Raw genomic sequence first — 144,179 nt, 5'->3', positions numbered from 1 at the left:
ATGTCACTCTCAGAGAGTCCATGGCGCTCCTCGATAGGGCTGTCCAAAAGTTTCAAGCCGAGGAAGGCTGCCAGTGAGAAGCCAGAAGTGAGCTCAAATTTTGGAAATACTCAAGTGTTGGGGGGGGGGCGGGTAGACTTTTCTAGCTCCTCTGTGCCACTTTCTCAATTGGCTTCTAAAGTGAGTATCAACCAAGGGACCCGCTGATGAGGGGCTTCACGCACCTGTGCTCAGAGCAGCGCAGGTCTATGAAGGAGCTCCTGGAAGAATTTTGGAGCCAAAGAATTACAGGGTCCAAAGAATTTTTACACAATATTGAGTGCTGGTAATAATATCTTGAGGGAGCATCCTTTGGAGTTGAAACCCACATATGCGCACCCACAAATGACCTCATGAAGAACAGGTTCAGTAACCACACCTTTGTGGGTGGGATCCAGGACTGACGTTCCGAGTGCTGAAATCTGCTCCATAGGAAACCACAGTCAGCAAAATTTCTGAAAATATTGTTGACTACGCAAAGGCAAATCATTTCAGTGTAAGACGTGGGATTGAGGGTGACAAGGGAAGAGGGTAAAGACCAGAAACTCCTTTCTGACCTCTTTGGTAAAAAATAGTTTAGGGAGTATCTCCGGATGGATTTGTCTTTTTGCCTACTGATGTGCTTTCTCTTTTTTGCATAAATCATGAGGTCATTTGCTTATAAAGAAATTAATAGTGGTTGATTCAATAGTAGGCTTCGATGATTTATCATGAATTTTGAAGTGTAAGTTGTTAAACCGTCAAAAATTCCAAGCTGAAGTCATACCTCTGCTGTTGCCAAAATACAGAATTTCAATGATGAGAAAAAAAAAGATTTACCAGCCCAGCTAAGCTTTATGGCGTATGATCATAAAGCACTGATTTCAGTAAGTCTTGTAGAATAAAAAAGTCACCAAATACTATTCAATATATTTACATATATAATTATTCTTAAGTAATATGTATTAGTTATTGGATTATTAAATAGTATTAGTTATTTTAAGAAAAGTTTGAGTTATGTACATCTGTCCAAAACAAAGACTAATCAAAAAGTACAATTCAACCAACTTAGGCTCAAATACTTGAAATGAGCCTATTTTGACATCATGGAAACTAACGTAAAGCAAAGTCCATTCTCTCATCTGCAACTTGAATCAGAACTAAAAAGTCTCAAAATTGGATCTCTAAGACGCGTTCCTTATTACTTTACAACATACTTTCTAAAAATTATATTCACAATCTAGAATCTTCTTGTGAAATCAATGTTGTTAATATGTTATAATTCCAAACTCTCAGCATACTTAAATTTTAATTTAATTTTAAAGCCGTTCTGATTGTTGAGTTTCCATTGAAGTTACTGGAAATCTGACCGTTAGCCTGTGCAAGGCAGAGAAATTGAACCTGTGTCTGCCTGGTGAATAGGGAAAAATGCAATGAATTATCTAGATCTTCTCTTTATTAGAAAACCAGGGGGGAAATTCCCATCATACTAGGCCTAATTTCTTAAATGATTTTTAAAAAATAGTGTCCATGTCTGTGTTTTGGAAAGTCAGAATCAGAAGGTAGCGTTGGGAGGCTGTTTTGAGGATTGTATCACGTTCCACTGGAGCTGATCAGATCAGGTGTGCTGTTCAGGATGGCCGGCCTGGTGAGCAGCTCACTTTGTTAACTGTGAAAACATGAAGCTGAAGGAAATACATATGTTCCATTTATGTAAAGAGCCCCAAAACCTAAAACACACACGCAAAAACAAAAAAACAAGGCCAAACAAAAAAATGCACGATGGAAGGTGGCAAAAGTTCGAAGTGAAGGTTGGAGCTTTAACTTCCCGTTGCGTGTGAACTTTCAGAGGAAGGTATACATGTCCTGAGAGTTTACTGCTTCTTACATTCTATTAAGCTTTTTGGGAATCTTTTAATCAAAGTTACAAAGGGAGGCATGTCTGATGGCTCTGCATAGGGGCGGTGAGAAAAAAGATCGGAAAAGGAAACGGAAGAATTAGGATTAAGCTTTCCCCCACTCATTCCAAATTAATTCCTTTGAAGCACAAAATTTGAAATATGAACATTTAGAAAAATGTATCACCGGCTAACGTTCAGTCCCAAGTATACTTAAAAAAAAAATCTACAACACAGAAGATATATTTTGTAATTTGGAATTCTTTTATGAATAAACATTTCGTATTCTTTTAATCGATAAAATCTCATACCTCTTGAGGATGGAGACCTGTGACAGTATTTTTTTAAAGGCACTAAAGCCAACTGTAGAAATACTGTAGACAGTATTTTTTTAAAGGCACCAAAGCCAAACTGTAGAAAAATTTAAATACATTTAAATTTTTTTGTCACCCACTATGCTAAAACATGGTTACCCCCTACCCCTAAGCAGAGCCAAGACAGTGATTTTAGGCTGTCCTAGCCCACTTACTCTGAGACATGTGTGCTACAAGAGCAAGCATGTACCAATCTGGATGCCTCATTAAGTCAACCAAGTCCAGATGTGCTATAATCTGTTTGTACAGATGTAGGCTCAGTTCGGCTGGGACTAATGGCAACGGAGAAGAAGGAAGAGAGGCAGGCTCCTGGAGGCTCCCTGGCTTATTTAAATGCAACTTGGTTTTTCCCTATTTTATAATCTAGTTAAAGGAAGGAAAACAAAACCCAAACCAAACAAATACAAATAACCAAACTTGGAGGCTACAGTAATCCAGCTACTGGTCTAATCAGAAAACCTTATTATATTTCTTCCAGACAAAGAATGTATTTGCTGGTCGCTATTGTAGTCAGAATATCTACTCTCCAGGTTATGGTAACAGTTAAAGTATATTGTTCCTTAAATAATTCCTTTATATACTGAAGCTTTGACTTTGCAAGAAGATGACTTTTTTCCAAACAAAAAGATGTCTCAGGTTTGTTTTGTGGGTTATCTGAAAGCTTTTTTTTCTCCCCCCCCTCTGAAAGCTTTCACGTCTCAGAACTTAGCCTTCACCTGTGAAATACTATTATGGCCTTAATATTTCCATATTAGATCTATATTAGATCAAATAGTTGCATGGCATTTATACGAATTTGTATGTTTTTAGCTATGACACACTGTGTGGTATTTTAGTAGATGTTTATAGCTCATTGATAACTTTTTATTTAACCTTTTCTTATTTTTGTATTTTATCACTGATGCTTTTAACACTTAGAGAGCCACTGTCATACATGCTTATAACTGAATACATTTTGGCGACACAGGGTTAACGTGTATCTTTTACCATGTGATTGACCAGGTTAAAAACATTCTGTATCTGTAATTACCTATAACCTGACACCGTTACCAAAATAATAAAAATCACTTTCTAGTCTTGTTATGAAGTTTTACTTTCTGTTGTAGCGAATCTGCTACCTTTTTTTCAACATGCATCCATTCATTAATGCATCCATTCATTTCAACTCCTACTTACAAGTGCTTGAATTAAAATGTTGCCTTGTAAACATTTTACTTGGTCATTTGACATTTTAGGCTGCTTGCCTTTTTTTTTTTTTTTTTTAACGTAGACGTTCAGCATTCAGTTTCCTACCAAATTTCTGATCTCTATATTTTTCAGTTTATGAGCACCAACACAGAGGTTAAATCTCACTAGCAAAGTGAGAGTTGATTTTTAATTTTGAAAGATGGACTAGAGTAGATTTTTTTAAGACTCTGGCCTTTTATTTCTGCTTCATCTAAAAATGCAGGACACACTTCAATCCTCAGCAACAAGCCAGTCTTTTCCTTTAGTATTTAATTCATTCATTTTGTTTCCTTTTGTCACAAAACCTTGTGTGTGTGTGTGTGTGTGTATGTGTGTGTGGTGAAAGCTTTTGTTTTCAATTCAGTTGATACACATTTTTTCATTCATTTTTAAGGTACATGTGCCTTAATTAATAAATGCAATTCATGTCCAATAAAAATAGAATAGGGGAGAACATTCTGTCCCATACTCTGTGGAAATATTTTCTGCTAACCTTTTTACTGGGTGAAGGATGTGACTTCCCAGAGCCTCTGCTGGGACTCTCCAGGCTCTCGCTACCCCCCACACACAGATGGCAGGCTCTGTGGTGCCAAGAGCTCTCATTTCTTCCAGACCGAAGCTCCCATTACTGTGAAAACAGGAAAAGAAATTGGACACACACAGTGTTATTGATGCCTTGGCTTGATGACATCATTTCGGCAAGTAAAGGGTATGCCTATAAATTGGTTTAAGAGAAGATCCACTTGTTTTCCAAAGGTGCTAACCTAGGGTTTTCAGAATGGTCATACAGTTTTAGGACCAGTGAAATACATTTTTCCATAGGAGAAATTTTAACAAAATTGTAAGGGGGTCAGGCATTTGCAATAATGTCAAGCAGAGTTGAATTCTACCCAACCGATCCACTAAAATATAAGGCTGGAGTGCAGGGTGGGAAATGGACGTAGCTTTAGATAAAAGACAGGCATGATTGCTGCAAACACATAGAGGTCATTTCTCTGACCTTGAAGCCAGTCCATTTTTCTGCAGAAGTTTGGCTGTTGACACTCCCTCCCTTTGCCTCAGTGACTCCCATGCTCTCTGCTTTCCAGTTCTGACATACTAGCTATAATTCTCAAGAGAAGGAAAGAAAAAGAAAAGAATACATTCAGAAGCAATTATTTTTGATGGGAGAGAGTGGAGAAAATCTGGTTTAAATAGGTTTGGGCCAGCCGCAGGCAGACGAGAGCTGATGCCTGGAGCTGCTGGTGCACTCACACCCAGGCTGCGTGCTCCGCGCTGACACGTCCAACACGCGGCAGGTACGGGAGGAACCCACGCCCCCAGACCATGTGGGGCGCGTATTGTGTCTGAAGCACCGCACCACGCGTAACTGCACAAGCATTCCCTGCTGGGGGCCGTCATGGGGCCTGTTAAACCCTGAGAAGTTGGCAGTGTCTGGACACTCCCTAGACACGAACTGACTCCACAGCCCATTGTCCTCATGCTGTAGTGAGTGACCTTCTGACCTGGCCATGTGTGGAGGGACAGTCTAGTCCGTCTACAGTCCAATCCCTCTGATCCTTGGGTTTCACAGCCATGTGCCAAACCTGTCTAGGGCACGTTCCACACGGCAGTCAGGTTTGACATTGTGAAGTGCCGGGAAGACTCACAACACTCCTCTCTCCTGAGAAAAGCATCCTCAAACTTCCTTATTGAAAAGGAAGAAGGGGGGGGGGGCGCCTGGGTGGCTCAGTGGGTTAAGCCTCTGCCTTCGGCTCAGGTCATGATCTCAGGGTCCTGGGATCCAGTCCCACATCGGGCTCTCTGCTCAGCAGGGAGCCTGCTTCCCCCTCTCTCTCTGCCTGCTGCTTTGCCTACTTGTGATCTCTCTCTGTTGAATAAATAAATAAAAACTTAAAAAAAAAAAAAAGGAGGGAAAGTTGGAAGGGGGCAGGGAGGGAGGGAGAGGGAGAGTGAGAAGAAAGAAAGAGAGGGAGAAAGAAAGGAATTAAAAAAAAATAAAAAGAGGAAGACAAAGAAGGAAAGGTCATGGTTTATTTTATAATCCTAAAACTTCTATCCTGTAATCTGTTTAGCTTAAGGATCCTTGCCTGAGCCAAAGGCCATCCATAGGGAGGACCAGTGGCCTATGAAGGGGCCTGATTGAAGAATTCTGTCTGATAGGGGACACCACACTGGATATTGGCTCAGGTGACCCATCAGAACCTTTCCTGCTTTGGGCGACTTTGAGTAGGGTGAACACAGAACATTCTCCAGAGAGAGAGAGAGTGTGCAAAACCAAGCCATGAACGAGACAGGCATGTTGATGGGAAGCCTCTTTTGAGAACAGCTTCTGGGAGCTGCTGGAATGGATGCTGGGCTACTTGAGGTCCTTTTGGGTGATAGAGAGGCTCAATAAACTAGCTACATAAGGGTTATATTAAACAAACAGCATGATATTACACAAATTGCACAATATAACAACACAAACCCAACAGCCACTGAGATCTCTTCAGGTCAGAACTTTAAGAATCACTCCACCAGCCTGGAAAACCTTCTAGGCTCTCCTAAAAATTTTTCATTGTTTTTTATTTCTACCTGCCTAATTTTGTTTCTCTCCCTCTCTTGATGCTTAATGGGTACTTTTGGTTTGTGTGTGTTCCAGCAAAATTTGTAATATTGTTTTGTATACGTGTGGTTTTAATTTATTGTAAGTGCTCTCTGTATCCCATCCTACTGCTTGGTCTTCTCTGTGTACGATACTTCTGATATTGTCGAATCCCATGGCTTCTGCTCGCTCTCTCGTGCTTCTAGGCATTCATCCTCCACATTTTCTCTATCCAAGTCTTGGGAATGGGCACCCAAATGGTGTCTGATTTCATGTGTCCCCAAATAATGCTGCTAAGAACATTTTTGTACATGTTCCCTTGTGGACATATTAGAATTTTGTAATATACACCATACCCACGATCAGAACCGTCAGGTTCTCAAGACTGTGTCTACCTGATTTAGGGACTGTGAGCATGTTCTCCAGGATGCCAACTAGCCACACTCCCGTCAGCCTGGTCCCTCTACACCATTGTCCCTACCAACACATGGAAATGACCTCAATAATTTTTACATGAAATACATTGTTTAGGGAGGTATAATGCATTAGATTTTTTAGAAAGCGACATCTACCCTCATTTTTCAACATGTCCTATAAAGATATCTGTGGTTCTATCACATCTCTTTTCGATGGTACATTCATTAACAGCAGGGACTGGGTGCCAACAATTTGCTATCGAATGATAGTTTGCACATACAGTTATGAAAGAACAAAGGAGTGAGTTCTGGTAAATCTGCTTCTCGGCACTAATGACACCATCTTTCCCCAACTCCATTCTCAATCCTTACCCTTGAAGTCTGACCTCAGTTTCTTCTCCCTGCTGTAGAGTTGAGCTTAGTTAAGGTTTTGAGGTTCTCCCTAACTCACTCCATCAAGCAGAAGATTGGCAAGCAGAAATGCCATCCTGGGTCTTCCTCCTCTGGTAGGAACAGTGGCTTTCAATCATTTTTTTTTTTTTTTTACCATAATCTGCAGTATAAAATACGTTTTGCACCATAACTTAGTATGTACCTATGTGTGTGACTGTGCACTTACATACTGACATAAAAATAGCAGACTCTTTCCCTGGGGCACCTGGGTGGCTCAGTTGGTTTAGAGTCTGCCTTTGGCTCAGGTCATGGTCCTGGGATCGAGCCCCAAGTCAGGAATCCCTGCTCAGTGGGGAGTCTGCTTCTCCCTCTCTGTTTGCTGCTCCCCCTGCTTGTGCTCTCTCTTTCTCTCTCTCTCAGTGTCAAAAAAATAAAATCTTCTAAAAAATAGTATTTAGCGTTGTTTTCTGTGATGCAATTTGTTTCAAATCTACTTTATTATTTTTCATTAAAAATACACTGTAATGAGATACCACAAACTTTTGATAGAAACTAAATTAAGAAACAAACACATAATCATAATAAGAGTTAGAGATAATGTGAAGCTATTAGAGCATTCAAACATTGCTGGTGGAGAGTGCAAAATGGTACGGTGTGATCGAACAATCCTACTCCTAGATATTTATCCTAGACAGATGAAAATTCATTCACATAAAAGCTTTACATTAATATTTACAGCAGCTTTATTCATAATCACCCCAAACCGGAAACAACCTAAGTGTGCTTCACCGGTGATCGGCTAAACAAACCTTGGTACACCCATACAGAGGAGTGACACTCAGCAATAAAAAAGCAATGAACTCCGCAGATCTACACACCAGTGTGGAGGAATCTCGAGGGAACACCAATGAGTCAAAGAAGCCATCCTCGAAAGGTTACTGTATGAATCCAGTTTTGCGACAGTCTCCAAAAGACAAAATTAAAGTGATGGAGAGCAGACCACAGGTTGCTGAGGGTTAGGGGCAGAGGTGGCTGGGACTACAGAACATGGTGGAGTTGAATCCAGTTTTGCGACAGTCTCCAAAAGACAAAATTAAAGTGATGGAGAGCAGACCACAGGTTGCTGAGGGTTAGGGGCAGAGGTGGCTGGGACTACAGAACATGGTGGAGTTTTGGGGGGTTTCTGACTGTGGCAATATAGCTTCGGTGTTAAAGCTTATTAAGCTGTACATTAAAATAGGCTGAAAAATATTTTTGAAGGAGATTTGGTGCAAATGAGCTTCAGTGAAGCTGAATGGTGGTTGGCAGAGACGACAGCAGCTGCTGGAAGACAGAGAAGCACTGAACAAAGGTCAAGTCCATGTGTGTGAAGCCAGGTCACGGCCCGAGTTGAGTCCTTGTAGGCTGAGGCAGCAGGCCCTCAGAGCAGAACCAGGAAGTAGGACGCCAGCGTTTCCGATGAACAACAGCAGCTAAAAGTCGAGAGTGGGAGCCTGCCACTTGGTGCGATTTAAATCAGAGTTAACTGAGCACCTACAGTGTGGCAGGCACTGTTCTGGGCACTGACAATAAGACAGTGATCAAGATACTTGGCTCTGAGCTTTTGGGGCTGATATTCTAGTGGGGTGGACCTGGAGAGAGGAAAGATGAAAGAAAGAAAGAAAGAAACAAACAAACAAACAAACAAAGAGAAGGAAGTAAGGAAGGAGACTTCAGTTAGTAGTAAGTGTCCTGGTGCTGTAAAGCCAATGGAACAGAGTGGAGTGTGTGTGTCCGTGTGTGGGTGTGTAAGTGCATGCGTTTGTATGTGCATGTGGGGGAACTCTATACGCAGTCAGGGAGGCCTTTCTGGAGAAGGTGGCAAGGAGCAGAATTAAGGACAAGCATCCTCTTCCTCCCAGCCTATGTGAAGGAAATAACCGACACAATTTTCAGACAATAAATCAGTTATCTAAAAAAAAAAAAAAAAAAGGCTGGTTACAACTCATTAAATTGATTCTGTTCACTAATGAGTCACAGGCCACAGCTGGAAATAAAATCACTTCAACACACCCAATGACAGATGTTGCAGGCAAGCCCTTATGCAGCTTTGGCTTTTGGTTTTGCCACATGGCATCGGTAATGGTCCAGACTGTTTCCTGCCTCTGACTCCCAGACTCCATCATCTTCCCCTGGGAGCACTGAAACAGCTCCCGGAGAATCACCAGCGAGCAGGCCCTGCAGGCCCTCTACATGCCTAAGGATGTCGGCGCTAACGTACTTGACAATGGTGCTTTGAAAAATACAAGTTCGAATGGTCTGCGGATTCTCCCACTTTCTAAGCAACAAAGGATTTCAACTTGATGCTTCGGAGCCCTTAATGGATCTTCTTCTGAAATATTTCACAGACTCTACCTCCGGCCCTTGAACGAAACTCTTACTGTATTTGATTGAAAAGGATTTCCACCCTGATTTCCGTGGGCTTGCGGGGAAGAGCAAGCAGTCTGGGTTACAGAGTCCCGGGTCTCGCATCCCCGGTCTCATACTGTGCGGCTGATTAGGCTTTCTCTGTGGGCCTTGCCTCATGGTTGTGTCTGTCAGCTCTGGCTGTTGTCCAGGTGCTGGGACACCAGAGCGCAGGTCACACCCAGTGCTGAGACTTACACAGTTCCCTTGCGTCTGGCAGGCTCTGTGCTGGTCCTTCTGATGCCGCCTTGGGTGCTCCCCTCCAACCCCCCATTTCACTGCTGCCCCACCTCAGGGGGCCACGGGGCACCTCGGCTCTCCTACTGCCCTTCTCAGCAATCTTCATTTTAACTTCAGACTCTGCTTCTGCAGTTTCCACAGCCTCCGAGCAAATCCAGTTGGCACGCAGCTTTCCCTAGCGCTTGGCATTGACACTGAGGGAAAAAGTTGGGAAACACAGGCTGGACAAAGAGGTGGAGGAATAAGGTTGGTTTTTTACTGTTGTGTTTTCCAGCGTGGTTTCCAGAAACTCATTGTGGTAAAGAGCAGAACAAGGCTGCTTGCCACTTAGTTTTCATTTTTAACTTCACAAGATGGTTCTGGAAATACCAATCAAAGCTTTGTTAACAAGACCCACCAAAAACTGACCTCCCTCCTCAGGGGCCCTCCAGGCTCATTTTCTCTGTGACCATGTGGCAGGGGTTCAGTCCATGATCCAGAGCCGCCACTGGGCTCTGCGGGGTTCAGTTCCTTTGTCACTCTGCCCCTTCCTGTAGCCCGAGTTCAGACCTCAGGTTTTTTTCTTTTTTAAAGATTTTATTTATTTGTCAGAGAGAGAGCACAAGCAGGGGGAGCAGTGGGCAGAGGGAGAAGCAGACTCCCTGTTGAGTAAGGAGCCCAGTGCAGGACTCGATCCCAGGAACCCTGGGACCATGACCTGAGCCAAAGGCAGCTGCTTCACCAACTGAGCCCACCCAGGCGCCCCAGACCTCACCTTGATGCAGCCTACTTTCACCACCCACCAGATACTCTCAGCTCACCTTATCTTACTCTACATTTTCTGTGTTTCTTTTTTTTTTCTTTTCCACGGCACATGTTTCCTGCTACTATAACATAAACCTAACCTTTCCGCTTTGTTTATGGTTTAACGTCTGTCTCTAATGGACCTTACTCCACAGAATGTAAGGATCGGCATCTTTATGTTCCTTGGGAAGTAGGACATCCAGTCATCCCACTAGGGTTTCTACACAATGTCTGTGGGATCTGATCACTGCTCCAAATAAACAATCCATTCACACACACAATTGGTTAATTATTGTTGTATAGACCTCTGCTGTCCAATAAGATAGCCATGAGTTACATGTGTCTATTTAAATCTAAAGTAATTAAGATCGAAAAAATTGAGCTTCATCTCCCTAGTCATGCTAGCCATATTTTAGGTGGTCTGTAGCCACGTGTGGCTAGTGGCTACTGCCATGGACAGCACAGATATAAAACACAGCAGAAAGTTCTATTGAACCGCGCTGCTATAGGTGAATTAGTTTGTCAATGTGTTGGATTTTTTTTTTCTTTTATCCAAGTGGTAGCTAACCATTTAGTGTCTACTTGGAGTGAGGCGCCCTGATAAGCAATGCATGTTGCACAGGGAGGATTCAGAGAACTTGCTTCTTCCAGCAAGTGGGTCTGAAGATAAATATAATATGAAAAATATGTATCAAAAACCTTGAGGTTGATACAGATAAATTACTGCAGGAATTCAAAGGAAGGAAAGATTTATATTTTCCAGTTCAGCGTAGGAAATCAAGGAAGACTTCTTGGAGGAGGTGGATCTGAAACAGAAAACTGCCCAGTACTTCAGTCTGAAAGCACAAAACACTCAACACCTTGAGAAAACTAGAGGAGAGGACCTGATACAGTCATAACCTGGTGGGAAACTTAGCTCCACACAAGGAGATTAACAATGATCTTTCCCGGGGCGCCTGGGTGGCTCAGTGGGTTAAAGCCTCTGCCTTCGGCTCAGGTCATGATCCTGGGGTCCTGGGATCGAGCCCCACATTGGGCTCTCTGCTCGGCGGGGAGCCTGCTTCTCCCTCTCTCTCTGCCTGCCTCTCTGCCTACTTGTGATCTGTCATATAAATTAAAAAAAAAAAAAACCAGAACTCAAAGCAATATTAATAAAAATAGACTCCAGAACACAATTTAAAAAAAAAAAAAAACAATGATCTTTCCCATAGCTTTGAAGTTCTGCTTTTACTTCTCCCTTACCTCTGCCTTGGGACAACGAGTCCCCCGGAAACAAAGACTTCTGGTCCTGACGTCTTCTGCTTGCTCGGAGCTGGGGGAAGCAGGTGGAAACTAACAACACTTGAATGGTTCCTTCTCTGATTCTTCCCCTCTGTCTGGGGGTCGAAATGCAGGGAGAATCTTCTCCTAATCCCACTTCTCCTTGCAGAACGAAGCTTGAAGTCTTTTTTTTTTTTTAAAGAATTTTTTTTTAAAGATTTTATTTATTTATTTATTAGAAAGAGAGAGAGAGAAAGAGAGAGCACACAAGCAGGCAGCGTGGCAGGCAGAGGCGGAGAAGCAGGCTCCCTGCTGAGCAAGGAGCCTGATGCGGGACTCGATCCCAGAACCCTGGGATCATGACCTGAGCTGAAGGCAGCCGCTTAACCGACTGAGCCACCCAGGCGTCCCCGAAGCTTGAAGTCTTGACCTGAAGAGCTCTATTGCAGGATGAGGAGTGATTGACTGTGATTTTTGGCTCTCTGAGATTCTCCACCTGGGCTTGTTTACCCTCTTCCCGGAGCCTGTAGATGCTGACTGGTATCAGCCTGGCCTTCTCTCACAGGTGGGGAACCTCATGCTCCCAGTGGAAAACTCAACTCAGGGCAAAGGAACAAGGCACGTGAGGAGCACAATTATTTCCACAGAAAACAGTTAAATTTCAAAGAGCTGATGTAGCTCTCTAACGCTGCTAATATGATTTGAATATTTCTGGAATGCTTCTTCTAACACCACTAGCATAGCCTCAGCAGGCTCCACTGGTCACCTGTCGTCTAGACAGATGCCACCTTCTGTGGTTCACACCAGAGGTCAGCAAACTGCAACCCACAGACCGAATCCAGCCCATGGCTTTTTTTTCTTCTAGCTTGTGAGCTATGACTTATTTCTACATTTTCTAATGGTTGGCAAATATCAAAAGAAGAATAGTATTTAGTGACACACGCACATTTCATGAAACTCAAAATTCCGTGTCCGTAAATCAAGTTATGCTTGATTTACACAAAGACATCCATTTATTTCCTTTTGTCTATGCTGCTTTCCTTCCCCAGAGGCAGAGTTGAGAAGTGACGCGGATCATGAGGCCCGCAAAGCCGACAGTATTTATTCTCTGGCCCTAATAGGAAATGGGTGCCAGTCCTGGTCTGTACCATCGATGCCTCGAGGCACCAGCAAATATTGATAATAACTTCCTCACCATCTACCAGCCCATCGTGGCTGACAGGACACATCCCCGGGCGCCACATTCCTCTCTGTCTCCAACCGTCCTAGCCTCCGTCCTGCAGGCTCTGGCAGGCTGCGGCTGCTTCACAGACATGAACCCACAAAGCCATCACCCCAGGTGAGGTCATTCGGGAGCAGAAACGGGTGCCAGGCATTTTTTTACTGAGGCAATATTCCAGACTGTTTGAAAATGTAGGCATCTGATGACAGACTAGAGAACACAGCGGTTACGTTCAGGCAACATTCAGACCCACACACGTGGTGCGGTAACATCGCTGAAACAGAATCAAAGAAATAGATTGTGTGTTGGGACTTGAAGCTCTTACTTATTTTCCTCTTCCCGAAGGATTTGGTGTCTGTAAGTTCGTATCATCTGAAAGGGTGCCCTTCACAATTATTAGGCATAGCCTGAGATAAGGCAACCAATCTGATAAACAAAATTCTTCGTCTTATATGGTCACAGGGGACACTCTGAAGTGTGTTTTTGAGCAACTCTCATAGGATCTTCCATGCAGAGCGGAGTAAATCAAATATCATTTTAGTACATTCAGATCATTTATTCACATCCAACTTATGCCTCTAAGCATTGTTAAACACTGTTAGATTTTGTGATAAGAGAAAGCCTACTGTAAAAGCAAACACATTTCCTGTTTCAGGGGTGTTCTTTTTTTTTTTTTTTTAAGATTTTATTTATTTATTTGACAGACAGAGATCTAAGTAGGCAGAGAGGCAGGCAGAGAGAGAGGGGGAAGCAGGCTCCCTGCTGATGTGGGACTGGATCCCAGGACCCTGAGATCATGACCTGAGCCGAAGGCAGAGTCTTAACCCACTGAGCCACCCAGGTGCCCCCAGGGGTGTTTTTTCTTTGTTTGAGGAGACACACGCAAGCAGTGGGATGGATGCAGCAATGGTTTTGTATGAAGTGCAGGGGGAATAGAGATCAGAAAATACCGGATTCACGTAAGGAATGTGGGGAGGCGAGGGTTGGGAATGGCTCTGCAGAGGAGTTCCCTGTGAGTTGGGCCTGGGAAGATGCTCAGGGTTGACCAGAGAGACGGGATACTGGGAAAGGGGGCTGAAAAGATCCTGGCTGGGCTCTGAGGTGTGGAAGGGCCTGGTGGTCTGTCTGGTTCCCTTCTGGGTCCCCAGGGCTTAGGATGGTGCCTTGTCCTTGCTCAGTAAATACCTGTTGGATGAATGAATCTGGCATGTTTGTGGGTTGTGATAGTCCACATGGAGTGGGACTTATTTGTATGGTTAGTAATGTGCTATTTGGGAACCATTTCAGCAATGAGATGAGACTGACTTTTATCTTGATTTTTCATGCATCTGTGAATAAATAAATACTAGTCTGGGAGGCCCTGGAAACAGCTTGCATTCTCTCTTCAGCAGCATTGCTGAAGCTTTCTCCTGCTCTGGCCCGTGGGGTCGATATTGTGTACTCTCAGAACTCCCGTGAAACCTCCCGTGCTGCCTAGAACATTTCAGCTAAAAGTGCTGAGATACTCAGCTGTTAACAATACGCCAGTAACAGCCACCTGCGGGCTGTTTGGTCTTAGGTGAGAGGGGCTGTGCACTATTCTTTCTCTCACTCAAAAAAGCATATCATGGGATGCCTGGGTGGCTCAGTTGGTTAGGCGGCTGCCTTCGGCTCAGGTCATGATTGTCGGATCGAGTCCCGCGTCGGGCTCCTTGCTCCGCAGGGAGCCTGCTTCTCCCTCTACCACTCTGTCTGCCTGTGCTCACACTCTCTCTCTCTCTCTCTCTCTGACAAATAAATAAATAAAATCTTTAAAAAAAAAGCATATCATGAGTCAAGTGAAAAAGATGTATTATGGTAGGAACAATTTTAAATTGACTGCTTTATTTATTTATTTAGAGCATGCCAGGGAGGGGCAGAGGAAGAAAGAGAATCCCAACAGGATCCATCCTCAGCTGGGAGCCAAATGTGGGACTTGATCTCATGGCCTGGAGATCATGACTTGAGCCAAAATCAATGGTCGCTTAACTGCCTGAGTCACCCAGGTGCCCCTCATTCATTTATTCTTAAGGGACATCATTATTTGTATTTGTTGGTACTTTATTTTTTTTTTTATCAACAAATGACTTTCAATCTCATAGTGAATAAGATATAATAATTGGGACTGAGAACCAGTGCTTTGTACTCCAAAGAGCCTTGACATTTATGGATTTGGCGGTCATGGAGTTAGTGATCAAGGATCCGTTCCATATGGTGATTTTTCTGAGACACAGATTTGAAACCCATGGCCAGTGAGGTCGGAGGATGGCAGGGAATCCATTCGCTGCTGAACCCAGCCCACTGCCCACCTGCTTATGTCAAAATAGCGTTAATATTTTCTACTTGACTTCAGGGTCCTCTAATTCTTGGGACCTGATTAAGAAAAAAAAGTTTGTAGAACATGTCCCCAGGACAAACAGTAACTGCTGGTGATGAAAATAAGAAGACAGAGACGTCATCAAAGAAGGATCCTTAGCCGGGCTCATCAGTGCTTATGGAGAATCATTAAGGATATGAAGGTCATTCAGAATTTCCATTTCCACTTGACTGCATTGTACAGAGGGCGTGTGAAACAGCTGCCATTCACAAACACCTCCAGACACATCCCACCTGACCTCCAGAGGTCAACTATATCTTCAACACTCCCCCGGCAATTTGGTTTTGCTACGACTCTGCGTGACCTTGAAGGAAACGGTTGGCAAATCGAAGATAAACATCAAACCAGACTTGGTCTAATTGCATAAATTCCAGACTGATGAAGCCTGAGCTAATGAGGTTTCATGCCCTGCAGGACATCTTAGTCCTTGTCACCGGGCTTGAGGATGTCTTTCCTGAAGAGCCTCGCTCCCCGGGGCACGGCCAGCCCCACGAGGCCGTGTTCTAACTTGCGCTCCCTCTCTGCATCTCCGTTTCTGGCCCTTAAAAACAACACACCCTTCATGATACTTTCCAGGTAATTCTTCCACGTGGAAGATTCACAAAAGCACAGGATTACCCATGAGCCTTCTTTGGACGCTGCTCCCCTCTCTCATTTCCTTCTGATACTTAGACATCAACCACGGTGGGAGGTTATCCAACTTGAGTTTTGAAGTTGGGTGAATCTTTTTCACAGCTGGGAAACTAGGCTCAGATTAAGAGTTGCTATTTGACTTCAAATTATGATGCTTCGATTAAGCATGTTGGGGGGAAACCATAAGTAACAATCCTAGGCCTAATCTTCCAAAATTAAATAAGAACTGATTTCAATTTCTTAAACTCATGTCTTTCAAGGGAGCAGCTTGCTCTCAGAGTGGTCCCAACCTTTTAGGGTCTTTTTATATTGACGGCCTGGTTTTTTATTTATATAGATCCTATAGATAACAACACAAATCACAATAATTCAACAGAACAACATGTGATTATTCCAATACAGTGGATGCAGAGGTTATGGTCATCACGTAGTGAATGCCCTCTGATCTTACTTTAAGAAATCCATGTGCCCTTCATGCAGGGTCATGTGTTTGCTCGGTTCCAAGTTCATATTGGGGTGACCAGGAGCTCTATTAGAAATTGAACCACGGTAGGATATCCAGGGCAGCTCTTCTGCCCAATTAAAGACTAAATTGCCTCCCCCTCAGCCAGGACAGAGGTCCCGTGGGCTTTTTTTTTTTTTAATTTTTTAAAAAAGATTTCATTTATTCATTTGACAGAGATCACAAGTAATCAGAGAGGGAGGCAGAGAGAGAGGAAGGGAAGAAGGCTCCCCGCTGAGCAGAGAGCCCAACTCGGGGCTCGATCCCAGGACCCTGAGGTCATGACCTGAGCCGAAGGCAGAGGCTTTAACCTACTGAGCCACCCAGGCGCCCCTCCCGTGGGCTTTTAAAGACTCCACGAGAACATCTGAGAGCTGCAAACAATGTAATGGACTGGTGATGTTGCTTGCCTTTTCATGAACACAAGAGGAGAATCAGAGAAATTCAGGATCTAAGGGGGGATGTGAGGAAGGAGATGTACGGTCAAGGGACATACTTTGTCAGAGTAAGTCATGCTTAAGCAGGTGTGTATGCTGGACCCCATGATCCTACAGAGAGAAGAGGGGGTGAGGCAGGACAGAAGGGAGCCGGTTGTAGGAGTGAGGACCCTCAGAAGGCAGTGGAATGTGGGACACACAGCTCGTGGGGATGCTGGGCCAGGGACATGGAGCTCCTGTAATGTGGGGCTGAGCGTTTTCGTCAAATCATGGGTTCAAATCTAGTCTCTGTCAGTTTGTAGAAATGTGTGAATTTGAGCAAGTTAACCTCTTTTTTTTTTTAAGATTTTATTTATTTATTTGACAGACAGAGATCACAAGTGGGCAGAGAGGCAGGCAGAGAGAGAGAGGAAGGGAAGCAGGCTCCCTGCTGATCAGAGAGCCCGATGTGGGGCTCGATCCCAGGACCCTGAGATCATGACCTGAGCCAAAGGCAGAGGCTTAACCCACTGAGCCACCCAGGCGCCCCGCAAGTTAACCTCTTTAAGTAGCCATCCCCTCATGTGTAAAATGGAGGGAATAAGATCTCAAATTTAAATTGCTACCCTTGAGTCACACACACACACACACACACACATACACACATGCTCACATAGGAATCACTCATCTGTGAAGAAAGATTACATCCTAAGTCTTTCTACAACTTACCTCCTGGCATTTCTCTGTCCTCCCGACGCACGTTGGCCTTCCCCGGACTTGAACCTGCTGATCCCTGCTTGTCAGCCAGGTGCCAGAGGGCGAGGGTCTTCACCTGCCTGGGACATGACTGTGGACTGAGCCAGAAGCTCGGGGTGCCCCGCTGGGAGGGTGGCCTGGCGGGACAGCCTGAGGAGAGGAGGGGCTCCCAGGAGGTGGGAGGGAGGCCAGTAGGGCTTGCTGTGGCTTTGTCAGACACAGCGCTGGGCACATTCCCTTTCCTTGTCTTCTTGATTTCTCACAGCTGGGTCTGATCCTTGGCATCTGGGGGCCAGGAGTGAAACAGGAGGCATTAGGGTCTTGGGAGGGCAGGGCCAGCTCGGCTCCTTCCCTGCTATCCTTCCTGATTCCTCAGGGAACACACGGTTCAGCCTCAGACAGTGGATGATTTTGTGGCAGGGGAGGAAGAGGGGTCCTGCCTCATCTGTCAGCAAACCTGATTCCTCCGTGCGTGGAAGTGCGGCCTTCTGGTTAACAGCAGGAGTGAAAAGGGGGACTGTTCCATCAACACAGAAACGATGTCTCGGAGGAGCGGGGGTGACATAGGGGAGACTGTGCCCCTCATGTAAAGGAAGTCACTGCTTCTGAGAAAGAAGTGAAAAAACAGGAGTGCCTGGCAATGCTCTGAGTGCTTGTCACTTGCCATCGACGGCACGGCCGACCTGCAGATTTAGGAACCAGACAGCTCTGAGTTCAAATCATGTTTTGTGACTCACTAGTTTTATGACCTTAGGCAGGTTAGCCTCTCTGGACAATAGTTTTTGCATTTGTGAAATGAGACCAATCCCAAATGAGTAAAACCCTAAAGGACAATCCCAAAATGAAGACTGACTTTTCCAGGACAATCATGTGCATTAAAATCACACACATATATATGAATTATGTGTATTATGGACTGTTGAATAGCATCTGGCTTTTAACCGTTGCTTTAAGAAAACCATTACTGTATTTTCATCATCATTTAAAGATTTCAAATCAAGGTTGGGTGCAAAACACCCCAACACTTCCAGCTTGGCTTCTAGGGGACATACCGGCCCCAGAAGCATGGGCCTGACCTTCCTAGTGCTGAGGGGGCAGAACCTCTCAGGGCAGGGCTGGCCTGGTCGAGGCTAAGACCTGATGCGGGTCCTCAGATACGGACTCCACAATCGGGTCTGTGAGACCAAAGTGTCTGTCTCTACCTGTCCCGAAGTCTACCTGTTAGTCTCAACCCTGTGGGGTTCTGACAAGGCCCCAGTGTCATCAACCCACATTTCCTTTTGATTTCAAAAGGCTTGCCCTGGGTGCCTGCTGTGGGGCAAGGTTCATTCTAGATGCTGTGGGTACAGAGACTGAAGGTGTGTGCTTGAACCTCAGCTCAGGAATTTGGAAGGAAACTGGCAGACCATGCCCCGCAATGCGGGGCCCCTCGCCTGCAGATGCAGATGGCGCCCCAGCACAGGCTGCAGACAGTGGGCCGTAGCCCTGAGCCATGCAGGAGACAGTGCTGAATTTCCCAGAAAAAAGCTTACACAACACGGAGTATCAGTTTTCTCCTTGGCTCCTTCCCCCATGTACGAAGATAACCGAACCAGTTACACAGAACACTCGGCTTATTTGATTGTTGGGAAAAACCAAAACTCCCCAAGGATGGAAGGCCCAAGCGCCTGGTGCAGAGAGACCGGCAGCTAGCGGCGGCCTTGCCCATGGCTCCCAGCACGTCCTGGGGACCAGGCCACCCCCGGTTCCCCGCAAGGCCAGACTGAGGCCCTCAAGTGGAAAGTCCGTGAAGGGCTCCCTCGGGGATCGGGAGATTTCCGCTGGCTAAACGGAGGCAGTAAGTGCGTTCTGTGGTCTAACTGTGGGAAGAAATGGAAAAAAAGAAGGGAACAGGGAGAATGAAGAGGAGACAAGGGACAGAAGGCAGCCAGCATTCTGGATGCCTGACTTGCAAGTGAAGGCAAAACACCTAGGTTCCAGGGCGCCTGGGTGGCTCAGTGGGTTAAAGCTTCTGCCCTCGGCTCAGGTCATGATCCCAGGGTCCTGGGATCGAGTCCCAGATCAGGCTCTCTGCTCAGCAGGGAGTCTGCTTCTCCATCTCTCTCTCTCCGACTTGTGATCTCTGTCTGTCAAATAAATAAAATCTTTAAAAAGAAACAAAAAAAAAAAAACCCCGTAGGTTCCAGAGCTCTACAGGCTTACAAAACACTCCAAGATATTGCATTTAATCTTTTCCTGCAATTCTCATTCCCTCACCTCTCTTTCTGGTCTTTCTGGGAATGACTCCCAGCCCAGGCCGGCACTAAAGTCTGTCACACTGTGGGAGTTATTGAGCCTCGGGGAGCTTGTGTTTTACCACCTGTAAAATGGCCATGATGGCCTTGTGGGGGTTGGAGGACAAGAGCCAGAGGGTGTAAAGCATTTCACGCAGTGTCTTCCATGAGCCGTTTGTGAGTTTCCTGCCTTGAGTTTCTTTCAAGCTCTCGGCCACTAATGGGAACCCGAAAATGCGATCGAACACAATATGCGAGTTCGGGAAAGACACACCAGGATTCTGAACTCATTTTGAGACCCTGTTAAGTCAAGGACACCGATGCGGATTCCCCAGCGAGTGTGCGTGTGGCAGTCGTGGCAGCAGCGGGCTGTCTTCCCCCAGGACTCGCACAGAGTCCGTGGACGCTGTCCGGCCCTTGCTCTGGGCTGCGGGGCCGTGAGCTCGTGGTCGGGCCTGTCTCTGCAGACATTCACTCAACAACCAGAATCTAGAGGCCGAGTTGACAAGCACTCCAGGGAGAGGACAGGGTTATGGGGATAAAAAACAATGTGGAAACATCCTGGGAAGATAGGGAGGCTGAGAAATCCTCTCCATGTCCCAATGCCAATTATTTTCCTTGCGTTTATTTAAACTTTCTCACAAAATCTTGCATCGTCAGAATTTTTAGCACCATTTTATGAAGGGGGAAACGAAGGCTCACTGAGCTTAAGTCACTGGTGCAACTTTGTGCATGGAGCGAGGGCGGGTCTGGATCGGAATCGGATTCTGAACGTTGTACTGGTTTCTCTTTTATATCACGCCACCTTTCCCTGGAAGCCTCGACTGATGGAAAATCAACGTTCTCCGGGGATAAGGCGGCACATTTTCCTATGCACTTTGCTCTGCACCCCCCTTCCTACTCTCTCTCTCTCTGGAAATAGATCATGAAGCCACCAGGACCCCAAAGTGGCCGTGGCCACCAGCCCTGTGGATTTTTGGCCCAGTTGCTTCCCATCAGACTTCTGCATGTCTGCCAGCCTGGTCCAGCACATCTCTGGCTCTGATTTCTCCCCGCAGGAAACCGAGAGTCTGTCTCTGTATGTGTTATCAGACCAGCTAAAGAGTTACACATGTCTGCTCGGAGGAAGAGTGCTTTGATGTTGGATCCGCCTCCAGGAAAGCCTCCTGCTCCCCTGCCCCGGCTGGAGCTCTGTGTTTTCATCAAGTTCCTCACGACGCCTCGCTGCTTGCCAAGAGGAAGGCCAATGAAGCAGGACACTCCTGGGTGGGGTGGGGGAGGGGGACGCACCTCCCCGGGCCCTGAGTTTGGACAGGGTGCTGATTATTCCGTGGCTTCCAACCTTAACTTTCTTAGGGGGAGGGGATCTGGATTCTTGCTGAGTCTACAAATCCTGTGGCTCCTTCAGAAAGGAGAGGGGACAACATCGAGGGGCGTGCTTATTACAAGCCAGACTCAAGGCAAAGTGAACACTTATCTGTGACCAGAGTTTGCAAAGTGTACTCGCATTTGTCATTTCATGCTCTTCTTGAGGGAAGACCTGGAGCTGGGCACAGCAGCCCAACAACTCGTACTTGGATTGCTGGGCATATGGAGCCCTACCTCTGGGCTCCTGGTAAGACCATCCTGCAGGTGGTGGCTGTCCCCAGGTGACACCTCCATCTCTTTGTGATGAGATCTCCGTGATCCTCCATCACAGGCACCTCTTTCTTTATCCTCAGGTTGGGCCCGTCAATAAGGGTCCCCTGCATGTGTGCTCAGGGAAGCTCTTTTTCCACATATCCTCGTAGCTCCTAACATGGTGATGCTTGGAATTGGGGGGGGGGGGTCCCTGTGACCCGGGCGATGCCCAGAGTGAGCCACCGTGCCACGGTTGGGGGTTGGGTCTCTTGTCCATCTCTCCCACCTTCTTTTTCTTCCAAGGGCTCCTTTACCACACAATCCCTTTTATGTGCCCCCTTGATTTATATTAAATTGGCCCGTGTATCCGGGTGTACTTACAGCCTCTCCACACAGATGGGTCATCGGTTCATTCGCAAAACTGCTTTCATTCTTAGAGCTTTGGCTCCATTTTTTCCTATCTGGTAGGAATATCTGCTTCCTATCTGTTTGCCCTTCCTTCCATGACTTTTTCAGGGTCTTCCCAACTATTTTTCTTGTTGTTTTTCTATATGACTCTTAGGATATGGAAAGGATCTTGTTGGCATTTCAATGGGAATTACACTAAATTTGTAGATCATGAGGAAGCTTTGGTAACTCCAGGATGCTGTCTTCTAGTCAGAATGCAGTAGGTCTACTTGTTCAAACCCTTGAGGACTTTAGATTTCCACTGTGTATCAGGCACGTTCTTACTTTATTGCTAGGGATTTGATTCTGTCTGGTGGTTACAGTTGATAAGGGCTTACCTTCCATTACCTCTCTGACTGACTGTTTGTACTGGGGATGGCTGTTGATCTCCACACACTGCACTGTCTTAGTAAACTCTCTTATGTTTGAAAATAGTTTTTTAGCTACTTCTCTCAGGTTTTTTGTGCATACAGGTTGATTTACCTACATAAATAACAATACAGTACTCTGTAATTTATTTGTCTTTTTAAATCAGAGCTAGTACCAGGGCTAGTACCAGGTGGTTCAGTTGGTGAAGCATCTCTTGATTTCCACTCAGGTCATGATGTTGGGGTGGTGAGATTGAGCCCCACATGGCTCTGCACTCAGCCTGGAGTCTGCTTGAGATTTTCTCTCCTTCTCCCTCTGCCTCTCCCCTGCTCAGGTTCTCTAAATAAATTAATTAAAAATATTTTTTTAAAAAAGATTTTACTTATTTATTTGAGAAAGAGCAGGTGAAAGAGAGAGAGAGAGAGAGAGCGTGCATATGAACTGGGGGAGGGAGGGGCAGAGGGAAGAGCCAGCTCCCCACTGAGCAGGGAGCCTGACCCTGGGATCATAACTTGAGCTAACAGCAGATGCTTAACCGACTGAGCCACTCAGGAGCCCCAGTAAATAAAATCTTTAAAAAAAATTAGTGCCAGTGCCTCCAGAACAATATTAAGTGATAATAATGATAATATCATTCTTGTCTTGGCCCTGACTTCAGTACAAAGGTTTCTAAATTCTGTGTTAGTAGCATGATAGACTCAGATAAATATCTTTTTATCATTTTGAGAAAGTCTTTTTTTTTTTTTTTTTTAGATTTTATTTATTTATTTGACAGAGAGAGATCACAAGTAGACGGAGAGGCAGGCAGAGAAAGAGGGAAGCAGGCTCCCCGCTGAGCAGAGAGCCTGATGCAGGACTCGATCCCAGGACCCTGAGATCATGACCTGAGCCGAAGGCAGCGGCTTAACCCACTGAGCCACCCAGGCGCCCCGAGAAAGTCTTTTTTTTAAAAGAATTTTTTTTTTAATCAAGAAAGGAGGCAATCCTATACTTTGAAAAGTTCTATATGTGTGTGTGTTTTATCATAAATATGTTAATAGAGTTTTAATATTTGTAATTTATAAATAAATGAATGTAAAGATGTTGGGGATGCCAGCTTTGAAAAACTGATTGCCTGAGGCATGTAATCAAAGAAGCTTGGAGACAATGGGCTTGTAAGATCCTAATAAAATTACTTATATTAAAATACTAACATTTACCACATATAATTTAACTTTGTGTTTTTTTTTCAAATGGAGAAGGCACTTAAAGATCTTGAATGCTTTAGGTTTACCGTAATGGATGTTGTTTATCTTATCAGTTGATGGGAGATTGGTTAACTAAGCATCGATCATTAGAAGGTCTTAGTTCATCTCTGAAAAAGTCTGATTTCTTTGCCCCTCTGAATGTCTTCCTCTACATCGGATGGTTTCAGGGAAGCAACAACATGCTGGGTTTCCCCGGTCACATCCCCAAGCGTGGAGGCATCATAATATGACAGAGGAAGAAGGGAGGGGAGCCTGTGTGGCCTGGGTCCTGCCTCTCTGAAGCAGACCTTGGACAAAGAGTGTGTCCTGGTTGAAAGATGCTCTTTCTGGTAGAGGCAAGGTAGTGACACACCTATGTGCAGACCACTCAAAGGATGGGAGGGAACCAGACTTCATAATGACTCATGGCTTCAGCACAGTGGGACTTCCTGTCGGGGCCACTGCCGGAAGTCTTCTTGAGTAGATGATTCTGACAAGTAAAGAAACACAAGTATTCTTTGTAGTCATAGAAAAAGGAAAAGATGGCTAGAGGGATAAACATCTCAAACAACAAATACTTTTTATGGGATGTCTGGTTTTCTGCAAATTTTTACTGAACCAAGACATGTGTTCTTTTTAAAATTAATACATGCAGTACAAAAACTCAAAACAATATGCTGATTTATTCCATAAAGATAATTCCCAGGCTGTGGTTTGTTTTACATTGTCAACAAGAGTAGGGAGCTGGGGGAGGAATTTTGTAAAGTCCTGGAGATGAAAAGCTCGAGTCCACATGGAATGACTATAATCTAGAGTAAATTCAATCTCGGCCTCCCACCTTCCCTCCATGTTCCTCTCTCCCTCCCTCTATGTCACTCTCTCCCTCCCTCTCTCCCTTCCCTTTTCTCTCTTTCTTTTTCCCTCTCTAAATATATACATATATACATATATGTATATACATATGTGTGTGTGTGTGTGTATATATAAAATGAATGTATATGTTGAAATGGCAAATTTAACTCAACCTTTTAAAAGTACTCATTGAGCACCATGGGAACACAGAAGCAGGATAAAATGGAGTGCCTTTTAATCTATTTAAGGAGTGAATATATGTGCATATGGAGTCGATAACAATTCAAAGAAATACAGAATTGTGGGGCAACTGGGTGGCTCAGTCGGTTAAGCATCTGCATTCAGCTCATTGCCTGAGCTGGGTCTTGGGATCGAGCCCCACATCAGGCTCTCCACTCAGCAGTGAGTCTATTTCTCCTCCCTCTGTGATCTCTCCTGCTTTTACTTTCAAATAAATAAATAAAATCTTAAAAAAAAACCCACAATTGAATAACAAAATAACATGGACTGTGTTATAAGAGGTCAGAAAACTCATGACTGATTGTTAGGATTGTGTCAGTGGGGTGTCTGTAAGTACAGCGGAGCAAAGGCGGGAAGAAGGACCTAGGATTTCTCTTCCTTCTCCTAGCATTGTTCCAATGTCACAGGCTCCATCTACCTGCTCATCTGAAGGTCTTCGGATGACCTCATCCTGGGGCAGGGGGCAAATCAGGGCTCCTGTCAGCCTCCTTATGTGCTGCCAGTGTTAAGGCAAGAAGGAAAAAATGACAAGCTACCAGCAAGTGAGAAGGATGTTTTTGGCTGTAGGATTTTTGAGTTTAGTGCTATCTGCTAGTCAGAGCAATTGAGTCAAGGAAGAAGATAGACAACGAGCCCATGAGAAGATGCTCAGTCATCAGTCAGTGAAGTGCAAATTAAAAGCACAATGCAATGCCGCCATGCGTCGTTAGAATGGCTAAAACTGAAGACAGGCTGACCGTGCCAAGTGCTGGTGAGGATGTGGAACAACGGGAACTCTCATTCATTTCTGAGGGGAATGCAGTATGGCGCTGCCATCGGAAAAGCAACATGGCGGTTTCTTGTAAAGCGAACATATGCTTACCATGTGACAATTCCATGCCTAGGTTTTGCCTCCTCCTTCCAAATAAAAACATGTCCTTGAAAGACTAGTGAATGAATGTTCACATCAGCTTCATTCATAATAACCCCAAACTGCAAACAACCCCAGATAGGTGCATTGACAAACGATTTATGACATTCAGATTATGAGTATTACACAGCAACAAAATGGAATGAACTATTTATTGATACACCCGAAAACACAGATGAATCTCAAAAATGTGCTCAGAGAAGGAATGATTCCATTTATGTGATGTTCTCAAAAACAACCTATAGTGACAGTAAGCAGATTTATGGTTGCCTGAGGCTGGGGTGCGGGCTAGAGGGACACAAGGGAACCTTCGGAGTGATGCACATATTTATATCTCGATTGTGGTAGGGCTTAACCTGGTGTATAAATTTGTCCCAACTCATCACACTGTACGCTTCACATGAATGTGTTTGGTTGTATGTAACGTTTACAAGAAGTAAGAAGAGAAGGAGGACGCCCTTCTTCTGAAGAATGGACTTTCAGGACAGGTGAACCAGTGAGAGATAGCACACGCTTCTGAGAAAGGCCTGGGGGATGACAGAGAGCAGCTCAGCCCCACATCTGCCCCAGTGCTGTACAAAGATGGCGGCTGAGTCATAGCCTGGCAGCCATGGTGTGGTCTGCTTGGTTGGATGTTTCTTTTGAGACCCAACTCAGCTCACTGGCTCCTCTCTTGAACAAGACACTTAAGTTGGGGTCTAGTTAACTGTGGTTCGGAAGAGCATTCCTCCTGGGCCCTGTGCATCCTGAAGGTGGTCCCTGCTCCGAGAGCATTTCCAGTTCGAGACAAGGTGGGAGGTCAGAAGGAGATGGGCAGCTTTTGCTTGTGTGCCCCCAGCAAGTTATCCTCTTTGAAAAGAAATCAGGGGTTCATTGTGCATTACTAAGTTTGGGAAAATCTAAATAAACTTCCCCTCATCCCCAAGCTTCTCGGCCAACTCAGTAAGCCACATTGGAACAGTCTAGATTGGCCAGGGGGGTGGGGGGGGGGAGTTGTGACTGCGAGATAGATCATAATCTCCACTAAGTATGTTCTGAAATGTAAATTATGGTTATGGAACAGTGATGATTCACATAATTACACTGAAATTAAAATGGAAACAAAGTATGACTGTGAGCAGCATCTTGTAGAGAAATTACCGCCACCAGATATACGTAAATTGTTCCCTGAGTAGAGTAAGGCACCTTTCCAGGACATTCCTATGAATTTTATATTCTATGGACACGGAACTCCCTATCTGAAGCCCATCTTAATTACTGTTTTCCTTTCCAATGAACCATTTCCCCCACTGTGGGAGATACTTGTGTGGTTGGCTAAGTTAACAATTGCATGAATTTCAAGAATTCTATCTTTGTTTTGAGAAACAAAAGATAGGCGGCCACAGGCACTTTTTAGGTAAATAAAAACAAAGGAAAAAGAGTTCCTAAGTACATTAAATCTAAAGTGGTTTAAAGCTGATTGTATGGATCTGAATATGACTTCCTCCCTTACTGCACACACCAGGGCTGGGAGTCAGGGCCCCAGGGTCCGGTGTCCACTGTCTCATTAGCTAGGTATGTGACTTCCAGAAAATCAACCTTGTTCCGGTTTCCTCATGGTCAAGTTAAGATGGCACCAGTCCTTGCCAACCTCAGCAAGTAAAAGGCTTGCAACGAAATGTTACATCTGGTGCTAACACTTTGAAAAAGTGCAAGTTTGATATGAATACAAAGGAGCGTTTTTTTTGGTTTTTGTTTTTTTTCGCATTCCCAAGACAACTTTTACAATGTTATAAACATAGTATATGTCGTATCACTCTGAAAGCAATAAAAATCATCTCATTCAAAAACTTACCAATCTGTTAGCAGGAAGCACCAAGGGCTAAGTGTCCTCTGAGAGAAGCACTCGCTCTCACCAGGTGGCTCTTAGGAAGAGTCCTCTGTCACCACCACTCTAAATCGTTTTAAGTTCCACACTGGGGTACGGCAGGAGTCACTTTATTACTAAACCAAGAGACTGCAAACTGAAGCCTGGAAATGGAATATGAATTAAAATTTCAAAAAGAAAAGAAAATAGCAACTGGGTCTTAGAAATGCCACCATGGTTAGGTCTAGAATATAGTCCACATTCCATTCAATGCAGGCCATACTTAAAAAAAAAAAAAAAAAAAGAAAAGGAATATCCCCGTGTCTGTGTTGTTTTTAGGGGAATAAGAGAGTCCTAGGAATTTGAAGTCAAGGACTGGTCTTGGCATTGCCTTGAGCTTACAGCCTCCGGCCTAGCCCTTGAGCTACAGGGTGGATCCATTTCCTGCCCTGCTCTCCCCTCCTTCCCTCTGCTTGTTCCCTGTCACATCATCTCCGAGGGTAGAAGTGACCTTTAATTTCCACTTTTAGGAACCCTAGGAGCTGTGAAGTGCTTTTATGTTTCTTGAGTTGAGTTAATTGAACATGTGTTAATTGAGGGCAGACAGCCAGACAGGCAATAGAAAAGTGACTAATACATGGTCCTTGTCCTCGCCTTGCTGAAGATCTGATGGCTGGTCAGGCTGACGAAGGACACAAAAAGTGCCTTGCTATTTTGAGGAAGGAGAGAGCACATCTAGAGACGTGGAGCAGGAAGGATTTATGGTGGAGCTTCTGTCACTTGTGCCAGGCCTAGACTGGGGAGAGAGATATTTGCAACGTGGGGCTCGACTGTAGGACCCTGAGGTCACCACCTGAGCTGAAACCAAAAGTTGGATACTTAACCAATTGAGACACCCAGGCACTCCTGACTGGGACCTTTTAAAGATTAGGACAACCAATGTTGGGTTCCAGATGATTCCATACACACCATGGTGCGACTAGTCTACCTGACAGGAAGTGGTTGCTCACTGAGGGCTCCGTGAACAGCACAGCTGAGTGACATTAATAATTCCTAATGCTGTTTCTACTTGTAATTTTCAGCAGATTCTTTTCCCAGTCAAGTTTCCCAAATTTAAATTAGTAGGGTTGTGTAAATCTAAAGTACTGAAGGAGGAAGAAAGGTATAATTTAATTCTTCATATGCAAACTTTATTTGCCAAAGTATAAAAAGGCTGTTTAAAAACAAATTATCTGAGTTGTAAGCCAAAGTCTAATTAAATAATTAATTTCATAGTACAATTGCTCAACTTGTTTTATATTATAGAATGGATACATTTGAACATTATAGAAACTTGTTTTAAGAAACAATTTAATATGTTTAAGTTTTCTGTATACAAAAGAATTGTTTGGAGGACTGAAAAGTGTTCCAGAGTGACAAGTGTTCCTGAAGTTACAATTTCTGTTCTTCAAAATCCAAAACATGCACAAAATGTATGAATCAATGGTTTTCCTGGAGTAGGAAAGAAAGGACAGTAACCCCTGAGAGATTGTAACAAACAGGATAAGCCCTGCATCTGCCCAGGGTTATTGCTTTGAGAGAGTTTCTAGGCGACCATGAACAGAGGGGGAGCCTGAAAGGAGTCCCACAATCTCCCTGAGTTGAGGAGACAAATTGATCAACAAAATGCCCATCAAAATCCTACTTTTTTTTTTTTAAAGAAATTAAACAACTGATTCTAAAATTTCGATGGAAATGCAAAGAAGCTAGAATAGCCAAAACAAGTTTGAGAAGAAACAAAGCTGGAGGAATAACAATATCTGATTTCAAGAGAATATAAAACTACAGAAATCAACATTGTGGTGTTGGCATTAATACTCAATGGAATAGATCAATGGATCAAAATAGAAAGTACATACATGTGTGGAAAATGGATTTTTGACAAAGGTGCAAAGGCAACTTGGTGGGAGAACAATAGTCTTTTCAACAGATAGTGCTAGAACAATTCTGTATCCACATACAGAATGAATGAATTTTAATCTGTACCTCACACCGTATACAAAAATTAACCCAGAGTGGATCACAGATTTAAATGTAAAACCTCAAATATAAACTTTTTAGAAGAAAATATAGGAGAAAATTTTTATGACCTCATATTAAGCAAGGATATTTAGATATACCACTGAAAACAACATACATGAAAGTATAAATTGATTCATCAAAATGAAAAACTTTTGTCCTGTCAAAGACAGTGTTAAGGAAATTAAAAGACAAGCCACAGACAGACAGAAAACAGTGGCAAATTACCCATCTAATAAAGGACTTCTATCATACTGAATATATAAAGATTTATCAAAATTCAATAAAAAAGAAAACAAGTATCTCAATTAAAATAATGGACAAAAAATTTGAATAGATACTTCACCAAAGATATATGAATGGCAAATAAGCACATGAAAAAGTGCTCAGTGTAATTTGCCATTAGGGAAATGCAAACTAAAACCCCAATTAGACCCAATTAGACCCAATTCGCTGCACACAGTAGTTAAAATTATGGAGAATGACGATACCAAGTGTTGTTACTAAGGTGGTGGAAGTGGAACTCTGATTCATTGCTGGTGGGACTATAAAAAGGGATAACCACTTCAGAAAACAGTCTGACCATTTTTTTAAATGCTAAACAGAGATCTATCCCATGATTCGGCCATTCTACTCCTATGTATTTATCAAAGAGAAATGAAAGCATATGTCCACTTAAAAAATTTATATGACTATTCATAGATTCGTTTGTAATAATCAAATACTGGAAACTCCTCAAATGTTCAACAGGTGAATGGAAAGAAACAACTGTGGTATATCCATGCAATAAGATCCCCCGGTAATAAAAAGGAATGAACTCTTAGTGCGCATGACAAGATGAACGAATCTCAAAATAATTTTGTTGAAAGAAATCAGACAAGAAAAGAGAAAACATAATTAATGTACAATCTTAATTATACAAAAGTCTAGAAAATACAATCTGTGGTGACAGCAGGTTGGTGGGTGGGGATGGGAGGTGCAGGGAGAGTTGCGGGGGTTGCAAGTGGGTGTGAAGAAACTTTTGGGGTGATGGAAATGTCTGTTATCTTGTGGTGATGGTTTCAGGGATGTATATAGAGATAGATAGATAAAAACATATCAATTTATCCACCTGAAATATGTGCATTTTGGAATGCCAATTACACCCCAATAAAGTTATTTTTAAAAAACTTAGGATATGACTTCGGGCACCCAGAGCAAAATCCTGGTTTGGGAGCTATAGAAGTCATGGAACAGCAAGATATGAACAATATCTGGTTCTAAAATGTGACTTGTCTTTAACTGGGAATTGAAATATTGTTGTTAACTGCCCGACAATAGGTCGTAAAGTCTCCCCTGAGGCTGTCCCAGCACACAGATCGAGGTGAACGAGTCACTGAAAGCAGGTTTCACCACCTCCTTTTCCCTCCTTCCTTATCTTGGGAAAGGAGAAGGGGGCGAATGTGAAAACAGGTTGTTGGAAACAAACCAGAAAATGGGTATCAATATCCAAAAACTACAAAGAAAGATTTTTTCACCTTTGCTCTCTTCTTTTCCTTCTTTCCTTACCATCTCTCTCTACCATTCCTTTCTTACTAAACCCTTTCTTCCTTTCCTGTCTTTTCCCCTTCTCTCCTTCTACCTTCTTTTACCCCCACATCCCCTTGACCCCATTTGCTGGCAGGATTGCACAGTGGTTCTGACTACAGCGCAGACCGGAGCAGACTGCCCAGGTTCAAATCTCATCCCGTGCTGTATTTAATGCACATACATCCCGTTTATGTATTTAATGCCTCCTGCTTTAGCTGCCCCGTCTGTAAATAGGGTAATACCAAATGTTCCTTCTCATCGGGCCACTGTGGTAGGTGAAGCACTCGAAATAGGCAGAACCAGGGGTTAATACCCTGCAGTGTTTCCATTCCCAGAGCCCCTAAGCTACCACCGACAGGCTGGGCTCCAATCAGTTAAATGTAAAAAGTCCTGGGATCAGAGAAGAGGGCAGAAAGCATGAGATTCCGAGAGCTGGAACCCAGTCCTGTCTTGGCCAGTCCCCAGCATCCTGACCCCTTCCATGTGATTTATGCATCAGAGCTTAGACTCTGATCTAAATGAGAAAGGAAAATGAGAAGGTTGGTCTAGAAGACTGTCTCCATGGTCACATGCAGCTGTTAACACTGCTTTTTATAATTCAAAATCATACAAATATTATCAAATGAGAAGCTTTTTGACAACCGTTAGGCACAATGGAGTTTTTCACGTTCCAGCGAAGGTCATTCATTATTCAGTAAGAAAGATAACCTTGCAAATTGCATGGAGTTTAGGAGTCTGCGTATTTTGCTTGTGGTGGCCGACGCGTCACTAGCTTGGCCTTAGGGACCCCCCGGGAGAAATCATCCTGGAAGGGCTCTGGAGCGATTCTGTCTTCTCCCAGGTCAGCAGCACGAGTGGTGACTGAAGTAACCATAGAAAGAAAGCTACAGCCAGTTCACATGACTCCCTTCGTGTGAAGTTCACTGCAGAAGTAAAACAGTGCTGCGAGCTGAGAAAAAGACTCCGCTTTTAACGGGGGCAGACTGAATGTGGAGACTGTTCCGTCGTGACCCAGACGGCATGAAGGGGATCCAGTATAACATGACGAGGAGGAGGTTTCCTCTGCTAACATCCTACTGAAGAAACTGTTAAGTGTGTCAACAATTCTGAATGCTTTAAAGGTTCAAGTAACTTTTAGGAGTGTTACACTCCCATTGGGGTCCTTATCCAGAAACAGGATCACTTAACCAAGGGACATCAATCTGTCCCCAAAGGCATATTGACTCCAGGGACCCAACAGGAATTTTGTTAAAACACACGGAGATCGCTTAGATGTCTCTCATAATTCCTAGCAGAAGTCTCTGCACTGCTCTCTGCTGGGATGAGCTGCTCCCACAACGTGGTTGATTCTGTCATTTGCTGCTAGTGACAATCACCGTCTCAACTGGCACATTCCTGGAGCTGTTTAGAGAGAGCCAGAGGTGTCCTAGCCTATGGACACCAGGGCTCTGTGCAGGGACCTGCTGTGACTCCTGTCCCTTCCAGCCAGCGGTGTCAACATGAGACCGGGTGTCAGAGTGTGGGCAAGAATCAGTCGAACGGATCTGGGTATCTCGATGGGTCACTGTAAAAGAGGGAGGATCTGGCTCAGTTTGATTAAATGGCATTGCTAGGTCAGGGCTCGAAGTTTTGAGTGTACAAATGTATGCGTGTCTTTGGGATAGCAAGCAGGAAATTCAACTTCTGACCTGATTTCCAGAATGAGGCTGGTTCAGGTGTAGTGAGGAATCTTTATAGATCGCTAAGTTCAATGAAAAAAAAAAAAAAACCTTGTAGTTTATTAAAAATTGGGAAATATAGGAAAAAAACCCCCACAACTCCACAGAAATAGGAACTGCTACCAGATTCGTGTCTTTTCAACTGATGCTCTTCTGCACACATTTTCATACAGCCGAGATGCCATGTATATGTGTATATGAGATGACAGGTATACACTACGTATACATATACAAATACGTACACTGCCTTGTAAGTTGTCCTTAATGCTTTGTGCATTTCACAGTTCTTGTAATTTTTTCAATGTCAAAGTAATAACCTGTTGTAGTTATATTCTCACATGGTTAGATTCTAATACGGTTAACTGCTTTTTTATTGTTGGACATAGTGTTCTGCTGTAGTAAAGAATGCTGTTATAAACATTTGTGCACAAATAATTGTACTTTCTCTCTTTAGCACTAGTCCCCTGAAATGACATTACAAAACGCAGGAGTTAATACATTTTTAAGGCTCAGGATACATTTTACCAAATGCTTGTGTCAAAATACCCTTCCTCCAGCTGTGGTTGAGAATGTTCCAACTCCCGGTATCATGACCAGCACTGAGCATCTCTTGAAAGAAAAAAAATCCTTGCCAATTTGATGAGAAAACAGTATCTTACTGTAATTTTATTCACATTTCTGATTACTAGTTACCATGTATTTACTCTCCTGTTTTTCCTCTTCTATCAACAACTTGTTCATGACCTTTGCCCATTTTTCCCATTTATCATCCGCATTAATGAAATTTTGTTTTGTAAAGTCTCCATTGAAGCAGCAATAAAACACTTACTAGAGTTCACTTTGTTGAATTGATGTAAGTATTTTATTTAAAGTAATATTCTGAAGACTATAGTTTATTGGTAGGAAAAATATGAATCATACATGTTTAAAGATAATTTTGTACTGACATTTATGGGAACTTGATTTTTCCAAATAACATGATTAGTTTTGTAGTGTGACTATTGGAATGCATTCTGCAGAAATGTGGTTTTACCTTCAGATCTGAGCACAATACCCTTACATCAAAAAAGAAAAAAAAAGGATAATAAAAAAAACGCAACTTGGATGAGTTTAAATTTTAGTAGACAACATCTGATTTGTTGAAGAGTAAGTTCTTTTATTTACCTCTTCAAGGAACTGGTTATTTTTTTCACTTCTCTCTGTGCATCTGTATCCTATAAAGAAAATACAAGTACACAATGAAATTTCACACAGTGATGCTGCTACCCTGGTGTTTCAAAGCAAACTTTGGTGGAGTGAGGCGGTACTTTCTGAAGGACCATTATAAGGAAATTACAGATGTCTTAGATCCAGGCACTATTCAGATCTCTGAGAAGATGTGTCATGTGGAGAGCTAGTTCCAGGATTCCCACCACGAGGTCTGGAGTGGTGGGAATGCAGGGAAAAGAGAGCCTTCTGTGTAAGCGGACACACTTGATCTCACTAGCATGGTAATGGTTAACACTGTTTTCTTTTTCAGCTGTACCATGTGGAAGAAGTCCCAGCCCTAGCAGTAGGATTTGAAGAAATCTGAGGTTCCACTGCAAGATCCAGGCTAGCAAATACACCTCTCATTATTGACTTTAACAAGTAGTTTATATGTAAGATGAAAAACCATGTAATATGTTTTCTAGTACTGCACATGTGTTGTTATTTCTTCAAAACGGGTGTGGAGGTTAGAAAGAGAGGTGATAAATTCAGATGGCAGGGTACTCCTCTACATTTTTGCATTTAACAAGCATTTATAGGGGCGCCTGGGTGGCTCAGTTGGTTAACACGCTCATACACACACAACACCCCTCCCGTTTCACTCTTGCCCAGGGCTTCCATTCAAATATTCTATTTATTTATGTTTTTATGTACAGAGGACACTGGTAGGGCTTTTTGGCCCAAAAAGCCAGCTAAAACCACCACCTCCAATCATGCTTTCCTCTGTTATCATCCAAAATATAGGCCCTTTACACCCTCAATCCTCATTGGTGCTCCCCTAATGCCGCTCTCCTGTGAATTCTCCTCCTTGACTCAACCTCTCACTTTCCCCCCTTTTCTCGGATGCTTCTACAGAGCTCCCTAGCACTCCTGTTAGCGGACTTGTTTTGAAGTCACTTTTGCATCACCCGTAATGCATTTGCTGAGAGAATATATTCTGGGGGGAAGGGGAGAGGGTGAGGGGTATTACTGGCGGAGGGGTGGGAGCCAATGGGGGAAGAGGATTCCCCTCTACCATCTCTTATAGTTGTTAAATTCCTGGTCACTCTCCCTTTACATTTATTTTTATATGACTTCGGGATCTGGGTCACTCTCCACACTGTCTGCCACCACTGTTGGAGACATCCTTGTCCCCATGGCCCGTGGATCCCAGCGCCCCAGGAGCTGGTCCCCTCATCTCTGATGTCCTCACGCACCACCCCTGTGAGCATACCCTCGGCTGCGTCATGACCTAGAACTGCTCTACCCCGGACACACGCAGCCTGCTCTCTGAACACAACTGCCTATCTTACTGGGCCATTTATCCGATTATTCTCAATAACACCAATTTTTCAACTGCTACAAGTTTATTATTTCCTTATTGTTCTCTGTCAGCTTCCTGGTGCTTTGACTTATTTTCTACCCACATTAGGTTCTACGTCCAGCTACTTTCTGAGCGAGAGAGCAAAACCCGTTCTCCCTCTGTGGTGCCTGCCCTGGCTCTCCACCAACCGACAAGTCTACAAACCCATCGAGTTTTCTACTGAGCCCATGACCAAAAAAAAAAAAAAAAAAAAAGAGGACCGTGATGTGCTCCCTCTGACTTCCTCAGGACCTTATTCCATCAATTATCTCCTCTCTCCCCAGTCTTTCTCGAACCCTGCCTTCTTCGCTGGCCCTTTTCTCATCATTTAAATATGCTCCCCTAGTTCCCATCTAAAAAAACATGATTTCTCAACTCCAGCACTACCTTATCTGCCACATGACCATCCCCCTCTCTTCCCCATCACATTATTGGAAGAGCGCCTACATGTACTGACTGCATTTCCTCACCTCTGGCGCTCGGCACTGTCTCTGCTCCTATTGTTCCACGGAAACAATCTGGGTGAAGATCGCCAGTAACAGACATCATTAAATTCAGCTCATTCCAGTCGTGACTTCTCCAGAGTGTCTGACAGAGCTGACCACTACCACCATCCTTTGGTTTCTGAGGCCCCTGTGGCCACTTCTTTGCATCTCACTTGCAGCTTCCTTTTCCTCCTCCCCATCTCTTATGTTGGTGTTTCTCAGAGTTGGTCCTTGACCCGTTGGCTTTCACTCTCACCTAACTGGGTGATCTCTGCCATCCTGGGGCTTCAAAGATCCGTTATATGACAAATATCAATCACCTTATGGATTGGAGAACTTCACAGAAACAAACTCAAAAGGTCCATAACCGAACTCACCTTCTCTACCAAATCTGGTTCTCCAACGTTCCCTAGATCCTTAAAGGTACATCCATCTATGCTGGTCAGTTTCTAAAGGCAGAAACTGAGATCTCATTCTTGAGTCCTTTATCTCCTGGAAATTCAGAGTCTGAGTCTTATAGAGACTGCCACCCACAAATCCGTTAAATCTGTGCTCTCTTCTCACTCCTCACTGCCATTGCCTTAGTCCAGGTCACTGGCTCATGCCTGCTTTATTGTAGGAATTCCCTAAATGGTACCCCTTCTTCCAGTTCTGCTCCCCTTTGAGCCAAGTCAGTCTCCACATGGCAGCTGCTGTGGCCTCCCCGGGATCTCACTGTGTTATTTGTTGCTTAAGACCCTGTAATGGGTGCCCCCTCCTTTAAGAAAAAAGTACACAGGGTTCTCATCTCTTTCCTCCCTCTAGTACTCAACATTTTAGCCACATTGTACATTTGATTCAATGCTTTTCGGCATATTTCTCAATTCCAACCATTTGTTTTTAGTGTCTTATCAAGTAGGGCCACCCACATCAGTACCAACCAAGACATGTGAACCACATCGTGTGTGTTTATGGTCCATGTTTCCATTCACCTTTGTCATGTACATACATATTTCGACACTAATATAATCCTTAGAACACATTATTTTGTGTTCCCCATTTTTCAGTTACATTAAAAGTTGTTTTCTGATTGAACAAACGTCTTTGTAAATATGTTTAGAGCTGCATAAAGAATAGAAACTGGTCAGCTTTCCACAGTGAGGTAACAAAGGGAAAATGGCCTGATTACTCAGCACGTTTCATGATTTTTTTAGACAAATACCAATGTATCAGATTTTTTATCATCAACTTTTATTAATCTGCTGAGGAGGGATTATCTTATAGCCTATTGCATGTTACCGGATTCTGCCTTCTACATGTCCAAGAACGCGTTTCAGGTTCTACATTTTTACACTGCATTATTTTCAGTGCCATAACATTTGCCGAAAGTCTAAATTATATGTTGAATTGTGTTCTAAAGCGTTCTTGATAGGTTTGTTCTCCAGTCTGAGTTTTCTTATAGAAGCTGCAGATAAAGGCATTTCTACTTGGACTTGAAGCCTGAGGGACTCCCCAGTGTAAGAATTTGAAGGCTGACTAAGGTACGAGTGATCGCTGAAGATTTCCCTTCATTTGTGATACTGAGGGTGTTTAATACAGTGAGAATCCTCACGTGTCCTGGAATGTTACTCTGTGAGGAAGGGGTTTCTCCTGTTTATTTCACTGAAATGCTTCTCGAACATGAATTATCTGGTATTTCTCAAATGGCTTCCTCCTTCTGGTAAAGACTTGCTGTTTTCCTTCTTGTTTTCTGTGTTCTGTGTCTTCAGTGTTCTGTGTCTTCCAAGGCTTGAGCTCTGGCTGAAGGCTATAGGGTGTCTCCCCCGTGGGGACTCTTGTGGAAAGGTTAATGCTGAGGCTGAAGCTTCTACATCTGTTACATGTATGGGGGTTTCTCTCCAGCGTGTGTTCTCATGATGGCTGAGGTCAGAGCATGGGCTAAGGACTTTACCACGAAGATGACATTCATAGAGTTTCTCTGTGGTGCAAACTCACTCACGCTGTTTGAAGGATAAGTTGTTACTGGCGGCATTTCCACACCGATTACAAAGGGTTCTCTGGTGTGAATTCTCTCACAGAAACAAAAGTTAGCTCTGCGGCTGCAGAGTTTGCCACATTCGTTACATTGGTAGGGATTCTCTCCAGCACCACAGACCCGTCAGTGGAGCTGTGGCTATTTCCCCATTCGCATTATATTCAAAGAGCTCTGCTCCAGTGTGAAATCCCTGCTCCTAAGGGGGAGAGGAGAGGCTGCTAACAGTCTGCCTACATCCGCTCTTCAGTTCATCTGTCCACATGTGGATTCTGTGCTGATCCTTCAGTGATAACCTCCAGTTAAAGTCTTCGCTGCGCTGGCTACACTCACAGGGTGTGATACTCTCCCGTATTGAAGTTCTTCCCTCCGTAGCAGGTCAACTGCACAGCGATCTGATGAATTCTGAGGTCTTCATTACGTTTCAGGCACTCGATATATATGGGCCATGTCTGTGCACATGGCATCTTCTGAGGACTCGGGTTATGGTTTTGAGTTCAGGTTATTCTTTGCCTCCCCAGATTCAAACTATGAGACCTTTCTGCTGAGACAGCACACTTCCTCTCCACAAAACACTGTAGTTTTAAATTCCGGGCAAATAAAGTTGTTGACATGCAAGAGTCTGGGCCCTAGAGCCCAAGGGCTGACATTGCCAATGTCAAGTGCAGTGTGATAAGCTCAGAGCTCTCTGAAAGGGACAGAAGACATGTCACTAATAACTCACACACCAGGAAGAGATTACAAGTGCCACAAGAAGAAGCACTTATGGGAAAATATATCAATACTCTCTACCAAAAACTTTGGACAAGGAAGTCTCTCTCTTACTTATTCTTATTCTTATTCTTATACTTATACTTATACTTATATTGTTATGCTCCTGTCATTTGGCAATGATCATCAAACATCAACTTGACTAGACTGGGCACAGTTTAAGAATGACTGATTCCAAACCGATGTTCTGTCATCAGTTATTTTAAGAAAATTATTAAAGGGAGGTTTAAGAAACTTCTTGAAGGTGTTTTTAAGATCAACTTTAAAAAGGCAACCAACGCCATTATATATCAAGAAGACTTAATGAATACAGTATTTCAGAATGCCGATCAATACAAGAGCTGAGAGTGTAGAAATGGGGGGTGTAAACAGGGTAGCACCCTCCCATCTGCAGCTCATGAAAATGTCTGTTTAGAGAATTGGAACAGTCTGTCCATCCGCTAGTGGCCTTATTAAGTTCTTTTAAAATGAACCAGGAAGAATCAATTCTCTAGGCCTGGATGGCACAGATGAGTTAATCTATAAGAAATAAGTCCAAACCAGAAAGAAATAGGGCAAATCAGAATTTCTAACAAATGAGACCCTGGACAGCAATGCAGGGTTTCAGTAAGTGACCCCCTCCTTCCTTGGAGCTGTCTTGTTCCCTGAACAGGAAGGCAGGGTGAACATCTGTAGACTGATTCGATTTTATAAACTTATCTAAGAAACCAATCTCCTAATTAAAATTGGCCCAGTGATGGGTATTAAGGAGGGCACGGGTTGCATGGAGCACTGGGTGTTATACGTAAATAATGACTCTCGGAACCCTGCATCAAAAACTAATGATGTACTGTCTGGTGACTAACATGATAACAAATAATAATAATTAAAAAATCAAACATGAGGTCTTAATTAAGACAGAAAATTAAAGCAGGATTAGGATTTTATTGCTAAGAGTGGTGACTAGTAAGAGAGATGATTCTTAATCTGTGTAACAGTATGGAGATACAGCCCAGGATTTTAAACAACAGGTAACTTCCAAGAACTTGGTAGCTGGGACACACTAGTGTTTACTTGGAGCACTCCCAGCGTCCTCTTCTTCCTGGAGTTGTTCCTCGTATATTTTATTTACTGTCCTTTAAGCGTTTGTCTTAGAAGAGCAATTAATTTCACTTCAAAATAGCACAGCCATTTAAGAACATTCTGTTTCTTTCCCAGATCAGCGCTTCCCTCGTCGTGACACACAACACCACATCCTGCTTCGTGCCCTGAGTGCTCACAGCACAGCCCAGGTCGGTAACTTGACCCTTCTTCCAGGCAGAGAACTCCCAGGCTGCTGGTGCGGTCATGACTTCATTCATCAAGCATTGTCACATTGCCTCAGACACAGGAATCCCTTTTATTTTAAAAACGGAATGTTTCTCAGGACCTGAGATTACCTTCCTGGGGTCAAGAAAAGTCCACATGAATAATAAAATACTGTAATTTCAAGTTCTGGGAATACAAGGTAGCTCACGTGCATGAATCTGGGCCCTAGAGCCCAAGGGCTGACAGTCCGGATACTGAGTGCAGTGTGATGAGGGGCAGCCCCCTGGAGGGGATGGAAGACAGCTCCTCGCTGGGAAGAGGTTACAAGCGCCCCGAGAAAGCAGTGCCCAGGTCACGCAAGGTCACGTGAAGGAGAGCGTGCCAGGGGTCGGTGGCCTTCACTGTAATTTGTGGCTCTGCTAGACATTTTGCAAATGAACAGACTGATCAGCAGAATCACTACTGGGGTGCACTTCAGTCAGGAAAACCTTACAGAGATCAGGGTACTACAGATAACTCTCCTCAGCCTACTTGCTAATTGAAAAAGAAATGGAGACATTCCTGACAGTACATTTGACTCCTTGAAAAAAAAAAACAAAAAGACCAAACCTCCTAGAAAATGCAAACAGAAACATCACTGGGAAAGATAAAAAAGTAACATGGGAAATATTTACTAATGCTGTTTTGCTTATTACCCAAGTATTTCCACAGTGCCCAACTCTCTCAGTTACATTCATAATCAGTCCCACTTACTAGCATTAGTACTTTTGTTTGCACGCTATTAGTCTTCTTATTCTTCTTGCCTGGACTCCTGAGTGCTTGTCACATGCCAGGCTTGGCACCTGGCACTAGGAATACGGGGGTGAACGAAACACACCTGGCTGAGACTCTCTTGGAACAATCACACTCATTACGAGGCAACCACAGCTCTGTAAATGATACGAAGGAAAAGCACGAGGTGCTTTCTTGCCTGGGAGCGTCAAGGAAGTCTTTCCTAAAGAAAGGACATTCGTGGTGAGGCTGGAAGGGTGAGTAGGAATAAAGGTGGTGAAGGGAGTGAGGGCTTGAGTGGGAGTGTTTCGGGAAGAGGCGACAACAGGGCCTGGGGGTGTGAGGCAGGGGAGAGCATGGTGCAGAGGTGAGGAGAGCAGGGAAACTACACCAGAGCCTTCAGGGTAGGACTTTTAGGACTTTCAAGCAGGGAAGGGACAGACTGACGTTTGTTTAATCTGCTCCCTTGGCTGCTAAGGGGAGTCAAGAATGACCTGGAGGGAGGAAGAAAGCTGCACAGCAGTGGGAGGCTCCCACGTCGCAGTTCAAGTGAACTGGGGTGCTTTCCTGCTTGGAGTGGGGGCAGCAGAGCAAGAGGGCTGCTGTGTGGCTCACGGCATGTTTTAGAAGAGGGTGTCTGAGAACTTGGGGACTGGGTGGGTGTCTGGGTTGGGGGCTGAGGTGTCAAGGATGACTCCCAGCATTCCCAACTAATGAATGAATGTGCCATTTAGTAGCTGAGAAGACGGAGAAGAGCAGATCCAAAGGCCTGATGACGAGCTGAGTTTGAGATGTCTGCAAAACACGCAGGTAGAGATGTCACACGGGAAGCAGAAAAGGAGATCTAGAGTTCAGAAGGGAGGTCTAGAAATGCAAATTTGAGGACTGTGGCAGGGAGATGGCATTTGGAAGTTATGGACAACAGATTTGTGGGGAGGGAGGAGGAAATGTGAGAGGACAGGAGAGACTTAGGAACCAAGGACCAAACCTCGAGGGTCACTGATACTTAGCCCTTGCGCGAGAGCTGAACTACGCGCACAAGTAGTTGCATGTCACACCAGGCATCATACTTCATTATCATACTGCATCCTAATCTCAAATTCTAATAAGAATGCATAGACACCCAGTTTAAGATGACTGCATATAACCTAAGTGACATCATTCAGGAGAAATGGGCAAGTTGGTAGGGTCCCCATCACTGATATGGGGCAGGCAACCAGAGGGACAAAATCTGTTTTCTGCCCCCAAAATTCCATAAAATGTCTTCTGTGGGGAAATGTTGCTACTGAGCCTGTGCTGTGTGCTCAGTGTTGACCAAAAGAATCCACTGAGGGGTCGGAGAGAGAAGGACAGCCAACCCTGTAGGAAATCCCGAACCTAGGAGCTACCCGAGACCTGGAGCAGGTGATTGCTGGGAAGGCCCAGAGAGGGCTGGCCAGCCCCGTCTACAGACATAGGCATCCCTGAACCCTGAAGCTCCAGAAAGTTCTTGTTCTACTTCCCCATCATTCGTATTTCCCATGACTGTCCTGAACACCTCCTTCCCTCCAAGCACACAAATCTTTGCTTTTCCACGCGGAGGCTTTGGTCATGACCTGTGACGTGCTTCTCTCACACCTCCATGTCATCAAAACCCACCTCTGATGCTCCTTGATCTCTTCTAGGTGAAAATAATTTCCATCTTCACTATTTCCATAACCAATTATTTGTACTTCTCCTAGCTCTTCAGGCTTTTCACCCTGAGCTACGGTTATTTGGCTATCTAACCTATATTCTAGGCTATAGAGGGCTGTGGGCATGCCTTGCAAGTTTATATTAGAGATCACAACATCAGAGCCAGTGTGGCTCCAACAGAGAAGGAGAGGGCTGCTTAATTCCGAGGCATTTATTTCCCCACGCCACCCCTTTTTAAAAATGTAGGCTCCATACCCAGTGCAGAGCCCAACATGGGGCTTGAACTCACGACCCTGAGATCAAGACCTGAGCTGAGATCAAGAGTTGGATGCTTAACCGACTGAGCCACCTGGGCGTCCTTTGAGGCATTTCTTTTAGCTGTGATTCAGAGAATGATGTTTGCTGGTATGGAAGGAACAAGGAAAACATTTATTTTCTTTCGTTCCCACAATACCAATATATGGCTCACAGGAACACAGACGGGACGGTTAACTCTGAAATTCTTAAACCAGAGCACATCCAGAATGCTAAATCAGTAAACAAAAGGGCAAGAAGCAATATGATAGTTTCTTCTTCATTAATGGTAGGTGTCCAAAGACCGAGAAAATGGTAATACATTATTTTTAATCTTCTTCCTGCTAGAGGATAGCCATCCCCTGCTGTGAGCTGAGTACTGAAGATGGCAGGCACGTGGACAGTCCTCTTGCTCCAAGGTGGGCAGCCTGCCTACTTGTCTGCTGCCTGCCACAGCTTCACCATCAGCTCCCCAGAATGAGGCTGTCCTCCTACCTTCCCCCAGTGGGTTTAGCCTATTCTCTGCTGTCTAACACTTAACAGGCATTAGGATATTTTAACTACTAGCCCATGATTTGTGTGTCCCTTAAAGATACTGGGAGTCTACTACATCAGACTTTAAAACTTCATACTACATGTTAGTATGGAAGAAAAATCCACACATTTCTAAGCCATATTTGAGGCCAGAAAAGGACAATAAAATAACAGCCCTCATTGTCACTGTTGGGACTTACCTCTTGGGTAACACAAGGAAGCAACACTGCCAAATTACAAAACTTCACAGCGTTGTCTGTTTGTTCAAGATCGATGTAACACTGGAAATGAAAAACGGTCCGTAAGAAAGGCAAGCACAGTGTTATGTAATGGACTCAAAGTGATCTTAAAAGAGTGGTCTTCCTGGGGCGCTTGGGTGGCTCAGTCCATTAAGCATCTGACTTTAGATTATGGCTCAAATCATGATCTCAGGGTCATGTGATTGAGCCCCAAGGAGGGCTCTGCTCTCAGTGCAGGATCTGCTTGAGATTCTCTCTCTCCCTTTTTAAATAAATAAAATATTTTTTTAAAAAAATAATACTTTAAAAAAAATAATATTTAAAATATTATTAAAAAATATTTTATTTATTCATTTGAGACAGAGAGAGCACAAGTAGGGGGAAAGGCAGAGGGAGGGGGAGAAGCAGGCTCCCTACAGAACTGGGAGCCTGAAGTGGGGCTCAATACCAGGACTTGGAGATCATGAACTGACCCAAACGCAGGTGCTCAACCATCTGAACCACCCAGGTGCCCCAAAAAATAAAATTTAAAAACAAACAAACAAACAAAAAACCCAAAAATAGTGGTCTTCCTTACCTTGGCCAAGAACAAGTAATTGGACTTAGAAAAACCAGGGTGTAGTTTTTCAACCTGATTTAAAAAAAAAACCAGAAAAGAGAATAATGGGACAATATTAAAACAACAACCACCACCACCACCAGTAAAGAGGATATATTTCAATAAGTCAAATACTAACCAAACTGTCCTAAAAATTTAGGTTGATTGTGTTACATCAGAATCATTTTATCAGTTCAAGTACCTTTTGAGTGGAAATAGAGCTTTTGAGATTATCCATTAAAATGAAGTTATTATTACGTTCATAAAGCTTACGAAAAAATGCGATACTTTGAGGTTTCGGGATTCCTTTGTATAACCTATCCTTTCTCTTTTTCTCCCTTCAAAAACAAAAACAACTGGTGATACACTTTCTCAGGACAAGTCCTATACAATTCACAATCTATTTAGGAACTAAGCAGAGGATGACTGGTATCCCATGACAAGCCTCCACTGCATTAGTATTTGATTTCTTAGGACTTCAACACATCCCATGAGTTGAATCCTATCCGGAGTCCATCGCATCAAGTATTTTTAAAGCAAAGACTAACCCGTGAAACAACTAGTCCAGACCTACGTGCAGATTTTAATAAGTGAGTATGATGGAGACACTTTACTCCTCATCTACTAAACTCTTATGCACCAGTTCCCTTTCTATAGCTCTGGAGAATAAGAATTTCTTTAGGCATCTGGCATGGCCACTAGAAAGCACTTCTTAGAACCTAAGTCAATCTTCGGTCAGGGTCGCCTTCTGCAGTTGAAAGGGCTCATGCAAATATAAGCCCCCAGTCTGACCCCGGAACCCAACCCAGAGAGATACATAACCCAATAGAAGAAGGTTACTTAAAAAATTTTACAAAGATATGCTTGTTTTACAAGATACAAATAATATGGACATTTAAAAAATTAAAATGTGAAAGTTTCTTTGTTCTCATTTTATTTTCGATTTCAGTCTCATTCCCCAGAGGTAACCACTATCAACAGTTGGACATGCATCCCACCAGACCTTTTACAAGTACACACAAATTTTTTAAAAAAATCTGCTTTTGAAAAAAAAAAATTAATATGGGACCATTTCTATGTATTGGTCCAAAACTTTAATTCCACAACATATCACAGGTACATTTTTGTGTTAACATACACAGATTTACCTCATTTATTTCTTAAGAGCTGTATTTCATAATACACATATGCTGTAATTAAATTAAGAATCCTCTATTAGGAGGAGTCAAGATGGCGGAGAAGTAGCAGGCTGAGACTACTTCAGGTAGCGGGAGATCAGCTAGATAGCTCATCTAAAGATTGCAAACACCTACAAATCCAACGGGAGATCGAAGAGAAGAAGAACAGCAACTCTAGAAACAGAAAATCAACCACTCTCTGAAAGGTAGGACTGGCGGAGAAGTGAATCCAAAGCAACGGGAAGATAGACCGCGGGGGGAGGGGCCGGCTCCCGGCGAGTGGCGGAGCAACGGAGCACAAAATCAGGACTTTTAAAAGTCTGTTCCGCTGAGGGACATCGCTCCAGAGGCTTAACCGGGGTGAAGCCCACGCGGGTCAGCGTGGCCTCAGGTCCCGCAGGGTCACAGAAGGATCGGGGGTGTCTGAGTGTCGCAGAGCTCACAGGTATTAGAACAGGGAAGCCGGCTACAGAGACAGAGCCGAGGAGTAAGCTCTAAGCTCGGGGTTACCTTGAACCGGTCGCAGGCTCAGTCAGCTCGGAGCGCGGCCGGAGGCAGGGTGATGGGAGTAATTGGGCGCTATTCTCTGAGGGCGCACTGAGGAGTGGGGCCCCGGGCTCTCGGCTCCTCCAGGCCGGAGACCAGGAGGCCGCCATCTTCATTCCCGTCCTCCGGAACTCTACAGAAAGCGCTCAGGGAACAAAAGCTCCAGAAAGCAAACCCGAGCGGATTACTCAGCCCGGCCCCGGGTAAGGGCGGTGCAACTCCGCCTGGGGCAAAGACGCTTGAGAATCACTACAACAGGCCCCTCCCCCAGAAGATCAGCAAGAAACCCAGCCAGGACCAAGTTCACCTACCAAGGAGTACAGTTTCAATACCAAGGAGAGCATCGGAATTCCAGAGAAGGAGAAAGCAAAGCACGGAACTCATGGCTTTCTCCCCATGATTCTTTAGCCTTGCAGTTTTTTTTTTCTTTTGTTTTTCAATTTTTTTTTCTTCTTCTGCTAAATTTTTTAACTTTTACCCTTTCTTTTTTAACGTTTTCTAACTAGTTTATCTAATATATATATATATTTTTTTTCCTTTTTATATTTTTTCTTTATTGGTTTTCTTTTTTTAATTGTTTCTTTTTTTTCTTTTCCCTTTTTTTCTTTCTGAACCTCTTTTTATCCCCTTTCTCCCCCCTCACGATTTGGGATCTCTTCTGATTTGGCTAAAGCATATTTTCCTGGGGTTGTTGCCACCCTTTTAGTATTTTACTTGCTCCTTCATATACTCTTAACTGGACAAAATGACAAGGCGGAAAAATTCACCACAAAAAAAAGAACAAGAGGCAGTACCAAAGGCTAGGGACCTAATCAATACAGACATTGGTAATATGTCAGATCTAGAGTTCAGAATGACGATTCTCAAGGTTCTAGCCGGGCTCGAAAAAGGCATGGAAGATATTAGAGAAACCCTCTCGGGAGATATAAAAGCCCTTTCTGGAGAAATAAAAGAACTAAAATCGAACCAAGTTGAAATCAAAAAAGCTATTAATGAGGTGCAATCAAAAATGGAGGCTCTCACTGCTAGGATAAATGAGGCAGAAGAAAGAATTAGCGATATAGAAGACCAAATGACAGAGAATAAAGAAGCTGAGCAAAAGAGGGACAAACAGCTACTGGACCATGAGGGGAGAATTCGAGAGATAAGTGACACCATAAGACGAAACAACATTAGAATAATTGGGATTCCAGAAGAAGAGGAAACAGAGAGGGGAGCAGAAGGTATATTGGAGAGAATTATTGGAGAGAATTTCCCCAATATGGCAAAGGGAACAAGCATCAAAATCCAGGAGGTTCAGAGAAGCCCTCTCAAGATCAATAAGAATAGGTCCACACCCCGTCACCTAATAGTAAAATTGACAAGTCTTAGTGACAAAGAAAAGATCCTGAAAGCAGCCCGGGAAAAGAAGTCTGTAACGTACAATGGTAAAAATATTCAATTGGCAGCAGACTTATCCACAGAGACCTGGCAGGCCAGAAAGAGCTGGCATGATATATTCAGAGTACTAAATGAGAAAAACATGCAGCCAAGAATACTATATCCAGCTAGGTTATCATTGAAAATAGAAGGAGAGATTAAAAGCTTCCAGGACAAACAAAAACTGAAAGAATTTGCAAATACCAAACCAGCTCTACAGGAAATATTGAAAGGGGTCCTCTAAGCAAAGAGAGACCCTAAAAGTAGTAGATCAGAAAGAAACAGAGACAATATACAATAACAGTCACCTTACAGGCAATACAATGGCACTAAATTCATATCTCTCAATAGTTACCCTGAATGTTAATGGGCTAAATGCCCCAATCAAAAGACACAGGGTATCAGAATGGATAAAAAAACAAAACCCATCTATATGTTGCCTACAAGAAACTCATCTTAAACCCGAAGACACCTCCAGATTTAAAGTGAGGGGGTGGAAAAGAATTTACCATGCTAATGGACATCAGAAGAAAGCAGGAGTGGCAATCCTTATAGCAGATCAATTAGATTTTAAGCCAAAGACTATAATAAGAGATGAGGAAGGACACTATATCATACTCAAAGGAACTGTCCAACAAGAAGATCTAACAATTTTAAATATCTATGCCCCTAACGTGGGAGCAGCCAATTATATAAACCAATTAATAACAAAATCAAAGAAACACATCGACAAGAATACAATAATAGTAGGGGACTTTAACACTCCCCTCACTGAAATGGACAGATCATCCAAGCAAAAGATCAACAAGGAAATAAAGGCCTTAAGACACACTGGACCAGATGGACATCACAGATATATTCAGAACATTTCATCCCAAAGCAACAGAATACACATTCTTCTCTAGTGCACATGGAACATTCTCCAGAATAGATCACATTCTCGGTCCTAAATCAGGTCTCAACCATTATCAAAAGATTGGAATCATTCCCTGCATATTTTCAGACCACAATGCTCTGAAGCTAGAACTCAATCACAAGAGGAAATTTGGAAAGAACCCAAATACATGGAGGCTAAACAGCATCCTTCTAAAGAATGAATGGGTCAACCAGGAAATTAAAGAAAAATTGAAAAAATTCATGGAAACAAATGATAATGAAAACGCAACGGTTCAGAATCTGTGGGACACAACAAAGGCAGTCCTGAGAGGAAAATATATAGCGGTACAAGCCTTTCTCAAGAAACAAGAAAGGTCTCAGGTACACAACCTAACCCTACACCTAAAAGAGCTGGAGAAAGAACAAGAAAGAAAGCCTAAACCCAGCAGGAGAAGAGAAATCATAAAGATCAGAGCAGAAATCAATGAAATAGAAACCAAAAAAACAATAGAACAAATCAACGAAACTAGGAGCTGGTTCTTTGAAAGAATTAATAAGATCGATAAACCCCTGGCCAGACTTATCAAAAAGAAAAGAGAAAGGACCCAAATAAATAAAATCATGAATGAAAGAGGAGAGATCACAACTAACACCAAAGAAATACAATTATAAGAACATACTATGAGCAACTCTACGCCAACAAATTTGACAATCTGGAAGAAATGGATGCATTCCTAGAGACATATAAACTACCACAACTGAACCAGGAAGAAATAGAAAGCCTCAACAGACCCATAACCAGTAAGGAGATTGAAACAGTCATCAAAAATCTCCAAACAAACAAAAGCCCGGGGCCAGATGGCTTCCCAGGGGAATTCTACCAAACATTTAAAGAAGAATTAATTCCTATTCTCCTGAAACTGTTCCAAAAAATAGAAATGGAAGGAAAACTTCCACACTCATTTTATGAGGCCAGCATCACCTTCATCCCAAAACCAGACAAGGATCCCGTCAAAAAAGAGAACTACAGACCAATATCCTTGATGAACACAGATGCAAAAATTCTCGCCAAAATACTAGCCAATAGGATTCAACAGTACATTAAAAGGATTATTCACCACGACCAAGTGGGATTTATTCCAGGGCTGCAAGGTTGGTTCAACATCCGCAAATCAATCAATGTGATACAACACATTAATAAAAGAAAGAACAAGAACCATATGATACTCTCCATAGATGCTGAAAAAGCATTTGACAAAGTACAGCATCCCTTCCTGATCAAAACTCTTCAAAGTGTAGGGATAGACGGCACATACCTCAATATTATCAAAGCCATCTATGAAAAACCCATGGCAAATATCATTCTCAATGGAGAAAAACTGAAAGCTTTTTTGCTAAGGTCAGGAACACGACAGGGATGTCCGTTATCACCACTGCTATTCAACATAGTACTAGAAGTCCTAGCCTCAGCAATCAGACAACAAAAGGAAATTAAAGGCATCCAAATCGGCAAAGAAGAAGTCAAACTATCACTCTTCGCAGATGATATGATACTATATGTGGAAAACCCAAAAGACTCCACTCCAAAACTGCTAGAACTTGTACAGGAATTCAGTAAAGTGTCAGGATATAAAATCAATGCACAGAAATCAGTTGCATTTCTTTACACCACCAACAAGACAGAAGAAAGAGAAATTAAGGAGTCAATCCCTTTTACAATTGCACCCAAAACTATAAGATACCTAGGAATAAACCTAACCAAAGAGACTAAGAATCTATACACAGAAAACTATAAAGTACTCATGAAAGAAATTGAGGAAGACACAAAGAAATGGAAAAATGTTCCATGCTCCTGGATTGGAAGAATAAATATTGTGAAAATGTCTATGCTACCTAAAGCAATCTACACATTTAATGCAATTCCTATCAAAATGCCATCCATTTTTTTCAAAGAAATGGAACAAATAATCCTAAAATTTATATGGAACCAGAAAAGACCTCGAATATCCAAAGGAATATTGAAAAAGAAAGCCAAAGTTGGTGGCATCACAATTCCGGACTTCAAGCTTTATTACAAAGCTGTCATCATCAAGACAGCATGGTACTGGCACAAAAACAGACACATAGATCAATGGAACAGAATAGAGAGCCCAGAAATAGACCCTCAACTCTATGGTCAACTCATCTTCGACAAAGCAGGAAAGAATGTCCAATGGAAAAAAGACAGCCTCTTCAATAAATGGTGTTGGGAAAATTGGACAGCCACATGCAGAAAAATGAAATTGGATCATTTCCTTACACCACACACGAAAATAGACTCAAAATGGATGAAGGATCTCAATGTGAGAAAGGAATCCATCAAAATCCTTGAGGAGAACACAGGCAGCAACCTCTTCAACCTCACCCACAGCAACATCTTCCTAGGAACTTCGCCAAAGGCAAGGGAAGCAAGGGCAAAAATGAACTATTGGGATTTTATCAAGATCAAAAGCTTTTGCACAGCAAAGGAAACAGTTAATAAAACCAAAAGACAACTGACAGAATGGGAGAAGATATTTGCAAATGACATATCAGATAAAGGGCTAGTGTCCAAAATCTATAAAGAACTTAGCAAACTCAACACCCAAAGAACAAAGAATCCAATCAAGAAATGGGCAGAGGACATGAACAGACATTTCTGCAAAGAAGATATCCAGATGGCCAACAGACACATGAAAAAGTGCTCCACATCACTCGGAATCAGGGAAATACAAATCAAAACCACAATGAGCTATCACCTCACACCAGTCAGAATGGCTAAAATTAACAAGTCAGGAAATGACAGATGCTGGCGAGGATGCGGAGAAAGCTCCTCCTACACTGTTGGTGGGAATGCAAGCTGGTGCAACCACTCTGGAAAACAGCATGGAGGTTCCTCAAAACGTTGAAAATAGAACTACCCTATGACCCAGCAATTGCACTGCTGGGTATTTACCCTAAAGATACAAACGTAGTGATCCGAAGGGGCATGTGCACCCGAATGTTTATAGCAGCAATGTCTACAATAGCCAAACTATGGAAAGAACCTAGATGTCCACAACAGAAGAATGGATAAAGAAGATGTGGTATATATACACAATGGAACACTATGCAGCCATCAAAAGAAATGAAATCTTGCCATTTGCGACGACGTGGATGGAACTAGAGGGTATCATGCTTAGCGAAATAAGTCAATCGGAGAAAGACAACTATCATATGATCTCCCTGATATGAGGGAGAGGAGATGCAACATGGGGGGTTAAGGGGGTAGGAGAAGAGTAAATGAAACAAGATGGAATTGGGAGGGAGACAAACCATAAGTGACTCTTAATCTCACAAAACAAACTGAGGGTTGATGGGGGGAGGGAGGTTGGGAGGGGGGGTGGGGTTATGGACATTGGGGAGGGTATGTGCTATGGTGAGTGCTGTGAAGTGTGTAAACCTGGCGATTCACAGACCTGTACCCCTGGGGATAAAAATATATGTTTATAAAAAATAAAATAAAAAAAAAAGAATCCTCTATTAGACATTTTTTTTACTCTTACTAACAATGACTGATGAAGACATTTGCTCCTGTACACTTGTGCACATGTGGAATTATGTCCGTAAGAGAGATTCATAGAGGTTGAATTGCTGCGTAAAAGGACACGAACATTTTTTTTTTAAGATTTTATTTATTTATTTGAGAGAGAGACAGTGAGAGAGAGCATGAGCGAGGAGAAGGTCAGAGGGAGAAGCAGACTCCCCATGGAGCTGGGAGCCCAATGTGGGACTCGATCCCGGGACCCCGGGATCATGACCTGAGCCAAAGGCAGTCGTCCAACCAACTGAGCCACCCAGGCGTCCCAGGACACATACATTTTAAAGATGGATGCTAATGGAGGGGAATCTGAGACCGAGGCACTCCTGTGCTGAGGAGGGCACATCCTTGGTAAAGGACATTTACTTTCTATAAAATCCAAAAGGTAAGGGTCCTAGGAGGAGGAGGAGGAGGAAGAGAAAGTCTCTTGGGCTGGGGAGCCAGACTGGGTGTAAGTCTTTAGGACCAAATGGATGAACAGTGTGTGGATCTGGCCAAGAGCCTGAGAGTGAGAATACAAGGCTGCAGCCAGATGGAAGGACATTGTCAAGTGCAGTCCTAGTCAGAGCCTTGAAAAGCCCACACGGCCATCCACAGTGCTGTTGGATTCTGGTTCTGTTGCTTCTCTTTTGTCCAATTATTTTCATCTCAACTCTTATTCTTTGAGTCTACTAAGTGCATTTCTTAGATCACTCTAATAAGACCTCACTTAAACTTTGCTCAACTGTACCTTCTTTTATGCCCAACAGTTGCCCGGCTCTGTCCAAATCCTGTCTGGAGAACTTGCTCCAACATATGAGCGTATGCAGCTTCTTTTTTTTTTTTAAAGATTTTTATTTATTTATTTAACAGAGAGATATCTCAAGTAGGCAGAGAGAGAGGAAGGGAAGCAGGCTTCCTGCTGAGCAGAGAGCCCGATGCAGGGCTCGATCCCAGGACCCCGGGATCATGACCTGAGCCGAAGGCAGAGGCTTAACCCACTGAGCCACCCAGGCGCCCCAGCGTATGCAGCTTCTTTTTCTAATGTTGGCATTTTAATTCCGCATACACACCTTAGCACTTATGTTTAATTAACCTTACTAACTATAAATTAGAACATCTCTTTTTGTGCTCATGGTTAAAAAAAAAAAAAGAAGCAGCCCAAGGAACATAGGTTACGAACAATATGAACTTCCTAAAACGGAGCAGATTCTGACTTTTTACCAAAGGGCTTACCTAATAACATGGAAGGTAGTGTTGCTCAGTAGAATGTTCTAGTTAGGCAGCAGTTTCTAGCTAGGCTTTTAGAACACTCTATAAAAATACTCTATAATAACACAGTGATATAATAACAATATATAATACTATAATGCAATAATAATAATACTCAATAATAATACAAAATATTATAGTTAACTTGGTCTTGGTTGTACAAGTTCCCTGGAGGCAGGAGCTGTGTTGATCATTTCTGTATCTGTTACCAGCTATGTGCTTAATAAACATTACTGAATAAACTAGTGGTGTTTTAAGAACATCTCATAACCTCAGGCAGCTTCCCTCCATCATATCAGGACACAGATGAAGGCTCTGCAGGTGGTAAAACCACTAAGGGGGGGATCCAGAGATCATATGTTGCAAACAGCAGGGGAGCCCAGGGCCACCGATTCCCCAACATTGCTACACCTGCTATCCTACTACACATAATCAAGGCACTGGGTTCTCAACCATGCCATGGGCTGCACAGGAAGAGCTCTGAGAGCTTTAAAAACACTGATCAAGCTTTTAAAATACTTCCCTTATGACCCAAGTCCATTCCTTTTGCTAAGGTAACTTAGCAAAGAAACTTTAAACATTTCTACCTAAAAGCTTGCAAATGAATGTTCATAGAAGCTTTATTCATAATGGCTCTGGTTTACAACCACCTCCCGAGATGCTGTGACACTGAGGAGGATCAGACTTCACCAGTTATAAGAGCAAAATAATAGCAGCTAACATTTACTTTCAGTTAGAGAACTTAATGTGCTAGATCCTGAGCTAAGAAACTTACATGAACTATTTTACGTATCGTCACAAAAACCATATAAAGTGGGTATTATTATACCTGCTTTACAGATGAAGAATTTAAGATTAAGAGAAATAAAGAAACATGGCTAGGTCATATGGACGGGAAAAGACTTAGGTCTCAAACTGTCTGATTCTAATGCCCGTGCTCCAGATCTCTACAGGACTGAGCTGGATGGCCTGGGGACACATTCCTGGCCACTGTGAACCCTCTTTGCGGGGACAGAGTTGGGGACAGGAGTTCTACAGTCTGGGTTCCAAAACCCCAACCTGCTGCTGGGACCAAGGGTTGTGGACTCCCCTTGGGTACGGGATCGAAGTTCTTTCCTCTCCACCCCCCAGTGTTCTTACTCCCCCCCCAAGCCTTCGAACTTAGCACCTTGGGCTCCTCAGGACCCTTCGCTGTGGCAGTCAATACAGGGAGAAGCTTTCCTTATGCCTTCTCACTCCCTCAACAAACACCACAAAATGCATTTTCAGACAGAATTTAAGTCACGACTGAATGGTGAGGTCCCCAAGATGGTTGGCCAAGGTATATACAATTTAATGGAGTTAAAATTCTATGACCGTTATTGGGCTTACTAGGTACAGGGCACTCTCTAAGCAATTTCCTTGTATTAACTTATTGAATCTTCACAACTATGCTATGAGTCAGGTACTATTATCTCCATGTCATTGATTAAATGGAGAGAGAAGTTAAGAAACCAGTCCAGCGTTAATCAGTTGGTAAGTGGCAGAACTGAGATTTAACCAGGTGGTCTGGTTAACCAGAGGTAAGGTTGCAATCCTTACCTCTACGTTATTGGGCCTCTGATCATTTATTTTATCTGGGTAGTATTTTGAGTACATTAGCACCTGAAGAACTTCTGTGCAACATCCTGAAAACCTGAGCCCCCATTTATAACTTTGATACTATGAAGAAATGAGTTTCAAGTCCAAATGACATTTTTCCTAATTAGCTTAGCACCTTCTATGAACTATCTTAAATATACCATGATCTATATTCTTATAAAATATAAAATGAAAGAACTAATTCTCAGTGGTAGATAAAAGATGTGAAGAAATGGGGATGACACAGCCTTAGACTACATGCATATTTTGGCTTGCCACTGTGTGACAGTAGAAAAAATTAAGTTCCTTGCTTTCCTTTTTTATAAAATAAAAAAGATCACGTTAAATAAAAAAATAAGACACGTTTGGCCCCTGTGCTTTTATACCCTGCACTCTTTTCTAACGGGCTCATGCTTGATCTCAGAACACTTATTTTTTCCACAGGGCGTTGTAGGTAGCCGCTAACCATTCAGTCAGAAATGGAAAGTGCAATGAAATCTGTTGAATTCCCTCTTTGTTCTACAAAATCAAACCCTAAGATACAACAAAAAAGTATGAGCATGTATAATATGTTGGACGATACAGTTTAGAGCCTGATTTTTGTCTACATTGTTACAAATCTGAAAAGGTAAATAAGGAAAGAAAAGGCATCTGAGTGTCTGTAAGATTCTATAATTGGTCCCAGAGAAAGATAAAGGGATGAGCCCACCAGGAACTTGATTATATACACACACACGTTATTACTGTTTAGAGTTTTATCAGCATTGCAATTATACATTTTAAGACAGGAATGAAAATACTGGTTTGAACTGATGCCCTGTGTTCCATAGAACTGTCTGCAACTTATGGAAAATAATAACTTTCCTCTTTGATATCTTTTAGTTCTTCAAGATTAAATTGCTTCTGTATTAGGCTAATTGGGAGTATTTTGGAACAAGTCTAACAATCAGGGCATGAATGCTTTTGTACATACTCACACGACCCAGAGAGCAACTCTTGGATTTGGTAGCAAGGGTTGTGCTCCTAGGACCTAAGGCATAACTAGCTGCTCTAGGAAGCAGTCTGGACACCTCAAAACTAGGATTCAACCTGGGGCTTCTGTTAGAGATCTACGCATGGAGAAGCATAGAAGGGATTGGTGCAGGTTGGAGCCAGTTTGATACTAAAATAACAGACAGACAAAATATACCTTAAGGAAATTTTGCAAAGCTTCTTCTACAGTTGAGGATGGTATTTTTCCAAACAGAGTAGCGGCCATCTTTTTCTCAATCCAGCTCAGTTTTGAGACCTGCAAACAGGGAGGTGACATCATTCTTAGAAAGCTGATCAACTTTTGAATCAATCGTCTCTCCTCAGACGTGCGTGTCCAGGTGTATATGAATGTATATGCATAGAATATATAAATATAAACATCTCCATAAGTAACATATATGACAGAGATCATCTTTACGGTATTAATATTTTACCTTCCCTTTTTTATAGTTCTAACAAACCATGAGCTCTAAAAGCACTGGTTACCAAATCAATCTGAAATACTCACGGTAAGATTTGTGTTCAGACAGAGAAAGGGATGTGGAATACTGCTGATCCTGTTTGTTTATACGATTCAAGATTCTGAGATTACCACACAGTATTTCTTTTCAGAGTGTAGGACCTACCAGTCCCCACCTTGGGTTCCTTCCTGCCTACTCCCTGCGGCCAACCTGACCCAGAACACAGCATCTCAGAAATGTAAATAGAACAAGGATCTTTAACCCAGAGGGAGTACAGAGTGAGGGCCCAGGATACATATTCACAATTCAGGAGAAAATTTTTTTAACCAATAACCACCAAAATCAAAATTCATATTATCATTTATTCTTTGCTTCCTCCCCCCCATTTTAATTCCAATGTAGTTAACATACAGTGTTCTGTTCTCAGGTGTACAATACACTGATTCAACAATTCCGTATGTCACTTGCTATTCTACAAGAGAAGTGTGCTCTTCGTCCCCTTTGTCTTTCTCACTCACCTCACCCCTGATAACCAGCTACTTATTCTCTGTAGTTTAGAGTCTGTTTTTTGTTTGTCTCTTTTTAGTTCCCTTATTCATTTGTTTTGTTTCTTATATTCCACACGAGTGAAAGCATATGGTGTTTGTCTTTCTCTGACTGACTTATTTTGCTTAGCATTATAGTCTAGGTCCAATCCATGTTGCTGCAAATGGCATGACTTCATTCTTTTCTATGGCTGTATAATATTCTATTATATGGTATACTATACCACTTCTTTATCTATTCATCTATTGATGGACACTTAGGTTGCTTCCATAATTTGGCTATTGAAAATAGGTTACAATGAACATTGGGGTCCATGTATCACTTCGAATTAAAGTTTTTGAATTCTTTGGGTACCCAGTAGTGTGATTACTGGATCATAGGATAGTTCACCAGTTTCCTTTCCCACCAACAGTGCACAAGGGTACCTATTTTTCTACATCCTCACCAACACTTGTTATTTCTTGTGTTTTTGATTTTAGGCATTCTGCTGGATGTGAGGTTATATTTCATTGTGGTTTTGATTTACATTTCCCTGACAATGAGTGATGTTGAGCATCTTTCCAAATGTGTCTGTTGGCCATCTGGATGTCTTCTTTGGAGACATATCTGTTCATTCTTCTGCCCATTTTTAAATTGGATTATTTGAGTGTTGAGTTGTATCAGTTCTTTTACGTATTTTGGACACTAATCTTTTATTGGATACATCAATGGCAAATATCTTTTCCATTCAGTAGGTTGTCTCTAGTTTTGTTGGTTGTTTCCTTTGCTGTGCAGAAATGCTTTATTTTGATGTAGACCCAATAGTTTATTTTTGCTCCTGTTTTCTTTGCCTCAGGAGACAAATCTAGAAAGACGCTGTTATGGTCAGTGTCAGAGAAATTACTATCGATGCTCCCTTCTATGATTTTTATGGTTTCAGGCCTCACATTTAGGTCTTTAGTCCATTTTGAGTTTTTTGGTATATGATGTAAGAAAGTGGTCCAGTTTCATTCTTTTGCATGTAGCTGTCCAGTTTTCCCAACACCATTTTTTGAAGAGACTTTTTCCCATTGTATATTCTTGTCTCCTTTGTTGAAGATTAAGTGACCATGTAATTGTGGGTTTACTTCTAGGCTTTCTATTCTGTTCTATTGATCTACAAGTCTATTTTTGTGTAAGTAACATACTGTTTTGATTACTTGTAATATAACTTGAAACCTGGAATTGTGATAACACCAGTTTTGTTTTTCTTTTTCAAGATTGCTTTGGCTATTTGGGTGGTTCCATACAAAGTTTAGGATTGTTTGTTCTAGTTCTGTGAAAAATGCTGTTGGTACTTGGCTAGGGATTGCATTAAGTCCATAGATTACTTTGGGTAGTATAGCCAGTTTGACAATATTCTTTCAATCCATAAGCATGGAATGTCTTACCATTTCTTTTTTTTTTTTTTTTAAGATTTTATTTATTTATTTGAGAGAGAGACAGTGAGAGAGAGCATGAGCAAGGAGAAGGTCAGAGGGAGAAGCAGACTCCCCATGGAGCTGGGAGCCCGATGTGGGACTCGATCCCAGAACCCCGGGATCATGACCTGAGCCGAAGGCAGTCGTCCAACCAACTGAGCCACCCAGGCGTCCCTGTCTTACCATTTCTTTAGATCATCTTTAATTCTTTCAACAATTATTTTATAGTTTTCAGAATACAGGTTTTTTACCCTTTAAGTTTATTCCTAGGTATTTTATTATTTTTGTAATTGTAAATGGGATTGTTTTCTTAATTTTTCTTTTTGCTTTTTAGAAATGCAATGGATTTCTCTACATGGGGATTTTCTATCCTGTGAGCTTACTGAATTCATTTATCAGTTCTAGTAGTTTTTTGGTGTCATCCTTAAGGTTTTCTATATATAGTATCATCTCATCTGTGAATAGTGAAACTTTTACTTCTTCCTTACCATTTTGGAAGCCTTTTATTTCTTCCTCTTATCTGATTGCTATGGCTAGGACTTCCAGTACTATGCTGAATAAAAGTAGTGAGAATGGACATCCTTGTCTTGTTTCTGATCTTAGGTGAAAAGCTCTCAGTTTTTCACCATTGAGTATAATGTTAACTGTGGATTTTTCACATAAGGCCATTATTATGTTGAGGTATGTTCCCTCTAAACCAACTTTGTTGAGGGTTTTATCATGATGGATATTGTACTCTGTCAAATGGTTTTTCTGCATCTATTGAAATGATCATATGGTTTTTATCCTTTCTCCTAATAATGTGATATATCACACTGGTTGATTTGCAAATACCGAACCACCCTTGCATTCCAGAAATAAATCCCATTGATCACAGTGAATGATTTTTGAATGTATTGATGGATTTGTCTTGCTAATATTTTGTTGAGGATTTTTGCATCTATGTTCACCAGAGATATTAGCCCGTAGTTCTTTTTGTTGTTTTGTCTTTATCTAGTTTTGAAACCAGGATAATGCTGACCTATTAGAATGAATTCAGGAGTGTTCCTTCTTATTTTATTTTTTGGAAAAGTTTGAGAAGAATAGATATTAGCTCTTCTCTAAATATATGATAGAATCACCTGTGAAGACATCTGGACTTTTTTGGTTGGGAGTTTTTTGATTACTGATTCAATTTCATTGCTGGTAATTGGTCTGTTCAAATTTTCTATTTCTTCCTCTTTCAGTTTCAGCAGATTATATGTGTCTATGAATTTATCCATCTCTTCTAGGTTGTCCAGTTTGTTGGCATATAATTTTTCATAATATTCTCTTATAATCCTTTGTATTTCTGTGGTGTCAGTTATTTCTTCTCTTTTGTTTCTGATTTTGTTTGAGTTCTTTTTTTTTGGATCAGTCTGGCCAGCATTGATCAATTTTGCTTATCTGTTCAAAGAGTCAATCCTAGTTTCACTGATCTGTTCTATTTTCTTTCTTTCTTTCTTGTTTCAATATCATTTATTTCTGCTCTAATCATTATTTCCTTCCTTCTGCTGGATTTGGGTTTTGCTCTTCTTTTTCAGCTCTTTTAGGTATAAGGTTGGGTTGTTTGAAATCTTTCTTGCTTTTTGAGGTAGGCCTGTGTTGCTATACACGTCCCTCTTACAATCACTTGTGCTGCATCTCAAAGATTTTGGATCATTGTGTTTTCATTTTCATTTGTCTCCATATATTTTTTTATTTCTTCTTTGATTTCTTGGTTGATCCATTCATTGTTTAGTTGCATGTTATTTAATCTCTGTGTAGATGTGGTCTTTCCAGATTTTTTCTTTTTTTTTAGATTTTTAAAATTTATTTGACAGAGAGAGAGATGACAAGTAGGCAGAGGGGCAGGCAGAGACAGAGAGAGGGGGAAGCAGGCTCCCCGCTGAGCAGAGAGCCCGATGCGGGGCTTGATCCCGGAACCCTGGGATCATGACCTAAGCTGAAGCCAGAGGCCCTAACCCACTGAGCCATCCAGGCGCCCCCAGATTTTTTCTTTTAAGCCTAAACAAATAATGTACATTCAAGCCCCAGACTCATGTGAGGTTGGGTCAATGGTTTTTAAGCCTGTGGAGTCTTGTACCTTAATGAAGACTCAGGTTCTCAATATCTAAAACTGGCACAATAAAAACTGCTTACAGAGCTGTTTCAAGGATTAAAGGGGATAAGAAATACAAAGTATAAACTGCACATTTGATACATAGCAGGTGTTCAATAAAAGAGCTTCCTTCTCCATTCCTAAACCTCAAACCACGATTAAAAAGCTTCCTCTTTTGCTTATGCTAATTTCCTCATTCAGAAATAGCATTTCTCTTCAGCATAATTTTTCATGCATCTCTTAAGATAGATTTTCACATTCTGTTAATTTTCTATAAACTAATGTCATTTAAGACACTGGATCTCAGACTCGCCAGCTGTCTTGATTTATTTCTGTATGTTTCAAGTGTCTTTCTAAATTCAGTTCTTTGAAGACAAGAACAGTGGGCACATAATTTATGTTCAACACACTGATAAATGAAACAGTTCTCTCACAAAACAAAGAGTAGTACACCAACACAGAGCACATGCCTATAGGAGGCTGACCAACAACTGAGAGGACAAAGGGGACATGTGATTGCTGCCAGGGGAAACAGGGAGGGAGTCAGGGGAAAACACAGATATATATGTGTATATAAAAATTACATACTGTATGTAACACAGTATACAAACAAATCAATCATAAATTCATAAAATAGGTACTGATTTTATAATTTTCTCTACAGTAGGCACTAGGTAAAACACTTAAAGAAAGAATAAGTCACTGGAAATATATCCCATAATCATAGTATATTTAAACAAGACTTATAGATAGAAACATTCAACTCACAGTATAACAGTATCTTCCTTTGAGGTAATACAAAAAGGGTTCTTCAGGTAAAAATTGGATTGCTTTATCTAGATGTTCCTGAAAGAAAAACAAAACAAATACCATCTCTCAGATTTCAGGCAGTGATGAATGGAAGTGTGCCTAGTCAATTCAAAGGGGCTTTACAGTGTTGTTTGGTCCCCCTCCTCAATCCTTAGCATTAATACAAGTAAGTCTTACCAATAATTCAATTTTTGGGAATGACTGCCCGCAACTAGAAAAAGACTGTGACTATGATTTAATTAAGCAATGGATAATTTAAAGCCAAATGTCACTATAAAGATAGAAAACGTCCAAGTGACATTTTTGTCTGCCCATGTCTTGCCTAGCTAGTACTTACTATTCGGAAGCATCCTTGCAAATATCAAATGATGGGGATATGACGAGAGAAAGAAGAGCAGAACTAGGTGATGGAGGGACCTACTCCCCCGACATTATTATAATGGCTATAGGGAGCTGGAAGACAAACCCTGACCACTTGTATTGAGCTATCAAAGCTACAAGCACATTATAAATAATGCACCTGTACATTATCTGTTTTATTCACTCATCATGTGAAGTTTAAGCCTTCAATTGGATTCTACTCCTCCTGCCACATCAATATGCAAGAAATGTTAACTAATCAGTCCCCATCATGTTGATGATATTGGTGAGTTCATGACCAAAAGACTAATCCTCAGTCTTTGAACAAGTAATACTCGTCTACTATGTGACTACTTTCAAGTTCCAGAATAATAATAATCTTCAAATTCCCAAGTAGTTTCATTCTTTTTTGTGTGGTATGATGTAAAGACTGTTACTTCATTTAAATAAAAAAGATAAATTCCTTGAGATTAATTCATTGAATAATTTGATTTATGTCTTTTAAGGAAACAGATAGGTCCATTAAAATATTTTTAATATCAAGAAATACCTTGAAGCGATGTCCATAGTTGATTTTGTTTTGTAAGCCCTCAAACTCAGATACATAGCCACACAGAACCGCATACCTGAAAAGAATAAAAACAGTGGAGAGCGTGTGAACTTTTAATCAAATACCATCAAATATAACATTTTAAAAATATTTCTAAAGCATTTATTAATATTTGACAGAAGTATTCATATAGATGCAAGGGCATCTTTATGAAAATAAAAGAAAATGAAATGAAAAAAATAAAATGCAAAATAAAAAAAATACCTGACATGAACATGAGGCCAGTTTCCTCACCTATGACAAGGGGAAAATAACACCATCTCATACATCCCGTACGTATGCCAGAACACCTCGAACACATAATTGCTTAGAATACTACCTGCCGCATAGTGAGTTCTGAGAAATAGGAGTTGCTGCTATCACCATCATCAACATCAAAGTCACAAAGAGGCTCTCTGAAGAAGTCTAGTCACGGGTAATAAATTGAAAAATATATTGTATCATCATATCCCTGCTCCTCCTTAATAAAAATAAAAATAAAAATTTCACAGCCTCCCTTAATGTCATTTGAAAACAAAAATAAATACCATGACTAAAACAAAATCAAAGGTAGTTTCAGAATACACTTTTCCGAAAAATTCCCCATGACCTTCGATCCTTCCTTGAAACACTGCAACCTAGAATAGCGTATCCCATGAATTGTTCACTTTTTTTTTTCCCACTGGGAATACAAAAGTTACATCAATAATTATTTGACATAAATTGGGTGTGATACTTGTTCAGCAACTTGCTCACTCTGAAATCTGGGGATGTATTACTCTTTATATCAGAGTGTTTCTGTCTGAGGCAAAATATTCACTTACCTAAATATTTCAAGAGTAAGCATTAATTTTTACTTGTACTGTCATAATTGAAATGAAAGATGCAATTTTGGGTATTTACCTTGATCATTCCTGTAGATTAGCATAACTTTCAAATACAAAAACGAAGTGAACAATTTTCTTAATTTGGAACAGGAAGACCCTTCCTGAACACAAAAGATGACATAATTCACATAACTTATGACACCAACAAAACAGTCACTTTTCAGTTACGATTTGTTTGACCTTTGAATTTGCAGTTTCTATATAATCAACCAAATCTGCTATAGGAGAAACAAGAATGACAACTAAATCAACCTGTCAAAAGTAATCTGAGAGCCTAACTAGATTAGTTAGTTTACTTTTACTTTACTTTACTTTACTACTTTACTACTTACTTACTACTCTTTACTACTACTCACAAACTCTATCATCAGACGACATTACACATAGCTCTCTGCACCCACCAGAGACCGAGCATGGAGGAAAAGATTACTAGAGAAAGACTCATGAGTTTCCTTGTAAAACTGCTACCGTCACCTGCAGCCTCACCAGGGTCTTCTGAAATGCTCTCTGTCATTTTGTTCTATCATTCCTCCCAGGGAGTTCCAGAAAGTGGAGAATTCCATACATCTATTACCCCCAATGCTCCCATTTTTTTAATGGGCATTATCATTTTCTGATTCACTTGGACTTAAAACCTTAGGCCACTTTAAAAAAAGTAAGTTTTTATTTTAAAATAGCCTGAGATTTATAGGAAAGTTGCAAAGATGGTACAGAGAGTTCCCATACACCCATATTCTGTTTTCTCTCCTGTTTACATATTACATTACATTTTTATTCTGTTTTTTTGTACATTTTGTACTGTTTACATATTACAGTACATTTATCACAAGTCTACTAATTCTGTCAAGCAATACTGATATGTAATTTTTACAATGTACCAATAGTAATACGTTATTATTAATGAAACTCCAAGCTTTATTCAGATTCTCATGTTTTTCCCTAAGTTAAATGTTGACACTTTTCTCTCCATCCCTCCTTCCACATTTATCCCTGTTAACTCACACATGTGAAAATCTTTTGAATTACTTTTGTCATTCATCATACATCCTCTTCTAGTTTCATGTTACTTGCAACTTTTATAAACGTACCTATTCTATCTTTACCCACTGACAAAATTACAGAACACACCAGTGTCTAAGATACAGACCTGGAACCCTAGAATCACCTCCAGTTTGACAATGATGTTGCCAACAGTTATTCTGTTGAATAGCTAAGGCTTGAAACCTTCTCTCTATGGGGGTAACCCAGAGACCTCCCCACATTTCTGCATCTTGTCCATAAGAATGTTGTAAGTAAACTTACATTAATGCCTTGCTTAAATCCAGATGTACCAGCTCAATTTCCCTACTCTACATGCTGGCAAAGAAATAAAAAACAAATCATGTCACATATTTAGAAAAATCTGTTTGAACTTTCTCATCCAGAGATTTATAGAAAAACCCAAATATTTGAGCTGGAATCAAAAGAAAAGAATCGGGGCGCCTGGGTGTCTTGGTGGGTTAAGCCTCTGCCTTTGGCCCAGGTCATGATCCCGGGGTCCTGGGATCGAGCCCCACGTCTGGCTCTCTGTTCAGCGGGGAGCCTGCTTCCCTTCCTCTCTCTCTGCCTGCCTCTCTGCCTACTTGTGATTTCTGTCTGTCAAATAAATGAATAAAATCTTTAAAAAAAAAAAAGAAAAGAATCTATGTTCGCTGATCTAGAGTGCTGGGATCAATCATCTATTCCGTTAAATGTCAGCATCAGAACAACTCCATGCACAGCCCTAGGCATCGACACTGCTCTCTCAGCATGCTCCCTCCAAGCTACTCTGAGTGAGGAAGAAAGGGAAAAAAACCCCTCTATGACTTATGCATATTTCATATAATGAACACCATTATATGAAATATACATATTTCCCTTATAAATAATCAGTCTTAATGCTTTTCATAATCTTTTTTGAAGTCTGTTTCTTTCTTTCTTTCTTTCTTTTTTATCCCCCAGAGCTGAGATCAAGAATCGGATGCTTAACTGACTGAGCCACTCAGGCACCCCTTGAAGTCTGTTTCTTCAAAGTCTAAAATATTGCTTATCTTCCTACATATTCTAAGTTCAAAGTTCACCTGACCTCAAAGGATCATCACTTCTTTTTTTGGCAATCAGTTCCACTTATGTCTCTGTGTGTCTGCGTGTTTTTGTTCTTTTATGCTGTTCATCTTTAAACATGTAATTTAAACCGTCTCAAGTTGACCGGAACGCTGAAGAACGGTAATTCACAACATGGTCCATTACCTCCATCTAGAGGTCATTCTCACAGTACATACTTTGACAAAAATTCCGATTTTCTTTGCATTGATATTGAATATATCTTTAATAAATGACATTCCTGCTTTAACTACTAAAATTACCCCATTAGTTTCCCTGCATACTTCTTATTCAGCGCAAATGCTATTTACACTGTAGGAAAGCAGTAGAAAAATAATGTAAAAGGAAAAAATACTGAGTATCTAGGAATAAGAGATCTGGTTGTTGTTTTTCTATTTATTGTGTGACTCTTGCTTACTAATCAGCATATACCCCCCACAACAGACGCCCTAAACACACTACTTGGCTTATCCTTATCTATAAAGTGGAAACAGGTTGCTCTGTGACTCGTGTGCTGTAAACATTTGGATATACTTTGTGAACAGTAGAGCACAACAAATATGTAAGACATTAGTTGTAATTAAGGTCAGGCCTATTGGGCTAACTAAATCCACAGTGATTTTACTCTCTCGGTTCTAGAAGTATTTTAGACTGGATACAACAAAAACAACAGAATTTGTAGCAAACATTCTAGGCTTTGGGGTCAGACAGTCAAGGTTGCAACTATTAAACTTCATTGCTGTGCACAAATGCATAGGTGTGGCTGTGAGCCAATAAAACTATTTACGAAAATAGGCAGTCGGCCCCAGACTGTACTTTGTCATTTACGCTGAATGAATGAGAAAATGTCTCAACACCCCAAAAAAGACTTTTTATGATATTTTTATTACAATTAATTATGGAATCAGTTAACCTAAATTTTAACCACTGCTTCTCAAGTCAAACTTTTAATTTCTTTTATCATTACCCTAAGCCTCTACTATTTAATTGAATGAAAACTCTTGTATTCACTACATACAATATAATATATTCTAAGAACTAAGATAAAATTGACATTTGAATTTATCAAATTTTACCAACTGATTAGATTTTAACTTTTTAAAAAATTTAAAACTGATACTGAACATGACATGTGCAACACAGTTGGATGACTACTCTGTGTGTGTGTGTGTATAAGACTTAAACTTGGAGTCAAATACCATAGTTATAAACAAGGCAATCTGTTCACAACAAAAAGTGAAATAAGATGAACAAAAGCAAAGAAGCTGGACTAGTGTACAGCAGACCCGGTAGATACGAGGGCAGAGTTACGGATAATTTCTTCTTACAAGATAGATGTCAAGGTACTTATGTAGCCCCCAGGGAAGACTTATAAAAATTCCTCTATGAAAATTTGAAGCTTACATAGATAAATGCCCTCAAGTTGAGGACTGAAATCCACTGTATATTTTAAATGTGATTTTTCATGGATGCAGATCTATGTGTGGGAGAAGGAAAAGGACAACAGAGGAAGAGCAATGCAGTGGGAGGGAGAGGAGGAGCAGCTCAGAGGTAAGAGTAAGTAGGGCTTTGGGGTTCTTTCTTCATCTAAACCTCGTCAACCAGCTCCCAAACCTTCAGTATCAAAGGAGATGAAGAGTGTGTGTCTTGATCAATACAAATTCATTACAGTTACAACTAAAAGTAGAAGAACAGAAGTACCTTAATGCATTCCTATGTTCATTTATTAATACTGATGTAAAAATTAGATGAGAAGGTCTATTTGGCTGTAGAAATGATAGCCAAGACCCTTACTTACTGGGGAAATGATCTTAAAGATAGTACCAGGAAGTTAACTGCAAAACTGCCTTTCTGCTAGAGTTGTGGCAGAGGGACCAGGGGCATAGAACAATACTTCACTTTAGGTGCTCCAATTCCTAAAGCCAGAAGCTCTACTGACCGTGCAGGACACCTTAAGGAAATGACTGACGGGTTCTGCTGGGCTCAGCCCTGCGCCCTTCTCCAGGCTATAGAAGAGAAGGTAAAGAAGGATTCTTGCAGATAGGTGGACAGTGGGCTCTGACTCCCACCTTCTCATGGAAGGGGGCAGGAGGGAGGCTTGCACCTCATCTTAAGCCAAGTGAGAGCAGATCAAAAGACCTGTTTTTACTTTGGCCTGTGTCCCTTAGGGGACATAAAAAAATGTCCTTGACTCCTAAGCAGAGAAGCTTAAAGATGAGCGTGTGGGTGGAGCTCCCCCTGCTGGTGGCGGAGTAAAGAAACAGCTCTGCTTTGAGAAAATGGGTCTGCATTTCAGAGTTAGCCAGTGGAATGAAAATGAATTTCCTGTGGGACAAATGTGGACCTGCAGAAAGGGAGCCATTGTGAGAGAGATTTTGCCTAAAAGTGCTCCAGAAGAATAAAAATAATCCCGAAGAGCGGTAGGTTTCTGGAAACCTAGGTCTGAGAGAAGGGTCATAAATTAACTTACTATTGTTATCTTCCTAGCACCTGAAGTACCTGTATTGCTGTAATTGGAATAGGAACTAAAAGATGTTGTAAAAATGCAAGGAACTAAAAGATGTTGTAAAAATGCAACCACAGGGGTGCCTGGGTGGCTTGGTGGGTGAAGCATCTGCTTTCTGCTCAAGTTGTGATCTTGGAGTCCTGGGATCCCTGCTCAGCAGGGAGTTTCCTCTGCCCCTCACCCTGCTCATGCTCTTTCTCTCTCTCTCTCTCAAATAAGTAAAAAAATAAAATCTTAAAGAAAAATGCAACCAAAGAGTGTTAATTTAAAACAATATATTTCTTATTTGTGTTTTATAATTCTAAACATACAAAGGATCCAAAACAAAATGCATTCAAGAATAAATTTGTTTCCCCAAGGATATTCACCTACCCAATGAATTAAATTCCCTTTGTTTGAGCTTTCTTATATTCCTTATATTAAAAATGGCTTCTCTTTGACATGTAGAATTTGTACACATGGACTCATTAAGGTAAAAGAAATGAGTGACAGTCTTTTATTCTTTGAAGCACTCTTCCTACATTTCATTTAGAAACATGGTATCAATTCAATATTTGTTTTCAAACAAAACATTAAATTATATTTAATTAGAATTTATCACATTCAAAGGCACTGCACTTGGTAGATTCACCTATGAAATCTTCAGTGAAAGTTTACTTTGAATATATTAAAATATACATACTATAAAATACACGAGAATAAAAACAGTTACTGTGCTATCTACTAAATATATTTTTCAGTGAATGTGACAGGTGAAACAGGTCAATAATATCTTAAAAATCAATTGTAACTTACACAGAGGCATATGAAGGTTTAAAAAGACTACAGAAGTTCTATGTACTTACCACAGATGACAATGTCCATTCGTGGGTGCTCTAGTGATAGCTCTCTCCCCTAATGTCTTTCCTGAAAGACAAATGTACTTACAGTTAGTACTTTCACGTGAGTTGGTGGAGGAGTAGATTATTGAATTAAGTCAGTGGTTCCGAAAATATGGTCCCAAGACTGGAAGTATCACCTGGGAACTTGTTAGAAAAGTGAATCTGGGACTACAAGGGAGAACTCATTCCCTAACAAAGTCTGGGCTCAGCAATCTGTCTTAACTAGCCTCTAGAGATTCTGCTGTATGCTCAAGTTTAGGTCCACTGGACTAAGTGACGGAACCAAGTGCAAGAAAAGTCATTTGATCATTATTTGAAAGCAAAGAAAATGGATGCAGAAACTAAAAGCAAGATGAAGAAAGAGAGAGCGAGGCAGAGGACAGAGTGCTAACTCCATCTAAAGGGAAGGCTTCCCAGGGAACAGGCTCTGTACATAAATAATCATTCCAAATCATTTCCCTTAGTTTTAGGATCGCTTTTCATAATGTCATAATTGCTTTGGAGAGAGGTTTGTCTATTGGCCTGAAAAGTCAAAACGTTTGTTACAAAACTGAACATTCTGAAGATTCTTCTCTAAAAGGGGCTGCTTTGTCTTGTGCCGTCTCCTTTTCCCCTGGTCCATGTTTTTGCTGTTGCCTTGAAGAGAATATCCAGGGATCTGTGAAATGCTCTTCAAATAAGTGGTTGAGATAATCTTTATAAATAAGGATCTTTTATTCTAAAACCATTCTATTTGTTAATATGTTAAGGTGGTACACTCTGTATTTGATAGCTCTATCCATGAAGAAAACCATCCTGTGTAGAAATCTACCAAAACCAGAAAAAATTACAAAGTGAAGTGTTTTAATACTGACATTGAAGTGTTTTAATACTGACATTGAATCGTAGACATATATTTAAAATCATTTTTAAGTAAATGATTGAAAAGCAGTTTTAAACGTACATCTAAATATTAGAAACAAAATCAATTATTTTACCTCCTTGGCCAAATGAGCAAAAATAGCTTTGAGTGCACAACCACAAGCCTGAAATAGAGTCCATTACCCTGAGACTAGGAAAGGACACCTGGTAGTAGGCAGGCGGGTTCTGTAGCCTCACTGATCCAGCAGAAGTTCAATAGGAAAGCTGTTTTCCTTAGGACATCATACTTTGTGATCTATTTGAGACACTTACATTGGTCTTTTAATTCTGACAATTTAATAATGTTCCTTTAGAGATAAGATTCATATTTTGTTTGGAAGACAAATTACGATCAGAGTACGTCAAAAGAGGCCTGTGTAAGGCTCCACCCCAGCGAGAGGGCACGGAAAGAATTCTGCACTCCTCAGCCATCACATTTTCCCCTGGCACAACAACTTTATTTTTAATTTTTTTTAAAGTTTTTATTTATTTATTTGACAGAGAAGGAGAAAGCACAAGTAAGTGGGGTGGGGGGGGCAGGCAGAGGGAGAGGGAGAAGCAGGCTCCCCACTGAGCAAGGAGCCCTTTGTGCGGGACTAGATTCCAGGACCTTGGGATCATGATCTGAGCCAAAAGCAGACTCTTAACCGACTAAGTCACTCAGGCACCACCTCCCGCACCATTTAAAAAAAAAATTTAAATACACTATTATAGGGAATAACATTCAGTACTTCCTCTTCCCTCATGTGGAGCTCCAGTGTCCTCCAACGCTGGTCTCAGCTCAAGCCTATTTTTGTCATTGCCTTTCCCAGGTACTCACTACCTGAACCCTGAAGTATGATGGGCTGCCTCAATGTTGATCTTTCTAGCAAGTTCCTTAATGTAGCATCATCTTAATCACATTCACCTCCCTCTTCTCTCCCTTCTCTCTCACCCTCCATCCCTTCATTTTAAAATTGTTCCTAGAGGGGCGCCTGGGTGGCTCAGTGGGTTAAAGCCTCTGCCTTCGGCTCAGGTCATGATCCCAGGGTCCTGGGATCGAGCCCCACATCGGGCTCTCTGTTCAGCGGAGAGCCTGCTTCCCTTCCTCTCTCTCTGCCTGCCTCTCTGCCTACTTGTGATCTCTGTCTGTCAAATAAATAAATAAAATCTTTAAAAAAAAAAAATTGTTCCTGGACATGGTAATTTCCAATAAATACTTCTTAAATGGAGAGGAAAAAGAATTATTTTTTAATATATTTCAGTATCTGAATGAATGCATTTGAGGCTTTCGCTCCTTTTCCATGACATCATAAATGTTTCTTTTTAAAATAGATCCTATTCCAATCTATGTTCCATTTTTGTCCCCCAATTTCCTCCAGCCCATTTCTTTTTCCATTTTTACCACCTCATTCATTAACTCAAACTTCTACTACATTTAAGAATAGAGATCCCAAGTAATTTCACCTATGAGAGACTCTTACTTCCCCAGGAAAGCCTTCCCTGCCTCAACCCCCCAGCCCCTGCCATCATATCCTTGCTGTTATTACTCTTAAAGTCCTGCATTCTCTTTCCTCACAATGGCTTTCCATCTGTTTCCTTTTATGTACGGTTATTTCAATAATACTGCTTCCCCAACAAAGCAGTCGGCTCGTCTAGGGTCTGAGAACATGTGATTTTGCTATCATTTCTACTTCCTATCACACACAGGAGGAATCTCGATGCCCAGGGTAGGGCAAGTGCATACAGGAAATAAAAAGTGTCTGATACCGATGAATGTTGAAACAGTTTACATGGATATCCCATGACTTTCTCAGTAGATACAAACACAAATCAGTTTTTTCTCTTTGTGCAAAAGTCACTGGAGGAGGAAATCTACAAATGGAAGGAATGTAATTACAAGGAGTTTGAAGATACTACCTTCTTAGAAATTAAAATGACAGTGGGGGCGCCTGGGTGGCTCAGTGGGTTAAGCCTCTGCCTTTGGCTCAGGTCATGATCCCAGGGTTCTGGGATCGAGCCCCGCATCGGGCTCTCTGCTCAGCGGGGAACCTGCTTCCCTTCCTCTCTCTGCCTGCCTCTCTGCCTACTTGTGATCTCTGTCTGTCAAATAAATAAACAAAAACTTAAAAAAAAATAAATAAAATGACAGTGAATGAGACTGGAATGAGGTCTGTGGTATCATTATGCTTTGCTGTTTCTTCCTTATGCTATCTTAGAGAAAGAAAGGTAGGAAAAGAGGAGGTTTGGAATAAAAGAAGAATTAAAGAAATTCTGATGTCAGATTACTATGCTGAAGCTCAGAGAAATGGCAACTACAGGGCTTTTTGCAAGAAAGGGTTTTGATATTTAATGAGAGTCAAGGTGAGATATATATATTTATATTATTTATATATATTTTAATATATATTTATATACTTATATTTATATATTTATTATTTATATATATAAATATTTGACATCCCGGCTGTTTTTCTTTTGTTGTTACTATGGAAAATTTCAAAAATATGCAAAAAAGTATAGAGTACAGTATAATAAACAACCGGGTACTGTATGCCTTAGCATAAATGACGATCAACTCAAGGCTAATCTTGTTTTATCAAGATGAACTTTGTAAAAAAAGCATTGAAAAAAACCCTGAAATTCTACCTTATAGTAATCAGGGAGGGTTATTTTAATTGTACGGAAGACAACTATCTTCTGCCTCTTTTGCTCCTCAAATATTACCTCTGAATGTTTTGTCTTTCTGTGATTTTATAAACTTTATTATCTGAAATTTGAGTTTTTCAGTTGCCTATTCTAATATGCTCAAACATTTAAAACAATATATACTTTAGCCCTAAAAAACCCTTTCTGTCGGGGCTGGGTGGCTCAGTGGGTTAAAGCCTCTGCCTTCAGCTCAGGTCATGATCTCACGGTCCTGGGATCGAGCCCTGCATCGGGCTCTCTGCTCAGTGGAGAGCCTGCTTTTTCTCTCTCTCTCTGCCTGCCTCTCTGCCTACATGTGATCTCTGTCAAATAAATAAATAAAATCTTAAAAAAAAAAAACAACCAAAACCCTTTCTGTCCTTAGACTAAGTATATTTTTCAGTACAGGATATATTAAAATAAATTAAACATATTGGTTCTAGCTAAGGTGATTTAAATTTGATTAAAATTCATTAATGGGTTATTACAGATAATGACTGTCACCTGAGGATAATCAATCTTTACAAAATACTTACCGATATTAGCATAATGTTTTTTTTCTTCTGCGTTAGTAGATAGCTCATACATGTCTCCATAAGCACGAGCTAACCGCCATATAAACTCTATTTCATCTCTAAACTGAAAAGATAGAACTGTATATTAGATTAACTCAATAACTTGACAAGACTATAAATGTTTTCCCCTGCAACTTTTAAAAAAGTAGGCAGGTGAACTGACATTTATGGATGATTGAATCCCTTCATGTACATACAACATTTTCAATTCAAATATTCATGGCTACAAAATGTGATTTAATATGGTGTTGCATTTGGATCTTAAAACTAAGGAAGGTTATGCAGACACTAGCTCTACACCAACATGGAAGAGAGAAGGGACAGGGGCCAGACTTGGTGAGTTTTCCCTCTTTTTATTTTCCTTTCTAAGTTATCTACCTTCAATATAATGCCTCAGAGAGCATTACAAATCATATATACTCAAAAGAGCAGTCACATTTTTAACCTCAATTACCTACAAATACAATCACAATCTTTGTGTTTGGAGTTGCTAAGTCCTCAGACGAAGGATTTAAGACTTAAATTGCTCACAGAAAAGATGTCCTCCCTCCCTCCTCTCCTCCCTTCCTCCTTTCCTTCCTTCCTTCTTTCCTTGTTTCTATCTTTCTCTTTGGTGGTAGTAGTGGGAGGTATGGGCTTTTTCAATTCAGCCCAACGTTAAATGTTGAAAAATGTCCATGCTGAAACTGATGGTTGTTACACTAATAACTCTTAAGACAGCTTAAAATTGTAGCTTTCCTGCCCCAACAGAAGCAGTAGGTCATATTCTTTATGTTATAAAGTACATATCAAATATGGCAAATTAATAAGAATCAAATAAAAATAGGTGTGTATAATCTTATCTCCGGTTCTCATTTTCATGATCTCAGAGCCTCATAAACTCTTATAATTTACTTTTTAAAAGTTTCAGTTAGATTATAGAAAAATTTTGCATCAACCATTTAGGTAACACAATTGTTACAGTCATAACAGGAATGGGACTGCAGGTAAAATTAAAAATCAAAATTATACAAACGTTATTGTCTCGTATCTCTTACCTTTTCTTTGTGATCACAAAGTAGTTCGAAACTCTCCAACTTGCTACATTCATTCATACGTAAATTATCAGCCTTCTGAAGAAGGACATCTAAATTTAACTCCTCTATGTGTGTGTTAAATGCCTTAGTGACTGGAAAACTCTGTTCTTCTGTGTCAGTATTAGCTGTAATATACCTAAAATTCAGAAATAATAAATAATGATCAAATCTCTTGGAAGTTATATTATAATAGCCAGAGTGATTCTTTTAAAATACAAGCCAGTATGCTATGAATACAAGAACAGATGAGTGACTGATGAAATCAAAGAGGCATGAAGCAAATCGGCACACATATGGAGCTGTGGTGTGTGATGGAGTTCGGCTGTCAGATCACTGGGAAAGGAAGGGAAGGGCCAGGAAAAAAATGGCTATGCCTATGGAAAACAATGAAACTGAATCTCTACAATATAATATTATAAAATTAACTCAGGATGATAAAAGGAATTAAGTGTTAAAAATAATTTTCTAAACTCTAAGTAGAAATTAATAGGTGAATATCTCTCAGTCTTAGAAGCAAAAGATTTTTCTTTTCCTTTTTTTTTTTAAGATTTTATTTATTTGTTTGTCAGAGAGAGAGAGCACACAAGCAGGGGGAGCAGAAGGCAGAGGGAGGAAAAGGATCCTTGCTGAGCAAGGAGCCCAATATGGGACTCAGGACTCTGGGATCATGACCTGAGCCGAAGGCAGACGTTTAACCGAATGTGTCACCCAGGTGTCCCAGAGCAAAAAATGTTCTTAACCAAGATATGAAAGAATTAGCTATAAATGATTAATTATGAGTGACTAATCAGCTTAGTTATATTAAAATGAAAAAAAACTGCTGCTAATCAAAAGACAATTTCAAAAATATAAGAACATAAATTAAAAACCAGGAATAGATGTTTTGCAACATATCCATGTGGAGAACATTGATATCAAGAACACATAAATGTTTTTCTAAAATTAGATAATAAAAGATGCAGTGTAGTCAATAGAAATATGCTTGATAGATATAGACTTTCCCAAATGAGAAAATACATATAGTCAATAAACATAAGAAATGATGTTCAATGTTCACTAGGAAACAGAGAAATACAAATAAAGACCACAGGGAGATATTATGTAAAAAGTCTGATAATATCAAATGCTGGGCATGAAGTCAATCCATAGGATCTGATGTAAATGCAGACTGGTGAACCCAGCTGGGAAAGCACTCTGGAGTTATCTTGTAATCATGAATTTTTCACATGCCTTAGGACCCAGTAATCTGGTCTCCTGCATATGTGCAAAAAAAGATATGTATAATAGAGAAAGCAGTACTTTCAAACACCAGGAAACAACCTAAATGCCCATCAAAGAGTCAATGAATATTATACAACAGTCAAAATGAAAGAAATACAGTGATGAGCAAAATATGAAGGGATCTTGACAAACTTATTAAGTGGAAAAATAAGCTCTTAAAACTATATACAACACAATCCCCTTTCCATAAAAACAATCAAAATTAAATGTGTATCTTAAGGAACATACACACACCTGCAATGAAATGATATTAAAAAAAGAAGGAATGAACAATATAGATTAGACATTCAGGGTAATTGTTACCTTCAGATAAAGGAAGGCAGGGGAGCCAAATGGTTTGATGAAGATTATTGTCTAGGTCCTATCCTTGGTTTTAGGAGGTAGTTTCATGGATGCTTTTACATTATTCACAATAACTAACTAAATGACTAAAAGTGACACATGCATGGACCAGTCCTTAGAGTTTGCAAGAGCTATTCTATGTACCTGAGATATAAGAAAATGATAACCAAAAGGAAGTAACTATTTTAATATCGGACATAATATTCTTTAGAGCAAAAAGCATTAAAGAGGGACACCAATGCTAAATGGTTCAATTTATGATAAAGAAAGAGCAGTTTGAGACGTCTATGCATCTAAAAACTCAAGTCTCAGATACACGGAAAACATAAATTAACATCTACAAAGAGAAATTGAATCCACTATGAGAACAGGAGATTTTTAACATAACAGTCTAAGTAATTGATAAAGTATAAGAAAAGGTAAGGATACAATTTAGGTGCCAAAATTAATAAGCTCAAATCCAACTAACATATATAAAACTACACATTGAGCCCCAGAAAAACAATGTCATACGGAATATCTATGAAAACAGCCACATACACAAGGCCACGAAGCAAGCCACAAATGGTAACAAACAATCTGTTGTGTAGACCATATTCTCTGTTCACAATGCAACTAAGTTAGAAATCAACACTAAAGAGTAGGTGAGAAAACCTCCAAATTTAAAAATAATTGAAACATTTCCATCTACATGCCCACTACACCGGCTAAAATGAAAAGACAAAAAACACCAAGAGTTGGTGAGGATGTGGAGCCAATGGAGCTCTTATACATACCTGATGGGAGCAAAAATCAGAACCACCACTTTGGAAATATGTTTGGCAATATATCCTAAAGCTGGTATACACATACTCCATGGACACAGTCATTTCGCTCCTAGGTATATACCCAAAAGAAATGTGTACATATGTTTATCCAATCATAATAGTCCATAACTGGAAAGTACCAAATGCCTATGAGGAATAGGGAGCTTACATATTGTGGTATATTAACGCAATGGATGAGTATTTAGCAGTGAGGATAAATGGTCTTCAACCACGTACAACGATATGCATGAGTATCCCAAGCTAATATCAACTGAGAGAAGCTAGACACAAATGGGCATATGGTGTATTATTTCATTTAGATAAAGTAAAAACATAATTTTAACTGATGTATGCATTTGGAAATCAAGATGGGTTATCCTGTTGGTGCCAGGGAGTGACTGGATGAGAGCATGTTGGGAATATCTGAGGTACTAAAAATATTCTGTCTCTAAATCCGGGTGCTGACTTTACTATTGTATTCAGCTTGAAAAATCCGTCTGGGTATTTGTTATTTGTATGTTTTTCCACATGTACTCCGTATTTCATAAAGTTTAAAAAGAATTTTAAAAAGATACATCTCATACATAAGAGAATATAAGAAAAGAAAGAAAAGCAGAGTCATTATAAACAGCATCAGGAATGAAACATTGTTACTATAGACAGAGCATAGATTTAAATAACAGACTACTGGGGCGCCTGGGTGGCTTAGTGGGTTGAGCCTCTGCCTTCGGCTCAGGTCATGATCCCAGGGTCCTGGGATCGAGCCCCACATCGGGCTCTCTGCTCAGTGAGGAGCCTGCTTCCTCCTCTCTCTCTCGGCCTGCCTCTCTGCCTACTTGTGATCTCTCTGTCAAATAAATAAATAAAATCTTCAAAAATAAATAAATAAATAAATAAATAAACAAACAGACTACCATGAGCAATTTTAGGCTTAAACTTGGAATGAAAGACAACCACCTAGAAAAATATAACTGGCTAAAACTGCTCAAGAGAAAATCAACCAGTTAGTCCAGAAAATGAAATAAAAAGTTTCCAGATTGGAAAGAAAGAAGTAAAATTATCTCTAATCACAGATGACATCATCTCGTTCGTATAAATCCTAATAAATCCATAAAAAGCTATTACAATAAACAAGTTCAAGATTGCAAAATACAAGATCAACTTATAAAAGTCAATTGTATTTCTATACAACTAGCAACAAACAATCCAAAAACAAAAATGAGGAAAACAATTTCACTTACAATATTATTAAAAAAAAAAAATTCTGGGGCACGTGGGTGTCTCAGTCAGTCAGGTGTCAGACTCATGATTTTGGCTCAGGTCATGATCTCATGGATGGTGAGATCAAGCCCCTGGGTTATGGTCTACACTCAAAAGGGAGTCTACTTGAGATACTCTCTCTCTCTGCCACTGCCCACTCATGCACGTCCCCCACTTCTCTCTCGAATAAGTAAATAAATAAATACTCTTTTAAAAAAAGAATAAAATTCTTAGGATTGAATTTAACAAAATATGTGCAAGACTTATATACTGTAAACTATCAAACATTGCTGAAATTAAATATAGGATCTAAGTACATGAAAAGAAGTTTTGTGCTCATGAATCAGATTTAGTTGTGATGGCAGGATTCCCCCAAATTTATCTACAGATTCAAAGTAATTTCTATTAAAACTCAGCTGACAACATTTTTCCCTCAGAAATTGACAAGCTGATCCTAAATTTCACGTGGAAATGCAAGGGACCCAATATAGTCAAAATAATGTTGTAAAAGAGGAACAAAGAGAATTCATGCTTCCAGATTTCAAATTTTACTATAAAGCCACAGTAGTAAAGATGGTACTGGCATAAGGAAGACAGACATATGGTATAAGGATTACGGACCTATTAAGAATTCAGAGTCCAGAAACAAACCCTTATGTTTATGGTCAATTTGTTTTAACAAGAATACTAAGACAACTAAGTGGATGATACAATTTTATTTTCAACAAATGGTACAGGGACAAATAGATACCCACATGCAGAAGAAATAAGTTGGAACTTCACTCACACCATATATAAACATTAACTCAAAATGGATCAAAAACCTAAATGTAAGAGCTAAAGTTAAAAAACTCTTAGAAGAAAACACAGGAGTAAATATTAGAAAGAAAAAGTAGATAAAATAGATTTTATATAAGATTTTAAACTTTTGTGCTTAAAGGAAATTTTCTTCATCAAGAAAAAGAAAAGAAAATTTAAAAATGGAAGAAAATACTTACAAATGAAATATACTGACATATATCTAACAAGTATGCTGACAAATATACTGATGTATATCTAATGAGTACACAAATAGATTTACAACTCAATAATAAAAAGACAAATAATTCAATTTAAAAATGGAAAAAGGACTTAATAGATATTTCAACAAAAGATGATAACAAAATGGCCAAAGAACAGATGAAGAGATGGCTCCATATCATTAGTCATTAGTGAAATACAAATCAAAACCACAATAATTAATTCATTCACACCTTCTAGGATGGCTAAAATAAAATAGACAATAACAATGTTGACAAAGATGTGGAAAAACTGGGACCCCCCCTACATTGCTGATGGGATTGTAAAATGGTGCATCAAGTTTGGAAAACAATACAGTAGTTCCTCAAAATGTTTAACAGCAAATTACAAATTTGACTCAGCAAATTACAAAATGACTCAGCAATTACACTTCTAAGTACACATCTGAGAGAACAGAAAGACCATGTCCATACAAAAACCTGCGTAGGAATGTACATAGAAACTTATTGCATAATAGCCAAAGAATGAAAACAACCCAAATACCCTTCATCTGCTGAATGGGTAAACAAAATGAGTGAACAATGGAATATTATTTGGTAATACAAAGGAATGAAGTACTAATGGGTGATACAACATGAATGGACCTTGAACACATCATCTAAGGGAAAGGCCACATACTGTAAGATTCCACTTCATGAAATGTACAGGATAAGCAAAGCCATTTTAACAGAAAGTGAGAATAATGGTTGATAGGGCCTGGAGATGCAGAGAATTAGAGAATGAGTGGATATAGGGTACATGGCCTTTTTTTGAATGATGAAAGTTTGGTAATTAGATAGTGGTGATGGCTATACAACTAAGTGTGAATAAACTAATCCCCACCAAATTGTACACTTTAAAGGGGTGAATTTTACAGCATATGAAGAATATCTCAATAAAGATTTTATTTTTATAAGAAAGAAGAAAAAAATGTGACTATCCTATAGCTATCAAATAAATTAAGCCAGAATCTGTATATCTATTTCAACACACACACACACATACACACACACACACAGAAAGAGAGAGACAGAGACAGGGATTGGGAGAGAAAAGAAGTTTCTCTCATGGGGAATTCCACCAAATATCCAAAGAATTAGATTAACTCAAATTCTTCTAAGAAATTCTAACACAGGGAACACCCCTCAGCTCATTTTCTGAAGCTGGTAAAACTGACACCAAAATCAAACAAGGATAGTATAAGAAATGAACATTATAGATGAACTTCACACATAAATATAGATGCAAAATATCAATCAAAGACATCAAAAATATCAAAAAAACTGTAACAAACATGAAAGAATGCATCATAACCAAACTGGATTTCTCCCAGGAATTACAAGCACAGTTTAATATTAAAATGTTTCTTTTTAGTACAACAGAAAGAATGAGAAAAACTAGATGATCATTTCAGTGATTACCAATTTTTTCTCAATAAATTCATATTCATTTTAGGATAAGGAAATAGCAGACCCATGAACAAGGAGTAGAAGGGGACTTCTGAACACAAGTTTATATGCCAAAACTATAATATACATTTCACACTTAATGATGAAACATTAAAAGCATTCTCCTTAAAGTAAGAAATAGAAAAGGATGTTCGAGGGACGCCTGGGTGGCTCAGTTGGTTAAGCAGCTGCCTTCGGCTCAGGTCATGATCCCGGCGTCCTGGGATCGAGTCCCACATCGGGCTCCTTGCTTGGCAGGGAGCCTGCTTCTCCCTCTGCCTCTGCCTGCCACTCTGTCTGCCTGTGCTCACTCTCGCTTCTCTCTCTATGACAAATAAATAAATAAAATCTTTAAAAAAAAAAAGAAAAGGATGTTCGATATTGTTGCTTCTATTCAACAATGTACTGCAGGTTCTGTTAGCACAATATTAAAAGAAAACATAAAAAATTATAAGAATTGGGAAAGAAGGGCGCCTGGGTGGCTCAGTGGGTTAAGCCTCTGCCTTCAGCTCAGGTCATGATCTCAGGGTCCTGGGATCGAGGCCCGCATCGGGCTCTCTGCTCAGCAGGGAGCCTGCTTCCCCCTCTCTCTGCCTGCCTCTCTGCCTACTTGTGATCTCCCTCTCTCTGTCAAATAAATAAATAAAATAAAAAAAAAAGAATTGGGAAAGAAGAAATAGAACTGTTTTTATTTGAAATTAATGCAGTAGAATAAAAATGCTAGCAGAATTTACAGATAAGTAAACAAAGCTATTCAACATTTACGATCAATTTTTGAAAATGAATCATGCCCTTATATATATAAAACAAGTTAGAGAAATGTAATTTCTTTTTCTTTCTTTTTTTTTAAATGTTTTTTTTTTTAAGATTTTATTTATTTATTTGACAGACAGAGATCACAAGTAGGCAGAGAGGCAGGCAGAGAGAGAGAGGTGGAGGCAGGCTCCCTGCGGAGCAGAGAGCCCGATGTGGGGCTCGATCCCAGGACCCTGGGATCATGACCTGAGCTGAAGGCAGAGGCTTAACCCACTGAGCCACCCAGGCGCCCCTTCTTTTTTTTTTTTTAAGGTTTTATTTATTTGTCAGAGAGAGAGAGAGAGAGAGAGCACACAAGGGGCAGCAGGCAGAGGGAGAAGCAGGCTCCCTGTCAAGCATGGAGACTGACATGGGGCTCAATCCCAGGACCTTGGAATCATGACCTGAGCCAAAGGCAGATGCTTAACTGACTGAGCCACCCAGGCACTCCTAGAAAATGTAATTTCATAAAATGTAACATTTAAAGGAAAAATACACAGCACCTAGGAAAAAAATTCACATTTTTTAAACTTTTCTATAGAAAACGAAAAAATATTATTTGAGGGAATTAAAGACTATCTAAAAAATGGGCAAAGATATTATATCCATGGAAAGAAGAACTTAACATTAAACCAAAAAGATGCTTCATGTAAATAATAACATTGGCTATACTAACCTCAAACAACATGACTTTAAGTCAAAACTTACAAGGGTCAAAGAAGGACATTATATAATTATAAAAGACTCAATTCACCAGAAGTATGTAACAATAATAAACATATATACATTAAATATTAGTGGTTCTAAATATTTGAAGCAAACACTGATAGAACTGAAAGTAGAAACAGATAGTAACATAATAATAGTAGGAGACTTCAATATTTCACTTTTAATAATGGATAGAATAACCAGATAGAAGATCAATAAGCAAACAGAGGAATTGAGTATCGTTAGAGACCAATTTGACCTAACATATACAGAATACTCCACTCAACAACAGAGGAATACATATTCTTCTCAAGTGAACATGGGGCATTCCCCAGCATACACCATATAATGCACCACAAGACAAGTCTTCATGAATTTTAAAAGATTAAAATCACACAAAGCATCTTTCCTGATTGCAATGAAAGTGTAAATCAAAGGCAGAAGGAAAACTAGAAAATCATAAATATGTGCAAATAAAATAACATACTTAAACAACAAATAAGTCAAAGAATAGATCACAAGGGAAATTAGAAAATATCTTGAATCAAAAGAAGGCAAAACATAGCATACCAAAATGTACAGAGTATAGTGAAAGCAGTGGTAAGGGGAAATTTATAGTTATAAATGCTTTTATTAAAAAGTTATCAAATCAACAACCTAAATCTATAGCTTAAGAAACTAGAAAAAGAAGAGCAAACTAAACCCAAAGCTAGCAAAAGAAAGGAAATAAAAAGATTAAAGTAGAAATGAACATATACAGAACTTAAAAAAAAAAAAAAAGAAAATCAATGAAACCAAGAGTTGGTTCTTCAAAAAGATCAACAACACTGACAAAACTTTAGCTGGACTAAGAAAAAAGGACAGAAAATCAAATAACTAAATACAGAAATGAAAGAGGAATATCACTATCAATTTTACAGAAATAAAAAGGGTTATAGGAGAATATAATGAAGGATAGCATGCCTACAAATTGGATAACTTAGATGAAACAAACAAATTCCTAGAAACATAGAACCTACCAAGACTAAATTAGGAAGAAACAGAAAATCTGAACAGATCTAACAAGTAAAGAGACTGAATTAGTAATCAATAAATTCTTATCAAAAGAAAGCCCAGGACCACATGCCTTCACTGGTGAATTCTACCAAACATTTAAGGAATTAACTAGTATTCTTCAAATTCCAAAAAAAAATTGAAAAGAAAGGAACATTTCCTAACTCATTCCATTAAGCCATTACTACCCTGATCCTAAAGCTGTACAAATACACTATAAGAAGAGAAAATTAGACTAGTATCTTTGATGAATACTGATGCAAAAACCCTGAAAGAAATACTAGCAAATAAGATTTGAAAGCAATTATACACCATGACCAAGTGGAAATGCAAGGATGGTTTAACATATGAAAAATCAATATGATATACCACATTAGCAGAATTAAGGGGGGAAAAACATATGACCATCTCAACTGGTGCAGAAAAAAGCAGAGCACTTGACAATATTCAACACACTTTCATGATGAAAATGAGTAACAAACTGGGGTGCCTTCATGACTCAGTAGGTTGAGCATCTGACTCTTGGTATCAGCTTGGGTCTTGATCTCAGGGTTGTGTGTTCAAGCCCCATCTTGGGCTCCATGCTGGGTGTGGAGCCTACTTAAAAAAAAAAGTGTGTAACAAACTAGCAATAGAAGGAAACTACCTCAAAATAATATAGGCCATATATGAGAAACCCAAAGATAACATCATACTCAATGGTGAAAGACTAAAAGCTTTTCCTCTCTCATCAGGGACAAGACAAGAGTGCCTCCTTTTGCCACTACTATTCAGTACAGTACTAGGAGTCCTAGCCAGAGCAATTAGGCAAAAAAAAAAAAGAAAGAAAAGATACCTAAATCAGAAAGGAAGAAATAAAATAATCTCTTAGCAAATAACATGATCTTAAATGTAGAAAATCCTAAATATTTCATACACACACACACACACACACACACACACAAACTGTAAGAATTATAAACAAATTCAGCAGTTTCAGAATATAAACCAACTTGTAAAAATCAGATGTGTTTCTACACATTAACAAGAAGCAATCTAAAAAGCAAATAAAAACGACTATAATAGCATCGAAAAGAATAAAGTACTTAGTAGTAAACTTAAAAAAGGAGATGAAAGATTTATATACTTAAAACTATGAAACATTGCTTAAAAAAAATTAAAGACAAAATCAGAAACCCCATGCCATAGATTTGGAGACTAATACTGTTAAGATGTCAGTACTACCCAAAATAATTGATAGAGTCAGTGCAATCCCCCCCCAACAATGTTTTTTGTAAAAATAGAAAAATCCATCCTAAAATTCATGTGGAATCACAAAGAACCCTGAATAGCCAAAACAACCTTGAAAAAGAATAAGGGTGGAGGTCTCACACTTCCTGATTTTAAAACTTACTACAAAGCTCAGTAATCAAAATAATGTGGACTGACATAAAGTCATGTATAATATCAGTGCATTATAATAGAAAGCCCAGAAATAAACTCTCACATATATAGTCAAATGATTTTTGACAGGGGTCCTAAGACCAATCAATGGAGAAAGGGTACTCTCTTCAACAAATGGTGTTGGGAAAACTGGGTATTTATATGCAAAAGAATGACATTGGGCTCTGCAAAAATTAAAAATTAACTAAAAAATGGATCATTTACTATTTTGGGGATGTCAACAAAAGCACGGGTACAGAAGCAAAATAGATGGACACCAAAATTAAAATAGATAAATTAGACATCAAAATGAAAATGAAATTTTGGCCATCAAAGGACATAATCAACAGAGTGAAAGGCAGCCCACACAATGGGAGAGAAGATTTGAATCATATATCTGATAAAGGGTTAATAACCAGGATATATAAAGAACTCCTACAACTCAACAACAAAAAGCAAACAACCCAATTAAAAAATGGGTGAAGGACTTGAAAAGACATTTTCCCAAAGAAGATATACAAAAGGCCAATGAGCACATGAAAAAATGTGCAGTACCATTCAACATGAGGGACATGCAAACCACAATGGGATACCACCATGTACCAATTAGAATGGTTACTGTCAAAAAACAGAGAAATGTTGGTGTTGATATGAGGAAACTGTAATCCTTATGAACTCTTGGAGGAACATAAAATGGTGCAGCTGCTATGGAAAAAATTAGGCAGTACCTCAAAAAAATTAAAAATGGAATTGCCATATGATCCAGTAATTCTACTTCTGGATAGACAATCAAAAAGAATTGAAAGCAGGGTCTTAAAGAAATATTTGTACACCCATGTTCATAGCATTATTCACAATGGCTAAAAGTAGAAGCAACAAAAGTGTCCATCAACAGATGAATAAATAAGTAAAATGTGATCTGTACATACAAAGTAACACTGTTCAACCTTAAAAAAGAAAATCTGACACGTTATAAAATACATGAACCTTGAGAACATTATGCTGAGTGAAACAGCCATCACAAGAAGACAAATACCACATAATTCCACTTCTTTAAGGTGCCTAGAGGAATCAAATTCATACAGACAGAAAGTAGAAAAGTGGTTGCCAGAGGCTGGGGCGGATGAGGAGGGGGGAGTGATTCTAATGGGTCCAGAATTCAGTTTAGAAGATGAAAAAAACTCTGGAGAAAAATGGTGATAATGGTTGCAAAACAATATGAATGTATTTAATGCCATTAAACTTAAAAACGGTTAAGACAGTAAATTTTACCACAATTTAAAAAAATGAAGTAGAAAAAATTTTTTTACAAGAAATGCTAAAACTTGGAGAAAAACATAAAAGTAAAAGTAATATCTTGGCCCAATGATGCAGGTTTAGGGGGCATTTTATCATGATAAATAATTGAACACAATGCCAATTTCTTTCCTCTACAAAGAGTAACTATATTCTAACTTAAGTATTTTTAATTGTCCATATGCATTTTTTTATTCAATAGTTATTCTGATAAATATATCTATAGACCTTAATATAGTGGGAAAAAACTGAAAGATATTTACTCAAAAATAAAGTTTTGGGAGGTACTTTTTAAAATAAAATTTTTATTTAAAAAATCTTTAAAGTAAAAATTTTGGAAAAAATCTGAAAAATATTTATTTTGAAAAATTGAGACTAAAGTATGCATTTATTACCTCTGATCTCACAGTCCTCTGAAGTCTCAGACATAAACACACAAATGTGTATTAAAATTTAGTTAAGGGCACCTGGGTGGCTCAGTGGGTTAAGCTGCTTTCTTCAGCTCAGGTCATGATCTCAGGGTCCTGGGATCGAGTTCCGCATTGGGCTCTCTGCTCGGCAGGGAGCCTGCTTCCCTCTCTCTCTCTCTCTCTCTGCCTGCCTCTCTGTCTACTTGTGATCTCTGTCAAATAAATAAATAAAATCTTTAAAAAAAATTTAGTTAAAATACCTGGTTTCAGTATATTCAATAATTTCCATTATCATATTTTTTACTTATAACTTGATCCTTGTATTAGTAAAAATATCATCTGTCTCTGGGCTATCTGGCATGAGAAATGTGTCTAGCAATGTTGATACAAATGAAAATTTGTGAATTGCTGAATATAGCTCTATAGATGACATAGGTAGAAATACTGTCTGTAATGATTAAAATAGGATAAAAGATGATGTTAAAACTCTCAGAGAATGTCACACATCTAGAAGACATATACCAATGCTTGAGGTTATTTTCAGATCACAGAAATATTACAATAATCATTCAGAAATCTGAGGCTGGTCAACCTGTTAGCAGTCAATCTGTTAAAAGCCTTAAACAGATTAATAACCTTTGACTTCTAAATTTCAATAAAGTCATAAGCTATTTTTCCAAAGACATACAGCAATTAAAATTAAATTTAGACTGCAAGGTGGAGGTCTTTTTTTTCTGAAAAGGCAGTGAAGCTTGGTGAGATAGACTTTTAGGAGAGCTGAGCCATGATTTCTATAGAATGTGCCTGGTGGAAAACTTTCTGATTTAAGCTACTCTTCTAAGAGAGGGGAAAGTCTGTGGCAACGTTATTTTAGGAATTGCAATAGTTGAAAATCTGTCTTCATCATGACATGCAATAGCCATGTTTTTATCTTCAAAGGAATCTAAAGCCATGTCCTTCTGAGGTGGGATAAAGTGAGTAGCATTTTTTTACAAAGTGAAGAAAATCCAACATTATAGAAAACAGGGGAAGTTACTCTTTGAGAGGGATGATGCTGAACCACAGGTGGAGAATGATCTGTATGGTGATTCTGAGAACAGGATGAAGGGAAACTTTCCTTGATTGGCCTCTTTCTTCAATATCGGTGGCAGTTTCGTTTTGTTGATAGGTGTAGGAAATAATACCTGGAAGGGAAGCTAAGGTTGATGTCCTATGTTGACAAGTGTTTCCACCAACAGTGTGTAGATGGGCTGAAGGATTAGCTCTTGTTCCCAAACTCATAAAATGTGTAAGGTTAAATTCGGGAGAACAAGAGCTTAGATATTTTTCAGCACCAGAAATACTTGAGTTTTTAGAAACTCTTTCAATTTCATCTGTATTAAAGATGCTTTGACCACTTGATTGAAGATCAAAAAAACTAGCATTCTCATAACAGGAAATTATACTGAGTTTAGGGGCAGAGAAAAAACTTTGGAATCTAAGGCCAAGATGGTCTGAGGAAGATTTTAAATCACAGAAGGTTCTTTTTTCTTGAGAATCAAAATTAGCTCTACTGTGTTGATGGTCGGGGAAAATATTGCTTTTCCGAAGTTTAGCAAGTAAAGAATGTCTTCTTCCACAGAAAGACGAGTGAGTAGAAGATAAATATTTACTTCCTCTACGTGAATTGACATTACATATTGCAGACAGACGAGTTCTTTTAGGATTAAGAGATCGATGAGTTAAAGAAGCTTCATGCCACAGGGGGTCTGAAGTAACTTGATCTGCAGGATAATTCGGTTGCAAGTTCTGGTCCTGTTTGCTGCGGCTAGAGTGAGAAAAGTGTCAAATGAGGGAAAAAAAACAAAAACAAAAAAACAAGGAGCAGAGGTGGAAACCTGCCAAGCCTTCTGAAGAGTGATATCTACTTTATCGATATGGAAACAATAGGGAATGAGAGAATTATGGCGGTTGAATTGAGGGTCACACAGATGTACCCCCCCACCCAAAAATGCCCTAGTCTAAAAGATTATCTCTACTTGCACAGTACCTGCCCAATCTGTTAAACCTTGGGAAGATCAGTTGAAAGAATCAGGGAAACAGGCAGAAAGACCAGGGGAAACATACCACAAGGCACGAGAACGAAAATATCCCCTGAAGGAAAGGAGAGAACTTCCTCTTTTAAAAATAGTAAATCATAGTATCTGTTTGAGATTCTTGAACTACCACATTTAAAGGAGTTAAGTAGAATAAATGTATGCCCTTTTGACTAATACATTTTAAAATAGTAACCATGGAAGAAGCAGGACGTCTCTGGAGAGAATACTTCAGATAAAACACCCAGAGTCCTGATATTCAGTTATTGTGGGAAACTAAAGGAAGCGTTAAAGCTGGGTTCATGAATATGTCCGTCTTCTTTAGCACATGAATGCATATGGAACAATGGGGGTTTTTCTTTTCTTTTTAAAGGCTTACCTTAAGTATTTTCCCATATTGAATTTAATCCAAATTAAATCTCTCCCTTCCTTCCTAAGCCATCATCCTTAAGCCATAAAAATGCCCTGTGTAGGTGGAACAGGTCAGAAGACTGAACACTTAACCTGTGTGTGGAATTAACATGGTGATAACACAGAATGTGATGACAGCAGACTCTAGAATCTCATGACATCAGGTTCAGATAAAACTGTTCTGTGGCTTGCCTTTCTGAAAAGCTGCAATCCATGTGATGAGGGAATGCGTATTCTAACTTCATCATGTTCAAGGAGTCAGCCAATAAATCAAGAGATGAGAAAACAGGATAAGGAAGTAACGTATATAATATCTGCACCATCTTTTGCTTGGAACTGTCTCTCTCACTAGCCTCCCTACACACCCCTGGCTTACTAATTCATTCTACTTTCACATGAACACTCTTCATCCCAGGTTTTTATCCCCTCCAGTAATAAAGAAAATTACCATTACAGATTTTGGTCCAAAGATATATGGAAGGAAAAAAAAAACCCTAAAACCTGAATAGCCAACATCATTGCCCCCCACCAATGAAATAAGATGTCTCTATGCAGGCAGTAAAGCACGCCATCTGATAGTGCGGGCCAGACACAGAGATTAGAGATCTGCTGTGTTATTGTTTCTAACTCCTTGAAACAACTTATACCCATTTAAAGACAAGGATAACAGAGTCCTCAGAAAAGAAATACTGTCCTTTCCTTTTCCAAACCAACTTGGAGCCCCATCCATGTAACAGGTATGTGTGTCAAGCCAGTGATGACATAAAACAGTGCCTTGAATGTAAACTTTTCAACGTCTCAACATTCTGAACACGTTCTGCCACGTTCTGATTTTTCTTCTCTTCCTAACAATCTTCTTTGGTAAACCTTTTTTTTTTTTTTTTTTTTTAAGATTTTATTTATTTGCCAGGGAGAGAGAGGTACACACAAGCAGGCAGAGGCAGCAAGAGAAGAGGCTCCCTGCTGAGCAAGGAGCTCCATGTGGGACTCGATCCCAGGACCCTGGGATCAAGACCTGAGCAGAAGGCAGCAGCTTAACCAACTGAGCCACCCAGGCGTCCCGGTCTTTGGTAAACCTTTGAACAAACTACTTTTCAAAGGCCCAATGCTCTCTCATTTTCATCATCTAATTGTCGGTTTGGTGATCTGATTTTACCCTACACATAAGCTAATAATCGGTTAATGTCTCACACACAGTTCTTGGGTCAGAAGAAGAGGACTTTAATACACACAGCAAATCCAGCAGTATGATCACTGGCATATTTGTGCTGGTTCTCCCAGACCCCAGGTCCCCCACAAGGGCAACGTTAGAGGGCCTGGAGACCCCCGCAATTGCACTGACTCGTGTTACAAAGAAAGGAACGCTGAGCTTAGGGAACCTACTATACTGACCGCAAGCAGTAAGCAAATCTGCTAAATGTGCTGTTGGTCCTGGAGGGGAACATCACCTCATTCCTCAGGGTTTCTCCCCACAGTCCCAACACATGCCCTGGACAAAGAGTGTTTGGTCATGCAGACTGTATACCCTTCCCAAACATTAACTCAAAATGGAACACAGACCTAAATATAAAATGCAAAACTATAAAACTCTGAGTAGACAACACAGGAGAAAACCTAGATAAATTTGGGTCTGGTGATGACTTTTTAGATAGAACACCAAAGGCATGTTCCTCCACTTCAGCCCACTCCTCGGTATTATTTCCAAAAGGCTCTGCACTCTACCTCTTCGCTCTTCCCATGTAACACATTCTGCCTGAGCAATGCCATTCATTCCTACAGCATTCAGCATCATACATGTATTGGCGGGATGGCTAGAACAGGAATGACTTTCCCTGAAGGAATGCTTCTCTCAGACCTTCAGCTGCTTCCTTTCACTGGCTACTGGCGGGTGAACGCAAATGCCGGCAGGGGCTTCCATCTTTTGCCCAGTCCTGCCTAGGAGGGTCTAGAAGACAAGGGGACTTGGCCCTTACTGCTCTGTTCTTGGCCTTTGGGGCTCTGGTTAAAGTTAGAACACAGTATCTCTCTTTAACATTCTGTTACCTTGTTTTAAAAAGATCTGTATTTGACTTGGAAGACTCCATTTTGTTTTCTAATGTAACTGGGGAACCTACATGGTGCTGGGCACAGAGTGGGCATTCCCAGAGAATCAATAAAGAGGACATCAACCTTCCTTTATTATCCCATTTTTAAAAGAAATTCATAGATGAGAAGACCGAAATATAAATAAACTATGATGAGATGCCCAATCTTAATAGTGTCTGGGGAAACGCAAACTGAAACCATGATTAGTTACCACTTCGTCTCCACCAAGTTGCCTAAAATTAAAAAGTCTAACTGTAAGAATTTGTATGGGAAAATAAGAATTCTCATATATTGGCACACTCTGAGGAATAGGTTAGTAATACAGCATAACACTCTATTTGGTCTACAACTCAGCAACCACTTCTAAATATATACTTTGAAATTATTCCACCAGTGCCTAAGGAAATATGAAGGTATTCAATAAAGCATTGTTTGGAAGAACCAAAAAATGGTAACCTAAACAAACATCCATCCACAGGGAAATAAGTTAAGGCATATTCATACAACGGGATGCAGCATAGCAACTGAAAAGAATGAAATAAATTTATTTACATCAATCTGGAAAAATCTTAAAGAAACATTTGATGCAAAAGTGAGTTACAAAATGTTGCATACCATATAATGCCACTTATGTACATCTTGAGAACCAAACACCATTTATTCATTGTTGATGTAACCATGCACATGTAGGAGCAACATTCAAACTTTCAAAGAAAGAATCTGCACCAACTTTAAGACAATGGTTACCTCCAAGAGAAAGGACTACAAAAAGGATTTCATTTATGTGGCAATACTTTATTTTTAACAATCCTAATCAAAAAACAATTTTTTGTGTGTGCAAATGTGCTCTTCTACATTCTTTCAACATGAAAGAATACAGAAGCACCACATCATGAATATGTGAAATTGTCTCTCTCTCAAAGCCTTGAGAAGTTGAAGTCCAACAGTAAAACTGTCTTGGCAGAAGTAAATAATAGTAAGAATAAAAAATGTAAATGAACAAAAGGCAAAGACTATATATTTTGGCTCACGAAATGAAAATTCAAAGATTTTTAAAAAGATTCATGTATCTATTTATTTGAGAGAAAGCATGAGTAGTGAGCAGGGGGAAGGGCAGAAGGAGAGGGAGAGACAGAATCCCAAGCAGCCTCTCACTGAGCATAAAGCCCAAGGCAGGGCTCGACCTCACAACCCATAGACCATGAGCTGAGCTGAAATCATGAGTTGGATGCTTAATTGACTGAGCCATGGGTACCCCACAAATTTAAATAGTTTTAAATAAAAATCTCAAAAGCCTTTTCTGTCTGTGGTCTTGCTGGCATCACCATCCTTTATTATTTGTAGAGTAATATCTAAGATACTACGTATTGTGGCTTGTATTATGGCTTGGTGTTCTTTTGGGGGTAGATTTGTAGGGTTTTTCTTTTCAAATAATTGTGTGTCTGTTGATACCATCTGAAGCTATCATATGAACTTAACACTAAAAGGAAAATACTTACATCAAGAAAAAAAGAAAGAAGGCCTGTAGGATTACTATACAACCATGATTTACTGAACAGAAATGTTTCATTTTGAAACACATCTAATATTTACTTTTTTAATTTTTATTTTTTTAAAGATTTTTAAAAATTTATTTTAGAGAGAGAGACACAGCGAGAGAGGAAACACAAGCAGGGGAAATGGGAGAGGGAGAAGCAGGCTTCCTACCAAGCGGGGAGCCTGATGTGGGGCTCAATCCCAGGACCCCGGGATCAAAACCCGAGCCAAAAGCAGACGCATAATAACTGAGTTACACAGGCACCCTTCCTTTCTTTCTTTTAAAAAAGATTTTATTTATTCATTTGAGAGAACGAGCAAGCACGAGCCAGGGAGAGGGGCAGAGGGAGAGGGAGAACCATGGGGCTCCATCCAAGGACCCCAGGATCATGACCTGAGCTGAAGGCAGATGCTTAACCAACTGAGCCACCCAGGTGCTCTGAAACACATATATTCTTTGTAAAGTTCACTTAAAATGAAGAACTGTGAGTTTATTAGAGGTATTACTTTAATCTAAACTGGAACAAGATGGAACTTTTGAAAGAAAGGTTTCTAAAGCTTTACATAACATTGTGATTTAAAGAACTTTTTAAACCCATGGTACGGTATAACCTTTACAGATAAAAGTTGACAGAAAAAGGAGCAGTGAGAGGCTTGAAAAAGAAAATGAGCTAAAAAGTTTTCAGAAATAAGGAAGGACTTCTGTTTAAGCAGAAAACACTACTGTGAAGTCGTGACCTTGAAAATAGTTAAAACTATTTTTCTTTACTCAGACCCTAAATGGGCCCAAGCAAGCTCTGGTCTCATCCTGCCCACAAACAGGGCACATCTGCACGCCCGGCTGCTGCTGTCTAGTAAAATGTGTCCCTGAAAGGAACCAACACTGCCAAGGCAGTGGCTGACTCCAAGTCTTGGAGCAGGGACAAAAGCAAAATCAGTAGAAACATAGTATTACCAAGAAGCACAGATGCTTTCCAAGATGTTCACGCTAGTGCTAAGAAGGAAAAGAAGAAACTTGACAGGCCCTCTGATGGCCACATTATGAGAATTCGAGCCTCTGGGACGATCGCCTCCACAGTGAAGTAGATGAAATCAGCTAAGTCCTACAAAGGCATAACTCCCTACGCCTGTAATGATACTGTGTATGAGGACAGGCATGCAGGAGATACTGTGTGCAGAAAACGGTTTCTACTGATAATCCCATTCAAGTTTTTGATACCACCTAAGGACATAACTAAGGTTTTTCTCTCTTCTTGTGTAGAAAGAACAGTGTCAGCAAATTGTGACTGGCACCCTCTTTACTAAAAGATGTCAAAAGCTCCAGGAACCTTTGGCAAAAGATAAACTTTACATATGGAACATGCGATTATCATTTGATGTTTAATTTTGCTGTCAAGGATACTGCTGTATCAAGGATACATCTCAACTTAAATATGTTAATGGGGCTAGGATGGTATCTTACCATGACCAGTTATTTCTGTCCCGTGGGAGGTTTATCAGGACAGGCAGTCTTAAATTTACACAAATCCACTTTATAGAGACCTTGTTTTTAAAAAGTACATTATTTAAAAAGTTTGTCTCTACGTTTTTATTTAGAAAGGTATTAAATTTTTCTGTATCTTATTCCTCTCTCGAAAAAATCCATGTTAATTGTTTCTTGTTTTATTTTACTGAAGTACAGCTAAGTAGGAAAAAGTTTCCCTCTACTTTATTAAGTATATAATCTATAATTTATACTAGTCCAAGTCATTAGGGCTGCCTTGCCTCTACTCTAGTATTCTGTTGCTAACAAAGGCCCCGAGGATCGAGTAAGAAGAAGGAATGTCTTACCTGACATCAGTCTTAAAGTTTTTATTAGCCATCTGTGGCTGTCATTCATAAATTTCACAAATCCTTCTTGAATTCACATAAACAATTTATGCCTACACTATTACTTGAAGTTAATTAAGTCCCACGATTACCTTGTTTTCATTTGTCTAAACTTATCTTTTTAAAAATTTAATTAGCCAACATTTGGTACATCATTAGTTTCGGATGTAGTGACTCAATAATTCATCAGTTGCATATAACATCCAGGACTCATCACACAATGTGCCCTCCTTAATGCCCATCACCCAGTTACCCCATCCCTCCTCCATCCGCCTCCCCTCGGTTTGTTTCCTGTAATTAAGAGTTTCTCATGGTTTATCTCCCTCTCTGATGACTTGCCCTTCAGCTTTCCCTCCCTTCCTCTAAGATCCTCTGAGCTGTTATTTATATTCCACATATGAGTGAAACCATATAATTGTCTTTTTCTGATCATCCCAAACTTATCTTAAACTTAGGAGAGGCTGCCTCTCTTCCTAGAATCTTAGAAGTTCTTGAACAAGCCTGTGCTCAATCTAACCTAGGTCTTTTTAGATGAAGGGTTACTCAGCCTTTTGGCCTCCACTCCTTTACTAGGACTGCCGTCTCTCCTCCCAGTTGATCCTCTCTGGCCAGTCCTTAGTTCCACCATGTCCTTTCGAAGATGTGCTTGCCACATCAATGTCCAATGCTGTGTTGGGATCTTTGTCCTCACTAGAGTACAAAACTGCTGTTCTTTATACCCTTAATAATTAACAGCGCCTTTTCAGAGTTACGGTTCTGGAATATTTAGAACTATTGTCAATTCCTTTCAATCACTCCACTGCCAATTTTAAAATCAGTTTACAACTTGTTGTTGTTCAGGAACACAAATGTTTAAAACCTTCCTGTTCTCTAGATCAATCATTTGTGGCTCTTCCCTATCTGATTTTTCATAGAGTTCATATATAAAAATGCTAAGTAATTCCAGTCCTAGCATGATGTTAAAGACCTGATCAACCGTTTACATTTCTTTACCTATGAAATCACACTTTTACCCCGACCCACTGTTTCCTCTCTTCTCTCTCCTCCCTTCTCCCAATTCCATGGTGATGTAGCAGAACACTCATTCATTCATGAAACAGTTATCAGCATCTACTCTGTGCTAGGTACAAAAACAAGATGTTAAGAATATAACAAAATAGGGGCGCCTGGGTGGCTCCGTTGGTTAAGCATCTGCCTTCGGCTCTGGTCATGATCCCAGGGTTCTGGGATCACGCCCCACATGAGGCTCCCTGCTCAGACAGGAGTCTGTTTCTCCCTCTCTCTCTTTTGGCTTGCTGCTCCTCCTCCTTATGCCCACCTCTCCTTGTCAAATAAATAAAATCTTTTTAAAAATAAAGAATATAATAAAATAAACATAGTGTCCCTGCCCTAAAGAACCTCTAGTGATTCTTTATTTACTTCCCTATTTTACTCCTCAAAAATACTAGCTGGGGACAGTTTTTTGTTTTTAATCATAAATCATTTGTTTTTATTCTAAAAGAGTGTTTTTTATGTTCTTGGTTTTAGAATTCAAAGGTTTACCACTGTGGATGGTAAGGATGAAACTGAATTACTTGTACCTTCTCAAATCTTTTTAGGTCTGCACTAGTCCCCTGGTTATTTAAATTAATTACAATTAAATAAGATTAAGAATTCAGTTTCTCAGTTGTACTAACTGCAATGCAGGTGCTTGATGGCTAAGACGGTTAATCACTACCATATTGACAGCATAGACTTAGACCATTTCCGTCATCACAAAAAGTTCTAGCTGAGAGCACTCCTTGGACAGTTCCTACATAAGGGGTCACACATGGCCACATATAAAAACAGGTTACACATTCTGGCAAACAATTAATGACTTTTTCATCACTCATGATGGCACTTGGTGCTAGTAAGTCACTTACATTCTTTTTGTCAGTACAGTCTAAATTATCTTAAATACAGACTACTATTGAATATAGTTTTAATTATGATGTAAGCCAAATAATCATTTCTTTTTTAATCTTATTACTAGCAGAATACATAACTGGAAATGCATAATGAAAATACCTAAATATAAGAGCAATAATGAAATAAATAATCAATTCAACATGGGAAACATCATGGAGAAACTTACCCTCCTTCACTTTCTGCTTCCTCTGAACTATTACTTGTTCCAGAACTTTGAACGGTGGCAAGCCTTCTTTTTCTAGCTCTGTGCTGAGGACTTATCTTATGAGCAGTTATCCGCCCTCCAAGTTCACCTTGTATATATTCCTCCAGCTTTGGAATGGTTTCTTTAAGAACCCTGATTTCCTCTTTGAGTTCTTCCATATTTATCAGTAATTCATTTAACTTCTCCGATATCTGAAGCTGCCTTCTTTGAAAGATTGCTGCTGTTTCTTGGCCATTATACATTTCATCTTGAAAAGTCATGGAATCAAACTTATTACCCAGAGAAAGAAATTTAGGTAAATTCAGTGTTGTCCTTGATTTACGAACCTTGTGGTACCACAAAAGAAGCAAGCTGATTCCAGTAGTTCCCACCATGATGCCAATTATCAGTTCTTTGTTTGTGGAATGAGGCATTTCTTGGGTTTTGTTTCTAAAATTGAAAGCATAAATGTAAATAAATGTTGTTTCTGTCTTTGCCCAAGACAAAAATATTAAAGCTTTCTCAATCAACAAAAGTCAAGTCCCCGTCACAGACACACAGACACACACGCAGACACACACACATGAAAAATCATAAACTAAAATACACTCTAAGTATAATATATTTATTTCTAAAATGTATGTGGCCCAATAGAAATATTTACTTTAAAGATATCACTGAAGTCCAGTGTAAAGTTTCAATTTTAATTCAGAATTTGTATTCTACATGACTGATCTGAAACTTATTCTTTATCATATATTTTGAAAGAATATGATAGTGGTAAAAGCATCATTATACATTTCTGGAAAAAAAAGCTATTTAAGAATTCAAATTGTGCTTAACTCTTTTGGAAACTTTTATCTGTATAAAATTGGTATGATGATTTCTGAGTCTTATCCAATCTTTAAGGAAGTTCAAGGAGCTTTTCTTAGCACCCAGTTCACATGTATACTTAGAGTAATAAGCATTTTCAAAGCCCAAGGATTTGGAATATAAAATATATCAGAGAGCCCTGGCAAGTTTGTAACCCACCTCATCTCTGTTTTATTCAGCATGCAGAGCAAAAACACTACCACATGAAGGCTTCATCACCTTTCTTTTTTTGATCCAGAATGCCTCTGCTCCTCACACTTCTATTTCTGAGGTTTTAATGTTTTTATTTTCTTTCAAATTTTCCTCTTTTTTAAAGTAGCAAAAGTGTCCTTTCTTTGACTCTTCTCTCCATCTGAACTTTCACTGTTTTACATTCAAGGCTCGAGTGTTTGCCTGCCTAATTCCACACAAACTCAGCTACTTTGACTAAATGCACCATAATTTTTTCTTGGTATATCCCATCTTCCTAGTTTTATTGCTTATTTCTGTTCTTAAAATCAGAAGACCATTAATGAAAAACAAAAATATAATTAATAATATATTAAACAAACATATAATAAGAAGTATATAAGTAAACATATAAAATATAATAAAAATATAATATTTATAATAGTATGACATTCCTTTCCTCCCAAGACTTTAAAATGGCAGTAAGTATATTAGTACTATAATAAACTTCTGTGTTTGGAATAAAATATAGTGAGGCTTCTTTACAGACTTTGAAGTTCTCAAAATTATTTTCCCATCAATAGCCACTACTTTGTATACACCTTTATTAAATTTTGTTAGCAATTTGAAAGAAATGTTACAAATAATGGTAAACTGTCTGTTATAGGAATTTGAATACACAAAATTTTTGGTTTATTTTTCTTGACACTTTCTCAAGGAGCAAATTAATAGATCACTGCCACTTATGATCCCCCCCAAGAAAAAGGAAACAAATGAGATAAGTCCTGTGATCTCCCTGGGTTTTTAATTTGAGGCATTTCTGGACTATGGCACAGGAACAGGAAAACCAAACAAAGCCTGGTAGTCTACTGAGTTGAACAGAAAACAGAGTTCAGAGAATCTGAAGGCCCAAGAATTTGTGTGGCACAGTAGTGAATATGAAGAAAGTATGTAGAGAAAGAGCTCTAGAAATATGCATAGGAGTCTCCTTAAATCTTTAGCTGAATACCAGTCTGAACATGCATAGAGTCAAATACCATCAGCCCAGGCAAATGAACAATTTCGAGGAAGTTACAAACCTAATTATTCCTAAAGATTACACAAATTCCCATCAGCCAGACTGGAGAGTGTTTATCAAATATCTGAGGCTTTCAGTAGAGATCTCAGAAGGCTAATACCTTGGAAACTAACCCTAGAATTAAGATCAATTTAGATTTGTTCTAAAATAGATTAAAAATGAGTCTCCAAAGGATCAAACTAATTCACAAATAATTTAACTGCCTTCAAGAGAAAGTCCAAAACTCTTTAAAGAAATTGAAAAAGTTCAGAATACAATGACATAAAATCACAATGGTGATCATCCAATCGAAAATAACTAGATACACAAAGAAGCAGGAAAAGGATGGAGATGATGTAATTAGCAGACAGGATGTTAAAATAACGATTACAAATATGTTCACTATTTAATACAAATATTAAAAATAAGTTACAGGGGCACCTGGGTGGCTCAGTTGGTTAAGCATCTGCCTTTGGCTCAGGTCATGATCCCAGGGTCCTGGGATCAAACCCCACATCAGGCTCCTTGCTCACTAGGGAGCCTGCTTCTCCCTCTCCCACTCCCCCTGCTTATGCACCCTCTCTCTCTTTGTCAAATCTTTAAAAAAAATATGTTACAGAAAAACATAAACATGATGAGGAGAGAAATAGAAGGTGTTAAGCAGAACCAAATAGAACTTCTGGAGATGAAAAATAAAATATCTGAAATAAAATTTTATTGATTGAGATTAACGGAAGCAAAAACATTGAGGAGAAAAAAGTAAGCAAACCTGAAGACAAAGTAACAGGCAAAAAAAACAATGAAGTGACATCTTTAAAGTACTGGAAGAAACTGTCAACTTACATTCTATACCCAGTGAAATATTTTTTAAAAGTGAGGGTAAAACAAAGACTCTTTAAAGTGTTTTTTTCCCAAGATTTTATTTGTCAGAGAGAGAGAGAGAGAATGAGCACAAACAGGAGGACTGGCAGGGAGATGGAGAAGCAGGCTCCCTGTTGAGCAAGGAGCCAGAGGCAGGACTTGATCCCAGGACTCTGGGATCATGACCTGAGCCCAACGCAGAGGCTTAACAGACTGAGCCACGCAGGCATCCCAAACAAAGACTTTTTTAGACAAAGGAAAGTTAAGAGAATTCACTGCCATCAGACACGCACTACAAGAAATGCTAACAGAGGTTCTTCAGGCAGAAGGAAAATAACAGATAAAAACCTGAATCTACACAGAAGATTGGCAAGTACGAGGGTAAATATGAAAGTCATTTTTCCCACTTTAAGATTTCTTTATAAAATATTTGCTTATCATAGCAAAAATGATATTAACCAACTATGGGGTTTATAACATACGTAGAAGTAAAAAAAAAAATGAAGACAACAATAGCCCAAAGTAAGGGAGGGGACAAAGTAGAATATACTGTTGTAAGGGTCTTGGATTATAACACAGTGTCATTATAGTAAGTTAAAGATGTACTGTTGTAAATCCAAGAGTTAAAAACTAAACAAACAACAGGGGCACCTGGGTGGCTCAAAGTGGGCTAAAGCCTCTGCCTTTGGCTCAGGTCATGGTCCCAGGGTCCTGAGATTGAGCCCGGCATCTCTGCTCAGTGGGAAGCCTGCTTCCTCCTCTCCCTCTCTCTTTCTCTCTCTGCCTGACTCTCCGCGTACTTGAGATCTCTGTCAAATAAATAAATAAAATCTTAAAAAAAAAAAAACTAAACAAACAACAGCAACAGTTTAAAAAAACTCCTTAAAGGTGTAAATAATAAGCCAAGAGTGGAGATAAAAATGTAATACTAAAGATATTCAGTTAGTCCAAAAGAGGTCAGAGAAGGGTGAAAAAAAGAACAAACGGGCAAAGAGAAAGCAAGTAAGGAGAAAAGAAATGATGTCATGACTATATTGGAAAATGGTGCCAAAAAGATGGGAGAAATAAAAGCATTTCTATCTGGGCATGGACAAGATCCAATTCTTTAAAAAAAAGGAATATAAAATGATGAAGTAAAAGATCAGAGAATCACTGAAGCACGAAACTTGAGAAGGCAGAGGGATGGATAGTCTGCAGGGCACAGGCACAGACCTTGACCTTTGATGGAAACACAAACCGTTCATTCATAGGAAGGAAAGAAAAGGCAGATTATGTGAACAGATTCAGAAAGGTGGGTAGATGGGACAGTGGGAGCTTATGAAAGTTCTCTGTGGTTGCTTCATTGTTCTAAGTGAACTAGGAAACAAAATAAACAGCTGAGAGTAAGGACAGGGAAAGGCGCACTGGAAAGATGTGAATTCTGAATTCAGTTGTGTACCTGAAGTATGTCTCTCTAGGGTCTATAGTTCATGATCACATATACTTGGGCAAAGCATTGTTTGTTATACTCTAAATGAGCAACTAAATGTGGTGCTTCAAATGGTCCCCCATTGGAGCGTGAATATGATTATTGCCAAGAAATCTGCTTAAGAGAAAGTGTTTTCGGATTCCTTAAGTAATAGACTAGATGATATGCATTGAATGCAGGGAGGATCCTAGCTAGATGCTCCATTTCATCACAGGTCTCAGTGTAAAAGAGAAGGACTAAGGATTTTAAAATAATAACTTTTCAGAAATTACTGGATTTTAAAATAATAACTTTTCCGAAATTACTATATCCAAGAGAATTAAGACTCCCTTCTTCTAAAGCCAAAGATTCTAGGAGAAAGGCTGAGTGCTTAATCTGGCCTGCCTGACCTCAGGGAAGTTTTCCTGGAATTAATTTTTTTTTTAAACAAAAAGCATTTTACCATTTATTTATAAAAAATAAAAAATGTATTGACTAGATAATCAAATGCTAAGTATTAGTCCCCTTACAAGTCTTGTTAGAATGGAACTGTAAGTCTAACCATTCGTCCTCTCCTATCCTGTCCAGGAGACACGTCAGCAGTAGATTGGGATCAATTCAGCTAAAGTTGTGGGTAATTATTATTAGCTGTACACTTATTTACATACACACACACACACACACACACACGCACACATGCAAAATATATTACCAAACTAAATTATTTTGAAAGATTATTGCAAAAAAGGCAACAGATAATAATAAAAGTCACTACATGCCCATGACTTCTATTTGCATTATGTCTACTAACCACGCATCAAACTCGATCTTGGCTTTTTGTCAATAAAAAGATTAATGCAGAATGTTCCTATGCTGATCCGGAGGTCTATTAAAAGAAATCTTCCTATTCTGATTGCTTTCTTGGCTCATGGGCATTCCTTGAACTTTACATGAGAAAAACGTAGCCTAGTTTGAAATTATTTTCATTTAATCAAGTAAATAAATGGAAGTTCAGAAGGCAATCTGATTCCTGAGACTGTCCCAGGTTCAAATAAGTGGCCAGGGGCATGAATTTTCGTTTGACCTTTTCTTTAGGTATACCAATTCCAAATTATATCTTGGAGGCAGATCCTATTATTATCTCTATTTTGCAGAAAGCAAACTGAGGCATACTGCCTGCTGTTAAGTCATTTACCCGGGGGCCGTGCGACTAGGACAGGAAAACCATTACCCTGATAAGTCCTGGACTGGCTGCCTGAGGAAGATTCAGAGAGCAACTATAAGGATATGAAGGAGGGTGCTGCCTGAGCAGAGATATTCGCAGCCGAAACAGGATTTCAGAACTATAAAAATCAACAGGGGTTAAAACTAGAATCAATCAGTGGAGCAAGTATTGCGTTTAAATAACCACAATTAGAGACTAATAATGCAAGCTATGTTTGAGTTTACCAGTATAAAATAAACCTGGTTCTAAGCCACCAATTTGAAAAATGCCACTCATTAAAAATAGTAACTAGCAAGGGCACCTGGGTGGTGCAGTTGCTTAAGTGCCAGACTCTTGGTTTCTGCTGAGGTCATGAGCTCAGGGTCCTGAGATCGAGCCCCTCCTCGTACTCACCTTTAAGTCTTAAGACTCTCCCTCTCCTTGTTCCTGTCCCCTGCACTCATTCTCTCTCTCTAAAAATAAATAAATCATAAAAAAAACCTAGCAAAGTAATAAAGCAGAACACTTGCTTACCTGCAGTATAATTTCAAAGGCTGTATTACATTATTTGTGTAACTTCTATATGTCTAATTATCAAATTAGTATATTTACACTATCCTTTAGTATAAAAACACAGTAATTAAAAAATGTATTGGGGGCGCCTGAGTGGCTCAGTGGGTTAAAGCCGCTGCCTTCGGCTCAGGTCATGATCCCAGGGTCTTGGGATTGAGCCCCGCATCCGGCTCTCTGCTCGGCAGGGAGCCTGCTTCCCTTCCTCTCTCTGCCTGCCTCTCTGCCTACTTGTGATCTCTGTCTGTCAAATAAATAAATAAAATCTTAAAAAATAAATAAATAAAATAAAAAATAAAAAATGTATTGACTAGATAATCAAATGCTAAGTATTAGTCCCCTTACAAGTCTTGATTTGTAAGGTGCTAGTAATAATAGAAAATGACACATCATTTTCATAAAAAAATTGTCATCTAAAGCTAATGGGTAATACATAATTATTTGCAGATGAGAACCAAGAATCCTACTGAAGTAATAAATCACCAAAATGTTAATGCTAAAGAAATTTTTACATTAATTTTTAGAAATGGAAATTGTGCTTTATCAAATTACAATGTTTTCAGCAATATCTACCATATATTCATTTAATTCATCAGCAGAATCTTAGGGGGAATTACATAAAATATGTAACTCTGGTACTTGGAGGACGTATGAAAAATTTTGTAAGAAGGGGAAAGGAATACCATGGGTTACACTCAGGCCTGAGGTTTGATTCCCATAGGATTGTCTCTGAGACCTTGAACTGGCAATCACAGCGACCTGGATAACGTAGTATTTCTAAGTGAATTCTAATACTCCTTTTCCATCAGGTTCTCATTAGTTTTCCTATTTAATAATTTCTTTTAAACTCAGGGCTCGCTGATGTTTGGCTTCTTTGCAGATATTTGGGGCACTGAAAATTTGGCCTTTCTTTTTTGTAAAGTAGAGAATCCGAGTCTGAGCAAAACACAACAAAAATGTTTGCCGGATATTGTGCGGCGACCCAGCGTCTCCGGATGAAACCCCTTCGGCTTGCAGGGACCCACCGGGGCGCGCAGCACACCGCCAGCTTCCCACGCACCCACGACGGGCGGCCTGCGTGAAACACCGGCGAGTTCCAGGACTGCAGCTTCCAGACGCCGGCTCGACTGGGCTGCTCGGAAGGGGAGAGCCACCGCCCGCCGGGACTGCCCCCGGGAGGACGCGGCGCCGCGCCGGCCGGCGGAAAGATGCCCCACAGGGCATCGGCGGCAGGGACCCCCGCGGGACCCGGAAGTGCCACAGCGGCCGCCGGAAGTGCCGCCTCAGCCCTCCGCTCCCGGTCGCCTCCGGCCTCCGCCAGGCGGGCCTCCGCCAGGCGAGCCACCCATTACCTACCTCCCCACGCACCTGAGTTCGCCGCTCGGGCCTCTTCGCGGTCGGAGAACGGGGACCCTGGACCTGCGGCCGGGCGGACGGGAGCGGAGCGGCGGCCGGGCGGACGGGAGCGGAGCGGCGGCCGGGCGAACAGCAGCCGGGAGCCCGCGGGTCCCCCCGTCCGGCCCCGCGGCCCGCCGCGTCCTGACCCAGATAGCGGAGGCGCCGGGGGAGGAGCCCGCGGCCGCTCGCCCTACGGCTCCCGCCTCTTCCCGCGGGGGTTCGACTTACCCCGGCCGGCAGCCAGCGCACCTTTTCCAGAAGGAGAATGCGCTCCGCCGGCGCCTCGGCCCGCACCGCATATTGTTGCAGGGATGCTGCCTCCCCTCCAAGCCTGTCGCCCTCGGGTCTCCGGCCCTGGCTCTGGGCCAGCCGCGACAGGCCCAGGGCGTCTGTCCCATCACTGCCGCTCCCCAAACCCGCCTGCACCTGGCTCCCGCGCCCAAACTCACCCTTCCCCCAGTATACCCTTCTTTGTTACCCCTCCTAGGCATAACCTTGAAGTTCCATCTTCATTCCAGGTTAGGGCAGACGTCAAATTTAGGCTTGCAGAGAACTTAGTCTTGATTACTAAATTCCCCACCAATGCACTGAATGGAATTAAAAACAGGTCACTCCTATTTGTTAAGGAAAAAAAAAATCCTGCTCTACGAAAAATTAAAAGGCTTGTTTTATCATCTATACAATGCTATTTACTGATGAGGGTTCTCTAGGATCCTAAGGTGTTTTTTTGAGTTTTAAGCAAGCTGCATCAAAGAATAAGCAAGCCTAGCCATAGCCACAGTCATTTTATTAAAACAAAGTTGTATTTTGGAAGACAGCAGGCTAACACTTCTAAGATTTGAAACTAGCACTCCATTCCAAAAACCACTTTCTCATTTACGGTTTGCAAGGATATCACAATACAATGCTAATATTTGTTTTGTTTTTCCAGAATACAATATAATGTAAACCTGTTATGCAAAGTGATAATAGGGTTTTGTTTGGTTTTTTAAAAATAAGATTTGGGTACAAAAGAAACTATACTGTCTCTTCTATAATACTTAAAAGAAGCTTAAAGCACCATGCGATTTAAGCTTTTCCAGAAGCAGCCCACTGAGTTGTTCACTGCTATTTCCTCAGTACACAGCACAAAGGAGATCCTCAATAAAAACATGGAGTGTGAGTGGAGAACAAGGCCTTACCAACTTTCTGCTCCAAGAGGAAGATGGCAGCTGGTAATGACTTGTTCTTCAAATTCAGGAAGTAGGGTCAAGTAGCCAGACTCTCGTTTGCCTACCTAACACCTGTTCCTCTGCTTGCCACCAGTATCTTTGATTCTGTTCCTTGCTTAGTAAAAATTATCTGAGAGGTAGAAACTGAGATAGTGGTAGCCATTGGTCTTTGGTTAAGTTAAAACTAAACAGCACAGAGAAGAGCTACGCTTGCCGGGAACTGTTGCAGGGATAACCTAAAAAAGAAGGAATGACTCCCCCACCCTTCCTCAAGTATAGCATCAAAGGAACTACTAAAGAGGGGGTTTGGGAAACAACAGTTAGGAGATTCAAAGTTTCTGTTGGCCATGGGCAAATATTTGTGTTCCCCCCAAGTTCATGTATTTAAACCCTAATCCCCAAAGTGATGTGATTTGGAGGTGGGGCCTTTGGCCAATAATTGGTTATGAGGCTGGACCCCTGTGAATAAGATTACTGCTCTTATTAGAAGACTGAGAGGCCAGAGATCTCTTTTTCTCCCATGTGAAGATACAGTGAGAAGTCTGCTGTCCGCAACCTAGAAAAGGACTCTTCCCAAAAGCCAACCACACTGGCACCGTGATCTTGGGTTTCAGCCTCCGGGGCTGAGAAACAAGTGTCACTTAAGCCGCCCAGCCTATGGAAATTTGTTCTAGCAGCTAGTACTGATTGAGACACTTTTCTCCATCAAAACTAGCACAGTGCTACAATGATCTGGCCCTTCCCAGTATGTCCTCACCTGCTTCTCCAGCTTTTCCCTACCAGACATCATTCTATACTTCAGCTATAGCCAAACTGCCTTACCATCTTTCCATAAGCCACAGATTTCCCAGTCTCTGCATGCTCTTCAGGCTGCTCTCTGTGCCTAGAATACCCTCCCATTCACCGCTGGTCAAAAACCAATTCATCCAGTTAATCTGCTTCTCTTGGGAAGCTCCTCTGTACATTTTTCTCCTCTCCAAAAGATGTGCCCATCCATGCCCCCATCAAAACTTTTGGGGAAGGATAAGGACTCAATCACAAAACCCTTCCCTGCTGCCTTGCAGACACCTCTCTCTCGTACCCAGTTTTATTACTGCTTGGCCAGTGACTGTTGGGTCCTTGAGATTGGGCTCTTCAAGGCAAGGATGTATCTATCTTGGTGTCCCCAGTTCACATACTCAAGGGCACAGTGCACATACTCAATGTCAAATAAATATTTTGAAAAAGAATTTTTGTAAGTAGTATGTATAGTCAAGAGAAAAGCATTAAGACATTTGAAGCCCTTCCTGCCATAGAGTGCATGTTATAGATTTATCAGGGTTTTTAATTTTGTTTTATTTCTTGGGTTTTATCTAAGTGGTTTTATTTCCAGGAAGCAATTGAATGACCAAGTTGGTTTTAGCCCTATAACAGTTATCAATCTACTCTATGGTTAATTATTCATATACTTCCTTATGCAATTATTTCCAGATCTTTTTATCACCTATCAACTTAGGGAACAGACCATTAAGGGCAAAGAAACTGTTTAGTTAGAAGGCAATCAAGGGTTTTGCCTCCATTTCCTTGAGAAGATATACTCTTGTTCTAGAAATTTGATCTGGATTTTACTTAAAGGCTCAGGAACCTATGATGGTCAGATATTGCCATTTACATTCCAATCCGTTATATTTTTGCTCTTGGAATATTCTAATTTACAACCTGAATTTCTGTGAATTGCAGGTTGAGCAGTAAATATAAGTACCCCCAGGCCACGCCCCAAACCCCTACCTCAAAACAGCAACATCTACCTTCTTCTCCAGGCTGGGGTCAAGGAAGTGTTTTGTTGCTAAATAACTGAAGACATTATTCTAAAATTAAGGACACACTAATCAAGAAGAGAGAGAGCGGCCCAAGGCTGGCTGCACAAAGAGCAGCCTGGAGGAGCCCACCAGCGCCACTGAAGCTCCAGGTTTCCCAGATCAGACCTGGGGGCCAGAAGAGAGCCAACAGCAACAACAGCCACAAAAAAAATACTGACTGGGTCTTACACTCCATTCTTGCTTCCTTCTTCAGATGACTTGTCTTATTCCATCGTCCCAGCCATTCGGTGAGAGAAGTAACGTTATAGGTGAGGAAGCAGGGGCTTGCAGAGGTGAAGAAACTTGGCCCCAGTCCCACAGTTACTTTTAGAGGCAGTAATCAAACCTAGATTTTTGTGAATGCCTTTCCTCTCAACCACCTCCAGTGAGGCCCCCCATCCTGATGCCTGATAGAACATTCGATCAAGGCTCATCAGAACACCTCTCATAAGCACATTCAGAAGTTCACAGGTGATATGTCCTGTCTTCATCTCCCTAGTCAGTTAATAATGGGGTTCACCCTTCACTGCTCCTCTTACAAAAGGGCCTGAATCTCCAGATCAGAGCACTTTACCCCATGGGGAGCTTCTCTCGTTAACCATGGTTAACCATCATGGGTTAACCATGATGTCTAAGCCGCAGGTGCATACAGAATTATGGTGGATCTAGTATGTTCAGGTTAGGCTAGGAATAGACTTGGGGAAAAGAGGGAAAATAATACTGTGTCTAATGCAAGTGGAGTGCTTTTGGGGAACATTTTTATTTTAGGGGACCCCCAGACTATGAAATTACTCCAAGATTACTATGACCAAATTGGACCTTCCAAGGGGAAAATGTTTTCTATGAAAAAGGCATAAGAGTAAGTTTATTAACTGTTTCCACAAGACTAAGTAATTAGTGTAATAAACTGTTAATCATTTAAATACAATAAAATAGCCGATCCAATATTCCTGTGCTCAATAAAAGTTAAAATGGTATTTTAGAAAAATACATAGGAAAGAAAAATTAGCAACAATATTTATGTAATACTACATAGCAATCCAATGTTGGAACCATTTGTTAAAAATATGACAACCTCATTGAAATATGGAATTCTTATTCAAAACTTCCAGTTTGTCTAGAAAAATTAAGCTTTTGTGCAATGAAGAAACAGTTATTTTCAGAAAAGCGTATACTTTGCCTGATTGATACCAACCTTGCTCGATGATGATCAGCAGTTTTTCTGGGATGCTTAAAGATAGGAATAAAGTTTCTTCAGAAATTGCAGAAGGCTTTCTAAGTCACATTCTTACCGTGGTTTCTTGTGGACAGCCTGTTTAAAGCACAGCCTTGGATACACTCGAAAATGGAACTCAGCAGAACAGAGTAAAGAGGAGTCTTGCCCCTCCCTTCTGCATGTTTTCTTCATTTTGAGAGAAAATGTTCAGGGACATTCATGATTTATTTGTCAACTTCACAAGCCAAGGTCAGTTTCCCTGTGGCAGGCTCAAAATAAAGTCAAATGTTCATCAGTTAAGCAAAATATTGTTACAATATATGCATATACAAACTAGTTAAAATAACTGAATAGTTTCAATTATACATAAGTAGAACAAAAGATTTCATTTTGAACTTGGGTGGTAAGTCAGTGTTGTACGAGGTTCAGGCTGGGAGAATTTAGGTTAGCAGTTTCCCAGACCCACTGTCCTCAGACTATTTAAAGAGAAGTAGTTTCTCCTTAGGAGCAGATCTCTTTCAAAAAATTGTTCAATAGAGACGGCCTCTTGTATGCAAATAAATCTATAAGAAGAAAACACCCTTGTGCCATAATAGAGACACATTAAATCACCATTCATCATTAAAACTTTTTCCATTTTATAAAGATTATACTCCCATTATTACAATTAAGACACATACAAAAGTGAATCTATACAAAGATGAACATTGCAATTCACCACTGTAATGATTTTAGAAGAAAGCTTGACTCCTAAAGCAAGTGACTAACCCATATCAGGATCTAAAATAATTGAGGTTTGTTTGGAACTTGGAATATATCTTATGAAAATCACAATATAAATTGTGGTTTCTTTTTTTTTTTTTTAAAGATTTTATTTATTTATTTGGCAGAGAGATCACAAGTAGGCAGAGAGAGAGGGGGAAGCAGGCTCCCTGCTAAGCAGACAACCTGGTGCGGGGCTCAATCCCAGGACCCTGAGATCATGACCTGAGCCGAAGGCAGAGGCTTAACCCACTGAGCCACCCAGGCGCCCCTGTGGTTTGTTTTCTAAGTAACCCCGTAAAATCCTTCATAATCTATACGAAAACATACTATATCGTTTCAGCTGAATTTTCACTCAGAACTGTTGATGTCAGGATATTACCCACCTTTAGCTATGGCCCTAGCTGTTTCCACTTACGGGGGTAAAAAAAAAAAAAGTGGACCTGTCCCTGCCAGTTGCAGCAGCTAATAGCTGTCCAATGAAAAGAGAGACCCCATCTTCCAGCTATGGCATCTGCTTACCAACTAATTAAAAAAAAATTCTTCCTACCTCCAACCACAGCCTCTACTGAGTTTTCTAGCAAGGAAAGAAATGTCCATTCAGCCAAGGGGTCTTTATTTCTCAACTGAGGCAAAACAACTCTTCCGTGCTCCTCAAAAAAAAAAAAAAAAAAAAAAAAAAAAAAAAAAATCAAGATAAGATAAAATAAAATAAAATAAAATAAAAAGACAATTCCAACAGTAATGACATTTATTCTCTCTGTGGTGGAAACCTCCCATTTCTCAAACAGAAGGAACTTTTCTTCTAGATGTAATGACCGGCTAGTCACTCATGGTATAAAAAGTATAACTCAAAGGGTGTCTGTATTTAACAAATGAAAGCCTGCTAAACTAATTTTAATCATGTAGATAGTCACATAGAAAAATGCAATACAGCTTTACAGAGTGACAGCAATTTAAAAAAAATTTAATTGAGAGAATCCGACTTTTGCCAGAAAGGCACTTCTAGTCTTTCCCTTTGCTAAATATTTGTGATCGTGGAGACACGACCAAAAATAAGCAGTGTTATTTTCTCCCCTTTTTAATGTGTAAAAACTGAAGATCTTTCACCAACATGCTGTAATTGCCACTGTGGCCCAGGTTAGGGCTTCAAAGGCATCAAATATCTAAAGGAAAAATGAAAATTTCAGTTGATCCAAATACTTTTAAATCTTGACTAGCATCAATTACCCTTCCTAAAAAAAAGTCCTCATCCTGCCTCCCCGCTGGTGTCTCCCTTATCTCACACCCTGCACTACCAGAGATGATAAGAGAATACTTCCCATTCACAGACTTGTCTTCCTGCTTCCCCAACCATTTATCAGCCCCTCGAGGAAAACCCTAACACTGCTCTCACTTCTGATGTCCCAAATTACTACCTTTGGAGCTCTTTGGAACAGGGTTTTTCAACTTCAGTCCTACTGACCTTTGGCACTAGAGAATTATTTGTTGTAGGCTATCCAGCATATTCCTAGTCTCCACCCACCAGGTGCTGGTAGACCTAGAAGTTACCCATCATGGAATCTCGGCCCTTACTTAACAGTGAGTGGCCCCAGTCAAACACACGCACATTTTCCTAAAGAATTAAGTACTCCATTGGCAGCCTTGTTAAGCAACGCCCAAACATCAAAAGAATGTGATGTGCGTTCTTGATTTCTAAGTTTAGATAATTTTTCTTAAAAGCATGGTCCATGTCTTATTCATTTTCTATCCTTGATACTTGACATTCACTAATATACATCTTGAATGAATAAATAGATTGACGGATACATTAAAATACCTCGACGTCTGAATTCTTTTCTTTCTTTCTTTCTTTCTTTCTTTCTTTTTTAAAGAGTATTTATTTATTTATTTGACAGACAGAGATCACAAGTAGGCAGAGAGGCAGTCAGAGAGAGAGAGAGGGAAGCAGGTTCTCTGCTGAGCAGAGAGCCCGACGCGGGGCTCGATCCCAGGACCCTAAGATCATGACCTGAGCCAAAGGCAGAGGCCTTAACCCACTGAGCCACCCAGGCGCCCCTCTTTCTTTTTTTTAAAGATTTTATTTATTTATTTGAGAGAGGGAGAGAGAGCATGAGAGGGGAGGAGCAGACTCCCCAAGTAGCTGGGAGCTTGATGTGGGACTCGATCCCGAAACTCCAAAATCATGACCTGAGCCGAAGGCAGTGGCTTAACCAACTGAGCCACCCAGGCATCCCTGAATTCTTTACTTTTCAACCTGAAGTTTTGACAAGTTTGCACATTTGTCCCCAGCCTACGTGATTGCTTTAAAAAATTTTTTTTTAAATTGGTTAATGTCAGGTAAGATGGGTTACAGAAAAGAAAGACCCATTTGGTTGCAGAATATGGAATTGGAGGGAAGCTGAGAAAGGAGAACTCAAGTTTTCAAAATTAAATGGAATTTTTTTACCTCACCTCAGAGACCTAAATTTTGCCTAAAACTAACTCTGTTTATCAAACTACTTTTCTCATCAGAATTATACTATCCAGTGTTTGTAATTCTTTCTAAATACATGTATATTTCAACAAGGTTTACTGTCCCTGGTTTCTGCTTTGTAAAGGCCACTCAATCTTTTAGGTAGCATTTGTAATTAAAGCGGTAAACTGAAAGATCGGGATATTTATGTGCGTATACATTAACTGGGTTGCTTGCTTATTTTATAGATTCTCTGACCATCAAAACTTCAGATTCTTAGCTCTGAGATGGGGCCCAGGAATTTGCATTTCAAAATATTATTCTGACCTGATGTCCCACGGACCACCCTTTGAGAAACATTGCTTGTAGCAGTAGGGATGGTGATCTGCTGAATTTCTAAAGTAAAAATGAGGTCAGGCAGCCTTACACCGGAGGAACCGCTGTTAAATCTGTTCTTTATTCATTTTTGGTGTTTTATGCAAAAGAAACCAAATGAAATTCAGATTTGGGAAATCGAGTACTTCATTAGACGTTCTTCTCACAGTTTCTCCTGTGAGTTAGAGAAAGAGCGAGCGCAAAGATAAGAGAGGATAAAAAGGTCCACATTTGTTACCATTCTCAAGATTCCAACTCATAGGGAATATACCTCTTGGTATTTTTTGTTTATTCTGTACTCTATGGCTTAAGGCACTTTTTAGACTCACTTTCTGACATCATCAATTAGATCATTAAAGGGAAAACATGGGCAACTTAAGAGTTGTGGAAGGAAGAAGAAAACAAAGAATGAAAATCTAGGTGGAGACAGGTCACAAAAAATAGTACCGAAGCTCTCCACTTCATGTTCATGTATGTTTGTAATATCCAAATATCCAGGATAGCAAGGAAGTCATTCTTTGGTCTGTCATGGCACTATGCCAGAGTCGCCTAAAAGCTCCACAGAGTGCCAGAGAAACCTCCATCAAGAACAGATCCAGAATGGGAGGCAAAGCACTGAGGAGGTTGGTACTGAGATGACAGGGGAGCTGGGAGTTGGGCTTGTGGACCCCCAGAGAGAATGAAGCATTTCCCTTTGGAGAATGGGATGGAGGGGAATGGGAAGAGGATTCTCATACTAAATCCAGAGGATCACAGCAGGAAAATTAGAACACAAACTAAAATATTTTTATTCTCTTTTCACAGCTTATGCAAATTAGTTCTCTTTCCTATGACTTTTAATATCTTGCTTGGCTGCAAGTAATAGAAAACCAACTTGATGTGTCTTAAACACTTAAGGTTTTTCTTATCCCATATCTCAAAAAGTCTGGAGGCCTGACTGATTCAGCATCTCAACAGTATCATTAGGAGCCAGGCACTTTCCATATTTCCAGGTGGCAATCCACAACATATTGACTTTCATCCTAGGTCTGGATCCTCATGGAGGCAAGATGGCTGCCACAGCACCAGGAATCATGCCGTCTCACAACTGCTTCTGAACGCAGGAGGGGAGAAGGAGGCTATCCTCCTGCATCTCTTTCTTTTTATGATTAAGGAAAATTTCCCCAGATATTCCTCAGGTCTCCATGGCCATAGCTGCTCATACCCATGCTATTGCTGAAAGGAAGTTGCCTTAGAAAAACAAGTAACTGGGGTGCCTGGGTGCCTCAGTGGGTTAAAGCCTCTGCCTTCGGCTCCACTTTGGCTGGTGGAGTCCATCAAACAGTCAACATAGGAAAGCTATTGTGCAAAGAAGCTTGTGGGTGAGCAAACAAAATTGCTTCATGAACAGATCTTGTGTTTCTCTTTAGATGTTTCACTACAAGTGAGTCAGATTTCTTTCTCTCTCTTTTTTTTTAGATTTTTATATATTTATTTGACACACAAAGAGAGATCACAGGTAAGCAGAGAAGCAAGCAGAGAGAGAGGGGGAAGAAGGCTCCCCGCTGAGCAGAGAGCCCGATGAGATGCGAAGCTCTATCCCAGGACTCTGAGGGCTCAATCCCGGGACCCTGAGATCATGACCTGAGCCGAAGGCAGAGGCTTGACCCACTGAGCCACCCAGGTGCCCCATGAGTCAGATTTCTATCCTGGCTTTATAGTAAAATGTCTCAGGCCCAGATATTCCCTATCTCCTGAGAGTAATGCTGACCAGTTAACTGACTTTAGGGAACAGGGCGCCTGACCGTGAGCCTGCTCTTCTGCTAATGTGCTTTCATATTTGAAGGATCAATGCCTGTATGAAAAGGAGAACGTGTTCCAACATGTTATGTTGCCAGAAACGGAGGTCTAAAAATATAGAAGATCAAGAGGCAGATTTGTTGTGTCTAAATCACATTTGCATTCATACAAAAACAGCTTTTATTGTTTCTCCTTTGGACCCATATAAACAAATTTCCAGATGGACGTGAAACATTTGGGGAGGTGCTCTGTGTCTAATGGCCTTTTAAAAAGAGAAAATTAGATTCTGGCTTTTACCTTCACAAACAGTGTGGGAGTTAGGGGTCAGTGCCTTCTTACACAGATCTACTATGACATCCTTTAATAAAACAAAATGTTGCTGATAGAGCAGATGAGACTTTCAGTTGTAAGATTCATGTATGCAGAAATGTCACTTGTAGTTGAACTCTGCGGAGGATCTTTTCGTCCTGGCTAGCAACGCCATGGAAGAGATCAAAATCGCCTATTCGAGGTAACTCAGCTACTTCTAGATTTTAAGTCTGGGGATCTTCCGCTCCGATGCACCTTCTCTCTCCCTCCCAGAGGGCGAGCTAAGCTCCTGGGAAGGCTCATGGCAGCTAGCCAGCCTGGCCATGCTCGGTTCCCATTCGTTTCTTATGCCAGGGAGCTAGTTTCTCCCCCTCCTACCCCAAACCCTACTGCCACCCCATCCTTGGGTGCAGGCTCCGCCTTCAGCTGCTGGTGTCCCTGGCCTTTGGTTTCAAGGTCTAGCATTTTGTTTCTTTTGGGTCCCAACCATAAGTGTTTTCTGTTCTCTGGCCCTCCCAGCACACTGCTCCCCACCTCCCCGCACTGCATCCTTGGGGGTTTTAGAAACTCCTGCCGTCCCTCCTACCTGGGTGGGGCCGCAGAACTTTCTGAGACAAACCAGTCTTTTCATAAAAATAGTGGTAACACAATAAAGCACGGGTATCTAAAGAGAGAGTCCCTGACCCCGGGATTTTCCAAATCCCAACTTCCCCTTTGCATAGTGTGCCAGCTGCCATTATCATAGAGGAAAAATGAGAAATCAGCCTTACTTCCCACAGTGCAGGCACTGCTGGGGGAAAGCGGGAAGAATTTGATCCTCTCTTCTTAGATAAGGGAACAGAGTCAGAGATAAGATAATGTTGCCTTGGAGAAAAAAAAAAAAAAAAGTTTGGTTTCAGTGGTTTTCTTCCTGGAAGCCTGACGTCTCTGTGGGGATTCAATCCTCGGCTGAGTCAGTGTGGGGTTTTGTACCAGCGACCTGTGCCTATAAAGCATTCGGCTTCTGAAATGAACACCTAGTCCCCCCAGCAAATCCGCGCCGCCAGGCCCTGAGTGACGCGGGGCTGTGTACGGAAACTGACCTTCTCGTGTTTTCAAAAACAAAGCGTAGAAAGAAAAAGCAGATGGATACAGTTTCACAATTTCTAAATGTTCTTTCATGCAGGTTAAAGAAAGAGTTTTGAATGATGACCGTCTGTGTTCGTCTATGTTAAATACACACCATGCTGAAGGGTAAGATTTAGGTGAGAAAGAAGTTTTGGGTGGATGTAGAGCTCGGAGGAGTTTGGCGGGGGGCAGCAGGGGTTGTTTGCAGTCTTGGGCTGGCTTGAGGGGCAAAGCTGGGAGGGAGAGCTGAGTGGCTGTTCTGCCTCGGACATCGATTTACTTTGTGGCTTCGAGCAAGTCACCTTAAAGGATCTGCGTCATTGGTCAGTCAATGACCTAGCCTTGAAGTTGCATGGAGGACCAAAGCGGACAGAACCGTCTGGTCCGAATGAGGGAGCTTCTCAGAAGGGTGGAGCCCCAGAAAGAGCAAGTGTGACTATCTGTGCCTTGGTGAGCCTTCTGTGACCCACTGGAGCTGGAAGCGGCCTCTGAGACCATCCGGCCCACCCCCCTCATCGGTCAGGTGAGGAACCCAGAGAGGGGAAAGTAACTTAGCAGCCCCACGTAGCTGGTAAGTGCCAAGCTGGACCTATAACTCAGGTCTCGTGGTTGCCATGAGGGTTCTGGTGTCCTCGATGTCTAACGGTGAATACAGAGTTTATTTTGTGGTCAGAAGCAAGGTGAGTGTGCTCACGGTGTTCACAGTAAAACGCCCGGCTCTGTGCCCTAGAGAACAGAGGGATGACTTAAAAAGACATTCCCTGTGAGCCAGGCAGAGGCTGCTTAGGCTGTGCGTTCTGGTCAATTCTGTCATCACTAGAGGTGGGCCATATTAAGTTGGAGCAGCCCAAGGAGGCTCCAGTGCTCCTCACCCCAGAGACCTGACTGGGGAAGGCAGGAGGAAGAGAGCACTGAGTAAGCAAGGTGGGGGTGAGGGTGGGGGAGGTTGGGGGAGTGGGGTTGGGGGTGGTGAGTGTGTGGGAGGTGGAGGGGAGGGGCAAAGGAGCAGACTGAGTGACAACAGATGGCTGTGGGGAGAGTGTTGGTGAGGAGATGGCAGGCAGGGGAGGGAGCAAGCCAGCAGGAGAGCAGAGAGAAAGGGGGCTCCTTCTCCTGAGGGAGAAGGGTTGTGGTCCACCTGACTGATGGACAGGAAGGGCCAGTAGTCCCTGGGCTGAGGGCATGAATCCAGCGGCTGGGCCAGGGCCCTGATGGGGTTTGGAGGAAACAGGCAGGACGGAGTCACACTGGACCCTTTTCCAGGCTGTTCCAAGTGGAGCCTTTGGGCAACAGAGGCTTCCAAGGGCTCCACAGGACTCTGCTTCTAAGATACAGCGCTGTGAGTCCCAACAGGCCTGGACTTCATAATAAATAACAACTAGTATATTTCTTTAGTACTTCCATGTGTATAAAATGAGATAAGCGTTTTTTTCATACTCTGTCTCCTTCAATAATCACAACAAACTTCAAGTTAAATATTATTATCCTCTTTCCAGCAGAGGAAATTGAGGTTCAGAGATGGTAAAACAATGTCCCAAGACTACCAAGCATAGAAGCAGGCAGAGATTCCAATCCAATTTCTATTCTAAATTCATTTTTAATCATTACATTACACCAGGGACTCTACACATTTGGATCCTGCCTCCTGGGGTCTGGGCCGGGCTCTTCCTTTGAGTGACACCAGTTCTATAATTTTTCTGAATGAACCTGCCCATGCCAAGCTTGATGTCAGGAATCAGAAACTCTGACTGAGGAAGGGAGAGAGAAAAAGGAAGATGGCGGACAGGGGCAGAGAAGCCCCAAGCACCCAGCGTGCTCAGTGGAGCCTCAGAGCATTCACGTGACCCGGAGCTGCATTTCTCTGTGGCTTTTGATTCTTAGCCTCTTAATAGCTTTGCCCTTGCGGCAGGCAAAGGGCAGGACAGCATCGCACAGGAGAGTCCAGGATCAGGGAGTGGTCTAGATAGACCAGATGTGTGTTCAGGCAGAAAAGGAGAGCCGCTCCTTTGGGCAGGTGTGTGCAGGCGGTGAGTCCGGGTGGGGAGGCAGTTTACAGAGTCGGGGCATCTCCCGGGGCAGGGAGGACCAAGCCGCAAGAGGGTCTGGAGCAGGCAGGAGGGGTCTTTGGGTCCACGAGATCGTCTCTGTCAGGAGGAGCCTGGATTAAGTTCGAGGCAATAAGCCAGGCTAGAGCACTGGGACTTCACATAGAAATACTAGACAAGCTAGTGGGTCCTAGATGCTGTTTTTGGCATCTAGTTCCATCGTACAAGTCCTCAGTCTGCCGCCAGGCCTGGACGACCCCCCTGATCCCAAGGCGAGTCTGCTCATCTCTTGCTCATCTCGCCTGGTTTCCTCGGCTCAGGTTGGATGGGGAAACTGGCCACGAGAGGGCAGTAGGGAGCCACTCTTGAGGCTGCGTAAGGGTTGGAGGGACTGGGTGCTCCCAAACCCGGACAAGGTGACACAGATTCCTCCGCCTCACACTGGACACTCTGATTCAGTAGCTGGGGGTAGGGGCGGGGGGGTACATGACAGTTTTAACCCACGGCCCGCCTGACTCGGATGAGGCAGCTCCATAGCTGGCATTCTAAAGGATCCCGAATCTTCTCTTACCTTCAGCCACCTTAATCCAGGTCGACAAATATGATTGTTCGGAGAATCATACCTGTTCAAATGTTTTATGGAGAAAATAGATCGCGTAACAATGACCGTCTAAAACATATGTTCATTTCAACGAAGAAGAATAAGGGAAAGAGTTGTGCCCACACTGCGTAGGTTGAAACGTAGAAGGTGGCAAGCCCCTTAGAAGCCCCTGTGTGCCTGTCTCACCTCGGGTTCCCTCCCTCCCTCCAGAGGTAACCATGACCCTGAGGTTTGTAGGAATCGCCCCCTTCCTTCTCTTTAGAGCTTAACACCTCTGGGTTTCTGGGTTTTTTTTTTTTTAACCCCTAAACAATATATTATTTAAATTGGGCTGATTTTGAATTTCTAATAAAAGGAATTCTTTTTCTCAGTTAACAGTAGGCTTTTGAGACAAATCCATATGGACACATGGGTTTGTAGTTCATTACTGTGTAGGGACATGTGCACCTGGATTCATCTCTTCTCTCTCCGTCCCCCCCCCCCACCAAGTAAACTCTACTCCTAGTGTGGGGCTCGAAATCAGGACCCCCAGATCAAGAGTCACACGCTCTAGCAACTGAGCCTGCCAGGCGCCCCTATTTCCTCTCTTGACAGACACTTACAGAGCTTCTGGGTTTCTCCCTGTACATTTCTGTGAATATTCCCGTACCTGGAGAATTGTGCGAGAGTTTTTCTAGGGCATAGATCCAGAAGTAGAATTAATATGGGTTTTAGTGTGCATAACAAGCACTAACCATTAAAAAAAAAAAAGCCAATACATCTTAAAATATAGAGAAAAGGCAAGCCACATCCTGGGAGAAGATGTTTGCAATCCAGAATACCAATAAAGGACTAATATCCAGCATATATGACGAATCATGAATCGGTAAGTAAAAGGGAGACAACCTGGTAGAAAAATGGGCAAAAGTCAGACGTGCTTCAGAAATAAGGAGATCCAGAAGGCCATTAAAAATACTGAAAGAGGGGCGTCTGGGTGGCTCAGTCAGTTACGCCTCTGTCTTTGGCTCAGGTCATGATCTCCAGGTCCTGGGATTGAGCCCCACGTCGGGCTCTCTGCTCAGCGGGGAGCCTGCTTCCTTCTCTCTCTCTGCCTGCCTCTCTGCCTACTTGTGATCTCTGTCTGTCAAATAAATAAATAAAATCTTTTAAAAAAAATACTGAAAAACGCCCAACCTCGTTAGTTATCAGGGAAATGCAAAGTCAAGTCACAAGGAAACAGCAGCCCATAGCTTACGGATTGTTCAAAATGAATCAGCATGTATTAAGTGTTGTTGAGGCTGCAGGACAATAAAAAAATCCACTCATTGCAGAGCAAATGGTAGAATAACTTGGAGAAACACCAACATTATTAGGGGAATGCAATGGAATCGGAAAAGCCAGGGGTCCGTGCTGAAGTGGGGCCGTGAAGAGGAACTTGTAGGGGGTTCTCTAGGAAACTCTTGCTTCAGTGTAGCTATGGCCTCTGTGGGTACACAGCCAAGCATCTGATGTGAGGCCTGGGGCTGTCTTGGCTCAGGAGGGCTTGTCATCTGGAAGAGCTAGATACGTAGCACAGGAGAGAGAGGCCAACCTGGATGGACCCTACGGGGTACCCTGTCACAAAGACTGTCAGAGAGAAATGGCTCCCACTTCCCAAATCTTGTCCAAGTTTCTCCTTTGGCCAACTCTAACTGGGACACACAGGAACGGGGATTCTGGGTGACGTGGTTTCCACTGTATTAGCTTCCTATTACTGCTGTAACAGATCACCAGAAACTCGGTGGCTAACAGTGCAAACTTAGTAGCTTACAATTTAAAAAAAAAAAGATTTTATTTATTTATTTGACACAGAGAAAGAGAGATCACAAGTAGGCAGAGAAGCAGGCAGAGGGGGAGGGAGAAGCAGGCTCCTTGCTGAGCAGAGAACCTGATGCGGGGCTTGATCCCAGGACCCTGAGACCGTGACCTGAGCCAAAGGCAGAGGCTTAACCCACTGAGCCACCCAGGTGACCCAGTAGCTTACAATTCTTGAGGTCAGAAATCCAAAATATGTTCCACTTGGTCAAAATCAAGGTATTGGCACTGCCCCACTCCCTCTGGAGGCTCTGAGGGAGAGTCCACTTCCTTACATTTTTGGGCCTCCAGAAGTGACCTGCATTCTTGACTCGTGGTCCCTTCCTCCATCTTCAAAAGGTGTCGCTCCACCTTCTGTTTCTGTTGTCATATCTCCTTTCTGACCGTGATCCTCCTGCCTTCCTCCCGTAAGGACCCTTGTGATTATATTGTGCCCACCTGCATAGTCTGGGATAACCTCCCCGTCTCAAGATCCTTAACTTAATTACATCTACTAAATCACTCTTGCCATGTAAGGAAACACATTCACAGGTTCCAGGGACTAGAACATGGGTGTGTTTGTGGGGTTGTGATCCAGACCACCATGGCAGTCCAGCCCAGCCCAGCCACCATCTTACTGACTGGAGCCTTTTTTACTGGATGATGTTCAATTTGCTCACTGAGGTCCTCCTAGTGTGGCTCTCTTCTTTCAGGGGTGAGGTAGGCTGGTAATTTATAGATCCTCTGGCTCATAGATCTTTCTAATCTTTCTTCTCTCTCTCAAGCCTTGCTGCTGTCTCACGTTTTGGCACACCCAGCCATCACCTGAAGATATGGAATCCTGGGAATTCCTTTTCACCTTGTTTGTTGAAGGTGTCCTTGGTGTTTTTCTTTCATCATCCTTATGGCTGTGTCTCTTTTTTATGATCTGGGGATTAAATAAAACTCTACTGCCACTAGTTCTTGCTGTCTGAATGGTCTGCATTCTTGCCATGGTTTTGAACCCATGGGTAGAATACTATTCTTTTAAATGAAGCTGGAAGATAGGTATGATGATAAAGATTAATGAAGGTTTTCAAAAGACCTTTTCTGAGGTTGGATTTCCTAGCCAATCTCTTCCCAAACCATCCCCTAAAATATGGCTCGGCACTAAACTTCAAAGCTGAGTAGCTATTTATACTACTAGAAATAAAATTGGATACGAGGGTTTTGTGGCTAAGATATCCCTCCATTATGGTCAGAAATGAAATTGCAAAGGTTTAGGGTCAAGATATTTTCGCAATTGAAGTATCAGTTTCAAATACCTATTTTAAAGATTCTCAAAAAAGGTGGTTTGATTCTTGGTGTCTTAAAGTGTTTGGCTTCACTTCATCCCAAGTGAGATTTTAGACTATGACCCACATTGCAAGAATCCCTTGGACCACCCACCTCAAAACTTCTGCTTGCAACCATGGAACACACACATCCCACCACCACCACCACCACCACCACCACCACCACCACAACCGCACCATATGAAGTATCTGCTTAGCAAGTGACCATCTTTGTGGTTGTAATCTCAAATATCTATTTCTATATCCTTTTTACAGAGAGCTCAAATCTCTAGCAGAAAATACTCTTTGAACAAAACCTACTCATTGCATTTGGGCAACCGCAGACCACCTGGAGGGCCTTCAAAGACCAGAATCTCAGAAACTACAATTTAGAGCATAAAAAGAATCATGGTGCCTTGAGTTGAGGAGAACCAAAAAGATACCTGGTACCAGTTCACCCCAAATTTGAAAACTAGCAAAGCACACAATGTGTACTCGTTCAGATATATATAAAAAAATGTCTTAAAGGGATGAACTATGGAACCCAGCTGTCAGCTAGGACCACCACTGCTCTGGGGGTTTAGCTGAACTCCTACATTCACAAATGTTCCTCTGCTTTGTCTTCCCTTCAACCTGGAAACTCAAACCCTTGGAGGATTCTGTAACTCGTCCTTCTACTCAATTATGTCTAGAAGTTAATGGTGTCAGAGAGAAGTCAAGGGGGTTATTGGATGCCATAACCCACAGCCTGACATCTCCTATATCTTCATTTCTCCTCTTCCTCTAACCCCACTTCCTAACTCCACCTCCCTCCCTCTTTGGGGAGCAGACAATCTGATCTCCTTCACTGCCTGCCCTTCCCCTGTGGCCTCGTGGCCTTGGCTCCAGTCCCCTCACACCCACCCCAGACTCATCTGCTCCGAGTGGCTGCACTGAATATTTCCCCAACAAGGATGGGCCTCCTGTGAAGAGAAATTCACCTACCAACCCCTGAAGGAGCAGAAATGTCTTCACTTCCCGACACATACAGCAGGCAAAGTGGTCATAAAACCATGAAACTACACGAGAAGTTATTCAGTCTCTTCTTCTACAGGAGAAAATCCACACCGAAAACCTAGACAGGTGAGGACAAATGTGAGAATGTCTGAGGGCTTCTCCTACTTCCTTCCCTTAGCAGGCTTAGCAAACTTGCATCAACTGAATTTGTCATCTCTCCCCGCGCTTCCATCAGAGTACGCTATTCTTCTGCATTCTTTCCAAATCCTTCTTTCCAAATCTTCTTCCCCATGAACTAAATCTGCCATCCTGTTCTTTCTCCTTGTTTATGGGTTCACATCCAACAGGTGAATTTCCTACTGCTGGGTTTTGTGTTTATTTCACTTGCTGTTCAAAAGGCAACATTGCAATGAACTGTACTTATCTGTAGAGAAATCAGTAAGTTCTTACAACAAAAGAAGGATGGATTCCTGTATTTTTTATCAGGAGTCTCACAAGTCTGTGTATCATTTGATCAAGTCCCGCATCCAGCTCCTTGCTTGGCGGGGAGGCTGCTTCTCCCTCTGCCTGCTGCTCCCCCTGCTTGTGCTCACACTCTCTCTGACAAATAAATAAAGGAAGGAAGGAAGGAAGGAAGAAAGAAAGAAAGAAAGAAAGAAAGTCAGTCCAGGAAGGAAGAATGTCTAGAAAGGAAGAATGTCTAGAAAGAAAGGAAGGAAGGAAGATTAAGGGAAAAAGGAAGAAAGAAAGGAAGAAAGGAAGGAAGGAGGGAAGGAAGGTGGGAAGAAAGAGATGAACAAACATCACTAAGCTTTATGGAGCAGCTTCCCGCTAAGTCAAACAGAAGAGGGCCCTGTCTCCAAAGGACTTTAAGAAACAGCCCACTATAACAGGAAACATTGGACTTAAAGTCGGAAGGCCTGGCTTCAAAAGGAGTGTGGGTGGGCAGGTTATTGCAAGTCTCTGAGATTCCTTGGTTTCCTTGTTTGTAAGATGAGTAATAATCATTACTGCCCTGCGTGCGGTTGTTGTGAGATGTGAATACAGTTGTGCCCGTGAGAGCTGTGTGCAGACTGCAAAGCATTGTACAACATTGAGATATCAAGCAAGGGTTTAGCCATCAACACAAGGAGGATGTAAAAGGAAGGAAAAGTGCATCCAGGTAATTCTCTGAGTCTTCAGGTTTGTTTCTGTGGACTGAAGCTTTAAATCCCTTTTCGCAGCTTGAATTTTGATGCAAACCTTTTCTTTATCTCCAGTAGTACCCTTGAGTTTGCAATGCACTGGCCAAGGCCTGGGTCAGTTACGTCTGAGCAAGCAGCTTAAACTCAGCCCTCATAGAGGGACATCCCACCGAGCCATGAGTTGTCCAGATCGGATGTGGTCACCTCTCCTTGGCTGCAGACTCCATGCCTGTCCCTGCGGATAGTGCCTTTTCCTGCCTTGCCAGGCCTCGCCTGAGCAGCACACCAGTGCAGAGAATGAGACACAGTTTGGGCAATTTCAGGCCCGAGTAAGTCTTTATCTTCCCATCCAGCCAAACCCTCCTTGGAAGGCACCCCCATATTCCATTTCATAATGGAATGGAAACTCAAGGAGTTTGGATTGCTGGGTATGGCTGGGGCCTGAGCAGGGTGCACGTGGTAGGGACTTACCAAGTGTCCAGGGCTGGGTTGGGTCTGGTAGTCCCCCCGCCCCCGAGTCAAGCTTTAGCCCTTTGTTGCCAGATCATGGGAGATCTGGGAGGAATGAGAAAGGGCAGAAGGGTCTGGACAGTGAGGGTAGAGAGGTGGCAGGGGAACCCTTCAGGGAAGGATGCCAGCAGCCATCTACCTACCAGTAGGAAAGTGTTTCAACATATTAAGGTCTGGAATGCTCTTAGAGGGACACATGGGCTGAATATCAGCCCGGCGATTGAGACATCATCTAGTCTACCCCTTCGGCTTCCCCCATGAGCAAATTCAGTAACTAGGCCAGGTCACTTTCCCAGCAATGGTCTCTTTGATACAATCTCTCCAGCCAATCGTCCCCAATCTTCTGGGCTTCAAAACATGGAGGACTGGGGCACCTGGGTGGCTCAGTGGGTTAAAGCCTCTGCCTTCGGCTCAGGTCATGATCCCAGGGTCCTGGGATGGAGCCCCACATCGGGCTCTCTGCTCAGTGGGGAGCCTGCTTCCCTTCCCCTCTCTCTCTGCCTGCCTCTCTGCCTACTTGTGATCTGTCTGTCAAATAAAAACAAAACAAAACATGGAGGACTGCAGAGTGCCTGGTTTCCATGGCAACCGGAAACCAGATGCTATGCTGGGACAACCCTTTATCTAATCAATTAAAGTCTTGTTACTGGTACCTTTGATTTGATTTCCTAACACTTCCTCCTGTTCCCTCATCAGTAATTGACATCAGTGTGACTTCATGAAGCTGCTACTGTGTCGATTGGGCTTGATTCTACAGGAGATTTGGAGGACCAGAGAGCCTCTGGCTTTTAGGAGGCTGCAGGTGGGAGCGGACAGAGGTATTGTCTGAAGGCATCCAGGAATTCTGAAGGAGCAGAGCTGGGAGGAGGGCAGGAGGGTTTGGCCCTGGGAGCACCCACAGCAGGGAGCCCCAGCCTGAAACGGAGACAGACAAATGGAGCCTCGGTAAAGGCATATTCATTGAAGAAAAGATGTGTCTGTAGATTTACAGGTGGAATTAGGTGAAACCAGGGAACTCAGCACTGAGAGCAGATACAAATGGTGGCAGGTGGGTAGGGCAGTAGTTTTCCAAATTTTCTCAGGAGTAGATCTTATGCCAGAGCTGAAAATATGCGATAGATTAGGGCAGACCTGGGAGGTGGGGGTGGGGTAGGATGGAGAGCATGGGGAAGGGCAGGGCTCTGGGAGCACAGTGTGGAAACCATTGGTTTAAAAGATGGCCTTTAGGGGCTGGAAGATCTTGCAGGATCTCTCGTGCACGGGTCACCTCATCCCAGGATCCCCACAAGGAAGGCCTCAGATTCCTCCAGCTCTGAGAGATGAACACAGGCGGGAGACTAGCTTCCGGAGACTGGAGTGAACAGCAAAATGTCAGCAGCTAGGTTTCAATGGGCTGGATTCTTGACCTCTTTTCCCTGTCATTAAGCTACATGGCAAACTAAATCATAATCAGAAAGTACTTTATTACCTCAGCATAAGAAGTCACGGTCACTGGTCTAAAAATATTTGGTCTGTATCTTCCGCATTCTCTTTCTATGTAGATATCCACCTGTGGCAGGACATAACCACAAGGAATCAGTACAAGGGGGAACTCAAGAAATCAGATCTTTAATTGCATCAGGCTAAAATAGCCTGATCTTTTTATCTTGTAATCCAGTGGACTCCAAACTACGGAGTCTGCATCCCAATTAGCACAAACTGCTGGAGCCCACATCCGCAGGAGAGGTATTTTAGTTATGAATTATATGTACCTTCTATGGATATTTTGAATATTAAATATGAATAAGTCTAATTAAAAATGAAAAAAATTCTAGTATTTTCTTTCTTCCGAACTATGGAATATTTTAAAGCTTTTTGATGACAGATATGGATTACCATATCCACGGATTCCCTATGTGGGGACCTCTTTCAGTGGAAAAATTCAAAACATTCTACCGAACACAGGAAGTGTGTTAACTTCTTCAGGAGGCCATGCCAAGATCATCATCACCTCACTAATAAGTAATGTCACCAAAGTACGTAGAAACTGGATTCCAAGCCCCTAATTTATGCATGTGCCCTTTGATCTTATCTAACATGGAAGAGCGGGCTTGGAATTCTGCATGGAAGTATTATGACTATTAAAATATTGAAGACACCAAACAAATAAGCAAGATGGCTGTCCAGTTCACACCTACAAAAGCTGGGACTGAGGTGGTTTCTTACCTGCAGAAACACTATGAGCTCCTGTCACAGGGCAAATATTCCAGAGTCGGTAGAGTTCTCCCCCCACCCCTGCCATCACCACCATCACTCCTGATCAGGAAACAGTTGTCCCGTCCTACGGATCAGCATCCATATTAGCACCTAATAAAGAGAATGATTTGCACTGAACATCCCAAACCTTGTTGTCATTCCGTTTTTACTATATGAGTAAGCACGTTGCATAGTTCAGCCCAATTTTTAAGGATTTTGAAGATTTCCTTGATGAATAAAGCAGTGAACCAACTGATTCACCATCACTGGTGCAAGCTTCTTGGTTCCAAGTGAGTATGAAGAAGCTTGACTAACCTTATTGATCAGCTTCTTTCCCTTTCCTACCCATGCCTGGGTCTAGAGACAGATTTTTCTCTCACCTCTTTTTTATTTCCTTTTCTGGACTTTTATGGTCTATACAGGTTTTCATATGTCAAAGAAGGAAATAAAAGAACGTGGAACAAACTTTCTCTCTCTCCGACTTAAGCCTGGGTTTTAAGCTTAGTGTGTTGCTACAAAATCCTATTTTGAATAACAAAAGCTATTATTAAAAATATCAGATTTTCCCCCCACTTTGTGTTCCTGCTGTAATAGTTTTAATCTTAGAGACAGATGACACCTCAGGTTACCCAGAGAAAAGGACACATATACCCCAAAACATAGAGAGAAAAGTGCATTAACATTTTTGTGGTTCTTTACAGAGCCAGGAGTTGGCCAGTTTTTGCCGCATACTCTACAGACCCCATTTTCCTGGTCTTCCGTGGTGACCCCATAGCCACGTGATGCTGCGGCTGGTACCCCTCCGAGGACTCTCTCTCTGGGTTCATCATGAGTGTTACCCCGTAATGCTGCAGCTACCATGGTTCTGGGCTTTGTTCTGGAACCTCTTCTTGCCCATTGCCTCCAGGGACACTCTCATCCGCCCTGGGGGGTGTCTCCATTTCACGAATGGTCTGTGTGTGGAATGTCCGTTAGCCTAGCCTTGGAAACCCAGAACTCATTTTTCTCTAGAGAGAATGTTTTAAGTGTTTGTGGTTCTCCAGGTCAACCCACAAAGACTCACTCAAGCCCTAGTACAGGTAATGAGTTTTTCCTTTCCTCCTTTTATATGTTAGAATTATAGACTGTCGGAGCTGAAATGGAATGTAGAACATTGTGTTACCCACTGCTAACAGAGTTGTTTTCCACTGTGTTCCATTACAGAGGCCCCACATTCCATCCACTTTAGATGTTAGTTGGGTCCTGTGGTCTGGCCTGGAAACCCAGTCATCCTTTACGACATCACACAATCATGAAGCAGGAATGGTCTTGCCACAGAGAGCTTCACCTTGGCTACTTTTCTTTACAGCCTTGGAGGCGCACCATGAGGGCTGGGTATGTGTCGATGGTGTCCCTACCCAGACATGGCCAATACTTAGCACCTTAAATCAGTGGGATCACGGGAGCCACATCAGGAAAACCAAAGGACTCGGGTGCGGAATGGAAGGTGTGAAAGAACGCCTCTTGGCATTTCCAGAGCCAGGCACACTTCCAGCTTGGGGAGCCTTTATCTTCCTGTCCTCTCTGAAATGCTTTTCCCCAGATACTGTCATGGCGCCCTCTCTCACTGCATCAGCTCTTTGCTTAAGTGTCACAGCTTGGAGAGGCCCTCAATGGCTGTTCCATCTGAACCGGCCCTTCCCAGCTCACTGGTTTCCTGTCCCATTTGCTTTGCTCCACGGCACTATTGTTTGCTTATTAGTCAGAATCCCCGCTTGCTATCCTCCTCTGCACCCTTTTCCCCAGCTCATGTGTCAGCTTCACGAAGGGAGGATTTTACCTGTTTTGTTTACCGTCTACCATCAGTGCCCCTAACACTGTCTATCAGACACATAGTAGAAACTCAGGAAATGGACTTGTAGGGAAAAGGATGAAGCCAGCAAGCACTGCCCTGATGCTCTGTGCCTGTTATCTCACTCAGTACTCGAAAGCATTTCTGGGTGGTAGGTTTCTTCTTTTAACCCATGAGTGGCTGAACTGAAAAGCAACTTTAAAAGCAACTTTAGCAACACAATTTTGTGATTCATATATGCATTTTATCGGTTTCTAATTGTTGGTATGTTTGAATCTCAGTAAAATCCTCTCACTTTCCCTGCAGAAGGCATTTGAATTAAAAGAAACTCTATCTGGACTTTGTTATCATAAAGGGGGAAGGATGGCACTTTACGGTGATTCATCCCTAAGGACAACTTAGTTCAGGCCAGTAAACTAAGTGAGTGATCACTGTTGCTGGAGTGGGTAGAACTTAAGGGCTCTGTCCTCAAAGACCTTGTGGTGGCATCATCTCTTTGACCTGGGACACATAATACATTACCATTTTTCTTCCATCCATTCATTCATTTAACAAGCTTGAGTTCTGCCCTTGAGGATTTCTCTCCCAGAAAGAAAGAAGCTTTATAAGAAAAAACTTTGATAACACAGTGAGTTAATAGTAACAGAGAGGTCTGAGTAAAATTCTATGAGGACATGTGGTCCTTATATTAGTTAAGTCCCCAGGGGTACAAAATTGTGTTTCCCATACTACATAACCTCTTATTTTCCCGGACAAGTTGTTGCAAACCTTTGTAATTTTATTTCTTGACAGTAGATGGCGCTGATGATTGTCAAAAAGAGACCAGATGTGGCCACCCCCACTCCCTTCCTTCGCCATTAAAACAAAACAAAACAAACAAACAAAACCTGAAAGGCATATTAAAAAAAACCTGAAAGGCATATTTTAAAAATATAAAATATAAAAAAATATAAAATATATAGATAAAAATATAAAAAAAAAAGTAAGATTTTCATAATAATGAAAGGTTGAAATTAAGAATTTGGAACTGCCATGTAACCGAGCTGAATGTGTACGTGATCCATGTGTATTTAATTTGGGACTCTAGAGGCCGTGGTTACTTGCAAAATTTCATTAACAGGATTAAAACAAAATATAGTAAAATTTAATTATCCAGACAAAGAATAAATCTAGAGTTACTTGTCAGATTTTATTGTCTGCACCATAACTTTAGGAAGACATGAATATTAAGACAACTATAAATGCAGTTAAATATATATATATATGTATATGTATATGTGTATGTATATGTATATATATTTATATGACTTCCAGAGTGCTGAAGACAGTACAGAGGAATACGGTGGTCAAGATGAAAAACAAAACAAGACAATTTAATTAGATGACCTGCAGGTAAGTTAACATCTTGGACGTAAGTTTCCTCATCTTGAAAACTGAAATATTTCTTATCTAATTCACAGGACAGTTGACTGGATGGAAGCCAGTAAACGCCTTGAGAATGATCATGTTCAATATCCCAATAAGCCTTCATTGATCTTTTCTGTGCACTCAACAGTGTCACTGTGTGAAGGCACAATCTTCACACAGTGACACTGAAATGTAGAATAAAAGACTCGAGGGACACCTGGGTGGCTCAGTGGGTTAAAGCCTCTGTTTTCGGCTCCGGTCATGATCTCAGGGTCCTGGGATTGAGCCCCGCATCGGGCTCTCTGCTCAGTGGGGAGCCTGCTTCCCCCGTCTCTCTCTTTCTCCCTGCCTCTCTGCCTACTTGTGATCTCTCTCTGTCAAATACATAAATAAAATATAAAAAAAATAAAATAAAAGACTTGAGTGTTCAATTTCCTCATTGGTCCATGAACAATTTAGTAGACTTCTGTGTAGATTCATGGAAGACCAGGGGCTAAGGTATTTTCAACCATAAACGAAATGTTTAGGTTAATATTCATCAATCCAGAAAATTAAATAAAAGAACTGTGAATCCAAAGGATATCCGTTCATTGGGGTAGCCTATACTTTCCTCCCAACTTTCACTACCTTTCCCTCTGCAGGTGTGCACGTGCCCATGTGTGGAGGCAGTGGGTGTGTGTGCCTGTGGTGCATAGGCGAAGCAGGGCTGTAGAGAAGATCACAGCCCTACAGACGCCTATGTGGGATTTCTCCCTCGACTTTCACAAGAGGCATAGACATTCCCTCTGCTCTTCTTTTTAAAAAATAGCTTAATGAACATTCTTTGACATATAAAAAAAAATAGACACTTCTCAAAGGAGAAATTCAAATCACTAACAGGTTCTCAGCGTCTTTAATCATCAGAGAAATGCAAATAAAAACCACAAGGAGATATCCTCTCACACCTGTCAGGGTAGCTATGATCACAAAGAGAAAAGATAGCAAGTATTGTCAAGGATGTGGAGAAAAGGGACCCTGTGCACACAGCTGGGAGGGATGTAAATTAGTGCAGCCATTATGGAAAATACTATGGAGGTTCCTGAAAACATTAAAAATAAAATTACCATAGTATCCTTTGTCCCCCCCCCCTTTTTTTTTAAAGATTTATTTATTTATTTGAGAAAACGCACAAGAGAGCATGATGGGGGCTTCCATCTCATGAGCTGAGATCACAACCTGAGCCGAAATCAAGAGTCAGATGCTTAACTGACTGAGCCACCCAGGCGCCCCCCTCCTGTTCTTCTCTTAAGAAAACGTTCACAGATATTTGTGGATGATGGTATTATCATTTCTGCTTCAGAAGCTCGGGGCGTCTCCTGGTCCTGGCTCCTGGGCCTTAAGCTGCTTTCCCTAGGAGAGACATCCTCCACACCAGGGACTCCTGGTGGCTAGATGAAGCCTCTCAGGTCCTGCCGGGAATAAGTGCCCCTTCTCCAATCTCCACTATTCTCTCTGGGCTGGGCTTTGGGGACACAAAGCATCCTGGCCAAGGGCAAACAGTGTCTGGCTGGCTTCTAAAGCACAGGGGGCAGATTCTTCTTGCTTTTACAGATTCTGTCACTTCCTCAGAAGGGACTCCCTGCCTGGCCTCCATCTTACTCCCCACCCCGGGGAATATTCCTGTAGAACCTTCCTAAATTTGTGATTAAAAAGCTGTTTCTGGGATTCTTTATTTCCTCCACTAGACTCGAAGTTCCTGGGGGATGTGACGCGAGCCTGTCTTTTGTCCTGCTGTGTCCTCATGCTTGTCATAGAGCCCAGCACAAAGTAGGTGCTCAGTGAGGAGCTGCTGAATGCGTGAAAGACTGACCAGCTTTGACCTTCCCTGGAGAGCACTGGCAGCCGCTGACAGTCAAAGGAACCCACCCACTGAGCACCCAGACTGAGAGTGTTTATGACACTTCTCAGGCTTTTCAAGAGTTTGGACTGGTGGAGGCAAGGGGAGAATTTCTGGTTAAGAGAGGCTGGGTTTGAGGGTCTCCAGTTCCCCCATGCTCTGAATTCTCTAGAACCTTCCCTGCTAAACTGCCTGCCCCCCCTCCCAAAGGGCCCCTTCCTCCTCTTTGCTTCATTGCTCCCCGTGGGCATGGGGCTGGCATGGAACTTGATCCTAAATAAGAGTCTGTTCTAACAGGAAGCAAATAATGTTCCTCCCCTGATGGAGGTGTTTCCTTCTTAAAAGAAGTTACAAAGGGCTCTTTTCAGAGCGAGAGGGGGCGGGCATGGTGTGTGGCCACACTGCTCCTGCCCCAAGCAGACTGAAGCACGTTCTGGAGTCAGGGCCTCCAAAAGGAGCCCAGAAACAGAGTGGCCCTAGGTCTTTGAGCCTCGGTCCCTTTACCTGCCGGTTATGAGCATCCCCCAGAAGACCCTAGAGTCCTTGTGAATCTTTTTCTTTTCTTGGCTTCCAGGATATCGCAGTCTAGGTTTTCTTCCTGTTTTCTCGCAGTCACCTTGCTGGATCCACTCCCTCTTTGTCGTCTCTTCCCTGAGGGTCCCCAGACCTGTCCTGAGGACTCTCCTCTTCCGCCACATTCACCTTAGGAGGAGGACACTGAGTTTCATGGCCAACAATTCCCTCCGTGTCCTGAGGAATCCTTCATGCTTCGTTCCAGCTCCTGCTTTGTCTCTGGCCTCCAGAGTCTTATAGCTAAAGGCTGACTCTATGTCCCACTGGGATGCCTACTAGATGTTTCACACTAACTGGATCTAAAGCTGAGCTCTCTCTCTTTTTTAGAAGACTACCTTTCATGAGCAATGGAGCACTGATGTAGACCCAACAGTTGACATCCTATGCAATAGTGAAAAAATAGGGGCCTTTATGTTGAAGGTGAGAAAAAATGGAAGGAGGGAGCCATTGTGATGCTATTTTGACAATGATGGGGAAGTTCCAGCCAATTAAATACAGTGAGGGGAGAGGGTAGAAGAAAAGAGGATGAAAATTATTACTTGTAGATGATATAATTGTCAATACTGCAAGCCAAAGAGAATCTAAAAGAAAATAATATGAAAGAGATATCAGGTAAGAGTCAGTTAGAAAATAAATATGCATACATTAAAACCCTACACTTGTTCTAAAAAATTCAAAATATAATGAAAAAGGTGCCATATATGGCATCATTTGTTTTAAATATAAAATACCTGAGAATCAACTTCTCAAAGAGGTGTGACATGCACATTTAAAAAATTACACATAAACTATATTTATTTATTTTTTTAAAGATTTTTTTTTTTAAAGATCTTATTTATTTATATGTCAGAGAGAGAGAGAGAGAGCAGAAGCATGGAGAGCTACAGGCAGAACAGGCAGAGCCCGGAGAGGGAGAAGCAGACTCCCTGCTGAGTAAGGAGCCCAATGTGGGACTTGATCCCAGGACCCTGAGATCATGACCTGAGCTGAAGGTAGATGCTTAACTGACTGAGCCAAGCAGGTGTCCCCATAAACTACAATTAAAAGCAAATGACAAATCAGGAAAACAATTTCCAATTAAATGACAAATCAAATTTTCCTATTTCTAATATATAAATAGCACTTACAAATAAAGAACAAAAAAGCAGAATCTCAGTTAAAAATTGCAAAGGCAAATGGTTCACAAAAGAAGGAATAGCCAATAGATCTATTAAAAACATTCGGCCTCATTCGCCATCAAAGAAATACAAGTTACAACAGTAAAATGTGATTTAGGCCTTGTCAAATTGTAACTTTTTTTCTAAAATATTGTCAGCATTGATAAGACGTGAGGGAACTGGCATACTTATATGTTGCTAATAGAAAGTAACTAGCTGTGATTTTCCTGAGGACAACCCAACAATATGTATCAAAAGCCTTAAGCCATCCTTTGACCCAGAAATTTCACTTCTAGAAACATAATCACACTCATTATAAAAAGCTTTGCTAGAACAGCATTTTGATATGGGGAAATTTCTGGAAACAACTCAAAGGATGAACAACAGGGGACTGGTGAAATGAACTATAGTTCATCCAAAATTAAAGAGACCACGTAGCATTACACATGACATTACAGAACATAAAGCTGAACTCTTGTTCCCACCCTCCCTGTGCTCCAGCTGGCCTTTCTCGTAATCTTCCCCACCTCAGTAAGTGGCTCAGTCCCAAAACCTTGCAGTCATCCTTGACTTCTCTCTTTCCTTCAGAGTCCGCCTCTAATCCACAAGCCTGTCAGCTCTACCTTCAAAATGCCTCCCTCCTCTGACCTTGTCCCTCCCCATTCAAACACTCCGGGCTCGATGGACACCTAGCCCCACCACCTCGCTCCTGGACCACCTCGACAGTCGCTGTCTTTCTGCTTCTACTCCTGTCCTGCTGCAGGCGGTTCTCTCTACAGCAGGCACACTGACCTGTCATGTCACCCCCCTCTGCTCGGAACTCTCAGGGGCTTCCCTCACACATGGAATAAAATTCAAACTCCATGCAATGCTTTAGACAGCTTTGCCAGCTTTGGCTCTTGTGTGGCCTTCTGACTTCAGTTCATATCTTGCTCTAGTCACGCTGACCTTCTTGTCATTCCTCAGACTCACAACCTCGTTACTGCTTCAGCTTTGCCCTGCTGTACTCTCTCCGGGGTTCTCTTTCCCCAGTTCTTCACATGACTTTGGTCTTAAAAGTACAGAGAGGCTCATTTGGCTCCTTAAGTAAAATAGCTTCCCATCACTCCCCTGTCCCTCATCTGCCTTTGCTTTTGTCACTTATTGACTCCTTGTGTTAGGAGTTACCTGTCCTTAGGTGAAAGCTAGTTTAAGGAGAAGAAGGATTTGTTAATAGAAGCTCAAGGAATGGTTAGGAAGGCAGAGTGGTTCACAGCCAAGAGCAATGTTTAAGTCACACCAGTTTGTTAGAACCCCGTCTCCCTGCTGCCAAAGGAATGTCACCAGGACCACTGTCCCAGACACTAGCTCGGGGCACCCACTGCAATCTTCCTCCTCCTGCAGATGGGGCCACCACCAGTGAGGATTTTCAGCAGGCCCTGTGTCCTTGAATCATTGACTCCTGACCTGAAGTATGGTCTGGTGTGTCTGATTGGCCAAGCCTTGACCACGGGTCTTGGCTCCTTCTACAAGGGAGGCTGATCAAACTACTGTCTGGAGAGTTCTCTTTCTATGTGGCAGGCCATGGGCTCTGCATCCCAAGAGTCCATAAAGTACAGAATGTCCAGATAGGGGTGCCTGGGTGGCTCAGTGGGTTAAAGCCCCTGCTTTCTGCTCAGGTCATGATCCCAGGGTCCTGGGATCGACCCCACATCAAGCTCTCTGCTCAGTGGGGAGCCTGCTTCCTCCTCTCTCTCTCTCTCTCTGCCTGCCTCTCCACCTACTTGAGATCTCTGTCTGTCAAATAAATAAATAAAATCTTAAAAAAAAAAATGTCCAGATAAGATGGAGTTTCAGATGCTGGGTGGCCAAAAAAGGATGACATACTCTTGCATTAGCTGGTTTTCTACTGTGTTTATTTGTCTATTGCTTATCTCCTTTGCTAGAATAGAAGTTTTACTAGGTCAGGGACTTTGCCCTTTCCTCTCTGTATCTCCAGAGTCCAGAACAGTGACGGCAGAGAGGTGGCCTTCCATTAATATGCATTGACTGAATATCAGATACTATATTGAAAGTGTTGGCAATCATGAAGTTTAAACAGTCTAGTTGTTATCATTCCTCTTCTTGGTGGTGGATGCTCCTGGCCTCCTCTTCTGGCCTGTTCCTCCTTCCTTAGCTCCTAAAGCAAAAGCAAGCCAGTCTAGCCTGATGTGGCTAGAAACCACACTTGTAGGTAGAGAGTATCAGAACAGAGTGACATTGTAGGACACCCAGCTGATGCCACAAATTGTCTGGTGTGGGGGAAAAAACCTTCACACATTTGGTGACCAGAAATGAAGTGTTCTCTGTGTTAAAGTCAAGGAGACATGCAGAGAAGAAACATCAGTAGGGAAGAACTGGTTTTTTCCCTACACAGAAGGAGGAAAACCGCTTTTTTGCTGACCAGGACACCGACATATGGAACTCCAGCATTTGGTGGTGGGGGGAGGGTGAGATGCAAAATTTTTCTCTTTTAAAGAGAAAGAGAGAAAACAATAGTGAAAGTCGTGTCTGGGCTGGACTATATGCCAGAGAGGGATGGGTGGAGGGAGGAGAGAGAGAGGGAGTGGGGAGGGGAGAAAGAGGAAAGGAAGGGGGCTCTCTGAGGGGGAATCGGGCCACATATGATATCGAAGGAATGCTTCCTTATGTTCTATTTATAGATTCTAGAGACCTGCTAAGAAGAGACAGTGCGAGCTGGTTTAGCTGTGTTAAAAGATTACTAATTACAGTCATTTAGGAGAATCGCTGCTTAGCATTTCTAGCTAATCACTGCGCAGGCAAGTATTATCTATATCGTGAATATCTGCCAGAGAGTCTTTTGTTATAAATTTTATTTGATTGCAACACCTGCTCCTGAAGAGTCCCTCTGTTCTGGCATTGCTGCCTGCTCAGGACTGAAACAAAGCAACCCAGAAGGAATGCTTTCTAAGAATAAAGGGAGAAAAATGCCTATAGATATGCCACATAATTTCTGTTACTTAGGGTGATGGTTGGTAGAAGAAGACCAACAAAGCACTAAGAATTTTTTTTTTAAATTTCTGCTGCTTCTTATATCCTCATTCTCATCACCATTGTGCACGCACGCGCGCACACACACACACCCTACTCTTTGCACACTAGGTCCATGACAGATTCAGAAACTGAAGCATGTAATCTGCAAACCTACCCATTATGGTGTTTTGCTTTTACTATTTAAAAAAGGGGGGGGGTCTGCAACTAATGGTGCTTGGGTCACTGGGGAAATTTGTGACATATTAAGCAATGTGGGGTTTGGATTAGGACAAAAGAAGGTTAAGTTAAATCCAAGCAAAAACATCTCGATTTGTAGCTTAGAAACATGTGCGGCTCCTTCCTTTAGATTCGGTTTTGCAAAGTAACTTTCCAAAACACATTTTGCGGGTGGGTGGCCATGTGTGGCCCTGTGAGCCATTTGGGAAGAAGGGTGGCCTTTGCTCTCAGCCCAATGGCTGCTGTCACCATCTCTCCATGGAGGTGATAAACTGGGGCAGCTGACCAGCACTTCTCTACCAAGCTTGGAATGCAGACAGGGAATTGCATACATAGAAAAAGAAAGCTGATTGGAACCACTTAGTTCCTATGTACATTCATCAACTTCTAACTGGTCAACGTTTGGCATCTGTGCTGGGGGATCAACCTTAGCAGGCCTGTTGTTCAGATGAAGACATTACAGAACACAAAAGGCATGTCAAGTCCTCCAACACGGCAGCAGCCCTGAGATAAAAACCAGCCTTTGGAGTCAGGGTGGGAACAAGCTATAATGTTTTAAAATGTTACTTACTGTTTAAAAAACAAAAGGTGAGGAATTGGGAATCAGAAAATTAAATATAAGGGCGAGAGTTTAAAAATCAAGCATTTTCTTCTTAAAAATACTATTTCCGTGTAAAATTATGATTTAACCCTTAGTTACCCCCCAATAACTGGGTTATTGGGGAAGAACAAAATGATAAAAACTTAGAAGTTATTTAATGCAATTTTCATCTGATATTTGAATGCCCTCTTTGTGCCCCCAAATCTTGTCATCTCGCTTCTGCCTCAAAATTTAAGTGGCAGCAAACCCATTGCCCACTGAGGTCTCTGGAGCGTGCTGGTTGACAGGCAGAACACGTTGCTACTGTATCTCCCCATAGTCCTAGCCTTTTGGAGACACACAAGTCTGATCTCTCTTCCCCGTGCAAGACCTTCCTTCACTGTTAGGAAACCCCAGGCACACATGCCTTTCAAGACTCTCCGTATGTCCCCAAGTCTACAAATACTCCTGAGTCATGGTGTCAGGCTCCCTCACCAACCCTACTGTCCTGGTTCCCCTTTGCAAATGCTCCTCTTCCGTGTGATCCTGGCAACAAAACCCATGCCTCAGCCTGAGGTCTGACCAGGCTTAGTCATTATCTGCCAAATTTATGACCACCCAGCAACTTCGGGACACCCACTCTTGGGAGCCTGATGATCCCTAAGGAGGAAGTCAGAGCTTGCTTTGTAAGCTCTCCCTGCAGCTAAGATTTGGGCATGTGATCCAGACCCCTCTGATCGCATACAACCCAGGCGACTGTGATTTGCGAGCTACAGACGGGAGGAACGACTGCACTGAAGCCTTCTGGGTAAGGGCAGATGCGGTGACATCCAGCATTTCACAGACAGGGCTTATGAGGTCCTTTGCTAGAACCCAGAAATTGAAAGATGAACGGCTATAGTAGGCAGGATAATGGCCTTCTGAGGATGTCCACGTCCGAATCTTTAGAGCCTGAACATGAATTCATGCGGCAGGTGTGACTGAGCTCAGGACCTTGAGATGGTGAGTTACCCTGGATTATCTGGGTGGACCTGAGGTACTCTGTAGAGTCCTCGTAAGGGGGAGGCAGGAGGGTCAGAGTCAGAGAAGGCTATGTGATGACAAGAGCAGAGTGAGGGAAGGATATATGGCAATAGAAGCAGAAATGAGAGAGAAAGACAGGTTTGCAGGCGTGGTTCTGCTGCCTTTGAAGATAGAAGATGGTGACATAAGCCAAGGGGATGCGAGTGCCTTGATTTAAGCCCGGTGAGACCCGCTTCAGACTTCTGACTTCCAGAACTGTAAGAGAATAAATCTGCATCGTCTTCAACTACCACGTGTATGGCGGTTGGTTATGGCAGCAATAGGAAACCGATACCTAGATGTCCAAGTCCTTAAGCCCAATGGTGGCAGGATAGCAGGGTTTCTGTGAGAGCGGTCTAATGTAATTCAGGTGCCTCTCTCATTGCAAAACTTTCAGCTCTGATTCTCTGACCCTCCCAGAGACTCCATCAGCTCTATGATTTAGCGAATTCCTTTTCCTTTTAAACCAGACCAAATACATAGCTTCTGTGGTTTGCAACAAAGAATCTGGTAACCCTGGCCATCCAGCACTCTACATTTGTCCTTTCACTCTTATTTCTGAATGACCTCCTACCTCCACCTTTGCTGCTCTCTCACTCCTGCCTTCATTCAAGTTTCCACCAGTCCTGACCTAGACCATTTTCATGCCTTCCTAATTGGTTTCCCTGTCTCTGACCTCTTCCCACTCCACCCCTTCCTCCACATTCCTGCTGTGTCATTATCTTTCTGAAACTTAGCTACAGGACTTCGTTGCCCTTTTGTAAACACATTAATGGTGTCCGGTTGCCATTGGGATCAAGACCAAAGGCCATATATGGCTTGGAAGGACCTTTATCACCTTGTCTGAACCTGCTTGGAGGGTCACTAAGAGCAAAAGCTATGGTGTTAGCAACACCTGATGAGCCATAGGATCTTGGGTAACAATAATTACTAACCTTCTTCATTGGTTAAATGGGGATTTAAGAAGTCCTAGTTCATGGCGTTGTCTTGTAATTAAATGAGATAATGCATACAAATGCACTTAGCCCAGTGCTTGGTATATAGTAGACATTGGATTATACACGTGTGCGTGTATGCGTCACTCCCCACTTTATATCACCAAATCCTCCTCATATTACCCCTACATTTTCATGCTGATATATATATATATATATATATATATATTTTTTTTTTATTTGTCAGAGAGAGACCGAGCGAACACAGGCAGACAGAGAGGAGGCAGAGTCAGAGGAAGAAACAGGCTCCCTGCCCGGCAAGGAGCCTGATGTGGGACTTGATCCCAGGACGCTGGGATCATGACCTGAGCCGAAGGCAGCCGCTTAACCAACTGAGCCACCCAGGCGTCCCGCATGCTGATATATTTTTTAACTTCAAAGTCCTTCCCTCCTTCTCTTTTGCCTGGCAAACTATTGCAGAATCAAGCACAAACATCACCTCCTTGTGGAACCTTCTTTGATCCTTCAAGCAAGGCGATGAGTCCCTCCTCCGAGTGCCTGATGTGATTCTGTGGCAATGACTTGCTTGCCAAGTCACTTTGTCCTTCAAGAGTCTTTTTCATTTTGAGGTTGACAAAGCCCAGTGTGGCGTCCAGCAGACAGGAGCCTCTTGATAATTGTCAGGTGAATGGATAAATGACGCAGTGGTGAAATGGAGAAGGTTGGGACCACCATCTTCCCTGTCTGGAAAGGAAGATTTGGCCAAAAGCCTGAGCATTCAAACCTGAAACTTCACATGATTGCATAGCAAACATATGTCATGTTCTAGATAGGCTTCAAGGAGGTTGGAGATTATGGAATGGGTGAGTAGGAGTTATTATTTTACATGGGATTTTTAGTCATACAAAAGAATTGCTTTAAAAAAAATTTTAAGAATTTTTAAAAAAATTGCTTTAAAAATTGCTATAGAGAAGAAGTTGTCCAGTTGCTGTAGGCAATTATTTACTTAGTAATTCCAAGAGTGCGCAGGGCAAAGCTTCGGTGGTAGAGACCACTGCCCAATGAGGTTCTATCTGAAATTAAGACAAAGCACCTCCGAGCTGAGTGCCATTGGGAAGAGAACGTGGCCGGGCTTGCCACCCTTTACATGCTTGTGTATGCTGAGATGCATCGGTGTGATACATGATTGCTTTTTCACAGAAGTCAGCAAGCAAGAAGTTTCAAACCATCCCATTGATCTATATTTTCAGTGCCAAATCACAGATCGTAACTAAGATCTCTAAGAAAATGGTCATTTTGTGAGTTACTTGGACTTTCAAACAAGATACACAAAAATGGGGACTACCTCTTCAGGACCCTGTGAATTGGCCATGCAAATGTCCTTTACAACTCCTCTGGGCTGTAATGCACGAGAGGCCCTGTCTGCCTCCACAGAGACATTTCCCATTCGTGGCAATTACAACTAGAACCATCGGTTGGCTCTTACCTTCGCCCAGCTGACATTAGCAGCAGAGACGCATTCGAAGCTCAGAGACAAGCAAAGCTTGCTTGGGGTCACTCAGGCCGCAGAACCTTCAGTCAGAACAAAAAACAAAAGGTCATGACCTTGGTTACATCTAAAGTAAAGACTTCCCTGTTTTAGATTATAAACTGGTTTGGATGAAAACCGGCTGATGTGTGGACAATCTGATGGGTTCAATAGGCTTTTCAGCCTTTGTAATTATCTCTTTGCTAAAGTAAATGTTAGCATAACCATTGACATTTGGTAAGTTGCTCTGTGCTACCCAAGATAGAAGACAGATAAACTTTAATCATTTTTTGCGTAGTTAATATACATTTCTCATCACAGAACACTACTCTTTTTTTTTTTTTTTCCTCACAGAACACGGTTCTGTTCTATTGCTAGGATATATAGAAATATATTTGTATACAGTTAAGTTCAAATAACTGCACGTGTATGCAAGCTTTTCTGTTTTCCAGGAGGTGCAGTTTTTCAAACATGGCTCTCCTTCGAGAACAAATAGTGACTTTCTGTTGCGAGTCTGAAGGTGAGGCAATGCTGATGGAGAGGCCAGGCTGAGGACTTCCGGGGAAACAAACCAAATTAAAGACGGGTGGTTCTGTAGGGACCACAGGCCTCTTGGGGTGTATTTTTGCCAAGACTGATTATGCTTCCTCTACACCAGCAACATGAATAGTACCATTTCTCAGATTAATGAGAACAAATTTTCCTCAAAGGGTAGAAAACATGCCATTTCTCAATAAGGAGACAACCTGTCAAAATTATGCATAAATAAAATCATAACTAGAGGGCCTCCATCATTTATAGCCATTAATTTCTTCCATCCTCTTTGAAAATCCTGAGGGGAAGAGGCGAGTGACAGCAGTTCACACATAGAGACATGGGTGTACCGGGGACTCCTGCCAACTCGACAGGACCTAAAATAGTCCTTTGGCAACTGAGCAAAGAATGGATTCCAGGTCCTGAGGCAACCGTGCACGTCAGAGGAGTGGGTTCCCGCCCTTCGGCTGGGGCAGGAGCTAATCCTGTGGTCTTCCCAAGACAGCAGCTCTGCTCCGAGAGCAGCCAACTAAGGCTTGACAAAAGCCAGCTCGGGGGTTGCGGGGAGCCCAGCCCAACCTCATACCCACAGGCTGCTACTGAAAATGTTTTAAAGATTCGTAACATCTTATTTACACTGCTTAGCATGAGCAATCGTCAACGTTCTCCTTCCTCTCAGCATAGACTCTCCCAACCTCCCGTTGGAGCTCGACTCATACAAAGAGGAGTCCCGACCACCCTGGGCATTATCAGCTTGTGTGAGTTGCCTGAGACTGGTTTATTTCACGTTCAACAACCATTTCCTGAGCGTTCACTATGTGGGGGGGCTCTGTACAATGGCTTGGGGGAAATGTTCAGAGAGGCATAATAATAATCATTAAAAAAAAAAAAAAAAGAACAGTTCAGGGAGGTGTAATAAAAATAAAAAGATTAGTTCCAGTGTATGGTGTTCCTACAGGCTCAGCGTCAGGCCCCAGGGCTGAGCTTTATGTAACTGGTTCATCGGGTCTTTGGAACAACCCTGCAAGGTGAGGATTTTCATTCCCATTTTACAGATTAAGAAACTGAGGCTCAGAGAAATATGTGACTGGCAAAGCTCAGTATATTAAGGTTGGGAAGGGAATTGATTCAGTGGTGAAGGGGGGAGTCTTTGAAGGTTGTTGAGCACTGATGAAAATTGGTCAGAGACTAAGGAAAAGAAGTACATAGCATGGGGGGCCCTGGGTGGCTCAGTCAGTTAAGCACCCAGCTCTTGATTTCAGCTCAGGTCATGATCTCAGGGCCTGGGGTTTGAGCCCTGCCACTGGTGCAGGGGTAGGGGTTAGGAGAGAGAAGATTCTCTTCCTCCCTCTTCCTTTGCCCCTTGCGCACACACTCTCTTTTTCTCTCTCTCAAATAAATAAATAAACCTGAAAAAACAAAAAGGAAAGAAAAGAAAAGAAGACGTACAAAGAATGGCAATAGGGTAACTAAAGAGGTGGGAAAATCAGCCAGGAAATCAGTTAACATTTGGTGGAAAATGTGTTAAAGGTTAACCTGCAAATCTAAACAACATGCATATATATGTATGTGTTTTAGGAACACAATCATCTGCAATAAAAACAAAAAAGCAAAGCTAAGTAATTACAAGTGCAAAAATTTAGGAAAAGTAGTTACTTCTAGGAAGGATGAACAGAAAAACGGGAGGAGGACATAGAGTCAAGGTTCCAGCAGGCTTCAACTGTATTTATTTTATTTTATATATTTATTGTTTAATTTTGTTTTATTTTTCAATTTTATTTTTATTTTGAATTTATTTTATTTATTTTTATTTTTCAAATTTACTGAGTTATAATTAATAAACAGACCTGTATGTAATCTTTTAAAAAACATACAATCTGATATTTGCTACACACATACATTGCAAGAGGATTCCCCCCATCAGATGAGTTAGCACATCAGGCATCTCACATATTCCCTTCTTCTTCTTCTTTTTCGTCGAGAACCCTTCAGTTCAACTCTCTTAGCAAATTATAATTATACGGTAGAGTATCCCTGAAGAGCAGCCACAAAAGCAGGGGCCCCGGGGCAAGAGCTTGCCAGAGAAATGTTGACAATCTGGTTGCTACAGTTGGGATGAGCAGAGAGAGAAGGTGGAGGAAGTGCCCAATGGCTTCCCTGGGTTCCTGGGAGGGCTGCAGCTTGCCCCGAGATGCATGCAGATTAGAAACTGGATCCTCAGATCATCGGTTGTAAAGCATGCAATCAACCCCTCACAAGGAAAGATTGGGCAATGGGCTTTTTTGCCTGCTCCCTCAGTGCTGGGTTCTGAGCTGACAAACTTAGTGAGTAGTGCTCACGTGCCTATGAAGAAACGCTTCTTTGTTTTCTAGGATCCTGTGGATGTCATGAATGCAAGCGCCATTGGCTTTTCATTGGTGTCTGGGGGCCCATCTCTCTGGTGGGAACTTTGAAAGTTGTGGTACTAGATGTGGGGTCCAAATCCTTTACTCCCTCAGGGAGAAGCTAGGAGTTGAGGATCCCCCTGATTATATGACAATGTGCCAGGGTTGGGGTTTGTGGTGAAGGTGTGTCCTGGTCTCTCCTATTCATTTTGATGTGGGCATTTTCTGTCATGTAGTGTGTAGGAGTCATTCAGCTAGTTTCTGGATTTCTGTCAGAGAGAATTGCTCCAAATGCAGCTGTACATTCGGTGTATCCATTGGGGGAGGTTGCCCAGGAGCCTCCTGTGCCGCCATCTTGTTTCCTCTCCTTGCCTCATTCAAAGAGTAGTTAAACGCTCTGTGCCTCGTGCTGTTTTATAGGCACATAGGTGGTCAATCAATTTTTCTTTGAAACCCTAGCTACTAGAGTTTCACAAATTCTCTCAGCTCAGAGTACTCTTAGTGTCTCACTGAATTTTTCAGTGTCTTGAGACAAAACCAAATACCTAATAGTTTTGTTTTTAAGTAGTTAGGTCCCAATAACTTCAAAGTAATGGATTATGTGGTGTCTTTTAAACATTTAAAATATACAGTGGTTCTCCTGTGATTTCACCGTGGTCTTCCAGATACCTCAGCACACAATAGTCATCACTTATGCTCATGTGTATGAAATGTTTCAAAATATATATATTTTTACATATAAGGGCTTGTTCAAAGATAAGGCTGATAGAGACATGAAAGAGGCATAGGATTTCCTTGGCTTGGTGACTGGGTGTGGGGAGGGGTAAGTCAAATATCTTATTAAAGTGTTGAGGTAGAATATTGAGAAAAGTGTAAAGTCAATGGGATGATTGAGGGCTTATAGGAAGAAATAAGAGTAATTTGGGACATAGTGAGTTTATGGCAGCCAAAGATATTCAGATTTGCAGAAATGGTTGAAAAACTGGGACAAGCTTATGTTCCAGAGATTTAGACCCAAGAGACTGATTTGAAGACCATCTGAAGACAGCAGTGGAGCTGGGAGGAGATGACCCAAGGGCAGAGGATAGGGTAAGCATGATGGGAACTGAGGACAGAGACCAGGCAAGCACCCACATGTTTGTACAGGAGTGAGACAAACTTGTTGGAGAGAGTGAGAGAGGAGGAGAGCAAAGGGTGGGCAGCTTCAGAGAAAGTGGGGGAAGGGACTCTAGAAAAGGGTGGGGATAAGGGAGATTGTCAATGGAGCCCAGTGCTGCTGAGGCAGTCTAAGGAGAAGATGAATAAAAGCCACAGGAATGGACAATCTCGAAGACATGAGAAAGAGATCATGGGTTAACCTTGCTCATTCAATAAATTTGAAGTTAAAGAGAAAGAAAATTTGCTTGAAGGGATGAAAGGGGTCAAAGGACTCTCTGTGTTTGTTGCTGTTTTGTAAGAAAGCACCCGTGCTGGCCTATAGACAGAGAGAAGGAAGATTTAAAGCAGAAAAATAGAAGGGACGATGCCTGAAGCCAAGCGCAGAGGAGACAGGAGGAAACAGGGTCAAGAGCATGGGTGGAGACAGACAAGAGCTCCTTCCAAGGTGTGAGTCCAAGAAGAAAGGAGGATGGAGCATAGTTGAGGGGAGAGACATAGAGAAAGGTCCTACCTCATGGCTTCAGGTGTCTCAGGAAAGTGGGAAGCAAGCCTGGGGAGAGCTTTGGTTGGGGACTTGGGGAAAGGTTTGTGCAAGCCAAGATCAGAGAGGCCAGAAATCAACCCAAGCAAGGGGTTCAAAGGAGCCTTCAGTAGCCATGAGACCCACACGGAGCTTCCATGGTCCCTGACTGGTGGCTCCAGTGAGCTCCACTCTGTGGGCTGTCTTCCCTTGGAGCTCAGCAGGGGAGTGCAGGCAGGAGCCCAGGGGCGGGGAAGGTGGGGCAAGGCCAGGGGTGGGGCAGCAGAGGTCAAAGGTGTAAGGGCATCATAGAGATGTCTGAGGATCATCTGGAAGGGAGTGAGGGCCCCGCAGCAGGGAAGTGTGGAGGGTCTGACAGGTGTGAGGAGGGTGGTGTGGAGGCTGTGGTGTGGTAGTGTGGAGCTGGGGAGGGGTGAGGCCGTGCAGAGCTGTTGCCGCCCAGCTGCCAGTGTGCTCAGGTCCACCCCACTCTTCCCAGGCTCCCCAACCCTCCAGTTTGCAGGTGGTCTCCACCAGCAGAGGCACCATAGGGGGGCAGGTAGGGGGGTTGGAAGAGAAGACTGGAGGCCACTTCTCACATTTTCCCCTCCCTCTGGCCTTGCTCCCAGTGGCGCTGTTTCCTCTCAGGCCCTTGGTCCTCCAGG

At 41.5% G+C, this 144,179-nt stretch overlaps 3 protein-coding genes across 12 annotated transcripts in view; 2 read left to right on the top strand and 1 right to left on the bottom strand.

The window, feature by feature from the left end:
• The window catches only part of LOC125109142 (cytochrome P450 1B1), a 6,736-nt gene extending 5,295 nt beyond the window's left edge, over positions 1 to 1,441 (top strand). For all 3 annotated transcript variants that reach the window (XM_047745817.1, XM_047745816.1, XM_047745818.1), the window contains exon 3: positions 1 to 1,441. This exon is cut by the window's left edge and continues 512 nt beyond it. In XM_047745817.1, coding sequence (XP_047601773.1) covers positions 1 to 77 — 77 coding nt within the window. In that variant the 3' untranslated portion in view covers positions 78 to 1,441.
• Positions 1,442 to 31,011: 29,570 nt separating this feature from the next.
• On the bottom strand, positions 31,012 to 103,046 carry RMDN2 (regulator of microtubule dynamics 2). Of its 8 annotated transcripts, none has more exons than XM_047745051.1 (14): positions 102,943 to 103,045; positions 101,032 to 101,143; positions 95,377 to 95,844; positions 86,402 to 87,091; positions 73,366 to 73,540; positions 72,290 to 72,392; positions 68,151 to 68,211; positions 61,753 to 61,828; positions 60,801 to 60,878; positions 55,625 to 55,723; positions 43,927 to 43,980; positions 43,311 to 43,391; positions 33,858 to 33,907; positions 31,012 to 32,539 (listed from the first exon to the last, which is right to left on the bottom strand). In XM_047745051.1, the coding sequence occupies exons 3-14, from the start codon at positions 95,826 to 95,828 to the stop codon at positions 32,506 to 32,508; spliced, it is 1,953 nt and encodes a 650-aa protein (XP_047601007.1). In that variant the 5' UTR covers positions 95,829 to 95,844; positions 101,032 to 101,143; positions 102,943 to 103,045; the 3' UTR covers positions 31,012 to 32,505. The 8 variants fall into 8 exon arrangements, with proteins under 8 accessions (XP_047601007.1, XP_047601003.1, XP_047601005.1 ...); XM_047745047.1 differs by lacking the exon at positions 31,012 to 32,539 and adding an exon at positions 33,528 to 33,748 and having other exon boundaries at positions 102,943 to 103,046; XM_047745049.1 differs by lacking the exons at positions 31,012 to 32,539; positions 102,943 to 103,045 and adding exons at positions 33,528 to 33,748; positions 102,600 to 102,841.
• Positions 95,718 to 103,840, top strand: LOC125108764 (basic proline-rich protein-like). The gene is made up of 2 exons (XM_047745056.1): positions 95,718 to 95,844; positions 102,943 to 103,840. The coding sequence occupies exons 1-2, from the start codon at positions 95,820 to 95,822 to the stop codon at positions 103,680 to 103,682; spliced, it is 765 nt and encodes a 254-aa protein (XP_047601012.1). The 5' UTR covers positions 95,718 to 95,819; the 3' UTR covers positions 103,683 to 103,840.
• Positions 103,841 to 144,179: the final 40,339 nt, after the last annotated feature.

Source organism: Lutra lutra, chromosome 9, assembly GCF_902655055.1.
Source record: "Lutra lutra chromosome 9, mLutLut1.2, whole genome shotgun sequence".
Lineage (NCBI taxonomy): Eukaryota > Metazoa > Chordata > Mammalia > Carnivora > Mustelidae > Lutra > Lutra lutra.
Note: the sequence above shows the minus strand (reverse complement) of the source record. Positions and strands in the feature narration are given on the sequence as shown.

Coding starts and splice junctions, on each gene's coding strand:
- LOC125108764 (XM_047745056.1), top strand. CDS start 95,820: ATGAGGCATTTCTTGGGTTTTGTTT. Junction 95,845..102,942: donor GCATTTCTTGGGTTTTGTTT/CTAAAATTGAAA, acceptor CTCCCCACGCAC/CTGAGTTCGCCGCTCGGGCC.
- RMDN2 (XM_047745047.1), bottom strand. CDS start 95,828: ATGCCTCATTCCACAAACAAAGAACTGATAATTGGCATCATGGTGGGA. Junction 43,392..43,926: donor ATTACTTGTTCTTGGCCAAG/GTAAGGAAGACC, acceptor TTTCATTTCCAG/TGTTACATCGATCTTGAACA. Junction 33,908..43,310: donor TTCCTTGTGTTACCCAAGAG/GTAAGTCCCAAC, acceptor TTTTCTTTATAG/GATACAGATGCACAGAGAGA.